General features: G+C 37.2%; 8 protein-coding genes across 20 annotated transcripts; 4 read left to right on the top strand and 4 right to left on the bottom strand.

The window, feature by feature from the left end:
• Positions 1-38,726: 38,726 nt before the first annotated feature.
• Positions 38,727-44,485, top strand: LOC125468232 (glycosyltransferase BC10-like). Of its 2 annotated transcripts, XM_048567833.1 has the most exons (12): positions 38,727-39,005; positions 39,078-39,428; positions 39,847-40,329; positions 41,171-41,269; positions 41,607-41,707; positions 41,801-41,872; positions 42,086-42,176; positions 42,389-42,469; positions 42,883-42,942; positions 43,022-43,144; positions 43,633-43,671; positions 43,760-44,485. In XM_048567833.1, the coding sequence occupies exons 3-12, from the start codon at positions 39,949-39,951 to the stop codon at positions 43,886-43,888; spliced, it is 1,176 nt and encodes a 391-aa protein (XP_048423790.1). In that variant the 5' UTR covers positions 38,727-39,005; positions 39,078-39,428; positions 39,847-39,948; the 3' UTR covers positions 43,889-44,485. The 2 variants fall into 2 exon arrangements, with proteins under 2 accessions (XP_048423790.1, XP_048423789.1); XM_048567832.1 differs by lacking the exon at positions 39,078-39,428.
• A 15,760-nt stretch (positions 44,486-60,245) lies between these two features.
• Positions 60,246-64,481, bottom strand: LOC103938150 (probable splicing factor 3A subunit 1). 3 transcript variants are annotated; one of them, XR_007252098.1, is made up of 5 exons: positions 64,328-64,481; positions 61,526-63,675; positions 61,105-61,400; positions 60,461-60,531; positions 60,246-60,312 (listed from the first exon to the last, which is right to left on the bottom strand). XR_007252098.1 is itself a non-coding variant. In XM_048567767.1 (4 exons), exons 2-3 carry the CDS (start codon positions 63,668-63,670, stop codon positions 61,131-61,133), a joined length of 2,415 nt encoding a protein of 804 aa, XP_048423724.1. In that variant the 5' UTR covers positions 63,671-63,675; positions 64,328-64,481; the 3' UTR covers positions 60,246-60,531; positions 61,105-61,130. The 3 variants fall into 3 exon arrangements, 2 of the variants coding, with proteins under 2 accessions (XP_048423724.1, XP_048423723.1); XM_048567767.1 differs by having other exon boundaries at positions 60,246-60,531; XM_048567766.1 differs by lacking the exons at positions 60,246-60,312; positions 60,461-60,531 and having other exon boundaries at positions 60,867-61,400; positions 64,328-64,480.
• Positions 64,482-71,873: 7,392 nt separating this feature from the next.
• On the top strand, positions 71,874-76,434 carry LOC103938156 (conserved oligomeric Golgi complex subunit 6). Its single transcript, XM_048567835.1, has 9 exons — positions 71,874-72,434; positions 72,606-72,713; positions 72,796-72,863; positions 73,155-73,278; positions 73,352-73,498; positions 73,582-73,845; positions 73,957-74,241; positions 74,770-74,916; positions 75,719-76,434. The coding sequence occupies exons 1-9, from the start codon at positions 72,015-72,017 to the stop codon at positions 76,226-76,228; spliced, it is 2,073 nt and encodes a 690-aa protein (XP_048423792.1). The 5' UTR covers positions 71,874-72,014; the 3' UTR covers positions 76,229-76,434.
• Positions 76,435-76,907: 473 nt separating this feature from the next.
• Positions 76,908-82,264, bottom strand: LOC103938155 (pentatricopeptide repeat-containing protein At5g57250, mitochondrial). 8 transcript variants are annotated; one of them, XM_048567815.1, is made up of 4 exons: positions 78,775-82,264; positions 78,112-78,231; positions 77,949-78,039; positions 76,908-77,442 (listed from the first exon to the last, which is right to left on the bottom strand). In XM_048567815.1, the coding sequence occupies exon 1, from the start codon at positions 82,146-82,148 to the stop codon at positions 78,858-78,860; it is 3,291 nt and encodes a 1,096-aa protein (XP_048423772.1). In that variant the 5' UTR covers positions 82,149-82,264; the 3' UTR covers positions 76,908-77,442; positions 77,949-78,039; positions 78,112-78,231; positions 78,775-78,857. The 8 variants fall into 8 exon arrangements, with proteins under 8 accessions (XP_048423772.1, XP_048423774.1, XP_048423770.1 ...); XM_048567817.1 differs by having other exon boundaries at positions 78,112-78,205; XM_048567813.1 differs by having other exon boundaries at positions 78,112-82,264.
• A 348-nt stretch (positions 82,265-82,612) lies between these two features.
• LOC125469821 (protein COFACTOR ASSEMBLY OF COMPLEX C SUBUNIT B CCB2, chloroplastic) lies at positions 82,613-84,659 on the top strand. Its single transcript, XM_048567761.1, has 6 exons — positions 82,613-82,948; positions 83,026-83,135; positions 83,242-83,313; positions 83,721-83,864; positions 84,082-84,235; positions 84,329-84,659. Exons 1-6 carry the CDS (start codon positions 82,765-82,767, stop codon positions 84,529-84,531), a joined length of 867 nt encoding a protein of 288 aa, XP_048423718.1. The 5' UTR covers positions 82,613-82,764; the 3' UTR covers positions 84,532-84,659.
• A 5,053-nt stretch (positions 84,660-89,712) lies between these two features.
• On the top strand, positions 89,713-90,330 carry LOC125469838. The gene has a single exon (XM_048567790.1). It carries the CDS (start codon positions 89,713-89,715, stop codon positions 90,328-90,330), a length of 618 nt encoding a protein of 205 aa, XP_048423747.1.
• Positions 90,331-91,749: 1,419 nt separating this feature from the next.
• Positions 91,750-96,422, bottom strand: LOC125469817 (oxysterol-binding protein-related protein 4B-like). Its single transcript, XM_048567744.1, has 7 exons — positions 96,336-96,422; positions 94,507-94,665; positions 94,047-94,292; positions 93,786-93,882; positions 93,107-93,392; positions 92,798-92,900; positions 91,750-92,112 (listed from the first exon to the last, which is right to left on the bottom strand). The coding sequence occupies exons 1-7, from the start codon at positions 96,336-96,338 to the stop codon at positions 91,855-91,857; spliced, it is 1,152 nt and encodes a 383-aa protein (XP_048423701.1). The 5' UTR covers positions 96,339-96,422; the 3' UTR covers positions 91,750-91,854.
• A 10,945-nt stretch (positions 96,423-107,367) lies between these two features.
• On the bottom strand, positions 107,368-110,345 carry LOC125469818. 3 transcript variants are annotated; one of them, XM_048567748.1, is made up of 7 exons: positions 109,999-110,340; positions 109,311-109,390; positions 108,933-109,125; positions 108,761-108,839; positions 108,308-108,394; positions 107,845-107,906; positions 107,368-107,621 (listed from the first exon to the last, which is right to left on the bottom strand). In XM_048567748.1, exons 3-7 carry the CDS (start codon positions 109,073-109,075, stop codon positions 107,378-107,380), a joined length of 615 nt encoding a protein of 204 aa, XP_048423705.1. In that variant the 5' UTR covers positions 109,076-109,125; positions 109,311-109,390; positions 109,999-110,340; the 3' UTR covers positions 107,368-107,377. The 3 variants fall into 3 exon arrangements, with proteins under 3 accessions (XP_048423705.1, XP_048423704.1, XP_048423706.1); XM_048567747.1 differs by having other exon boundaries at positions 108,933-109,052; XM_048567749.1 differs by lacking the exon at positions 108,933-109,125 and having other exon boundaries at positions 109,999-110,345.
• Positions 110,346-131,938: the final 21,593 nt, after the last annotated feature.

The raw sequence follows: 131,938 nt of genomic DNA, 5'->3' as shown, positions 1-131,938 counted from the left end.
AAATTGTGTAGATAACAAATTTCTGAATGAATTTATCTTCTACCAATTTACCAATATATAGGGGAGATTACACTTGTTAAACACGTCCTTTGGTTTTGGACATGCCTTCTCGCCATCGGATACAACTGAATTAATATTACAGTAATATGCCAATTCGCATGTCTGATGCAAAGCATCAATTACCAAAGGTTGTGTCTGTTAGTAAACTATGCACTAGTCAGATATGGATCATGTCTTTTAGCAAAGTTTGAAATGTCACATTGCTTTAATCTGATGAAGAGCAACTGTTGGTCAAACACCCAACTTCTTCCATACGAATATTTAATATATTATTAAAATATTCAACAATCCTTTCATATTTTAAGAATATGTAGAAATTGATATTACAACAATTGTCTCTTTATAATTATCACAAACATATCGATATAATCATGCATACAATAAAGGTGTCTTTTGAATTAAACCATTAATTAGTGTAAGTAATTCAAAGTTATAATGAATGCGATGGTGACCTTAGTTTAAACCAACTATTCTTATGTTAAAACTGGAATCACTACACACATGACTATGTCTTATTTCCTTAAAGAAATTTATGAACTAATTAAGCACTATTATGGCCTTGTGCTTCATCCTGGTTTCATAAACATTTACAAGAGAAAACCCAATTATTGGTAGAAGCGGCACCACTTGTTATGTTTATATAGGTGAGGTTCCTTCCCATGTCCTTGCTACTATAGACATAACTACAAATTACCTCATTAAGAGATAAAACTCATCCTCCTAAACGTAGCAGTCTTGCACTAATCATCCTGGAACGAGCTATATATTAATTTTCAATGCTTTCACAACCACTTAACAATAACTTGTTATTACCCATTAAATTTTTAAACTAGTGATGTTCTAGAGGAAGTCGGATTACCATTATTGGTGGCTAATTTTCAGTAAAGGGTTTTAGCCACATTCCACTAGATGTACTAACTACCAAAGTTCTTGAAAGTGCTTTCGTTAACAGATCGGCCAAGTTATTACTTGATTTAACATAAATAATATTAATAACTCCATCAGTTATTAATTGCTTGACATATTCATATCTCAAGCTAATATGTCTGGACTTTCCATTGTATACCTTATAGTATGCTCTAGACAAACTAGCCTCATTATCACAATATAAAGAAACGGATGGCATTGGTTGTGGCCACAACTCTATTTCCAATAACAAATTTCTAATCCATTCTGCTTCTTTACCTGCTGTCGCTAATGCTATAAATTCAGATTTCATAGTTGAATGTGCTATACATGTTTGCTTCTTCAAAGCCCAAGAAATTGATCTTCCGACAATTGTAAAAATCCACCTTGATGTAGACTTATTATCATTAGCACTTGTTACCCAACTTGCATCTGAATATCCTTCAAGTATTGCTGAAAACTCAGAATAAGTTAAACTCAAGTTCATAGTTCTTTTAAGATAACCAAAAATTCTATTTATTGCTTTCCAATGAGCAGTACCTAGATGACTAGTGTATCTAGAAAGTTTGCTTACTGCAAATGCGATATCTAGCCTGGAACAATGCATGGCATACATTAAACTTCCGATTGCACTAGCATACTCAAGCTGTGCAACGGACCTACCAGAATTATTAAGCAAAGTCTCACTAGGGTCATAAGGGGTATTTGCTTCTTTTATTTGTAGATGCCTAAACATAAGAAGCAATTTTTCTATATAATATGACTGACACAAAGTGTAGCCCTTATTATGCTTCTTTACTTTAATTCCCAAGATAATATCTACTTCATTCAAGTCATTCATTTTGAATTTTGAATTTAGATACTCTTTAGTTTCAGATACACCTTTCATGTTGGTACCAAAATTAATAATTCATCGACATATAAACATATAACACCATAATCATTTGTGAATTTAGAGTATATGCATTTATCAGCACTATTATGTCTAAATCCATATGATAAAATGACAATATCAAACTTTTCATGCCATTTCTTTGGTGCTTGCTTCAATCCATATAACTTGACTAATTTACAAACTTTCTTTTCATTCCCAGGGAGAACAAACCCTTCTAGTTGATCCATGTAGACTTCTTCATCTAAATCACCATTTCAAAAAGTCGTTTTCAAATCCATTTTATGCACATGCAAATTATATAAAGATGTCAATACGAACAATATTCTAATTGATGTGAGCCTAGCTACTGGTGCATATGTATCAAAATAGTCTATTCACTTTTTCTGCTTAAAATCTTTGGCAACCAGCCTGGCTTTAAATGTCTGAATAGACCCGTCTGTATTGTATTTTCTTCTAAATACACACTTATAACCAATTGCTTTTGATCCTTGGGGCAAGTCTACTAAAACCCATGTTTCATTAGATATTAATGATTCAAATTCATCATCTATAGCCTCTTTCCAAAAGGTTGCATCTCTTGAAGTCAATGATTTGCTTAGACTTTTAGGATCATCCTCAACATTCAACAATATGGGTATTCTCTTAAGAACCTTTGTTCTATTTCCTTCGACTAAAATTACAATAGATTGAGATGAAATAAAATCAGAGCCTAGAGTGCTTTCTTTTCTTACCCTTTGACTTTTCCTTGGTTTATTAATAGTTTCAGACTGTTTTCTTTTCTCACCTTGAGAATGATTAGTAGCCAGATTAGAGAAAGGTGTTTGATACAATTGCAACAATGTTATCAATTCCAGAATTTTGTACCATATTTGCGCTATTGGTCTTATTGCATATTCCTCACTTGCTTTTATGTGTCTACAATCACGAATGTAATGGCCTTTCTTTCCACAATGGTAGCAGACACCATTTGCATTCTTTTGATTGTTGTTGGAATTGGTCTTCTTAAACTTCCCTTTGTCAATTTTGACTTTGAAGTTCTTTTTGTATTTGTTTCCTTCGACAATGTGAACTTTGGAGGAATCTTGATTTGCAAAATTCTTATCACGATTTCAAGTTTCCTCTACAATTTGAATACCCTTTTGCAAATCCTCCAAACTAATATCTTGCACCATGTGTAGAAGTTTCTTTCTATAGTTATTCCATGTTTGGGGTAATTTTGCCACAATAGCCTCAACTATATATCATAGGATCCGAAATAATTATTTTAAGTTCATGAAGCTTTGAGACCAAGACCAATAATTCATGAACTTGGTCTAGGATGGGTTTGTTATCAAACATACTGAATTCATAATATTTTAACATTAAAATTTTATCGTTACCTCTTTTCTCCATTGTGTACTTGTACTCAAGTGCTTCCCAAATTTCCTTTGGAAATTGAATGTGTGCGTACAGGTCCCATAAGCGATCAGATAATGTCCCCAAGATGTGTCCTCGACATACCAATTCATCTTCTTCATGTTTCTTTCGATCAACAACTATTTTGTTTGTGTCTTTGTCACTTGGTTCACGAATAGACTCTAATTTCGAGTCCAATACATATATGATATTTAGAACAGTAAGCATGAAACAAATCTTGTCCTTCCATCGAGTGAAGTTTGATCCATCAAATTTTTCTAGCTTGCACACATCTTGATTGATAATCTTCAAAGTCATGTTATCAGACTTGTTCTCCATGATGAAAATCACACTTTAAGATTGTTAGAGTTAATGTAGAAATATAGAGAATAATCTGAATGATGACTTTGAGGTATGACTTGAATTGTTTCCTTAAAGTGTTATTTGCCTCCACTCGAATGAGTTTGCTAAAAGGTTCTTAGCAAATCATTTCCACGATACAACAAAGTATGGAATATTCGATTAGCAAAACTGAATTGTATTCCCTTAGAAATAACTAGAAAGAAATTGTATGAATATGATGGAGAGAGAAGAGAGAGCAAAGAAATTGTGTAGACAACAAATTTCTGAATGAATTTCTCTTCTACCAATTTACCAATATATAGGGGAGATTGCACCTGTTAGATGATGAGTCAATATTATATTATATATTTTACCCTATTCTTAGTATTAGTTTATTGATTATTTTGGTAGAATTTTGATATTTTGTTTTATATTTTCAACATAGGACATTCAACTTCCTCTGGAGCAAAACATAACCAAATGGACGAATTTTGGAGTGATTCAAATTGGAGGACGTTCGTGTGTCTCTGTATCAAAATTTGGGATTTGTCTACCAAACGGTTATTTTCTGGCAATCAAATAAAGAAGCAGAGCGCGCAGCTTTCCCAGATTGACGTTTTTGTTTTTGTAAGTCAAGAATGTGACATCCCACATCGCCTAGGGGAGTGATCCTCAAATGTATATTCTCATCCCTATCTAGCACGAGGCCTTTTGGGAGCTCACTGGCTTCGGGTTCCGTAGGAACTCCGAAGTTAAGCGAGAAGGGGGTTAGAGCAATCTCATGATGGGTGACCCACTGGGAAGTTGCTCGTGAGTTCCTAAAAACAAATCCGTGAGGGAATGGTAAGCCCAAAACGGACAATATCGTGCTACGGTGGTGGAATGGGCCCGGGAAGTGATCCGCCCCGGGCCGGGATGTGACAATTTGGTATCAGAGCCTAACCTTGGTTGCGTGTGTGCCAACAAGGACGTCGGGCCCCTAAGGGGGGTGGATTGTGATATCCCACATCGCCTAGGGAAGTGATTCTCAAATGTATATTCTCATCCCTACCTAGCACGAGGCCTTTTGGGAGCTCACTGGCTTCGGGTTCCGTAGGAACTCCGAAGTTAAGCGAGAAGGGGGCTAGAGCAATCCCATGATGGGTGACCCACTGGGAAGTTGCTCGTGAGTTCCCAAAAACAAAACCATGAGGGAATGGTAAGCCCAAAGAGGATAATATCGTGCTACGGTGGTGGAGAGACCCACTGGGAAGTTGCCCGTGAGTTCCCAAAAACAAAACCATGAGGGAATGGTAAGCCCTAAGCAGACAATATCGTGCTACGATGGTGGAGCGGGCCCGGGAAGTGATCCGCCCAGGGCCGGGATGTGACAATTTGGTATCAGAGCCTAACCCTGGTCGTGGTGTGCCGACGAGGACGTCGGGCCCCTAAGGGGGGTGGATTGTGACATCCCACATCGCCCAGGGGAGTGATCCTTAAATGTATATTCTCATCCTTACCTAGCACGAGGCCTTTTGGGAGCTCACTGGCTTCGGGTTCCGTAGGAACTCCGAAGTTAAGCGAGAAGGGGGCTAAAGCAATCCCATGATGGGTGAACCACTGGGAAGTTGCTCGTGAGTTCCCAAAAACAAAACCATGAGGGAATGGTAAGCCCAAAGCGGACAATATCGTGCTACGGTGGTGGAGCAGGCCCGGGAAGTGATCTGCCCCGGGCTGGGATGTGACAAAGAAGGCATATTTTGAGGAAGATTCCTTCTGAGAATTTGTAGGGGAAGACTTCAGCTTTCAAAAGAGACCATTTGGGACTAAATCGGAGTTGATTTGGTTGGTTAAAAGTCTGATTTTCTGAGAAATCCGAATTTTAGTTCAAATAGAAAACCTTTTTTTATTTTCTGTTTTATTATTTAATTATGTTTCCTAGTTTTACTCCAAAACTTTTTAGGGTTTTATTTTATATTAGTATAAATAAGATATTTAGCCATTAAGGAGAAGAGGGGAGAAAACGCACGCACACTTTAGAGAGCTTTTGGATTCAAGTTTATTTTCATGGTGTTTTTTATCCTTGTTTTTAATAATATTTCGTTGTATGATTGCTAGTAACTAAATTCCGTTTGCTAGGGCAAGGCCACGAGCCTAAAATATGTAGTTTTTTTTTCAATTTGGTTATGATATTATGCTTGCAGGTTTGAATTATTAATCACTGGTTTAAAATATCTACTTATCTTAATGCTTAGCTACCATTAGAATCTTTAGAAAAGTAATTTGATGCAATTTTGGTCGAAGGTCAGTCCCTGAAATTGACGAAAGTTTCTTGTGGTTAATATGTGCAAGTTCACTTAGGATGAATATCACGTCTTAAGGGTTGTATGGTTTTTCAAAAGGTTTCACAAAGCTTAATGAGTCATGCATGTTTAGATTTGATCTGAATACCACAGACAGGTTGCATGTTTGATATACGCTCTATGTTGGGGGTCCAAGTAGGCATATATTAGGAAAACCTAATCTTCAAAATATGCATGTGTAATTCATAAGTAATTGGAATAACTACATAGGATTGTTAAGGTGACGGTTAGACCTGGCATTCGTGTCGTGTTTCTCGTGTTCGTGTCGTTTTCGTGTCATACCCGATAGCTTAACGGGTCGTGTCGTGTAGTACCCGTTAAAGTAAACGGGTAATATGACCCGACCTGAAATCAACCCGTTAATATTTTCAGGTAATATGACCCGACCCGTTACCCGTTAAGAAAAATATATTTTAAATCAATAAAAATGAAAATGAAAAACATAATTTGACCCCAAAAAATGTAAAACATAATACTAAATCAGTATATGCATACTAAATTTCGGAGTTGACCCCTTAATGAAAGTTGTAAAGCTTTTTATTACGAGTGATTACATTTTTCACACTTCTACAATAATTATTATTAATTTTATTAATTTTTCACTAAAATAAATAACATTGTTCATGAGATTTGGAGGGTTTTAAAAATCTAAACGACCATGTAACCTTGCCAATGGAACTCAAAGCTTACATGTTATTCCTTTTACAAAATCCTCAATTTTCATAGATCATCATGACATAAGATTTTGTGGTATATATCCACTTCTGTAAATATTTTAAATTGACGATCAAATTAGTTCATTGTATTCATATAGGATCAAGGAGTGTAGCTGTAAAAAATCATCAAAATCAGAGTTAAAATAACCGTTAAATCGTGATTTTTCGTTTATAACCGTCGAAACATTTTGTCTCGTTACTTGATCTCTGAATGTTTGTTTTTTGCAATTTCTGGCGTATGCGATCTTGAAGCATATATAAACACGTTTGATGGTTGGATCATTGAAATTAGTTTCATATGATGCGTATCCCATCAAAATGATACATTAACTAACACTTAGAGTTTATTTATATTTTCATTAAGTATAACATAAGATTTTGTGGTATCCACTAATGTAAATATTTTAAATTGAAGATCGAATTCATTCATTATATTCATATAGGGTCAAGGAGTGTAGCTATAAAAAATCTTCAAAATCGGAGTTAAAATAACCGTTAAATCGTGATTTTTCATTTATAACCGTCGAAAAGTTTTGTCTCATTACTTGATCTCTGAATGTTTTTTTTTTACAATTTTTGGCGTATGCGATCTCGAAGCATATATAAATAAGTTTGACGGTTGGATCGTTGAAATTAGTTTTGTAGGATGCGTATCCCATCAAAACGATAAATTCACTAACATTTAAGAGTTTATTTATACTTTTATCAAGTATAACATAAGATTTTGTGGTATCCACTAGTGTAAATATTTCAAATTGAAGATCGAATTCATTCTTTGTATTCATATAGGGTCAAGAAGTGTAGCTGTAAAAAATCATCAAAATCGAAGTTAAAATAACCGTTAAATCGTGATTTTTCGTTTATAACCGTTGAAAAGTTTTGTCTCGTTACTTGATCTCTAAATGTTTGTTTTTTGCAATTTTTGGCGTATGCGATCTCGAAGCATATATAAACAAGTTTGATGGTTAGATCGTTGAAATTAGTTTCGTAGGATGCGTATCCCATCAAAATGATAGATTCACTAACACTTAAGAGTTTATTTGTACTTTCATTAAGTATAACATAAGATTTTGTGGTGTCCACTAGTATAAATATTTTAAATTGAAGATCAAATTCATTCATTGTATTCATACAAGGTCAAGGAGTGTAACTGTAAAAAATCATCAAAATCGGAGTTAAAATAACCGTTAAATCGTGATTTTTCGTTTATAACCGTCAAAATTTTTTGTCTCGTTACTTGATCTTTGAATGTTTGTTTTTTGCAATTTTTGGTGTATGCGATATCGAAGCATATATAAACAAGTTTGACGGTTGGATCGTTGAAATTAGTTTTGTAAGATGCGTATCCCATCAAAATGATAAAGTCACTAACACTTGAGAGTTTATTTATACTTTTATCAAGTATAACATAAGATTTTGTGGTATCCACCAATGTAAATATTTTAAATTGAAGATCGAATTCATTCATTATATTCATATAGGGTCAAAGAGTATAGCTGTAAAAAAAAATCATCAAAATCAAAGTTAAAACAACCGTTAAATCGTGATTTTTCGTTTATAACCGTTGAAAAGTTTTGTCTCGTTTCTTGATCTCTGAATATTTTTGTTTTGCAAATTTTGGCGTATGCGATCTCGAAGCATATATAAACAAGTTTGACGATTGGATCATTGAAATTTGTTTCATAGGATGCGTATCCCATCAAAACGATACATTAACTAACACTTAGAGTTTCTTTGGGTTAAATATTAGGCGGGAAATGGATGGATATAGGCTGCAAAATTTCCCAAACATTAGGCGGGAAATGGATGAAACTCTTGAAATATTAGGCAGGAAATTAATTATTATAATTTTTTTATGTGTTTGGTATTTTTATATTACTTGATATTTTTATTTTTAATGTGTTTTATGATTTTTAATCTCAATCTTTGCCTATAATATACTATAAAAATAAATAAATAAATAAAACTTAAAAATTTAAAGTTTATATAGAATAATAATTAATAAACAATATATACATATTCATTATATCTATTGCATTTTATAGTAAGTTTTTTTTAGTAGTTTAAAAAATTAAAATCATCAAAATAGCATTTTTCTTATCGTGTCGAAACAGGTTACCCGCGTGTCACTCTCGTGTAAACCTGTTAAGGACCCGTTATTAACGAGTTATTATCGTGTGACCAGATAATGACCCGATTAGTTATCGTGTTGACCCAAAACCTGTTATTTTCGTGTCGTTTACTTGTCGTGTTAACGGGCCGTGTAAGAAATTGCCAAGTCTAGTGACGGTGACGGTGGAACCCTAAGATTTTACAATTTAATTTTCAAAAATTATTTTCTTTTAGTTTATTTTATTTTATCACTTTATTTAATTATTTTCTATTAAATTCGTTTTTATTATTTGAAATCAAAAATCAACTTTTTCTCAAACTTTGTTTTAAGTAATTAATTAAGATTTGATTTGATACAAATTATTTATTCAATCCTTGTAGAGAACGACATTGCTAGAGTTATCTATACTACAATTACCTTGTACTATTACAAGTATTTTAATATTTTTATCCCTACTTTTGCGGATGGTAAAAATACCTATAATTAGACATGTCCTTTGATTTTGGATATGCCTTCTCGCCATAGGATACAACTGAATTAATATTACAGCAATATGCCAATTCGCATGTCTGATGCAAAGCATCAATTACCAAAGGTGTCTGTTAGTAAATTATGCACTAGTCAGACATGGATCATGTCTTTTAGTAAAGTTTGAAAAGTCACATTGCTTTAATCTGATGAAGAGCAACTGTTGGTCAAATACCCAACTTCTTCCATACGAATATTTAATATATTATTAAAATATTCAACAATGGTTACAGTTTATAAGGAAAGATCTTCAATTATTGGATCTTTTCAGATATGAAAATTTTATGTATTCTGTCATTTTCATGTAAGTGGAGATCTATTTCCATATAATAAACAGAAGCCATTTCACATATATTATTTTTATTAGTTGATGTAATTACTCTTTTAACCCTCACAAATTTGATTGCTCCCCAGTTTACTCATAGAGTCCGATTGGTTTGTGACAAAATCGGCTTGAGAATGAAAACTTATTGCATTTTTCATGTTTGGTAAGGCCAAATTTGGAATTTAATTTTTTTGGCCACGAGAAAATAGAGGGGAAATGTAATCCCTCCATCCACCTTAGTAAATCATCAATTCCTCAACGAAAACTAATAAAGAGTTCGTTTAGAAAGTGTTTTTAAAATGACTTTTAGATAAAGTGTTTTAGGTACCAAAAGCATTTCAAGTGTTTTTCCAAAATTCAATTGTATTTTTACTACGAATTGATTCCAAAAATATTTTTACCAAAAACGAGTTTCAACCAATTTAAAATCACCTCCACACGTGTCCATAAATCATTAATTACCTTTTTAGGTATTGGCAGCCAACTTTGAGTCAAGTTCACCTATTCATATTTTGTTATCTAAGATCTGTAAATGCTCTGATGTCAGTTTCGTATATCTGTTTTCCATTATGTACATTTATTTAATAGTTTACCACACTTTTTGCTGAATCTACTTATACTCGTACTTTAATTTACTCGTACTTTTTACACATCACTTTCACACTTATAGCTTCGTCGCCCTTCAAATGTTGACCAACACGCCTTAATTTTGGTGTCTACGTGGTCATCTAAGCCGGGGTGTCAATAACTACAATATCCTCATGGATTTCACAGTGGGACTTTCTAGTTACAAGGGAAAAACTATTACCCTAGTGGTGATCGATAAGTTGTCTAAATATGGTCATTTTATAGCACTTTCTCATCCTTACACTGCTGTAACTATTGCTCAAGCCTTCATTGGCAATGTCTTTAAGTTACATAGGATGCCAAATTCCGTTGTGAGTGATAGTATCCAATATTTCTCAGTGCTTTTTGGAGAGAACTGTTTAAACTACAAGGTTCCAAGTTATGCATATGCTCTAGATATTATTCCTAGAGTGATGGTAAAACTGAAGTCATGAATAAATGTTTGGAAACTTACCTAAGGTACTGCGTCTCTTGGCATTCAGGCGTCATACTTTTGCATTTGCTGGGAAGGGAAAATTAGCTTCTCACTTCATTAAATGCGTGTTTGGCTAGCTTGTCACGTGAACTTAAGGCCTTAGGGTTTAGTTCCTTCCCAGCTAGATTGGTTGGTTTGCTAGGAAAAGAAGGAAACTAGGTTTTCTCTCTCTCTCAAGCTTACTCATGTGACTTCAAAGATTATGGGCTAGGATCTTTGGGCCCCCAAGCAGCCCAATGTCTTTCATAATCTTGACTACGTGTAGGCCCGATAAACTTGTAACCATCCACACCACAATTCACTTGACAAGTCCCAAGCATGTGACTTAGGCTTATTTTAGTGTAAATAGTAGTTAGTGTGATAAGGCATGGCGTGATAAATATGTATGGATTTTCATGGGTTATGGTGTGATGATACAAATGTTTGGTTTAATTACCCTAGCGTGGCATGATTGTGGATAATATCTTTTCTCGATTTCGCACATTTGCATGTGTTTTGGTCTTGGCTTGACGCGCTTATAGAACAATTGGACTTTAAGACTTGACCATGCCTGCATGTGACATTTTTAGGCCTCAACAATAGGAACCCTAACCCATATGTTTCTACAGATCAAGCAATAAGCTTGATGTAAATAAAATACCAACAAAATAAAAGGGGGAAAAGGATGCAAATGATTAACCTCTAACTTAATTTAAACCCTAACTTAATCACCTTTGTACCAATGTTTTGAAACAAAGTGGCAAAGTCCATTAAAGTTGCCAAAACTAAGGTGGTAGAATTTTGTATGTGGATTGGCCAAAATAATGGAAAGATTCAAAAGCCCAATAAAATTGGGCTGAAAAAATTCGGCTAAAAAGCAACATAAAGTAGAGAAGCCTAACAAGATTGGGTTGAAAAAAATGGGCCTTTACTGATAACGACCCTAAAAACCCTTTTTTTTAATAGGGGACAACTGGTGGTAAGTCACAGTTATTCACCCCTTTTAAAGGTTGGGAAGACTCATATAGGTATTTCGGTCTCTTCCTGGCCACAAGTTTGGCTTCCACACCAACAACAGGTTTCGAACGCGAGACCTCTAGCTTTTAATTTGAATGAAGCCTCACAATCTGCCCTTTACCACTGAGCCACCAGCTCATGGTTAAAAACCAAAATTATTCAATTCACTGAATTTTGATCAACTAAAATAATCGATTCGGTTTTGGTTTTTCTCCCTTCCCGAACCGTTCAGCTCGTTTTCGGTAAGCCCATTTGATTCAGTTATCGAATTGAAATCACCCCCAAATGTGGCATATGATAGTTAGACTTTATTTTTAGTGATTATAAAAGAAATCCAACCGCCAACCGCTACATCATGTGCCATATGGTCACAAAATATATTCTAAAAAATGACATCTCTAGCATCACCCATTTATTAATGTAGGCACATAAGCGTGCATATCCAAAATTGAAGACTTGACTAAGATTGGTTATGGATGAAAACCATAAAACGATATTCTTAACCAGATTAAAACAAGACTTATCATGACAGTCAGAGCCGGCCCCAAGGGTAGCCAGAGTAAGTGCCCGCCTAGGGGCCCCAATTTGTAGGCGGAGCTAGGCAGGTCTGGACAGAGATGGGCGAGAGCTATACAAGCTTCTATGTAAACGCCGAAATCTGGAAATTTTTTGTTGCAAGGTCGACCTCGTGCGAGGAAGAAGACAATCCTATTCCTAACATTATTTTAATTGCACGATTTTACTTAAAATGATCCCACCATCTTTTTTTTTTTTTTTTTTAATATAGTTGCCCACCATCTTATTTTTACTTTTTTGCTTCTCTCTTAAATATCACCATTATGTTTATTTTATGAAGTTTTATTACTCTATTTTAAGATCACACCACATATATATTTATTATGTTCCTAAAAGTGTCACAACCCGTTCCAAATTTTACGTTTTTATTTTATTTTAAAAGCATGAATTTACGAAAATGCCCTAGAGGCAAAGATTTTGACTTAAGTTGACCATCGTCTAGAGAGACGTATGACTTATTCCTTTAACTTATTCTCGTAGTACTCGTTGGTGTGAACGCATAGACGAAAGCCGTTTGCAAGTCCGAATTATAACGGTATAGTTATGGACGTCTGAAAATGGTTATTTAAAGTTTAGTTATAAATTATTTGAATTCCCACCTTGTGGGAAAGTGGCCAATCAAATTTTAAGCACAAATAGAAAGGACCAATCGAGTATAAGGTCAAGGAACCAATTAGAATTAGAGGGAGAGGGTGAGACCCAATTAGAAAAGAAAGAAAAAAAAAAAAGGGAAAGCTTCCCGTGCACCCGTGCCCAACCCTGTGTGACCACCCATTTTCCAAGGCCGATTCCGGCCAACTCCGATGGAGTTTTTCGACGCCACCACCACCATCTTGAAGCTCTGATTGCCCTCTACAAAACTCACCCAAGAACCACCTTGATTAATCATGGTATATGGCGGTTGGAGGTCACGAAAGTCGACGAAAATCAACAGTGCTTCGGCCACTCTTTTCAATTTTCCGGCAAATTGGCAAAGTGATGGCTGATACCACCACTTGGGCTTTGTAGCCCATCATCCCAGGAGCAAAACCCAACTAACCTTGACCCCGTTGGACCACTGTAGAAGACGAATCGACACCGGGAAGTTTTAGGCACCCGCCGGCTTTGTGGGCAAAATTGACCATCTTCCATCCACTTTTGGACTTCGTGGCAGGTATGAAAGTTGCTCCACTCACTGAGATCTTCATTTTTTGTGAATTTTGAGAATTTTTGGAAATAGTTGGATTTTCCGGCGAGTCGGGGTGGCCGACCGCTACCCACGGCGGCACGTACGGCAGCGCATGGCCAGTGGGCCGCCAATGCTATTTTTAGGCTATGTCGAATATCTTGAATTCAGTTTTGATATTTGAATGACGTAGGATGATTGTTGGAACCTAATTCGCTACGATACGTTACTTGATAAAAAAGTGAATCGACAATCCGACCGTTGGATCGTCACCAAAATTGGATACATTATAATACGTAATATTTAAAGATCATTGGAATTTATGGATCAGGAATCCAACGTACGGATCTTCCCGAATTGGATTTGTAAGTTAGTAAAATAAATGTTCACGGCCACTTGTTTTGGGCAATTGGCCGAGATCCAACCGTTGGATCGTAATGAAATTTTAATATGTTATTTTAGAAGCATATTGTGGATCTTTGGGAGTTGTGGATTGGAAATCTGATATGCGGATCTTCTGGGTCTAGTTATATAGGGTGTAGACCCTACCGTTGATCTTTAATCAACGGTTGACTTGTGGTCAATGGGTCTTGAACTATTTTAGAATGTCCTTGAATTTGTGTTTTACGTGAATTACATATTCTATTGATAAGAGTTCTAAGATGTGATTCGATAATTGGTCACAGGCGCCAATCATTTGGGACACCTCAATGTGTGCGCTAGGAATCATAGCGTGGACTCCCAGTGAGTGGATCTTTTCCTTTTATCGTACATATTATTGATAGTTTCATCGACACTTTTAAATTGATTAGGTATATTATCTTCATATAATTATTGTGAATGCTTGAAGTACTAATATGAACTACGAATGGCTTGATTCCTGTTTAGGGTACGTAGGCAATCTAACGAGACGTTAGATGCAGCCATAATATATTTGAGACAAAAGCCTTATTTGGGAAATTGAGTAATGCGAAGGAAATTGGTAAAGGCAAGTTTTAGTTTTGTGAATTAGTTAGTTAAATTAGTGTTAATTGGGCTTGTCACGGATAATTATCCCCAAAAATAAGTAGTTCGAGAGTAAGGCGTTATTGATTGTACATTTTACACCGTATTGTATATAATTTAAAATTCTACGACATGGTTGAGTATTTGATTGCATCATGGTATATCCATATGTATATTACTTGCACATAATTATTGTTAATGCTTTGACGTGCAAAGGTGAACGCAGGACACCTAGGTAAGTTCAGGTGAGTTTACGGTATTTATTGAATCGATGGAGTTATAGCATGACTACATTTATGTGTTAAGCAACTCCGATATTGTCTTACTGTTTGCCCATGAGTTGTACATGTTATATTGAGATGCATTGAGAGCTCATAAACCTGCACCCCGGTGTTAGTGCTCCCGCCCGTGGTCAGGGCATAGTCCTTCACGTGATGTTCACCTCCCGCACCTTACGCTTACCTTGGACTCGAGGTAAGTGCACATGTCTGTCGTACATACCATTATAGGTGGTTCCGACTCGTAAGTGACCCGCGATAATTTGCACAGTCTTCACGTGATCGTAGCACTTGAGCGTACTTATTTACACCCAGTCCTGTCGTACAGATCACTATAGGTGGTTCCGACTCGTGTGCAGGGATGATTAATGAGATATGGATAAGTCGTACAGGTCACTAGAGGTGACTCCCGACTTATATGCTAGCATTGATTAATGAGATATGAATACAGTCGTACGGGTCACGTTAGGTTATTCCGACTGATGTATCATTTTATATCGATTAAGTTCATTTGGCCTACTTGTTAATGCATTGTAGAGTCTATGGACATTGCATACCCGTGGTTTTGGCCATTTTTGAGCATGGGTGGATATATATATATATATATATATATATATATATATATATATATATATCTGTGTGTGTGTGTGTGTGTGTGCAGTACTGTCCTATAGAAAACGATAAGGGAATTACAATGAGGGGTTAATACTGTTAGAAAGGTAATAGTTTTGCGAAGCTTGGTTTTACTGCTTACTCACACTTTCTGTTTTGTACCCCTTCAGGTTTTAACTGATAAGTTCGTATCGACGAGGATATATGGCTAATTTTAGTATTGGTGGCTACTTTTAAAGGTATGATTCTTACCCACACTACTGTACTTTACTTATGCTCTGACATCACGTGTGAAATGGGTTCGCTCCCACTCGTAGCGCACAGTGGTATTTAGACACTTTTAGGTTCAAATTTATTCACTTTTTTTACACTATCACACTTTATGGCTTCGTCACCTTCCAGGTGTCGGCCAACACAACTCGATACAGTTATGATGAACTTTGAAAGGATAAATTAATGCAATGAAAGGGAGTCCCAAAATAACTGGATCAGAAATATTTTTAATTAAAACGAATGGAGTTTTAAAACAAACTTCCTGTTGACAAACATGAGCTTTGGGAATTTCATATTTTAACTTCATTGGGGATTGGTTTGCCGCACTGAGTACTTCGGTAGATTTATGATAATATCTAGTAGGTATTAACCCTTCTTGAATACAATTTAAATCTGCACCTGAATCAATCAAAGCAATGGTTTCTAAATGAAAATCGTCAATTATTATCTTGATTTTAGAATACCATTTTCTAATTCTAATTTTATCTAAAAGACTTAAAACAAGTTCTTTTGAAGAAGAAGATTTAGCTGAGTGAGCGTCGGAATCGGAATTTGAGGAAGAACCATCTTGTTCTTGGACGAGCTCTTGCGTACGTACTCTACTAAGTTCTGAACGAATTTCGGTATTTTCGGATTTTAAAAACTTAATTTCTGATTTAATTTGATTAATTTCTTTTTGTAAATCCTTGATGGTTAAATCCTTTTTTGGTTTATTAAACCGTTCCAAAGTGGTGCTGAGAGAAATCTTTTGAGAAGAAATTTGACTAGTGCCAGGTTCATGAGGAGAAATCAAATTTTTGAGTTTTTTTCAAATAAAAAGATTTTAAATCAGGGTCATCGACTTTACTAATTAATTCCATTAAAAACTCTTCTTGTTCTTCTTGCTTGTTAAGCACTGAAATTTTATTACAACAAGTGTCCGTGCACCCAAACTTAATGTTTGGTGAGGAGACGTCACTAGAATTGCTAGAGTCGGAGACGGAAAAATCGGGATTTTTATCAGATTGACTAGAGTCGGTATTTCTAATTTCTAAAGCCTGAAGAAGTTGAACCTTTTCTTCTTCAGAGATTTTTAGTTGGTTAATAACTTTTTTAACTCTACATTCATTTGCATAATGACCAAATTTGCCACATTTGTAGCATTTTCCCTTTTTATTTTGAAAATCCCTTTTAGGCTTTCAAAAAGGTTTTTTGTTTGAAGATGGTTTTTCATAAAATTTATTTGTTTGAAAAGGTTTGTTGAAAGATCTTTTGTTTTTATAAAATCTGGATTGATATTTAGAAAATTTGCTAGTTTGTTGGGCTTTTTTCTTTTTACTCGAAGGAGCAATCGGAGGTAAACCATATTGTTCACAAAATGTTCCAAGTTCGTATTTAGCAATAGATTTATCTTTATTAACTTGTTTTGAAATCTTCATGTCAATACACATTTTCAATCCTTCCTTTTGTATAACATTAACTATGTTACCATAAGTAAGGGTATGATAAGGTATGACAAGGTATGACACCTTCTTCGTTTACTAAAACATTTCGAATTTTGTGAGCAAAAAGATTTGGTAAACCATTGATAAATTTTTCTTTCCAAAAAGGTTGATTACTATCTTCCCGAAGCATAACTCTGGATATGAAAACATCTTTATACCATCTGAAATCACTTAAGGTTGGACACCTTAAATTACTCAGTTGGTCGTGAATACGTGTAGTAACGTTGCTGGGTGTTCCTATAAAGTGTTTTATAATCGTATAAAGTAAAGTATTTACTCCGTCAGGTATTCCTTGTCCTATCGTTTCGTCAAAAATGGGAAATCTTTCCTCATCTTTTTTGACCGCAAAGCGTATTTCATCTCTGGACTGAGAAGTTAAGTGCTTCTCCCACCAAGAATGAAGCATTTTAGTGAAACCAGTGACGAGAAGATCAACGATTTGTGTTTGTGTAAAATTGTGATTTGAAATGTCGCTATTAGCAACCTTGGACATGTGTTGAAGTTTGTTCAAAAGTTCTTGTTCTGACAAGCCGTCTATATTCCATTCATAGAGTTTGTCAGCTGAAACCGAAAATTGATTTTGGATATTTCGTTCTTCAAATTATAGGTCAAGAGGAGTTGGCCTGGGATACCAGTTTTTAGTAAGAGAAGTAGGGTTGACCGAATGAGTACGAATACGTTTTAAATCAAAAGTTGGTTGAAGATCAATGTTTTGAAAAACATTTTCAATATTTTGAATAGCAGAACTAGTTTCCGTGTCCTGAGAAGTATCTGGATCAGATGTATTTTCTTCTTTGACAGAAACATCATTGTTTTGCAAAACATTAACAACTTTCTCTTTTTTGAGCTCAGTGAGCATATGATCAATTTTTTGTAAAGTAGTCATGGATTTTAAAGCAGTGGAACTTGAAGAAGTATCAGTAAAATTTACTAAAGGTTTTTCTTTTTGAGAAGATTTTGGTTGAGACAATTTGTCGATTTTGGTTTCAATTTTGTCTAATTGTTTTCCAATAGTATGAAGACTTTGGTTCGTAAAATTGTTTTGTTCAATGATAGGTTTAAAACCAGAATCTTCTTTTGGAATTTTGAAAGGAGTTGCGGGAATGCTGGTATTACCAGTGGAAATTAAAATAGTTTCTTTGGGAGGATGACTGGAGGAAATCAAAGTTTTGTCTTCCTTAACCCAATTTTCTTTGGTAACAACCGTAACTTTATTTTTTGTTTAATAATGTTTTTCAATAAAATCAAAGAAAGATATTTCAAATTGGTATTGTTCTACAAAAGCTTTCCATTCAGCATAAATGGCTAGCTTTTCTTGATCACAATACTTTTTTCTAAAAATATTTCTTCTGGGGATGTTTTCCTCAGAAGCGATGTCAGCTTTAAGCTTCCTCCATCGGATTTTATGTGGTTTGTTTAAAACAAGTAATTGGTGATTCACCGATGTTGTTTCAAAATCAGAAGCAGTTGGAGAAGTGGGTTCTTCTTGGTTTGGAGGATGATAAACAGGATGTGCAACTTGTGAAGAAGTGTCAACAGACTTTAATTTGAGCAAATCATTGATTAAATCTTGTTGTGCAGCTTCTTGCTCTTTTAACTTTTTGTTTACTAATGATTTGATCAAATCTTGATCTCGACCCAGTCTATCGGTTGACGTTGATCCAGAAAAAGACTGTCTGCTAGGAGTAAAAGATTTATGTGAATGTACTGATTCACAAGATTTTCTTGCTGGTCTATCAAAATTGATTTTTACAGTGCCGTCAAAATATTGTTTAATGTTGTCAAGATTAACAAGACTGTTTTGGATGGAAACCGGCTTACTTTCATTAATTAAACACCAATCTGAAGAGAGACTGATGTCTGACCACCTAACGATTCTTGGTACTCTTATGTTTGCGCTTTCTTGGGTTGTTTGGATCAAAAGAGTGTGGTCGCGAGAACTTTTATTCAAAGCTTGAAAATTCATGTTTGTGCTAGTGACTTTGTAATAAATTCTAAAAATAAGTGCCAAAGGCTGTGTTCCTTCCAGGACTTGGTACCCGGAGGTTTTGATATTAAGAGTAAGAGCTTTTAAAACATGTGGATCTGAAAGACTTATTGTGAGATCGGGAAAACAATCAAAATGGATAGGTCCGTTGTAAAGACTAGATTCGATCATTCCTAGTATACTATCATTGAAATCAGTAAATCGAGCGTCGCGTAAACATAAAAGGATAGAAGTGTTAAGACCTTTTCGCGTTAATGGTTTAACTGCGATTTGAACTAAACCAATATGAAGATAGTTATGACCATTTTTGCGATGTGCTTTGATTTGTTCTGGAGAAAATAATTGACAAGTCTCATGTTCTTTGCTAAGAGCATAAGCCTTCTCAACTGTTTTGACGTGATGTTTGGATTTAAAAGAGGTCAAAGACCATTTTTTCTTGTAAATATTTTGGGTTGAAACTTTTGGAATGTTCCAGTCAGAAAAATCAATACTTTCGTCTGTTTGAAAATCCAGTTTTTGTTCTTCATTGACAATGTCAGGTATAGTTCCTAAGTTGGATCTAGAGCTAGTGTTGGCCATTGAATTAGATCTAAATAATATACTAATGATATGCACAAAACAAGTATACTATATGCAAAACTTAAAAGATTCACCTTCCTTGTATGTCTAGACTCTTCCCCCGCTCATGCCTCTTCTGGTTCTTAATGTTTAGACCACTTCTTACTGTTTGGCTGGAAGAAAGAAGAACTGAGGACCGACGATTAAGAAATGCAGATAAGATACAAGTATGTGGATAACAATGAACAGGTTAGATAGATGCTAATGCAATTACCAACCACTTTAAATTCTATATATATATATATATATATATATATATACATACATACATACATACATACATATATTAATTTTTAATGATATTTGATGTAGAAATAGACTTTTTATGTATTTAGTAAAAAAAAAATTTACACATGTCAATGTACAAAGAGTTAGGAGTCAGAAAACTCTAAGACCCCACTTCGAGAGCTCACCTAGGACCTCCAAATTCTCAAGGCCGGCCCTGGTGACAATTGACATATAGCCCCAATGATGGCTTGTGATTTTAGGCGAAAAACTTAAAAAAGGTAAAGAAGAATGAATAGTAGATAAATAAATGACGGTTCTCGTGGTGATAAGATAATTTATGTGGTAAAAAAAAAGGGTAAATTACACTTTCATACCTCAGGTTTGGGGTCTATTTCAATTCCTTACAACATCTTTAAAACATTTCACTTTCATACCTTAAGTACTATTTTATTTCAAAATAATACCTCCGTTACATTTTCCATCCATTGATCTTTTAAATACTAACGTGGCTGCCAAATATATGCCATGCGGCTGCCAAATGTCTACCACGTGACAAATAAAATATTTTTTAATTTTTTTTAAAAACCTTAATTTTCTAAAAAAAAAGAAAAAAAAAAATGAAACTAGTGCCTTCCCCGCGCCCCCCCCCCCCCCAGCAACCCTAACCCAGAACCCAAAAACCTGCAAGAAGAAGAAGAAGATGGAGAAAAAAAAAAAAAAAAGCCCCAGTTCATCCCACCCAAGCCACCCCTTTCTCCCATCCCCCATCACCCCTCCTAAAAATCCCCCATCACCCACAAAAATTCCACACGAGATTAGGTGGATCTACCACAAAACCAGTTCAAAAATCATCTCAAACTCAAAGTATTTTCAAAACCCACCCATACTGAAAATCACGAAATCCTAACCTGAGGGGGGCAGGGAAGGGGGGAAGGTCGCGCATCGAGGGGCGGGAGGTGGGTCGTGTGACGCCCGGGGGGGGAACGAACTGGGTTTGGGGTTTTTTTTTCCTTCTTCTTCTTCTTCTTGCTGCTGCTGCCACTGTTTTTTTTATTTTTTTTTATTTTTTTATTTCTTCTTCTTCCTCCCTCTTCTTCTTCTTCTTGTTGCTGCAGCAGGTTTTTTGGGTTAGGGATAGGGATGTGGGTCGCTGGGGGGGGGGGGCGGGGAAGGGGAGGGATAGCGGGTTTCATTTTTTTTTTCATCTTTTGAGAAAATTTAGGTTTTAAAAAAAAAATTATTTTATTTGCCACGTGGCAAACATTTGGCTGCCATGTGGCATATATGTGGCAGTCACGTCAGCATTTAACAGATCAATAGATAGAAAATGTAACGGATATATTATTTTGAAATAAAATAGTACTTAGGTATGAAAGTAAAATGTTTTGAAGATGTTGTAAAGAATTGAAATAGACCCCAAACTTGAGGTATGAAAGTATAATTTACCCTAAAAAAAACTAGGATTTATACAATTGTGATGGAATCCATTAGCAAATTTAGTTCAAAAATAATCTTTCCGTTAACTATATGTTAAGTAAGGGGTAAAACTGTACTTTAAATTGCCTTCTTCTTCGTCCTCCCTCTGTTTTTATTGTTGATTTCATATTAATGTCTTCGTCAAGAAACCAATTGAATTTCCGATAATCCTTATCATGCGTACCAGTGAGAATACAATTGAATTGTTCATCAATGACAAGAAATCGGTTTGTATGGTGGGTACGAATCGTCCCTCGCCATATCACAATTCATCCAAGACTTCACCAAATCATCACTCCCCTGCTTCCCCTCCTCCACTCGACCTACACCTACACGTCGGCTTTGTTTCATTGCTCTATTTTTTCAACAGGGAAGCAGTTAAATTCTTCTCCACACCCTTCTCTGCAACACTCTTGTCCTCCAAACCCGATTTCGGTACCAAATCGGAGCTTCCATTCCTGGCCGCCACCGGCGTTTTTGGGCGGTGATTCCGGTCTGATAGGCCGTAAAAACTGTCGCCTTATCAGAATTGTGGTGCTGTCAGTCTAATTTTCATAAGGGTTGTCGGTTCGGGTGAAGTAGTACCATTCGTGGGTATAATTAGGGTTTTGGCTGAACGTTTGAGGTCTGATTCGGGTTCAAAATTGTAGGTTGTGTTTGGTTTGTCAAAACATGCGGTTGTTTATTCATTGGCAGAGAGAAGAGGAGGAAGAAGGCGCTCAATTCAAAGGAAATTTTTACCCTTGTATTTCACGGATAGTTAATGAAAAAATTGTTTTTAGATTAAATTTGTTAATTGAATCTACCGTGAGGACTGAAATTCTAGTTTTTTTTACCACAGGACTATTTTCTAAATTACTTTGTTACCATGAGATCATTTATCCGATTAGGTCTAAATAAATTAAACGAATTTTTAATGAAGTTGAACCTACAACTTTTAAACACCCTTCTGACTTACGTGAGACATATAAGTCGCTACGTAATGCCTAAAGTAATTAGCTTAGGCTAATATAAGGTCGTATGGCTCCCAAAAAATATATAAGCATATGGCCAACAGCTCACCTTTCACGTGAACCAACGTGGCTTATAAGCATATGGATCCAGTCAAGAGCCTGTTTATCCCTACAAATTTGGCATTTGACACCTTGTAACTGGTAATACTCAATTGCTTCATTTCAATTCGTTATGCAACCCAACGACCTTGACTTTTCCCATTTCAAATTTTAAATTCATACTAACTGAGTGGTCTTAGGTCTAATTCTTGTCAAAAGCGATTTTGAACCACATTATTGCTAGCATATTGTGAGACGAGCCCACTTCCCCACTCCTTAATGTAGATAATATCGTTTGTTCAAAAAAAAAAAAAAAAAAAAAAAAAAAAAAACCTAGCCTTTCATCTAATAATAATAAGGGCTCGCACTTGGGATTGAAAACCAAACCGAAATAGGGATCAATTGAACATGCACCAAACAGTTTTTTTGCAGTTTTGAAACTATCTCGATTTGAAACTAGAAAGCTAAAATAACTATTTGGTTCCGATTCATGTTGTGCTCCTTTCAAGTGCAAATATAAGGATAGTATAATGGCACAAGTAAGGGTGTCAAACCACAGGGACTGATTAGACCTCTACAAATTACTAGCTTTATGTGAACCCTAACTAAACAATGAAAATGCAAACTGAATTTAGATTTTTCAATTGAAAACTACAATAACTTAAAAATGCAAGAAAGAAAAAGATAAATGATAGGTTGATTCAGAAATAATGGGAATGGAATTAGGGATACCGATTTCACCATTACAAGCCAATTCCATGAAAATATAGTCAAAATGCATTCATCTATCCAATCTGCAACTAGGGTTCGTTTTACTCATTTATGATCATCCATTTGATGTGTGGGTGTGATCAAGTACTCCTAATCTACAACCTAATTGTGATGTTCAACTTAGATTACCAACTAAGAATCCATTAAGAACAATAAAACTTCAAAGAACCAAAGAAATCACATGGCAAGATGTATGCATAGCAGTTTCTTCGTTCATGCACATGTCCACCAAGATTAAGCATGATGTATACTACAACCCTGATCAAATAATTCATAAGTAGCCCTAATGGTAATCAAACATTAAGATTAATGAACAAATTATACTATAAAATCAGTGAATGAAACAAGAACACAGATTACATAGAATGGGTTTGCAAGGCTACATCGAAATCCCCAGCTATGAATTTAATTACACAACATGATTATAGAATATATTAATATCAAGAACAACGTGAGTGAAATTAAAGTTCATAGAAGAAACCCCCTTGAAGCAATTATGATGTTGAACTTCTCCAAGAGCAGCGCGGCTGCGTGGTTTCTTTGGTGTATGCGGATGGTGAATGGAGAAAGGATTTTGTTTCTGGAAGAAAGGCCAAAGAAAGAGAAGAGAGAGAGCTCTGGGAGAACCCAAGGGGGGGCTTGTGTAAAAGTGATCTGAAACCCTAGTATTTATATACTAAATGGGGCTGCAAGATATTCCAAAGTGATCCCAGCAACTTAGTCTTTATTTTACACGTTTTTGCCTTATTTGGCACTTCCAAATTAGGCTGGATATCCCAATTGCTTTCCCAAATGGTTCCTGGTCTTTTAACAAGCCAGATTCGTCTTGAATTCTTTATTTGGGCTTCAAAACAGGCCACTAAACTTCTTTCTACGTTTGAATAAGGGTCAACCCCAAAAATGGCATGCTTTCATTTCTTTTGCCTTCAAATTGATCCTAAAGTACATGTAACTGCACACTAACACAAAATAAGGTAAAATGCAACCAGTTTAACTCAAAAACATCACAAAGAGACTAGAAATGGATGGTATAAATGCATAAAATATATGAGTTATCAATTCATAGTATATAAAAAAAACTTAATTTAATTAGAAAATTAGGTATTGGGTTGCAATAGTTATTTGGTGGAGTCCATTCTAGGTTTGGATACTTGAATTTTATTATTGTGGTTATTTGTTGCTCAGATTTGTTTTTCTCCTTTGATTTGGAAACAAACCCAAAAGAGATTTCCTTGAATTTTAGTAGGGTGGTTATCACTTTTGGTTTTACTTACCGTAAACTGTTCTTCCCTCTCATTTAGAAGCCAAAACAAACTGAAGAAGAAAAAAAAAACCATAAAAAAAAAAATTAAAAAAAAAAGTTGAGAACCCTAAATTGAATAGGCTTGTAAGGTAAGCCCAATTATTTTACGGGCCTATAAGTTAGGCCCAAATTTAAATTAAAACGGAACTGAACCAAAATAGAATGGTTCAGTTCCACTTCAGTTCTCATTGTCGACCCGAAAAAACTGGAAATTTCAGTTTCAGTTTTACCCCACACACGAGCTACACCAAACCATGTCCATTCCTAAATAATATTTTTGCTCAGTCTGACGATGTATTAATTTTGACCACTATTCTAAAAATCCCCGCCTAGCATCGTCTAGGCCGCCATGCCTAGGCGCTAGGCAACTGGCTACCGCCTCGATTAATGCCTAGGCATTTGAAAATTAAGAAAGGGCACCTAAACTTACTGAGGCGCCCGCATAGGCACCGACCTAGCCCGCCCAGACCCGTTTAGGCACCCGCCTAGGTTGCAACTCACTTATATAGAAAATAGATAACTTTCATTTTGCATTTTATTTTTTTCCAATCAATTGTAAGATACTTGTTGCTAATGCCAAAGTCAGGAATGGTTGGGGGGAGGGGCTTATAGAGTGCAAAGTTAAAAAAAATGGCAACAACCAAAGCCTTTTATATAGTAATGTCTTCTATAATTTACCAATACAAACAAATTACAATTGTTATGGACAAGATTTCATATCATGAAAACGTCGTATAATAGGCTTATTATCAATAAAAGCAAATACATTTCTCTCAATGTAAACAATCATGTTAGCAATCAACCATTGATCCATTTGCAACTGTGTAAAAAAAATCTTAGATACTTAAGCCTAGAGTAGAGTATACTAATATGACTAATAACTGATCAGACCAACAATTCAGTTAATCAATATGAATAATCAATAATGATAGAATAATTTCATTCATTAATAATCAATAATCAAGAATTCAATTGTTATCCTAAACAATAATTTCATTCATCAATAATCATAGAATTCATTTCATAATCAATAGCCAATTACCATATTAGGGTATTACTCTATAATTATATATCAATTAAACAAAATTTGTATTAAATAATCATTAAGGGTTTGAAATAATAAAAATTTACCTAAAATTGGGAAGGATGAGGGATTTGCGTGTTTGGTAAAGTGGGGGGATGGGAATTGCGGAAGGACGGGGTAATAACTGGTCCCCCACAATACTTAATTTTTTTTTTTTTAAATGGAAAAGCAAAATGACATCGTTTACTTCAATAATAATAATTATTTTTTTTTATGAAAACAAACCCTGCGCGGAAGAGGAGCTACGCAGCAGAACCACTATTTCAAATTTCCAGCCGAACCAAAGGAGCTTAGAGCAGTTCCACCCCAGCTCTTTAGGCTGGCACCTAGGCCAAAAAATGGAGGCATCCCTTTTTTTTGCTCCACCCCATCCTAATAGGTTGGCACACAGCCCAAGCTAGGCCACATGCCGACCCAGAATCAATAGAGTAAAGGGACGATCCATCTGACGTCATGCTTACGCTAGCGTGATGTCAGATGGCATTTACCGAAGGTGGACAACGTTTGTCAAAACAGTCCCACATCCATAAAGTGAAAAAGAAAAACAGTTTGCAAAATGTCAAGATGGGTGTAGGAAGGCTGTGGAACGTTGTTTTGGTATCCTCCAAGCTCATTTGGCAATTGTTTGGTTAGCTGCTAGAATGTTTGATGTCGAGGCACTTCGATCCATCATGATGACGTGTATCATTCTCCATAACATGATTGTGGAATATGAGTATGATTATGATGCTGTCGACGAATACGAGCCGGACACAATGAACAACTCAAGAACACATATCTATTGTGCATATGACACCATCGAAGATCTCGTACAACACGAGCCATTGGAACGGGATGAACGTTACAATGAATTGATCGCTGAGCAGTACACTTCATTGCAAGAGCCATACTGGCACTGTACCTGTCAAAGTGACTTGATTGAGCACCAATAGGGATTGCAACAAGGTCAAGATAATTAAAAGGAGCTTGTAGTGAAACAATAAAGTTCTTAGTTTATTTAGTGTGTTTTTTTAAGTTTATTTGATGAGTTTATGTAATTTTATTATGATAATGACGTGGCGTTACGAGATTGGTTAAAAATCCTATCCGAAATTAAAACTATTTTTTAATTTATTATATTATAAACAATTGAATAATATTTTAAATGGGCTGGGTGCCAGCGCATTGTGTAGGGGTGGAGATCGTTTGTGCCAGCGCATTTTTTAGGGGTGGAAATGCATTTGGCCTATTACTGTTCATTGGGGTCTATCACTGTTCACTGAGTGGATTAAATGGGTTGGGTGCTGGTGCATTTTTTAGGGGTGGACTTGCTCTTAGGACTGGCTCCTGGCCTTGTTTTCCCGCGAGTGAAGGGGCGGCCGCCCCCTTATCCTTATCTAGCTTCACCATTGCTTGTTGCATACTTAAATGAACACAAATTATATCCTTATTTCACATGTTTTCATTATATTTCAATACTTCATAATATATATGCATTCTATTTTGTAGTTTATGATGAAATTATATATACTTTAATTGTAAGCAAACACTTATTTACACAAAATATTATAGATTTACTTAAATTCACCTAGTCCGCCTAGGCGCCCACCTAGCCGCTTAGGCGCTAGGCCCCAGCCTGCTGCCCAACTAGCACCTAACGTCTTTTAGAACCTTCATTTCGACTGACATAAATAATGACAACAACCATAACTATATGAGTAATACTAGAAAGACAAAATTTGTAGACAAAATTTGCAAACTAAATTATGTGTTACCAATAGAAATAAGCACGTTTATCAACGTTTAAGTAATAATCTAATTATCAACTTTCATTTCATTTGTAAAATTTTATCTATAAATTTAATCTTTTGAACATTATTCTATGTATGTATGTATGTATGTATGTATAAACTCTTAAACGCTAACAAATTAGTAAATTAATGCAATATTAAACACACGTTCGACCCACTTTACAACATTTTTCTTGATGTGTCTGTTCGTATATTTTGATGATCTGACCGTTCATACTTAATTGCTCCTAACTCTGTCAAACTGCCTACCCACTTGTCCTCTGATCTTGTTCACCTTGTATTAATATTAATAGTCCTTTATATTTGAGTGATCCGATAAGGGAAAAAATAAGACGCACATGTAAACAAACATAGCAGCACACTTGTGCCACATCTCTTACCATCATCCAAGGCTAACTTCACCTACAATTTTTTGTTAATGAAATACTGATTTAGTTTTTGTAGTATCATCTTAATTACATTGGCTCTTTAAATTATTTTTTGGTACAATAAGTTCTTAAATTTATTAAAAATTACTAATTTCATCCCTACTATTATATTTAAAACTATTTTATTCAATTTTTTGTCAACTTAAGTCACTTGAAACACTTTAGAGTGTTATACTGTCATTTTCTCGCCTATAAGCTGTTAACATTTCATATAAGTTGCGAATCTAACGTGTAATTTTTCCTCCCAAGTTAACTTCATGCACTATTTCTTTATGAAAAAAAATTGTAATACCCTATGTATTTTTAGATGTATGATTTGGTTATTCATTTTTGTATTATTATGTGGAACTCGTTGGAAAACAAATTAGATGGTGGGTAATTTCGTCTTTTGTGGGACCTTCGAGTTCAAGACACTTGGTGATAAATATTTTATTTTATTTAAATAATACTTATTGTAATGAACGCGTGGTCACAAACGGATATGAATTCGGAGTTAAACGAGTAAGTTACGAATTTTTAAAGTTAGACGGCAAAATGGTAATTTTGGGAGGGAGAAGGCTTCTCTTCTTTTTTTTCTTTCCCCGGCAGGCAGATGCAGCAGGGAGGCTGCTTTGTTCTTCTTCCCCTTAATTCTTCTTCGCTCAAAAAATGATAACTTTCTCATACGGCAACGAAATCACGCACGGTTGAAGATTATGTATTCATAGCTAAGCCCTCATCAATTCGATACCAAAACCATATGCTGGAACCAAGCGTGCTCATATATTGAAGCCTAGAAGTTTCGAAGGTTTTCGTGGGTTTTTCGCCGATTCTGGCCAACCTCGCCAGAGATGGGCCTCAACCCAAAAGAGAAAAATAGTCCTCTCATCATGCACTTCTAGGATATGTAAGTGGATCTTCGAATTCCAAGTTTCATTTTCGAAAAAGTTTGAGATTGAAGTGTTTAACTCGCAATTTTGGTGTTCTTGTTGAGGATTCGTGGTGATGAAGTTGATTTAAGAGCATAGTAGTGAAGTGGCAGATTGATGAACAATTTTGGAGGAATTTGGAAGTGAGAACCCAAGAAACCCTATCATATTTTCTTTTTGGTTCTAATAGATGAGTTAATTTATGTTAAGTTCTTGGGTAAGTTGGATGAATTTGTGTGGATTTTTAAACTTGTAACTAAAGTGGCAAAGAATTGGTTTAAGTTGATGAGTAGGCTTGCCGTGAGCCTCACCTTGGATTTTGGGTGATCTTTGTCTAATTTTATTCATGTTGGACTTGATGGAGGAATTATAAGAAAGTTGTGGAATTTGGTTATCTATATATATAAAGGGAGAATGCCAGTTTGGTGAAGCATTCAGAAATGCCAAGAAAGCCCTCATGTCATACCTAAAGCAACCAGATAATTGCCCATGGAAATAGGGTCAAATTCGTAAATATGATACAATTCATAAATTATTTACAAGTTGAAAAACAAAATATCAAAAACAAAATTATCTACTACAAACACTACATGCACCCATCACAAGAATGACAATTATGAACAATTAGATGAAAACACACACTTTAAATTCATTGTCATCCCTTAAATTAATCAGCCTATAATTACATCATCACATTCTATCTTTCCACTGTACAGAAAACAAGAAGTAAATAAATAAATAAAAGAAAAATAATACTCCAGATGGGCACGAAGCCATGAACTCCCGACAGCAGGTGCAGCAGTTGCAAACTGCAGAGATGGAACTTTCCACGGCAGTTACAGCAATTGCAAACTGCAGAGATGGAACTGCCATATACCGCACGTTTAAAGTGAGCAACGGTCACTCCACCCCCCCTGGCCCCCAGCAACGCATACAAAAAAGGTAAACGAATTCACTTTCTTCTCCTACACAGACCAATCTCCTTCGCGTGTTTTTTCGAAGTTTCTTCCGAATTTCCGTTAGATTGCTCCTATCGTCCAGAATCATCTCAAACTGGTACGGATTCCTCTTTCTCCAAACTAATTTTCAGTTTACAGATGGAGATTAGAGAGTTGTAGACAACCAAATATAAGGGGGACAAAGAGAGTGTCCTTTCTCTTCATGATTATAATTACTCAAATTGTGAGTTTCAATTTTAATTATCTGAATGTGCTATACGTGTGCTATGGTAATTTAAAAAATTATTTTGTTTTCATTCTCAGGATATTTACAAGAATACCCACAAAAAATGAAGAAGGAACTACCTATTGATAAGATCCCAAACAGACATGTCTCTATTTTTACACCTCGTTGGGATATGTTTGTTGGAGTAAAAACTACTGATCTAAGCCAACTGATTCCCAAAGAGTGGAAAAAGAAGAAGCATGATTCTTTATTAAATTTGTTACAATAAATCTAACATTATATATACTTTTAATATATAGGTGGTGCATGAAAAAGACTGTAGAAGAATTAAGACCTTTAACAACTCCTCACATCATACGTATTTGGAATAAAGTCCAACAAAGTAGGTACAACACCATTTCTTACCTATTTATTTTTAATGGCATTCTCTATTCTACAAATTAATTAACACATATTATAAAATTTAAAAAATTCTACAAATTAATTATCTCAAATTATAAAATTTAAAAAAAAACAATTTATGGGTGCAGGAAAAAGATTAATAGTGACCAAACAACTTTCCTAAATACGGTAACTCTTCTCTTATTTTCATGCGAAAGTATACTATAAATTCAAATTGCATTCAATTTTCAAATAGAAATAAAATTGCGTTTTTATCAGTTGCCAAGCATCACACTTGTCTCAAAGTACAAGGGTTGAAGCACAAGATTAAGGTTAACATTTCTTACTATTTAATTTTGTAAACATGATTACAATTTGCTACCTCAAACTTGACAAATTATTTATCTTTCAAGATTCTAAAAGTAACTGGAGTAAAAGTATTGCTAAGGGATAATTGTCAAAGTTAAAGGTATTTAGGTTAAATTGCTTACAACCTTTATATTTGGGATTGTGCATTATTCCCATCCTAATCAGTTAGACTTCTTATTTTACCATCATTACTTGCAGATTAACCATGAAAATCTAAAACATCAAGTGCAAGCAAATGGGTGGCAAGCATGGCAGAAAGACGAGAACGTGCATATGGAAGTATTTTGGCGGAAGCGGAGAGAAAATGAAAACCAAAATGTTAATGTAATATGAAGTTATTGTGGTTTTGGCATTCTTTAATTCCCTCCATTTACAACCAAAATGTTAATGTAATATGAAGTTATTGTGGTTTTGGCATTCTTTAATTCCCTCCATTTACCTTACCTAACAGTTTACTTCAATTGTTTGGAGTTAATTTCAATTATATTGCACATTTGAGGTTTTTTCTTACGGAATTGTTATTAGCACTCCAAAACTCTCATTCTACACTCCAAACTTTCTATTTTTGGAGTGCCAATAATACTTCCCTTTTTCTTATTACAACAATGTATGCTTAATTTCAAAATGGTTTCTTCAATTTTTTGGCAATTGGCATTTGTACGTCACTTTAGGGTCAATCAAGTGCACAATGATTGCTTAATTTCAATTGTTTTTTTTTAGTGTGATTTCTTTTAGCTTCCGTTTCTCTTGGTTGTTTTTACTGCACATTTGGGTTTTTCAATTGCAGGATCATCCATAAATTTGTACAGGAAACAATTATGGAGAGATGGTTCAAATAAACAATGAGATTGATAGCTTTATATTGTAAAATACTACGTACTCCTTATCACATGGATTAAGGTGTAAGTTTATGTTGTACTATGTTAGTAAATGTCACATATATTCTCATTATTTGATGCATTTCAAGATCCATGGTCTCGAAGGGTTAGGAACATGTTTGCGAAGGTAATGTCAGAGAAGACAGGTAAAGGCACCGTTGTGTGTGAGAGATTATCCACATCTAAGGGGGCACTTATCAATAACAGGTAAAAGCCTCTCTCTGCATGCACAATTCATAAAACAATTTCTTACAAAACAATAATGTTAAATAGCAAGAAACATAACTAAAGCAAACCCCATCTTTAAGGGGCGTGTAGCACCCGTGATTAAAAAAAGCCTCTCACATGCGCGTGAGTGCGTGCAGAGAGGCTAGTGTATATATAATTCTTTGTTGAGTATTAAGTAAGCGTGTGACTGTTGATAGCAAAAGGAATGCAAAGAAAGAGCAGACGGAATGCCACATCGCGAGAGGCCGTTCCCAGCCGTCTTTCTTGAGGAGCGAGAAAAGTGACTAATAGCCAAACAGCTCCCACTATGAATCAGAGAAAAGTCTAGACTTTCTTCTTTCGACCCTTCTCTTTAGAGATTAGAGAATCACTGTCAGAGCATTGACATCGAAAAAAGGCCAATGAACATAGGCTTAGCGTCTTCCACTGAATTTCCGAGTCAGGGCTTAGGTAAGGAAGCCTAGCTAGCACCTAGAACCATGTCTGTAAAGGGTGCTGTCCTAAAGGGAGGTCCCCGGAGATAGGATAAAGACTTGAGTGTGAAAAGCCTGAACTACTATCTTACCTTATATCATGAAAGAGATGAAGGAAAAAGCGTATAGCTCCTTGACTTAGAGAACAGAACTTAAGGATTGATCCATTTGGAAATGAAAAGAAATTGGCTCTTCGGCCGGCCTTATTTCTCTTTCCTTTCTCCGCGTAGACAAGGTGATTCTCTTTTTCTGCCTTCGCCATCACTTTTTTCGGGGTTAATCTGACCTTCTTTCCAATGCATTTCTTAAAACTAATTTGGAGTCAATTCTTCCAAGGAAGTGTTGCAATATCGCATGATTGTTAATTTTGGAAATTTGACAAGCAAATGGATTGAAACGGACGTAAGTAGGGTTTGTTCAGTTTCTCTTACAGACGGTGAACTACGAATGGTTTGATCCCGTTTGAGGCTACGTAGGCAATCTACCAAGAAAATTAGATGCATCCATAAAATGATCGAATTTGATTTATGGTAGTTAATAGAATATTGATTAACCATGATTTTATTTTGGGCCTATCACCGTGATTAGCTTACAAATAATTTTTTTTGGGGCGTTATCAATCTACTCTCCAATATGTATTACATGCAAGTAACGTGACTTAAATTGATGGAAAATTGAATAAAGTATCTTCAAATATAATATTAGGGATGTAATTGGCAGATTTTTATATTTCATGGATAGATTTTTCTGAAAAAATAGTTTAGGGACATAATTATCACTTAGGTGGTAACTTAGGGACTAAATTGACATCACTTAGGTGGTAATTCAAGAACTAAATTGACAGTTCAACTTTATTTTTTAAAACAATGATAATATTTACACTAAGGGGTGGGAGAGTGGGCGAAGGCTTATAATGTGCTTGCCACAATAATTTGTTCAACTTCGCATTTAGCGAGAATTGAACTTAAGATCACTCACTTAAAAATGAAGATAAATACTATTAGGCCTTAATATTAAATGACAACTTCACATACATTTTAAATTCAGAGAATGACTATTTTTTATTAAAAATATTAATATATTTCTAGAAATAGAATTAGCACCATGGAATTGACATTTGGGTTTAGATGAGCGGATGTGACAACCAAAAAAGAAGAAACTAAATGAGCGTTTGGGTAATTTTCGGACGGCATCCTACCAAGTCGTCCTCTATTTCCTTCTGATATTTCTTCTTAGTTAATTACTTTGCGGGTTTCTTGATAACCTGCACGCACACCCCAAATGACAAGTTGACCACTCCTTGACCGGTGCTTCCGCATTGCCCGCAAAAGGGTGTTTTTGTAAATTGAGTGGCACCCAATAAAGCTGGTGCAATTGCAACGCGCTCGTCCCGTGTATGTCCTTTAGAACTTACATGCCTCTCGTATTTTGACTGACAATACCTCCTTAAATCATTTTCTTATAATTTTTTTTTTTTGACAAACGATGTTATTTACACTAAAAAATAAAAATTAGGATTTTCTCTCCTCCTCTCACACTCTATTATTTTGTCTTTCTCTTGCTATAAAAAATTAATATAAGATGTTAACGTGACTTAACCATGACCGTTCAAATAGGAGGAGAGGGAAGGGGAGGGAAAAAAAGGGGAGAGAATCCTACTCCAAAAAATAAGGGGTGAACTTAGCCTCACAATAGGTTAGCAATAATGTGATCCAAATTCACCTTTAACAAGAATCAAACCTAAGACTTCTCACTTACAAGTAAAGAGGAATACCACTAGACCATGGTACTAAGTGACTTCTTTTATTTAGTACAAAATATATTCTACACTAATCTATATTAAAGAGAGAGAGGATTAACCATCCCTCTAAAGATGCGCTGGGTTAAAAAAAATGAACTAACCATTTGGGCAATTTACCACTTGCCATTTTCTAGTGAATTTGACTGACGTGAACGTTAAGGGTAGAAGCACTCCAAATAGATAGCACTTTTTTTTTAGTATCTTAGGCGTCATATAGTATTTTTTATTTGAACAAAATTTTTGTTTATGTGACCGGGAATACAAGTCACTTGATGCAACATTTTTTTTATGATATATTTGTTAACGTAGGGTCCTATTAGTAAACGTAGAAACCTATGAAGGGACATAAAGGTTGTCAAACCAGGCACTCGTGGTAGTGTTTTCTCAACCATCTAAAGCTAAGTGGACTACTTTCTCATTCCCCGATTTTGAAATACCTCCAGGACCAACACGTGACATCAGAACATACCTATCTAACTTTTAGGCCCCGCTTCCGAGTCAATAACGTAGTAACTTTTCTTTTGTCGCATCACTGCATCTAACTTTTGTGTTAAACTACCTACGTACCAAAGACGGGATCAAGTCCTTCGTAGTTCACAGTTCTATTAAGCTCTGAAATTGCTCAAGGCATTATCTAGCAAGAAACATAGATTTCAGGATCACACAATGGAACTCAACGAGGATGTCTCACTAGATTCCAGACTACATAACTAAACCAAATGACAACCAAGATTGTGATTTCGTTAATCACGTCTATTATAATGTTTTCCAACCAAATTCCATAGTCACAACAAATAATCGATTCAATAATTCAAAGATGCAAAATATTAACACTTAATTATGTTAATCCACCAACAAGAGCAAGTATCATTTCATGAAATTTAATAAAGCAAATCTACAAATCCTACCTGAATTCCAAACAATAACATTGTAACCCTAAGTTAACAAACACAATCATGAGCAATTTCTATCACATGAATCCAAGGTTTGGAACAAACTTAACTGAAGCGAATAGGGAAAGAGATTCCTAACCACTCAACAAAATCTTATGAAGATAGAATTCCAAACCACTCAACAGAACTGAACATGAGCTAATATTCTGGACCGCTTAATGGAATCCAACTAGGAAATAGTCGCCCATCGCGGATTTGCCAAGCACAACCACTTCTTACAACCTTAAGTAGGCAATGATCATCCATGGTGGATATACCACGCGTATCACCCCTAGAATATGTATGGTCCCTCATCGTGGATTAGCCAAGCACAACCATAGGCATATCTAATAGTGTACGCAATGACGACCTGTCGCATAAATATCAATGATGATTACTCCTAGAATACAAATGGTCCCCATCGCATATTAACTAAACAGGACCATATTCTATAGTACTTGCTCTAGTGTACTTATTCTCGTGTTGGGATTATGCCATATTAGTCAGAAAGGTTGTGCTATTGTCGGAGTTACTGGCCTTACCGGAATGCCTTTAGACTAAGTTAGTTAAATGCTACAGGATATGAAAGGAAGAAGGGATGTGCAATCAACACATATCCATTTCGCAAAACTATAAATAAAAAAAAATAGTCAAATTGGGCTCTTTGTTTCATGGTAAAATGATTTAAGCTTTTCGAAGTAATAAAATATTAGAACAAAATAAGTAAAGGTATCAAAAACCCTCCATTCTTGTGTTTTATGGGAAAATTCAGGCCTTTGCGACAAACTCTTCTCCACATCATATGAAGTTAGGGCTCGTGATTCTTCAATCTATCATGAAGTAATTGTAATCGTCATCCTTGTTTTTGTTGTCACTCACGAATAGAATTTTTACTACCAAATCAATTCCGATTTGGTCCCAGAAGTTCTCTTTATAAAGCTTAAGATGTTCTCAACATATCCTTAGAAGGAACTTTCCTTGAAATATACTATCTTGACCTTCAAAATACCCAAAACGTTCAGAAACATTAATTTGAAAAAGCTACATGTTGTGCCTTCTTTTCTTCGCCATGGTCAAATGGCTTGAATTAAATTATGGAACTTTGACACAATTATTTTGAAAGATTCACAAATCCACTCCAATTGGGGGCTACGACCCTTCCACATACCAGTGAGTGGGCTTTTGGTTTTCCTTATATACCTATATACTTGAGATTTTTCCCAGAAAATCGATTTAAATGAAATTATGTTTGAAATGCCATGCCTATTGATTTATGCTTAGACTATGAATTGGTATGATATGTGCATATTGTGATTTGACGCGGTGGACGCTCAGGTAAGTACCAAGTGAGTTATAGATTGTTTATGTGAATTGATGATTATGTGAGGTGTGTTGAGAGCTCATAAACTTGCACCCCGGTGTTAGTGCTCCTGCCTGTGGTTAAGGCACAGTCCTTTACGTGATGTTCACCTCCCGCACCATATGCTCACCTTGGATCCAAGTTAGGTGCATAGTCCTGTCGTACATACCACTTTAGGTGGTTCCGACTCGTGTGCAGGTATAGTTGTTGAGATGTACACGTTAGGTGACTCCAGCTAGATGGATGAGCTCTAGATTCAGCCGTACAGGTCACGTTAGGTGACTCCGTCTGACATATCATTTGCATTAATTTATATCACCTGGCTTACATATATTTTTATGCTGAGATATTCGACATGACATATTTGTGAATTTTGGCTATTTTGAGTATGGTTGTGGTATAGATATATATATTCTATTTTCTGGGAAATTATACAGGTTTTACGGTAAGGGGTTAGAACTTTTGAGAAATGAAATGATTTTGAAAAGCTTTGTTTTTGCTCACTCACACTTTCTGTTTTGCGCCCCTCCAGGTTCTAGTTAAGAGTGCTTTTTGGTGGCTTGCAAGGAATCCACGGCAGCTCTGACAAATTATCACCATTGTAGGATTACCTTTGGTGTTGTATAATTAGTATTCGTCATGTTAGACTGCAGTTCGGCTACTTATGCTTTGGTTGTGAATTCACACTCATTTCGTCTTGCACTTGTTCTTATTAGTGCTCTAGTTTGTTTGGTTTTTATTTATTTGCATTTCTTATATTAATATTGCTTCCGCACTGTGCACATGGCTACGTCACCCTCACGTGACGGCCAACACGCCTTGATTTCGGTCGGGGTGTGTCATCCAATATTATATAAATAGGCTTTTAGGGCATAGCTCCAACATAATGAAAGAACACGTAAGGGAATCTCATGTGTTTATGAGGAGTTGAACTATGTCTCATATTGCCAATTGATTTTATTGTAAGACCTCAGCTTCTTTTAAGGTGCACCACTAGCATATCCATTGAGTGATTAAACACTATATTTCTCACCCTAATTCACTAGATTCAATATAAATAGCGAGTCACAATGGCACATGTGTTTTATTTTCAAAGGCTTAATTGTATCAATGACCCTTGAACTTTATTCCTAATTTAATTTTAGTCATGAACTATCATATTAGTTTCTTTAGACTTCAAACTTAGCAATGTGTTGTACCATTGGTCATTTTCACTAATGCCGTCTATTTTTCCGTCAAATTTAGGGGTTTAAAAATGAGAAATGAAAAAGAAAAAAAGATCTAAAAATTAAATTTTTTGTGTGTGTAAGAAAATTGATACATAGGAATTTTTTTCATAGTTCAATATATGATTGATTTGTAAGTTGTTTGAGTCCAGCCACTATGTGATCTCTTACCTACTTTGAAATCGCATTGCCTAATTTTTACAAGTTAGCTAAAGTCCAACCATTTTCATTTGGTATTTTATAGTTTAAATTTCATTTTGTTTTAAGTTGTAGATAATAATTTATAAATTTTCATTTGTATTTTTATCTATTGCTTTTTGAAGTTTTAAGTTGAAACTTCTAATATACCCTAAATTTAATATATATATATATATATATATATATATACGGCGTTAGTGAAAAAGACTAATGACGCAACACATTGTTAGGGTCGAGGACTAAAAACACTAATATAAGAGTTGCGGGACTAGTCACTTAGTACTACAGTCTAGTGGTATTTCTCTTTACTTATAAGTGAGAGGTCTTAGGTTTGATTTTCACTAAAGGCGAATTTGAACCGCATTATTGCTAGCATATTGTAAGGCTAAACCCAACATTCCTCTTAGTGTAAACAATATCGTTTGTTCAAAAAAAAAAAAAAAAAAAGGAAGAGAGTTAAGGGACTAAAATTAAACTAGAGATAAAATTCTGTGACCATTGCTACAGTTAAAGCTTATTTTTAAAATACAAAGCCAATAGAGAGTATCAACTCTAATGTCTTCTATTTAGAAATGAAAGAATAGTACCACTAAATTGTAACCACAATAACAATGTTGCTAGAATTTTAAAAGTAAGAAAAAAAACATGTAGTGCTATTTTTATATCTATTTTTACTTTTCATACATTCTCGTAATTTTTGAACGTTGAAATATAAGTAAAAAGTAAAAATAAACGTGAATAACACTTTTCTTACAATGGGGCATTTGGTGGGGTTGGTACGAAGAATCACGCGCCACGAGTGCGAATACGAGAATAAGCAGTCCAAAGCAAAATGATACAAAACAAGAAAAACAAATAAAAAACAGAGAAATAAATCGCCGGCTTTGTTGGTGTTTGGAAGAAAGGCAAACGACTGTTTGGACTCAACTACTTTCAGAAGGAGGAGAGGGAGAATTTTCGGAACAAAGGAATCATCTTTCAAGGAATCACAACAATCCCATCTTCCCATTCAAAAAAAATCCCATTTCCCATCTTTCTGGTTTTTCAATTTCTTCCAATACTTCCATCTCTTCTCTCCCTCTTCTGTGCGAGGAGAGAGTGTCTCTGGAGGCCGGCCTTCCTGTTGCGTGCCCTAGATCTTGAGAGAGTCAACGAAGAATCACCGTTCCCGATCTTCAATTCTCGGTTTTAAGCTCCTTTCAGATCATAGCATCAGGTATCTCCTTCTTCTTCTTCTCCGAGTGTCAGAAACTGAGATTTTGAATTTTCGTTTGGGTTGCGGTTGCAGTTGCAGTGGCTGTTTTGATTTTGCGTACTTTCTGGGCAGCCACACGGGAAATAAGAAAATGGGGAAGAATTTTCGGAGTTTTGGGCTGCTGGGTTTGACTGTTAGGGGGCAATAGAGATTGCGTCTTGTAGTTGGGGTTTTACTTTTCTTGGGATAGATTGGAATCTGTGGGTTGGTTTGACTTTTATTTACTTGGATTTTCGTACGTGCATACTTATCCAGATGTTTGGTATTAGTTGTTGGACTGCTTCTTAGATTTGAATTCTGAACATAGGGTTTTGTTGCTTTGGTTTGATCTTTTATTTGCTCATATTTACACTGTTACCGCTCCGATTGGTTGCCTGAGGCGAGGTGAGGAGACTGAAGGGAAACGAAAAACCAAAACAATGAATTATAGTTTACTTGCTTTTCTTGGCAAACAATTATAAGCACTAAACATAACTACTCGATGATCATGAATTCGATCTGATTTCTGATATTGCTTAATCTTTGAATTGTATCGTTGCATTTCTTTGTGATCTAGGCACATTCATTCTAGTTACTTATATGTGCGTATGTCTACATGATGTATCTTTTGCTGTTTAGTATTAGGTTTACTACTGATCTAGTGACATTATTATAAGAAATGGTATAACCGATTTGTCAACATGCTTGTTTACCTGCTTAGGATATTCTTTTTTGTGTTGCAGAATAAATTACCATGAACTTAGTCCGCTTATCATTGCATATAGGACCTCTAATTTACCAATTAATCCTCTTAAACTTTCAGATTGCAGAAATTTCTACACCGATCAGACAGCGCAATGGTGGATAGGGACTATGGGCAGGAATAAGATCATTAGGTGATGAAGTTGTGATGCATTTATTTTAGATGAAGACGAGTCATTGGCGATTAGGCATGGGTGACATGCAGATCTTGCCTGGGGCACGCCATCGCCCACCTTTGAAGAGGCCAGTGTGGATTATTGTCTTGGTTTCTTTGGTCAGCATCTTTGTGATTTGTGCTTTTCTCTATCCACCTCAAAGCAGCGCTGCTTGTTACATATTTTCTTCCAGAGGTTGTAAGGCTATTTCAGATTGGCTTCCACCTGCTCCTGCAAGGGAATTTACTGACGATGAGATTGCATCCCGTGTTGTGATTAGAGAGATTTTAAGCGCACCTCCTATTCAATCCAAGAATCCAAAAATTGCATTCATGTTCCTTACACCAAGTGCATTGCCTTTTGAGAAGCTGTGGGATAAGTTTCTCCATGTAAGGTTTCATCTGCTATTGATTTATTGGCCCAAGAAAGAAATCTTCTGTATTGTTTTTTCCTTTTATTTCTTTTTGGTTTCTTTAATACTTTTTTTCCTAATATGCCTGTTCTGTTTAGTTGGCTTAAACATATTCAGATAGTATATGATCTTTGTCACATAGTGCTTAGAAAGTATAAGAGTAGAAAGTGATCAACTTATATTGTTGTCCCTATAATCTTTCACAAGGATAGTTGTTGGACTATTCACATACAAGCAAGAGTCTCCATGCCTGAATTATTTTGTGGTTACCGATTAACAGTTAAAGACGGTTGGACCAAGAAGCTTAATTCCATCAAGCTATCTAATATTCAAGTTTGACAATGCAGCATAATGGTTGATAAATGCTTGAATTGTCGGTTGTATTAGGTGGGAAATAACAAGTTTGATGGGAGAATCATTCTGTATGAATGAGGCAAAGTTTATGGAAATGTTCTATACCAAAATGACACACATGCTTCTTATTTGTAAATTTTTTATGTCTTTGTGGCTGATGAGATGAGTTGGAGTCTTCTTTCACTGTTACTTTTGGTGCTTTAAGTTCGTCCTTATTTAATCCGGATAAATTCCATGTGGTGGCCCCTTGGTGCTCTTTTCAAGTGATTGTTTTCATATTTCTGACTGATTTATAATTTGTTGGTATACAACAGACGTGTGTATGTTAAATTAGGTATTTTTCATAAAAATATGTGATAATAAATGTTCAACCTGTTCAATCAATATTTGAGTGTTGATAGAGCCTGTTCAAGTAGTTATCGATTCACATGCTTAGCTTAAGCATTTCCGTTTTTTGTTGGCAGGGTCATGAAGGGAAGTTCTCTATCTATGTGCATGCTTCTAAGGAAAGGGCAATTCATTTGAGCCGTTATTTTTTTAATCGAGAGATTCGCAGTGACCCGGTAAACCTGCTTAGATTACGTTACTTTACAAAATCTATGTTTCATTTTTAATCCATATAACTCTCAGGGAAGCTTAGGATAATATTTAATATTAACTTAAATAGCAGAGACTTACTGATTATTTCTTCATTTAATCTTGGTCATTTTAAGATTGCAGACATATTGAATCCATGACTATTTGTCATGCAAGGGTTATAATTGTGTAGATGAGGTTCCAGTGATAGGTAGAAGAGTATAAAGATTATACATCTATCAGTAGTGATTGTGATTTATTATTGTCATGTTTAACTAGTGATTTAGGACATTAATGAGATCGATCATTGATTCATGTTTCCAGGTGATTTGGGGAAAAATTTCTATGGTAGATGCAGAGAGAAGATTATTGGCAAATGCTCTTCAAGATCCTGATAACCAGCATTTTGTCTTACTTTCTGAAAGGTGATCAAATTCTCAGTACCTTTAGTAATCCTTTTTGTCAAGTTCTGATTATTTCTGCTGTTATTAATCTCATTAATTCTTTCTGTTGTGCAGTTGTGTACCATTGTACACATTTGACCATATCTATGACTATCTGATGAATACAAATATAAGCTATGTTGACTGGTAAGTAAAATCTTATTTTATGAGCTACTGTTTTAGTTTAAATGTGTTGGCAGCTCACCGTACGATTGGATTTGAATTTGATGAATAAGTACAGTTATGAATGTTGCCTGAGTAGGTTTTAATTTTTTTTATCCTCTGAAATTATTTGGAGCCAACTTGTTCCTAATTGATAAATTCATTTTTCTTAACTGTATACTTGTGTATTCTTTTCAGCTTTGAGGATCCTGGTCCACATGGAAATGGGAGGTATTCTGAACACATGTTACCTGAAATTGAGAAGAAAGACTTTAGAAAGGGTGCACAGGTATTTTTTTATTATTATGTTGAGGTTGTAGATGTAGTTTTATAATTTGTGGAAATTTGATTTGTTGTCCATCTCTTGATGGCCATTTTTATTAGTTTTATATAACTAGCCTGCAATATCAACAAATGTAAACAGTAGGGATATATGACCACCTAAAAATACTTTTCATTCCAAGGTAACACTGAAAGTCTAATATTCTGAATTATATGCAGTGGTTCTCTGTGAAGCGTCGGCATGCTGTGATAGTAATGGCTGATAATCTATACTACTCGAAATTCCGGGACTACTGTAAGGCAAGTTTTCCTTCTCAGCATTTGTATATCTACCTTGTTTAAGTTCTTAAATGTTCTTATATTAGATATTTTCGCCTGTAATTTGTTTATCATATATCTATAGGCTGTAGCATATCTGCATGTATGATACTTTCATCCTTGCTTTCTCTTATTATTGGTATAATAGATTTTGGGTCGCTCTTTATTTGGTCGTTTTCAGATGATCTAAGCTAACAATGCTGAATTTTTTAATTACTTTTTGTCAAAACATATGCTTGATTTCAATATATGGCTTGCTTTCCCCTTCTCATGCTTGGCCCACTGTACAGCTGAGATGCAAGTATCTAATAGGTTTTTTCTGTAATCTTTAAAACCATGATACTGTATGTTAACTGGTCTCAATTTGTTGATGTGGATTGTCTTGGTAATAACAGCCAGGTTTTGACGGGCGCAATTGCATTGCTGATGAACATTACTTGCCAACCTTTTTCAATGTGAGAACTCTTGAAAATTTTCTCCAGTGTTCCCTTCTGTTCTCTGCCTGAATGAAGTTTCCTTTGTACATATTTTCAGATAATTGATCCTGGTGGCATTGCAAACTGGTCCGTGACTCATGTTGATTGGTCTGAAAGAAAGTGGCATCCGAAGTTATACAAGTCTCAGGATATTACACATGAGCTTCTGAAGAATATTACGGTAGAATTCTTCTAAAAGCTTTTGCATATGTGTGTTTTTTATTTATGGATAACAGCTCCATCATGCATGCTTATCTAGTTTGGATATGTGTTGCATAGCTATGTCCACACTGAATGCCGATTCCATGGCAGTTCATCCCTGGCTATTTGTGTCACCTGTTGAGCCTCTCATGTTATGTTGTGTCGCACTCCAGCCGTTAGCTGTTCAAAACCATACAAACACCCCACTTATCTTACAAAAAAAAAACAAAAAGAAAAATGACAAAAGGAATAGTCTAGGGATTGTTTTTTTAAGATTTTAGTATTAACACTTTGACCTTTTAACGAAGATGGCTGGAAATGGTTTGGTGGATATATAAATCAAAGTGTCGTTATAATTGCTTTCTTTGTGCCATCAGTTCCAACATAGATAGTGTTTGAAAGAACAACAATTCGAATGTAAATAGTTCAAATTTTCTGATGGCGACTTTGGTTGTCTTGTGGCTGCAGTCGATTGATGTGAGCGTGCATGTAACCAGTGATGCGAAGGTATGCATCTAAAAGATTCGTGATACATGCTTATGGAATTGGACTGCTTGGCAATAATTTTATTTACATTTTCTATTTTGTTTTTCAGAAAGTAGTACAGAAATGGCCTTGCTTATGGAACGGTATAAAACGACCTTGTTACTTATTTGCAAGGAAGTTTCATCCAGAGACTCTCAATGACTTGTTACGCCTTTTTGCCAACTATACAACAGTTTGAGCCGGATATTTTTTTACTCCATATTCTTTGGTTGGATCGCCTTCGACCCTTTCACTCCATCCTGTATCCAGTATATCTGACGAAGTTGTAAATTGCCAAATTATCGAGGCTTGATTGTTCCCCACCTCCCGACCACGATTCTCGAGTGCAAGGGCAACTGGCAGAGCAGTTAGGGTGACCCGAGTCAGGCAGGAGGCTAACAGGCTAGTGTTGCTTCCCTGGGGATGATACGAGGATATGTTGTTATCTCTACGAACCCTTCATTTTGCGCTATCGGTGTTTAGTGTTCTAGAACAAATTTTTTTGGGCATCTCTTTCACTGCATCTTGTGGTTAGTCTTTGTAAAAGATGAAGTTTGAACTCTCAAGTGGCAAAAATATACAACACGCAATTGCGCCGTGAAATTCACGCTTCAAAAGATATTTCCGGCATGCTCCTGCAGGTGTGGCAAAATTCAGGGAGAAGAAAACTAGAAACGGTGATTGAATTGCATATCATTATCTAGTACATTATCATGTCATGAGAAAAGAAGAGAGCCCATTTCATGTGTTCAAAATTGCTCTTTTTTTCATCTTTGAAACCAGACTTCAATGTTCATTCTTCTACTTGCAAATAATTTATTTTCTCCCTAGAAATTTTATAAGAGAAACTGTTCTATTTTGAGTCTTTGATTGAAGATTATTGATATAAAAAATCATTCGAATTGGAGATTGTTTGGTTATTCAAATATATAGAATAAATCAACGGTATAGCTATATAAAGTAACACATTAATGTTGAACTGTATATTTATTTGATAAATACTTTTCCTCTCGCAAAACCTTTTATATGGTGAACCTGAATTTGCTCACCACCCTTACTAAGTGGTGATGATTACCACCATATTGAGAACGACGTCACATGACTATAACCATAATAATCAATTTAATTTTTTTTATATAAAATGTATTAAATTACAATCTCTTCCAAATGAATTTGGGTTCCAACTAGATACTCACATCCGATTCGTTCATTGTACATCGTGCGGTCAGCTTTTGTTAAGGAATTACAAAGAGAACCCGAAGAAGATCCTCATCCCTTCCAAATATGCTTTCATCAAATCTTAGGATTCTTCACCATCATATTTGTTTTTTAATGGAAAAAAATAAAATAAAATAAAATAAAATCTGACGTAGAGGATCCTCGACGTATGGTATGCTGTTACCAAACTTGTCAACGAGTAACATAAAAACTATTAAATGAAGAAAATTACTAAAATAAAAACACAAGAGTGGCTATAATCGCGTGCCAAATTTAGCAATGTTGATATGTTGGATTATATGTAAAGATTGAGCAAGACATAATCTTTTTACCTAAACCCTTATAATTATTCGTGCAATTGAGAATCTGCTCTAGTAAATGTCAAATATGCTCGATGAAAACAAATTTGCCACGAAATAGTTATCTCATTTTTTATTGCCTGTATTAGGATTTTGGATTAATCTTTCCGGTGTCCGTATCAAAACCACCTTTGAATTTCTTGTTAATTTTGGAGCTAGCCAAGTCTGACTAGTCTCCCTTGCTTGTTTATTAAAGATCTGATGTTTCGAAGTTTCGAACAATATTGTAGATCCTTGGTTGGAATTCTGAATGTTATATCTAGAAAGCTGGACGCAAGGTAGAATGCGCCATTTTCTTTTATTTCCCTGGAAGGACTTTAGATGCCTTAGGTGATATTTTGCAAAGTTTATTTCACTCAAACCTTTATTTCTATTACAGTGAAACACTTAGAACTTTTCATCATTGGCTTCCATTTCATGAAATATAATTTAATCCAACAATCTTTACAAATAAACGAACTCGGAGTTAAGTAATAAAATCAAACACGAATAAGCTTGCAGGCCCGACCCTTGATAACATGGAAACGGAACATGTTATGCCTAACTTAGTGTTTATAAAGATTTCCACTACAATCCAGTTAGCACTATGGTCTGGTACTTGTTAGTGAGAGGTCTTAGGTTTGATTCTCGTCAAAGGCAAATTTGAACAACATTATTGCCAGCCCATTGTGAGACTAAGCCCACTCATCTTCTTTGGTGTAGATAACATCGTTTGTTCAAAAAAAAAAAAAAAAAAAAAAAAAAAAAAAAAGATGTCCACTGTGATAATAAGAGTACCACCCTCTGGTCTTAAGACCTATGAAAAATCTTTCACTCCGAGACTTGCCTTGATGCATTGATCCGATTAAGCATGATAAATTGACTAAATTAGTCTGGAATGACCTCCATATCATAATGTCAGCTCTATAGGGACTTAAAGTCCATACTACCAATAAAAAAAAATAAAAATAAAAAACAAAAATAATAAGAGCTAGTAATTAAGTCTCTCCTAAAAATCCACTAAACTGCATTCTCATGTCAATTTGATCTCTAAAACCGTTGTATCTCATGGTCTCATCTTCTTATGGTGTTGCATATGCTTTGGCACAATTAATTAGTCTCTTTCTCTATTGGAATTACTCTAGACACACGAAATTGCCATTTTCTTCTCCTTTTAAAGATCAAAACAATATTGTTGATGCACAAAATCAACGAGGACTTTGGTATAACAGAAAGTGTTAAGTTTCTGACCTTCGCTAGATTACTCCAGTCACCAATGTGGATAAGTATGTAAAGAGATAGAGACGGAGAAGCAAACACAAGATGTACGTGGTTCACCCAGATTGGCTACATCCACGAAGTAGAGGAGCTCTCATTAATTGTGAAGGGTTTACACAAATACATAGGTTCAAGCTCTCCTTTAGTGAGTTATAGTGAATAGTTTAATTCCAATGACATTAGGCATTATTATGGGAGAATGATCCCCTTTTATAGAAGAGAGTTTCTAGCTTTGTTCTGACATTGACACGTGTCATGTTGTGATTGGTCTCTTATATCGACACGTGTTGCACTGTGATTGGCCTCTGATATTGACACGTGTCGCATTGTGATTGGCCTCCTAGTTGGAGGGAAAGTCTTGTGGGTCCTTAACGGTATACTGTTGACCGGTGCTCAGTAGTTTCGGGATTGGTCAAGTATGGTATAAACAGTGATCCCCTAAGTTCCCGAGTGAGGGAAGCTCCTCGGTTGGGGACTTGCAAGATCCAAGCCATTGAGTAATCGCGAAACTTCTAAGTACCGAAGCGTGATATCATTTTCATTTGCCTCTGCCCCATAGGTAGACGTGGCCTCTTCTCTGGAAGTACTTTTCCACCATCCAGGGTTGGTATGAGATATTTCTATTGTTGATATGAGATATTTCTGTTGATGACAAAGTAGTGGATGTGGTATAGCAAGGCTTTGTTCTTCGGTGACGGTGCTAGCGAAAGGCTATTGAAGCTTCTCGATCTCTTCAATTAAAGCAACGATGCTGAGCTTGAATTTGACTTAGACTCCTCCGTCTGGATTGTGTGGTTCTATAGGAAGGGTGTCGTGCTGTAGTGATTTGTTCCATCTCATCGTTGAAACTTCTGCTTCAATCTTTAGTATAGCAGAAGTGGTGTGCAACCTTTGCATTTAAATGGTCCTTCAGAGCACTACTTCTCAGCGACTCATCCATGCTTGGCAGCTTCAATGTAAAGAGCCAATATCATACCAACTGTTCTGAGGAATTTACCGAAGGAATTCGTGGCCTTAACAACAGTTGAGGATGAGTACTCGGGAGCAAGCTAGGCAAGCAACCATGCAAAGGTTCTAGGCAATCAGTTCCAAATCAGAAGTTTGATTTCAAGTTCCGACTGATTGCTTCCTTTCTCCTTGTCTTGCACGTAAAAGCAAGGGCAAAGGAAAAGACAGGGAAAAAGCATGATATGGGATACTCTTGCTTTTGACCCTGATGATATGAGATACTTTTGTTCTAGTGTGACTTGTTTGTATAAGTATTATAGGGGGGAAGAGAGCTGAGTATTTCGAGAGACTTCGTTGGGAATGCCCTTTCGGATGTGAGGAAGAGTTAAGCTTTTTTTTTTTTGGCAGGTTTGCTTGGCTGTGTTGGATGGAGGTCAAAATATATAGGAATTGTCCCAACAGTGATTAGTAATGCTATTCCTTTACCCTTCTCGGTCAGAGCAATGTAGTGGCCGCTGTAAGATTCACATGTTTTAACTTTGTCAGAGCACTTTGAAAAAGTGGTCCGTGGTATCCAGAAAGCTGATGTTGCATGTGAAGATTGTAGAAAAATTTTATCCAAGGAAATCTGGCTCTCGAAGTTTGGAGAGCGGTGCCGCTTCGATTTTCGAAACAAACAATCTTGCTGGGGATCTGGTTCTCGAGATTCAGAGAGCGGTGCCTCTTTGATTTTTGAGCAAGCAATCTCGTTGGGGATCTAGTTCCCGAGATTCGGAGAGCGGTGCCTCTTCAATTTCTGAGTAAGCAATCTTGTTGGGAGTGCTTTCTCGGATGTGAGGAAAAGTTGGGCATTTTTGCAAGTCTGCTTTGCCACGGAGCATGGAGGTTGACACACATAGGTATTTTCCAGTTATCAAGCCATGGTGTTGTTCCTTTACCTTTGTGGGTAATAGTAGGATAGCTGGACCTTCAAAATTTACGTGTCTTAACTTTGTCAGAGTTCTTTGGCAAAGTTATCCTTGGTATCCGAGGAATTGATGTCGCGTGTGAAGATTGCTAATAAATTTTAACTCAGGAAAATCCGCTTCTCGAAATTCGGAGAGTGGTGCCTCTTCAATTTTTGAACAAGCAACCCTGTTGAAGATCTGGCTCTTTCTTTTATAGGGGCACCAATTAAGTTCAAGGAGTACGTTCAGAAAGCTACTGCTTGTAGAAATTTCCCCCTATTGTTGTACTTCTGAGATTTATTGGACCTATTTTTCCTTCCTCATTTCTGAAAATGTTTGGCCCATCTGATCGTCGTTTTGACTTGAATGTTGGTGAAGAGGTAGCCATGTCTTCTCAAGACAACATTTGGTGTCCATCCTTTTTATCCCATACTAGTCATATTACTGTTGGGGACTCTGTGATGAAGAATGACATGACTGCTGCAGTAGTGGCTAGGAATCTTCTCACTCCCAAAGATAACAGACTACTTTCCAGACGGTCCGATGAGTTAGCTGTTAAGGATTCTCTAGCTTTCAGTGTTCAGTGTGCAGGTTCTGTGTCTAACGCCTATTTGCTCGAACCCGCCAAGTTGATCATTGGCGGCTGAAGTGATAAGTCTCAAACAGGAGATCAAAGGGCTCAAGCACGAGAATAAACAGTTGCACAGGCTCACACATAGATATGCTACAAGTATGAAGAGAAAGTTTGACCAGTTGTAGGAATCCAAGGGTCAGATTTTAATTATCAGAGGTTTGTGAATTTGTTCAAAAGGCATTTATTGCCTTCATCCTCTAGGGTTGTACCACGTACTGAAGCTCCAAATGATCAACCTCTGGTGCCTCCTCTTTCTGGGGTTTTGCCCAGTACTGAGGCTCCAAATGATCACCCTCCGGTGACTCCTATTTCTGGGGCTTTGCCGAGTGCTGAGACTTCTCATGAGCAACCTTTGTGAAGGCCCCCTCCTGTTTGTTTGTTTTGATTCATGTGTATGCACGTATTTGTAATTTATCGAAGATATCAATAAATAAGCATTACTTCGTTCAACGTGTTATGTTAAACACACTAAGGCATCCTTCACCAAGTTCTTTGAATTTTTTCTTTTGTTTGGAGTTTGCATGTTGAAACTTCGTGGGTGGATCCTGTAGGTTGAAATAATGCTCCCTTAATTTCCCGAGTAAGGAAAGCTTCTCGATTGGGGACTTGAAAGATCCAAGACACCAAATAGTCGTGAAACTTCCGAGTATTGAGGTGTAGTAGCATATGGTAGGAGTCCCCTAAGTCTCTGGTCAAGGGAGTTGACGAAGGAGATGTCTTGCTAGTAGCCAATTTTCCAAAGTAACAAAACTTCACCATTTTCCTTTCTAAGTGGTAGCCCAAAACTCCTCCTTCATATATATTTGGTATGAAAGTTGTTAGGCCCAAAGAAGAGGAGGCCTAGGCCCTTTTTACTTTTTATTTTTTATTTTTTTTTAATTTTAGATTTTTTGATTTTTTTTTATTTTTTGATTTTTGATTTTATTTTATTTTGAATTTTCGAATTTTTGAAAATATTTTTTTAATAGGTGAAGCTTTTGATGTTAAAACTTTGTAGGTGAAGCTTTTGTAGGTGAAGTTTTTGTGTTGAAGCTTTGTAGGTGAAGCTTTTGTGTTGAAACTTTGTAGGTGAAGCTTTAGTGCTGAAGCTTTTGTGTTGAAGTTTATAGGTGAAGTTTTGTTGGCACCATAAATTGATTTTGCTTCACACTATCTTGATCAAGAGTGTGTGAAGCTTTTGAGAATTGTAGTTGATCTCCATTGATGAAGCTTTGTTTGATGTTGAAGCTTTGTTGGGCACCTTAAATTGGTTTTGCTTCACACTATCTTGATCAAGAGTGTGTGAAGCTTTTGAGATTGGTAGTTGTCTTCCATTGATGAAGCTTTATTGTGACCATAAATTGATTTTTTTTCACACTATCTTAATCAAGAGTGTGTGAAGCTTTTGAAAATTGTAGATGAACTTTATTTGTTGAAGTTGATGAATTTCCCAATTTCCTTTTTCTTTTTTCTTTTTTTTTCTTTTTTTTTTTTATGGGAAAACTGGAAATTTGAAAATGTGGGAGAGACAACATATACAAATTTTGCTTCCACACTCTTGAGCAAGAGATTGTGATGTAGCCAGTAGTTGAAGGTTTGGAGAAACCATATAAATTGATTTTGCTTCGCACAGTCTTGATCAAGAGTGTGCAAAGCTTTCTACGAGTTGTAGTGTTTGCATGGTTATAGAGGAGAAATGTTTGAAGCAGATGCAAGAGGGCTAAAGAGCTTGATATTTGTATACCATGCACTGAAGCCTTTGTTGGCTTGTAATAAGACTTTGTTGTGACTATAACCCTTGTTAGCCATAAGTGCTCCCCTAGTTGGGTTAAGTTAAGCTTGTTTATCCCCTTTTTGAGTTGTAAGGCTTGAGGGTTTTTGATTATTTGTGAATGCTAAAAGTTCACAGGTACAAGCTGTACCACTCCTCACCTAGTTGATGGGGGAAATGGTGAGTTGATGAGGCAAAAATGTTTATTAATAGTACGAGTTGTACTTTTCATCGCCTGGTTGGTGATGCGAAGGTGAGTTCCTTCATCACCTAGTTGGTGATAAGAGTGGCAAGTTGCTGAATGATATTTAGAGTATAGGTTGTACCTTTCATTACCTGGTTAGTGGCACGAAGGTGAGTTCCTTCACCACCTAGTTGGTGAGAAGAGTGGCAAGGTGCCGAGGCACATTGTAGCAAGTGTCGAATGACATAAAGTATGTTGAACCCTTTCAAAGCTCAGTTGGCTTATGTATGAATGTGTTAAAATGTATGATGTTTATGTTGATTGACATGAGTGATGCTTATGAATGTTTTGCTATGCATGAAGGAATCCATGCTTTCGATATGTGAACCATGTTGGTTGTAACACATAGTATCACTTACTTTGTGTCAAAGTATGCATGTTGAAGCTCTAAGTTAGAGTATAGAGGTAGGTCAGCATAGACCAAGTGTTCCAGTGCTAGAAATGTTAAAGAGTTAAGACCGAGTTGTCTAAATCACCTCTTTATTGAATTCATGCCAAATGGTCTTCGTTACATAAGATGTCAAATGACTGTAGCTTAACACTTGTACAATCTGAGTTTACTTGTAATAGTACTTTAAGTGATCAGCGTTCCATGGATGGCCAAGGGTTTTGCCATCGGAGCTTCTGAGTTTGTAGGAGCCAGGGCGACTGATGCCAACAACTTCAAATGTCTATCCTAGTTTGGACTGAGTGTGCCTTCACTCGGAACTCTGTCACAGAGTAATCTTTATTTCAATACCCAGTCCCCTATTTTGAAAGAGCGAGGTTTGACCCTTGAGTCGTAGTAGTTGGAGATGCGTTTCTTGTAAGCGACATTCCTTAAGTGAGCCTGATTTATGTGTTCCTCGACTAGATCCAAGTTGAGGGTGAGTTGTTTGTCATTTTCACTTTGCATGTAGTTCTGGACTCGGAACATTGCTTCCTCAAGCTCAACTAGGACAACTGCCTCTGTACCAAAGGCAAGTGAGAATGGAGTTTCTCCTGTTAAAGTCAGATATGAAAGTGGTATGACCAAAGAACTTGGGGTATGAATTCTAGCTAATAGCCTTTAGCCTTGTCCAAGCTGGTTTTCAAAGTGTGCTTGATTATTTTGTTGATGGCCTCAACTTGTCCGTTAGACTGGGGATGAGCTGGGGAGACAAAACATAAGTTGATGTTGAACTTAGAACAGAACACCCTGAACTTCTTGTTGTTAAATTGTCGCCCATTGTCCGTGACTATCGCATTGGGAATGCCAAATCTGCAAAGGATGTTCTTCCATACGAAGTCTTCTATTTTTGCCTCAGTAATGGTTGCCAAGGGTTCTACTTCGGCCTACTTTGTGAAGTAGTCAACTGCAACGATTGCATAACAAACTTTGCCCTTCCCTACATGCATTGGATCGATTAAATCAAGTCCCCACTGGGCCAATGGCCAAGGGCTGATCATAGGAGTGAGGGGCTCGGGAGGGGAGTGAGGAATAGTTGCATAGCGTTGACACTTATCACATGAGCGAGATATTCTGATGGCATCTTGGTGGAGTGTTGCCAATAATATCCCTGGTGAAAAGCCTTGTGTGCTAGGGATCGAAATCCAGCATGATCTCCACAGACTCCTTCATATATTTCTCGAAGGACAATTTTTGCCTCCGCAAGTGTAAAGCATCTTAGGTATGGTAGGTTAAAACCTCGCTTGTAGAGTTGGTCATTAATGATCAGTAATGGGTAGACTTGTATCGAGTTTGCTTAGCTTGGACTTTATCATTTGGGAGGGTGCCATGGGCAAGGAATTTATAAATCGGGGTGATCCAACTATCCCCTTGTTGTAAGTTGCATGCTTCCGCGACTATGGTGCTTGGTGCTGCCAACAATTCGACATGAATTTTTCTCCCAATCTCGTCTTCCACTGCTGAGGTGAGGCGAGCCAATGCGTCTGCATGACTATTTGCCACTAGAGGGACTTGGGTGATCTGGTAGTGGAAGTGCTTGAGCAAAAAATGCATTTGCGCAAGATACGCTACCATGGAGTTATCCTTAGCATCAAAGTTGTTCGTGACCTGGTTAACCACCAACTGGGAGTCATTGAAGATGTCAATTTGTTTAACTCCAAGCCTTCTAAAAGGGCTTCGTACTCGGCCTCATTGTTTGATGCCTTAAATTTGAAACGAATAGCATACTCCATTGCCACCTTGTCGGGGGTAGTCAGGACTAGTCCTGCTCCACAACCCTGTTGGTTGGATGAGCCATCAATATATAGAGTCCATACTGGGGATGTTGGTTCTACCTTTTGAACTTCCGGGAGGAATGGAGCCACTGCTTTAGGTGTGGAAGCAATGTCAACAGGATAAGTGAATTCGGCAATGAAATATGCAACTGCTTCGCCTTTCAGCTAGTTTTGGCTGGTAGGAGATGTCAAACTCACCCAGTGATATCGCTTATTTGATCATTCGCCCCGAAATGTCAGGACTTTGAAGTATTTGTCGAATGGGGTGATTAGTAAGTACGATGATGGAGTGTGCTTGGAAGTAGGGGCGAAGTTTCTGAGCAGACATGACTAATGCTAAAGCCAGTTTCTCAATGTTAGAGTACCATGTCTCCGCATCTTGTAGAGCCTTACTAGCATAGTAGACAGGTCGTTCGATACTATCATCATTTCGAATAAGGACAGAACTGATTGCTAAAGCCGAGACAAACAGATAGACAATTAGGGTGTCACCAACTTCAAGTTTGGAGAGCAAAAGGGCTTTACTCATGTACTCCTTGAGGTTCTTAAATGTTTCGGCACATTCATCAGTCCACGTAATGTACTTCTTACTTCCCTTAAGTGATTTGAAAAAAAAAAGTGCATTTGTCTATAGCCTTAGAGATGAACCCGGTCAAGGCTACCACCTTGCCAGTAAGGCTCTGGATGTTTTTTGAAGTTACTGGTTATTTCATATCCATGATTTCTTTGATCTTCTCGGGTTAACTTCAATGCCTCGTTAGCTAATCATGAAGCCCAAGAATTTTCCAAAGCCCACGCCGAAGGCGCATTTGTTGGGGTTCAACCTCATTCGATACTTCTTCAGGATGAAGAAGGTTTCAGATAGGTTGGTGATGTGTTGGTCAGCATGTTTGCTTTTGACTAACATATCAACAACATAAACTTCCATGTTCTTCCCAATCTATTCAACGAACATTGAATTGACTAATCTCTGATAAGTCGCCCTTGCATTCTTTAGGCCGAACGGCATGACTTTATAGCAATATAGTCATCTGTCAGTAGTGAAAGCCGTGTGTTCTTGGTCCGAATGGTTCATGAGGATTTGGTTGTACCCTGAGTAAGCATCCATGAAGCTCAAGAGTTCACACCCTACTGTAGAGCCTATAAGTCTATCAATGAGAGGAATGAGAGACCTGTCCGTCGGGCATCCTTTGTGTAAGTCGATGTAATCGACACACATTCTCCACAAGATCTTTTGAAGCAAGAGATTTTCCTTGGTTAGATTTTTCTTAACAAGGACCACATTTACCCACGTTGGATAATTGACTTCACGGACGAAGCCTATGCTTTTGAGTTTTTCAACTTCTGCCTTCATTGCCTCGTATCGTTCAGCGTCATAAGATCTTCACTTCTATCTCACCGGCTTGGTCTTGGGATCAATACTCAAGCGATGACAAATGATATCGGGAAAGATGCCTAGCATGTCTTCGTATGACTAAGCGAAGACTTCAATGTTCTCTTGCAAAAAAGAGATCAATGCCAACCGAAATGGTGGTGACAAAGTGGTGCCAATCTTCACTATGCCATCCAGAAAATCTTTTGAGATAGAGACCTTCTCTAACTCTTCAGTAGGTTGTGCTTGCTGGGTGAAAGAGTCATCTCGAGGATCATCGGGTTGACTGTTACCACCGTGAAGATCCAAGTTGGCTTTGTTCAAGCTGGTCTTTATAACTTGGTCATGTATAAAAAGTGTTTCTTTGGGCACAGGCAAGTGTTATTATTTGATTGAAGTGTTGTAACATGATCGTGCACTAAGTTGATCTCCTTTGATGTAACTGTTGCCATAGGGGGTTGGAAATTTCATCAACAACATATATGTGGATACCATGGCCTTGAGATCATTGATGCCCGTGCGCCCAAAGATGACATTGTATGTCGTTAGGCAATCAACCTCCATGAAGTTAATGGTGATGGTGGTTGTGTAAGGGCATGTACCTATGGTGAAGGGTAAATGTACGTTCCCTAAAGGTTGCACGACATCACCAGAAAAGCTTATCAGAGGAGAAACTAAGTGATCGAGCAAGTGTTCAGCTACATTAAGTGCCCTAAAAGCTTCAGCAAACATAATATTGACCGAAGCCCCCGTGTCTACCAGGATTCGTCGTACATCAAAGTTGGCTATGTGAGCCTCCACGATCAGTGGGTCGTTGTGAGGGTAGGTGATATATCACATTCATTTGGCGTTGGTTACGGTTATCCTTTGGAGGGTGAAAGAGGAATTGATCAATTTTTCCTTCACGTGCTAAAACTTCAATATGATCATGGAGGGTGATACACTTCTCGCCATCATAGCCGTTATACTTGTGGTAGTAGCAAAACACACCCGTGTTCTTCATGGACTTGTAATCTGGCTGCCTCGGCTTTGGCTTTGGTATCAAGTGAGCTATACTGGGGTAAATGGCCGCACATGTGACGTTCAAAGGTGTGTACGTCTCATACCTCTGGGTAGGGCCTGTCTTGACATGTGTTTGGCCCACTGCGTTGACTGACTGGGGGAGGGCATTATCGTGGCGATACCTTGGTTATCGCGATAGTGCCCCTTACTCTTCTTACTAAAATGGGACTAGTGAGGATGGAAATTTTTCCTCTTACCCTGAGGTCGATATGTATGTTGTCTTGGCGAAGCATTAAGTAAGGCAGGAAGAGGTGCCGTTGCCGTTTGGAAGGTTGAGGTCTTCTCATTTAGCTGGATCTAGCTCTCCCTCCCCACTTGCTAATAAGGGGTGGTTGTATGAGGTTTCCCTTGATATGTCCTTACCTCGGCGGAGGCGTGGTTGTAAGCATGTGTCATCACCTCAGAGTACGTCTTCCAAGTGTTGGCATTGATCATGTACTTGAAGAAACAGTCACGTAGGCTTGCCATAAAGGCCTTGAGGGCGGTCTTATCATCTGCCTCAGCGCAGGGAGAATATTCATGGCTGAAGCGGCCGACATACTTTTGCGGTGACTCATTTGGCTTCTGGCGAATAGTGTACAAGTCATCTGCAAAGTGCAAGCGATCGGTCTGGAAGATGTGTTAAGAGACAAACAGTTTCCTCAATTCCTCAAATGAGTCTACTGTCTCAGGTAGAAGACGACAATACCAGTTTAGAGCTCCACCAGAAAGGGTGAAGGGGAAGATGAGACATCGCTCTTCATCAGTATGCATTCGGTATGCCATAGTGGACTCAAAAAGATTAAGGTGTTCGATCGGATCCTTCATTCCAGTGTAAAGTTGTAAGCCGAGTTTCTGTTTTGTCTTCACTTGAAGGGGGTGTTGAGGATCCTCCTTATAAGAGGGCCAGGCCTAGATTGGTTCCACTCAGGTATCTCGGCCTGAAGTTCAGCCTTCAACTTGTTTACTTCCTCAAGGGGCTGAAGGACAAGGGGGTCATGAGTAGAGTCATGTACTATTGGAGTTTTCTTCTGTAAGTCTCCATTGCCTCTTAGAAGTAGGAAAGTTTGATCAAGAACGTGTGATTTTTCCTTGGACTCACCGTATTGACTTCTAGAGTAAGTCTATCAGAATACTTCCGAGTCCCCTGTACCTTCATGTTCCTCTGGGACCTGTCGCTCCTTTCCTAGATTAACAGCTAGCCTGGGTCGTGGGAGAAGACCGAGTCTTTCAAAAACCCTTGGGTTGGGTCATTGATCTTTAAGCTTATGTGGATGGGATTCTCTCGACGTTGTCTTAGGAAGTCTCGACAGTCGCGATAAACGACTTTCGATCCTTCTGCTCCCTCTGCAAGGAGATGTTTTACTTCATTTCTCTCCCTTTGGGTCGAAGCAACTGGGTTGAGAGAAGCCTCACGTTGATCAACACCTTGATGATTAGCTCGCTCCTCATTAGGAACAATCATGTCGAAGATCGGTGACCCTCCATGTTGGGGGGCACCCAGTTAATGGTTGACTTCCACGGGGGCGATGAGCTCGTGCGTTTGAGTATGCCTAGCCTCATGGAGCATCTCGAAGAACTTCACATACTGCTCCTGAAGGACCTCATTCTTCATTGTTATCCTGTTGTTCTAAGCCTCCAGGTCTTTGACTTTAGCTTGAAAAGCGAATTTCTTTCGTTCCTTCTTTCGCTGCCTTACACTGCGAAGGAGGTGTCATTCTGTGTGTTGTGGCTTCCTTCGCTCCCCATGTTGGAGAGGGATGCCTGGTCAAAAGAGATTTGTACGAATGGTGGAAACTAGCTTGACAAAGCTGAAGAGAGCAGGAGTAAGTGTGCTTCCCATAGACGGCGCCAAATGTTGATGCACAAAATCAGTGAGGACTTTAGTACAACAGAAAGTGTTAAGTTTGTGACCTTCGCTAGATTACTCCGGTCACCAGTGTGGATAAGTATGTAAAGAGATAGAGACAGAGAAGCAAACACAGAATGTACGTGGTTTACCCAGATTGGCTACGTCCACGGAGTAGAGGAGCTCTTGTTAATTGTGAAAGGTTTACACAAATACATAGGTTCAAGTTCTCCTTTAGTGAGTTCTAGTGAATAGTTTAGTACCAATAACATTAGGCATTATTGTGGGAGAATGATCCCCTTTTATAGAAGAGAGTTTCTAGCTTTATTCTGACATTGACACGTGTCGTGCTATGATTGGTCTATGATATCGACACGTGTTGCGCTGTGATTGACTTCTGATATTGATACGTGTCGCGTTGTGATTGGCCTCCTAGTTGAAGGGAAAGTCTTATGGGTCCTTGACGGTATACTGTTGACTGGTGCTCAGTAGTTTCGGGATTGGTCAAGTATGGTACAAACAAATATAATTGATTGCATTTAACCCATTCGCACGTAGAAAATCCAAAAAAAATATATGAAAATATGATGACATTAGGGCTGAATTAGGGCTATGGTGAGGGGGAGTTTTGCATGGCAATGCAAGTTTCTACTGAGGGCAATGGCAAACTTACAGAGGGACTTGAGAGGTCCTAGGACCCCTCAGCGACCCTAACACGAGGTCTATGCTGCTGTGCAGGTTTCAGGTTGCAACGGAGAAGAAGACAACGTGGAAAAAGAAAGAAAATAGGGGTTTTTAACAATTGGTCCAAAACGGCAGTGTTTTGGCCAATTGTTTTAAGTTTGAAAATAATAAATAATAAAAAAAAAGAGAAAACAAACGATGTCGTTTGTCCATGACTAATGACTCCATATTGTTTTAATTTTAAAGCCCAGCCCTTGAGCGGCTGAGCCCCACATCTTTCCCCAAAGTTCTTTTTACCCGCTGCTTTTCCTCAATTCCCCATTATTTGGTTCCCTTTTTCCCTCCATTTCAAAACCCTAATTTCTAATCCCACCTGTGACCCAATCCCATATTATAATTACATAAGTCCAATATCATACCTCCACTAGTTTCAATTCTCCACTCCACCACTATTTGGTTCAAAATTCAAGTACGTTTTTTAGAATTCTAATCTAATCCCAATTAAATTATATAAGATATTGATGGACAACTTGTAATAAGAGATCCATGGTTGAGTGATATCTTATTTGTTTATATTAAGAAAGATGTTTTTTCATGTATTAGTAATGAAGCTATCATAGAACATTTTCAGACTATGAAACATCGTCGTGGACGCTTGAATTATGATTTTATAGCTTGAAATGTTTTGTGTATGATTTTTGAATGAAAGGCATCATATTTAACTTTTCAATGTTATTTTTGTCCATAAATTTTTTGACCTTTATTATTGGGACCCCCCGAGTTAAAAATCCTGGATTCGCCACTGCCTGAGGGTAATGGCTTTGAAATGATCTTACTGATTCTTGATGACTAATTGGAAGGTGGAGGAGCTGTGTTTTTTATTTTAAAAGGAAAATTAATATTAAAATTTGTATCATTTTGCATATTTACTTATATGTAATCTATTTTAATATTTTTAGCATGTATTTAATTAGTGAATCTATGCCTCTCCCAAATCGGGATTCGTTGAGTTTTCACGCTTCCAAGTCTCTCCCGCTCCCGAATCCCTCTCCTCTGCATAAGGCAACCAACCACTTGCTATTTTTTTTAAGATCGATTCCAAACTCTCTTTTGATTGTTATCGTCCTCTTTTATTATACAAAAATGATACTCTTACCGTATTTTGCATTTTACATGGAGCTTTTGTGGACCACATGACAATGAGACCTACTTGTGTTGGTGAATTCTCTCTAATAGGTGAACAACTTACACGGTACGAGTGCATCACCACGTGATGCACGTGTCATATTAGCCATTTTTGATAAGTGTAACAAATGATCGATTCCAACTGCATTCACTGATACACATGTGATACAAAAATTAAACATGAGAATGTTGATCCTATTTGGTTAAACTTAAACTCACGCACGACCACGACGCTGAACATATTTCGGGTGGACAAGACTTGGATTTGGACCCTGCAGACTTTGTTGTGCAATTCACACAGACACAGGGGGCCTCATGCACGACCATGACGCTAAGGGCTGGTTTGGTATTGCTGTGCTTTGAAAAAAAACTACTTCTGCTGTGCTGTGAGAATAAGCAGCTGTGAAATAAAACAGCAGAGTGTTTGATAAACTTTTTTGTAAAAGTGCTTTTGAAAAAAAAAAAAAAAAAAACAGTATTAGAGTGTTTGGTAAACTTTTATGTAAAACAGATGTGAAAAAAAGCCGGTTTTTCAAAGCTGGGTTTTACAGCTTCTTGTTTTTTGCTTTTTTTCACCCAAAACTGTGAAAAAAAGTTGAAGCTAAGTGTTTACCAAACACAAAAACAGCTCCCAGCTTTTTTTTATAGCAGTTTTTTTCATAATCACCTCAGTACCAAACCAGGTCTAAGCATTCTGTACGGTCAAGATTTTCCTTAATTGTCAAGTACATCTCGATATAGAATATAACAGTAACCAAAAACAGCATATGATATATAAGAGTTCATGGACGTCTCGACAGACGACATTTTAAATGACCAAGGAAAAAGGGCTCAAAGTGAGGTTTGAAATGCAAAAGCGCCTCTTCTTGACCAAATCTAAAACTAATGTCAAGCATAACCCAGGGGAGCTATTTAACCACTGCTCTAATAATCCTATAGAAAATACAACATTTTAAATCCTGCTCATTCCTTTAGACATGGTTACCGCAATCAAACCCCATGGTTCCATTCCATGCTGCAAAAAGAAATGGCGTGCACAAGGAATTCTACATGAAAATGGAAAGACGAAAACACATCTTACCTTGCTGAGGATGCTTATAGAATGGCTGCACAGACCCACTTATGGCCACAAGTACCTCTAAAGCCTCTATCCTGTAGTTCACGGATAACATCAGTGCAAAATAACACAAGCTTCTGTGCTCTTTGCTAAATGCACAATGTGGCTTAACTCAACAAATTGAAACTAAATACTAGAAAAGAAGACCCCAAATATCAACCTTCGCTAACAGCAAAATCTTTCAGCATAATAATTGATTGTGAGGAATGAAATTAACTCAAAATAATCAAAGGTTTTCTAACACCAAGAACGCTTCTAAGGACATCAAAATCATAATAAGACCATTGGCGGCACATACATCCTAGGAAAAGAACTGCTTTGCAAAACGTAGTAGTAGATATATATAATCAGATAACTTGCTATGGCTAAGTAAAAGAAACTCATCTACTTCCCATTGTCCTTGAAAGACACTCCCCGAGGCACCAAATCTGTAGTAGATGCGACACTAGCAATCAGTTTAATGACAACAATAATATGTCTAGCAAAATCATTGTGTCAATACAAAACAAACATATGATCTCCCATGTAAAATCAAAGAAAGTAGAATAAAACAACCCCACATGATAAATTGCGCATTCTCATGGTAACTAGAAAATTCCAGCAAAAACCTTAATCGCTCGGGCAGATAATATTTTCATCTCTTTCTTCCACCACGCTCCCTCAATGAAAGAGTAAGTGTTTCAGCTGCTCCAACATTGTAATATGCAAGTGACATGTTGTCCTTGAGAAAACCAGGTTTTCCACTCAACTTCTGTTTGTTTGCTGGAAGCTGGATCTCCCCAGAAATTTTCTCTTTCAAACTACCAACAGTTTCTGATAAAGACTGCACCGAGATCTCCAAAAGTTGTCCCTTTAGATTACCTTCATCAACATTGGGCACAGATACTGTGATGCGAACAGGTCCCTGTAACCAAAAATAAAATATAAACGGAATGGTTTCTGTCAGGCTACCAACAGTCCATTATACAATAGCACAACACTAACTAAAGAATTTACAGTAGAAAGACAAGGACAGGAAGAAATCCAGACCGGATGCTGTGCCAGAAACTGATCTTCTGGAATAAGCATTGAATCATCAAGCTTCTGCCGCTTTGGCTCAGGTTCTTCTGGAAGCGGTGGAGGAGCTTCTTCGGGTGGTGGTGGAGGCATTCCCTGAGGCAAAGGTGGGGGTGGCATCATTTGCATTGTAGGTGGAGGAACAGGAAGAGGCATATAAGGTCGGGGAACTTGCATTGGTGTAAACTGAGAACCAGGTGGAGGTGGTACAGAAATAGCAGGTGCATTCATAGACATGGATGGATGCATAGGAGGTGGTCGATTGAGCATAAGGGGCTGCTGTCCAGAACTCATGGGCATTGGGGGTCCAGGTGGTCGAATTGATTGATATTGGACAACCGGGGGCCTTGGTGGAGGTGCAGGGAGACCGCCGCTAGTTGGAGCAGAATACTGGACTGTGTTTGGAGGACGAGGTAGATTCAAGGCAAGACCAGGTGGTGGAGGAAGAGGACGAATTGAAGGCACACCAGGCTTTGGAGGAGGAGCTGCAGGACCAGGAAGGTTCCTAGCATCATTGTTAAGACCATCATTTTGATCCTCTCCATTGATATTCTGCGACATTGCTTGATTTGCTGTGCGGCCAATACTTCCAGTGTGACCATCCCAGATGACTTGCTTTGGTTGCTCATCTTTCTTTTTCTCAATCTCAGCCTTGACAGCATTAGACACTTCTTCCTCTGTGGTACCAAAAATATCAGGACGGGTTCGTGCAAGGCCCACAATGTTTCTTGAGATTTCATCATCTTGAGCAAGAGTAGTCTCCCGAATCTTAGCAAACATCCTTTCCTTTTGCTCTTTGTATTTTGGATCAATGAGAGAAATCCTCATGTGTTCAGACATCTCATTGATAGGGATGAGCTCTCCAGTGATTGGGGAAATGACATACTTTGTTGGGTCTCTTTCTGCAGGGATCCTGTCCTCAGGTCTCTTCCAGTTCTTCACAATTCTCATTGGTGGTTCTGGATCCTCTGTCACCATATTCTCGTTCCTCTTTTCATCATCATTCTCTTCAAGTCTGGCTGTCCTCAAGCCCTCTTCAACAAGTTGCATCTCTTCTTCATCCATTTCCATTTCCACCTCCTTACCAGGCTCAACAATGTCCTCTTCCATATCGGCGACCTTGCTTCTCCTTATAACCTCCTCAAGGGTCATCGGAGGAGGTAAATCCTCATCCTCATCATCTGCAAAGTCTATTGTTTCAACCACAACAAAATCATGCCAATCAATCATAGCCATTTGTATTCTTTCCTGCTCAATCTCATCTTCAGCCTTCTGTCTTGCCTGCTCTTGTGAACGCTCCCACTCCAGTCGATGTACACACCTTTCGAGCACAGTTGTCATGTCTGCAACACTTTTCTTAAGCTTATCTTGCAAATTCTCCGGAGGCATCAACACCTTAGAATATGCATCAGCCAGAGAAGTGAAAAATGTGAACATGCTATGCATAGGCTTCAGAAAATGGAACTGGTGGTTATTCATTTCCCTGCTTGTCAATCCTTGCAAAAATGTTTTCCCATTTCGAGCTGCAAACTGCGCTGTGAGCTTAATAATATCCAACTCTTCCCCGGTAATACCTTCAGGAAGACGAACAGTATACTCCTCAGCTTGTGGTGGTTCGAGCACTTTGCGAACAGGTCTAAACTGGGCAGAGGGATCAGGCTTTGGGGTTCCTGCTTCACCATCTGCAGCTGGAGCTGGTGGGGCAGACTCAGGTGAAGCAGACTCTGCAGGCTGTGTAGATGGTTGCTGTCCAGAAGACTGATTCTGGGCACGGAATTCAGACAATCGATGTTGATAATATGCATGGTAGGGATCTGTCGAAATCAAGAAACTGAACTTTGCATTTCCGGTATTATTAGCCATAATCCTTTTCTCAAACTCTGGTCCATTCTTTGCCACAAATTGGGCAGTTTTGTCAACAATGTTTCTAATGTCTGGAGGAGGATGTATGATACCAATAGCCCTGGTATGCGTTGCAACTGAAGTAGAGTTGGCTTTGCTCAGCTCCTCGTTCAATTGGTTCTCATCCTGACTAAGTTCAGTCACTTGGGATTCCGGAAGAGGCCCAAGGTCTCCATCAGAAGGAGGAGCCGGTAAGGGCAAAATGGACCCTATCATTTTCCCTACAGAAAAAACAGAACACTTTAGTATGAAATCGGCTAATTAACAGGCATAAAAACAGCCTTGTCCAAACCACAACCTGCACATTACAATTCCAAAAACACTCATATTAAATGTCGAAGCATTTATATATACGCATAAGACCAATTTTGCAAGAACCGAGCTGTCATACTACTAAATACAGAAAACTAATTCACTCTGATAGCCAAATTTCGAAGATGGATCTGAAAAAGATGGGAACACAAACAGTCATACTGAAAGTAAGACATCCAAATTACTAAAAAAATCCGATAAACCCATCTGCATATATACAGTATTAACCATAGACACTAATCCTATATCAAATACAAAGAAATCTTCTATTTTTCGAAGTAAAAGGAAACCCAATTCGGAATAATAACTTCTGAATCTCAAAAATTTAGTGTTAATTGAATGAGAACCTCAAACCCAGATAGGAATCAAGCACCAGAAAATAAAAATAAAAACGATTGCACCATTAAGCAAAACAAACGTAAAATTTTGTAGCAAAGCCTAGTTGAGAGATTCGTCCGCCCTGCCCTGCCCTGTACCTCCGATGTGGGCGACAAACGGGATCTTAGAACTTTTGGGAGGACAAAAGTATTAGGGTTTAAGGCAGAGAGAGAGAGAGAGTACCTTAGAGTTCTAACCAGATGATTCCACCTCTTCTAGGGTTTCGAAGCCCTACTCTGTGTGAGAGAGAGGATGAATGAGCGGGTTTATGCTTACGAAATATGCACTGCAATAACCGTGTTTATTTATTCATGGGAGATTTTATTTGGACCGACTTATCTTATTTTAACATCCAATTAAAAAAATTTCTCCACTAAACTTTCAAATTTGTCTTTAAATAAATAATAAAAAGAAAATAAATATTCTTTTTTTTTTATCTCTACACGCAATAACTGAAAGCCTAACACACCGATGTACTCTTTCATTATTTCTAACGAAACTCATCCATGTGAGCTCAAAATATTCCCTCGAGGTCATCAACAACCATGGATGGTGGTGTTTCTCAAATTTTTCAATGGGAATTATATTGGAATTTTTAGGGGTAAATTATCAAAACCATACCTTTAACTATCAAAACAATCTACCACTTACATGTGTTACTTATTTTATTTGGACATGTAGGTTATTTTTCTATTTGGAAAGAACTTTGTTCTTTTTGATATATATTATTATATGGAATGAAAATGTAAGTTTTTTGTTTATTAAATTGATTTTGGAAAGTAATATTTTTAGTTTGTTGGAATTGTGCATAGGAAAAATAGAAGTTGGGATGATGGACAAAATAGAAGTGGGGAATGGTGGTTTTTGAACCGTTTGTTGCAGACAAAAAAACTTGAAAATTTTGTTGTGACCTATATTTATCTGAGGGGTGCATTATGGAGAGAAAGAGAGTGGAGAATGGACTTGAGGAATTGTGTGTTAATTCCTCAGTCCTTAGGCCTTTATTTATAGTAATAAGGAGAAGAGAAACTTGCTCTCCAAGTAATACAAAGTCTATTAGGAACGATCTTTTAGATCTCAAAGGATTCCTAGTCTATCTCTACTTAGGATTTACACAATCACAATATGTATTAGAACTTATGTCACATCACTCCCCCCTGAGTGTGCAAATACTCCAGTAGATGGTGCATCATATCTTCAGGCAAATGTAGAAGCAGTTGATTAAGTCGTCTCGTCTAATCGGTACAAGTAGCGAATGCGAGTCTCAAAACAAACGGAAGAATGCATGGGTGGTAAAACTCACAAAACATCGCTATCGAATAACCCAATGTGGGACAAAAGCCCATAGTCAAAGGAGAAAAGTGAGAAGTTGCATTAAGTCAAAACTATACGTCTTCGTTACGCAAGTAGAACGTACATAAGGGTATGATCAACCCAGGATGTGTGACTCGTCAAAACCCAGTCAGGTAGCAAAAACCCAGTGGGAAAAATGCCCCTTATCGTAGGAAAAAGAGTACATTAAGGTCAAGTGGTTATACTTCTGGATACTCCCCCTGAGTTTGACAAAACTTCCAAATGAAACTACAAGCATCACAAGTGAGAAAGTTACGCATACCAATTCCTCGAATAAGCTTTTGGAAGGTAGATTTCGGCAGTGACGTCGTGTATAGGTTGGCAAGGTTGTCTGGGATCAAACTGCTTAACTTCAATCTTCTGATGCTTATGTTGATGTAGACATAATATGCTTGGTGTTCACTTGTTAGATGTATCATGATTTGGTCGATACATACAGCATTGTCTTCATGGATCGTTGTTGGGACTCAACGATGGATGAAAATCGTAGAGATTTTGAATATGCTCAACAAGAGTTCTTAACTATATCTCTCACGTGATGAGATACAGTGAGTCTTGGAATGATTCAAAGGTTTCACAACAAATGTCTATCTGGTTGACCTCCAAGATATTGCGATGTTCCTTAATCGTAAAGACAACCATTTGAGAGCGTACCTTGTACGGTCAGATAGTTAGTTTGATTCAGCGAATCCCACAAGGTAGGCATCATTCCGAAAATCAAGGGAGGTGTAATCTATTTTGAGATGCATAGGGATAGATACGCCAAAATCCGTAGTAATGGAAAAATGTCTTTAACACCAATTTAGTGGTAGCGTGTAAGCGCAATGCTGCTTTATGCCAAAAGATTATCAACGCATAAGATGTCTAATCTAGTGCATTGAGCTCAGTACAACAAACGCCAATTGTACTTAGTTATGGTTACCTCACGTTCCAATATGGAACCTTATGCTCTATATCCTCCATAAAGTTCTCATTCACATCTAGTGTACAGATGATTAGGGTATACTCAGACATAACACCTTCTGGGTCTAGTTCGAGTGTGGACCAGAATACCATCAGAACTAGCTCGAAACTTCAGGTCGAGGTAATGTCTAGTTTTCCCAAGATCATTCATCTTAAAGTCCGACTTTAGGTTCGAGTCAGTATTCTCAACTCTAGCAATTTTGGATTTTGTACACGCATGGGCATATATTCCTAACTGATCAAATATTCACTTAGACGGGTATACCACTTCCACCTGGATAGTTCTGCATCCATAAAGTGAAGGCCTCATCAAAAACGAGAGGGTGTTCTTGTGGTCAAGAACTATTTGAATCAGTACATATAAGTTCTTTGGAAACTCCATGTAGTTTTCGTATCAAGATCCCAAAGATACTACAACCACGTTTGTAATGCTGCAATTAATCACATGGTGTATGAAAGAAGCCTTGTGCCACAAGGCGTCATTCGTACTATTTCATTCATCTCATTCGTCATAGATTGATTTTTCTAGTTAACCAATCAATTCTACATCGAACTAATCAACGGAACATAGTTCGTTGTTTTTCATTTATGTTAGTAGTTACCATATAAATGAAACATCATCTATGATAATCTCATTCCAATTCCATATCTCATCCAAACTAGTATACTGGACCAAGAACTTCAGGTCTCGGGAGTAATCCAAATTTAATCTCATGAGATGGAAATGATTGAGACATCGATCAAGGGACGGATTCGTTCATGCCATGTTCCTCCAATTTTGGGGAAATGAATCCTCGAACTGAGTGATCTACCACGCTTCTGGTGTAGGACAAATTGATTGGCTAGCCACTAGTGTACAAGGGCCAGCCACAGTAATGGCATTCTTAATTTCGAAATGAAGATCCGTGTACATTTGGTACACATCTTTGTAGGCACATTTGCAGCTGGTATATGTGATCTCGTCACTTTTTACTAGATCAGAGGAAGTGTCTAGTTATACTCTGACTATCTAGATTGGGATTGAGATGAGACATAGTAGAGATGTCCATGATAATTCGCGTCGTTCTGTAGGAATGTTGATGTTCTTATCTCTCCCTAACAGCAGGAAAACTGTCTCATAAAAGTGACAATTCGCAAAACGAGTCGTAAAGAGATCGTTTGTCAAAAGGTTCTAAGTAACGAATATTAGAAGGAGAATCATAACCGACATAGCACAACCAAAGACGCACAGATGTGATATGTCGGGTTCGTATATGGTAACCAACTGACACACGCTTTATAAGGTTGGGTTGTGACCGACCTCAGGCGGACCAACATGGTTGCTTGCCATATTGCATGGCCCTAAGCAGGGATCGGAGAACTTGGTATGTATGACCAATTATCGTGCAATCATTTGAAGGCGTTTATTGAATGCTTTTGCTGGGTCGTTTTGGGTATAAACATGGGGTACTTGATGTTCAACTTCAAAAAGCCAACCGACATGCAATATCCATTGAAAGTTTTCGATCTAAATTTTCCAACTTATCCAATCAAATAGGTTTGATCAGATGATTAGGGTGGTGAAGCCTGAGCTTGTTAATCTAAGCCACTAGTGTGGAGAATGCAGCTTGTGGACAATAGCCACATGTGTGACCAACGTGTAAAAGCATCAACCAGTACTATAAAGTATCTAAATAGTCTGCAGGGTGGTTCAATCAGTCCATAAATGTCCCCTTGAATCCTTTGTAGAAAAGTTGGAGGATGCTAAGGCATGTTACGCTTCCAGGTATGATGTCTTTACTTCTGGTAAGAGGATGCCTAAAACAGTGGATCACAAATCATCCTAGATATCCCAAACGTACATCCACAGCGAAAATTCCTTTGAATTTCTGGCGGGCCACACAGTGGCCCTAAATGAGTGTAATCCACTCGTCAAGTGTTTCATCATGTCTAGAATACGCTACTGGCTATATTCGCAGGAAGTGCAATATGGTAATATGAGAAGGAATTTTACTCCATTTTCTACATCGGTTTCAATATGGTAATAATGCTCTCGAATATCCTTAAAGCTCAAAAGGCGTTCTTTCGGAACGAGTGAGTATAAGGTTTCCCTTTATGGTAAAATTAGTACCATTGGACAGTATAGGACAGTGCCATGCCCCACAATTAGGTTGGATAAGCTTGAAAGGTTGTCAAGGGATGGTTAGGTATGAAGTTAGCATAGAACCAGACTGTTAAATTTCCCACAAAACATACCTAAGCATGAGTTAATTGTATTAGTCACATGGTAATTTTTGTTAATTAACTTTTATTCGAGAACAATAGTGACATCCAAACACCAATCTTAAATCCGAGAATAAAATAAATTGTTCACAAAGTAAACAAATATATAAGAGGGTTCGGCAAATACAGCCTTCCATGTCAAATTTCGCTCGCCAAATGTGTTAGGTGGAGCAAAATTAGTTCACAGATTGACTACAGGAATGGTACTCCTCAACAACATTGGTAAAAACATGGAAAAATGCATAACCAATGATCTATTATGTCAAAACAGAGTTAGATTCTGCAAGGTTGAGGTTCGGGAATACTATTTTGTATTCTTGAAGTTTTTAGGTTTTAGGTGCCAAGGATTACGCTTCGGGCATGATACCACCTCTTAGTAGGCCCAGATTCTACCATAGGTTGTAAAACAAACTCGAAATTATTGTATGAGAGAGATAGAGAGACAAACCCAGACTTGGGTTCAGTAGGATCCAATTGAAACTAGAGGGGTCAATTCGGTAGCCTTTGCTGAAGCAGAGCAATAACGTCTGGTACACCTCTGCTGAAGCAGAGCATGCAAGTCGATGCATCCCTGCCGAACCAAGGCACCACCATTCGATAGACTTCATCCGAAACTGGGTCTATACCGTTTGGTATCTCCCAGTCGAATTGTTGGGGTACCTTTCTCTCACAGATGTGGTAGTAATCAGATCCGAGAATTTGGTAAACTTTCGCTCTGTATATTGCTATTTTAGGAGCAATTTAGATATAGAAGGACGAGAAAAATTTTCTTCCAGTCAAAAATTCAATCGGATATAAACTTCAAAATTGTACCTATTCATGGACGTAAAGAATTCAATCATGTTTTACTTATGGCAATAATTTATCTTTGCATGATTTGAAACAGTCCATGGCGAGTCAAAAAGCCATAGAGTCTTCAACAGTGAGGTACTTCCATTTGATATGCTTCAGGCATAAGTCTTCAAATAAAGATCAGGGCGGAGGCTTATTCAGCTCTTCCACACCATAACTGGCTACAATGATTTCACAACTAATCATAATCAAGCAGGGTGTCACGTCTTGAATCCACATAAAGTAGTTTCTTGTTCGAAACTTCGAAATCAGTGAAATCGAACTTGTTAAGGTTCAACAAAACACTGAATGGTGGAAACAAGAATGTTATTGGTGTTTTAGGAAATAAAATTTTCATAAACAACAAAGTTAGAACATGCAGGTTCTAAGACATGGTTTGATTTAAACGAATTTAAGCATGGAGAACTTCGCTCTCAACATGAGTGTTGCGCGTTAACAAATTTCAGGTCTCTATGGCACTTTTCGAAACTTCGGGTTTGGGAGTATGAACTTCAAGTTTATAATACATGCAAACAAACGCAATATATACAAGACAAAAATATATAGCAATTGAAAAATGCATGTAAGCAAGAATATATAGTGATTTGATTAATTATTGGTCTTTGGGCCAATGGAAAGAATTGGGCGAAAAATATAAAGCTAATAGTGCCTAAAAAACAAATTTAGGTGATTAAATTTGGTGGCCCAAAATGGACCAAAGTCCACGGAAGCATAAAAAATATGTGCCTTGAGACCCATGCCAAAGCCAATGAGGAAGGCAGTAGGCTTTCCTAGCATTGCTGGGTTGCAGCAAACAGGCTCAAGGCATGGGGAAAACAGAAGGCCCAAAAACAGGGGTGGAGATCCTGTGTGATACAACGTAGGATAAACCGGAGGGCCTACCTAGGGGTGCAATCCAGTGCGGTGCGTCACATAGGAGCACCACACACGTGGGCCGAGCAAAGCAGTTGCACTGGGCAGCTGCAAGCGAGCCTAGGAAGAAAAAAAACTTGTTTGCTACAGGCCGAGTTACCAAGGCCCAATTAGGGCACGGGTGGACCAAGGAAACATCATAACCGTTGTTGGGTGTGCTCGCTGGAGAAGAAAGTCGGCCCCGCCACTTCAGGCGACCATGTTTTTGGTTGGGAAAACTTAGGGCGAGTTCAATGCATGGTGGTTTATCCAAGAACCAGTCATAACGATGGAGAAAGGTCATCGACATCGGGGATGTGTGGAACCCAAGGGATTCGATTCAGGAATCTTTGATTTCAATGAATTTCAACGGAAATTCAAAGAACATCATTGCAGTCGATGTGAAAACCCAAACTAACACGACTACAGGTCGTGATGTTCAAAAAGAACGGCAAAGCCATAGTCTCAGCTTCTGGCGAGGGTAGGTTTTCTGGGTTGGGGATGACATGCACCAAAACGGCGTCGTGTTCTCGGGTTCTCAGCACAGCAGAGCTATGCTCTGGTGCATTGCAGTTCTGTGTCTCTTTATGGTAGTGCGACTCAAAACCTGCAGCTCGTTGGGTTGGGTTCTCGAAACCCTAGTTAATTTTTTTTTTCAATTATATGCATGTATAATTCAATTCATGCATATTCAATATAATTCAATAAGATTATGATTCTAATGCATACACAATTTATGTAGAATCTAAAATTCGAAAAACGTAAAGTTTGGTCATGCATTATGGTTAGGGCTGCAAAAATATCAAGATAAAAATCGTTGTTCTGGAAAAACCTGATTGCATGATGACATTGATGAACTGGTTTGATGCAAAAAATTATTTCTTTAATTTCAGCTTTCCATCTCCAAAGCTTGTATCACGTTCAACATAAGAAAAATAAATTGAATCAATAAAAGTAAATGAATTCAAGAAAATCAAAATTTAATCAATTAAAATAATTGAATAGTAATATTCCTCTAATTGAAGGCGAATAAATTCTCTTTAGCATTGCGTGAAGAGTGTACTGATAACGTGTTGTGACCTATATTTAGGTGTGGCATGGAGAGAAAGAGAGTGAAGAATGGACTTGGAGAATCGTGTATTAATTTACTAGTGCTTGTACCTTTATTTATAGTAATAAAAAGGAAAAAAACTTACGCTCTAAGTAATACAAAGTTTCTCTTCTAGATATCAAATGATTCCTAATATGCCTTTATTTAATCATTCTCAATATTTGATCGTCGAATTAAATAAATTAGAGAAGATCAATAGAAAAAAATTAACGAGTTAAAATGTGTGAACACTCTTGCCCCAAAAAACTGTCGGTAACACTGTTTTTTGGTGTAAATTAAAGAGAGATTGATTAAATGTGCGATAATATTACTGGAGTTGGCCTTCCCCAACTTCCAGGCTTCCGGCTCCCAAATCTGGATCCACCATCTCCCGCCATCCCATTGCCTGCGACACACACAGCATTCTGCCACCACTCCGCCACCTGAGTGCCCCTAAAAATGGGAACGACGACGCTGGCGCCGGGACTGTCCCGGAAGCTGAAGAAGGTCTTGGAGTGTCGCACCGACTCCCCCGATGTGCTGGCCTCACTCAACACCCTCTCTTCTTTCTATTCCGAAAATACCCCTCAGTCGCGGCGGAACCTCCGATCCACCATCGAGAAGCGAGGCCTCGCCACCAACCTCGAGTTCCTCGAGGCCTCCCTGGCAGCCCAAGAGGCCTTGGATCGCGTGGAGGACGAGGTCAGTGCCTTGGCCACTAGCTGCGACAAGATCGCCGTCGCTCTCAGCAGCTGCACCGCCACTACTGGTGACATTATCGCCACCACCGAAAGGCTCAAGCAGGAGCTCAACGTTACCACCCAGAGGCAGCAGATCGTCTCTTGCTTCCTCCGCGATTACCAGCTCTCTAATCAAGAGGTATCCATCAAACCATTTGCGTTTATAAGTTCTGAGATTTGATTCAATTGATTGATTTGGGTTTTTGTTGCATGATTTGCATCAATTGATTTAGTTGTTGATTTGGGTTTTGGTGTTGATTTGTGTTGAGATTTGAATCAGTTGGTTGATTTGTTGATTTGGGTTTGTTAGATAAGTGCATTGAGGGATGAAGAACTGAATGAAAACTTCTTCAAGGCGCTTAATCATGTTCAAGAAATTCATGCCAACTGTAAATTGCTCTTGAGGACTCATCACCAGGTACTCTCTACTCTTATTGAAAAAATTTCGGGAGCCAGGAGACATGAAAGGTGATACTTACTCAATTACAATTCACTTGCAGCGTGCCGGTCTGGAGCTCATGGATATGATGGCTGTCTACCAAGAGGGAGCGTACGAGCGCCTGTGCAGGTTTTTATTTTCTTATCATCTTCCTTAATATGCATATGTACGAGGTCAATTTCTCTTCTCGAATGGTCTAACATGTTATCTTGGAAGACTGTCAATCTAGACCACTAATTAGGTGAATTCTTGTTTACATACGTGGCCAAGATTACAGTATGGCAATGTAGCATTCTTTGATACGGCAAGAGAACTGAGAACATTACCTATATGTATAATTGTTTCAAAATTTTGAGACTACCATTCTGCTGGGATAGATGAGATATGAGATATGAGTCTTTAATTATTCCTGTGTTTTAGGTGGGTTCAGGCGGAATGTAGAAGACTTGGTGACTCTGATAATCCTCAAGTTGATGATCTTTTGAAAACAGCAGTTCGTTGCCTCAAGGAAAGGCCTGTGCTTTTTAAGTATTGTGCAGAAGAGGTGATTCTCTGTGCTAACCATTTCTCCCTTTTATCTATTACCTTGCTTATTCACTTGTCAGTGAATCTTCTAGGTAGCAAACATGAGGCATAATGCATTGTTTAGACGGTTTATCAGTGCTCTTACACGTGGAGGACCTGGTGGAATGCCTCGACCGATTGAAGTTCATGCTCATGATCCCTTACGATATGTTGGGGACATGCTAGGCTGGTTACATCAGGTGTGAAAACAAAGATCTTGGTTGTGTTGCACTTCCATTTGTGAATTATATTCATCATCTGTCTTTTCTTGCTCCTGTTGCAGGCCTTAGCATCTGAGCGGGAACTTGTCTTTGCGTTACTGGATCCAGATGCTACGGGAGATACTAGTCCAACCAGAAACCAGTTCTCCAAGAGCCCTGAGAGTGATTCTCGAAAGACAGAATCTGATTTGATGTTTGTTATGGATAGAATTTTTGAGGGAGTTTGCCGGCCATTTAAAGTAAGGGTTGAACAAGTTTTGCAGTCCCAGTCCAGTCTCATAATTTCATACAAACTAAGTAATACCCTGGAGTTCTACAGTCACACTGTAAGTGATGCCTTTTCCTATTCATCAATGGAATAAGTTGTTCCACATGTTATCTGGCTTTCTTTTCTTTTTTCCCTAATATATGGCTGTCTATCTACTTGCTACTTGCAGGTATCAGAATTTATTGGGAGAGAAACAGCTTTATCTGATACACTGTGGACACTAAAAGATGCTGCTCAGAAAACTTTCTTTGATATTCTGAAAACCCGAGGGGAAAAGCTTTTGAGGTACCCTCCCCTTGTTTCTGTTGATCTCTCCCCTCCACCAGCAGTAAGGGAAGGAGTCTCACTGTTGCTTGAAATAGTTGAGACTCATAACAGCATGATGCTTCCAACTTTAGGCAAAGATCCTTCTTTTGGTCCAGTCATATCTGCTTTACTCGACCCAATTGTTAAGGTGCGTTGTGCTGGACATTTCGTTATGTGAATGGCATGATTGATAAGCTTGCTTCTGGTTTCATGTTGGTCAAAGCAACATTGACATTAGTCTTTTGGTCCAGTCATATCTGCTTCAAAACTGTCACATTCCCATTAATTAGAACAAACTTACTGAGAACTTCCTTTGAGTGCTTTGCACCTATTGTTGTGAGTTTGTGTAATCCCTCAATCAGATGCTCTCTATATTGGTAGAACCACTCCTGTAAACGATTTAAGTTGGCACACCTGGCCTTGGAAGCCAAAACTTGTTGCAGACTCGCAGTGTGGAGTCATATCTTGAAACATCATACCGAGAAAATTGTTTCGTTGTACCTCTTTTATTAATCATGTTACAAATTTAAAGGGATTCAAAACCATGCTGATGCACTCCAAGTGAAAATTAGTCTCTTTAACTTTTCAGTCAGAAATTGAGATCTGAGATTGATGTTTAATTTATTAAATATGTTGAATTAAGTTTTAATAAAGTTCCTTGCTTCTACCATTGCAGATATGTGAGCAAGCTGCAGAGGCACACAAGTCCAAGGGAGTTGGCCACTCCTCAAGAAGAAGTAAGATGAGTTCTGACTTAGGTCAATTTGGTAAATCACCAGTTGACGCACTATTGTCCAACAGCAATTCTGCCTCGTCGTCTCAGGTTTCTTTTCTCATTAATTTCCTAGCCTCTAATTTCAGATTAATCTCCAGCCAGTCTTAGGATATCGTGGCTTACTGTTAGATTTTGTTGTAATTCTCGTCAGCTCTAGTTTGTATCTGTTCCTGGTGCTAAGTTATGATGAATCCCATATCAATCTATACCCAAAAAGAGTGCTTTTAAAATGGCTGAAAGCACTTATGGTGAAAATGTTTTTGGAACCAATTCTTAATAAAAATGCAAGTGAATACTGGAAAAGCACTTAAAACCCATAAACATTTTTGCTAAAAGCACTTTCAGTCATTTTAAAATTACTTCCAAACTAGCCAAAAGTACAATGATGGGGTCTTATTCTTAGAAATTTCTGTACCTACCCCTTTTCATGCTTGTTTCAAAGATTTTTGTGACGCACTCCAATAGTCTGATCAAGTGCTTTATTCTGTATTTATGCTTCAAGACTGCTGCTTTTTTTTTTTTTTTTTTTTTTTGTGTCGAAGCTTTAAGGCTAAAACTAGATTTCTGAGATTATCATGCTCTGCTACAAAGCCGAAAATTCTGGTACCAAAGATATTATTATACTTTCCTCTGGATTTTAGAATCTTAGATATAATAAAAGGACCTTGGTACTAGAACCCTATCTGCAAATATTAGATTATCAAAAACCAGCCATGACACGGGAAATTGGTGTATTTTTTGAAAATAAAAGGTCCCTGTATTTAATGATATATAAATTGGATCGTGAGTCACTTGTGCATAATCTTCCTCACTGCTTTCGTCCTAATACCTGTTTAATGGATTGGTGCAGTCTAGTGAAACATCCTCTAAGATTTTCCTCATCAATTGTTTGTGTGCCATCCAACAACCATTGCTTGGGCATGAGGTCGCAGTGGAATACGTGAAGAACCTCGGGACGATGATAGATAAGCACATGCAAGCCCTTGTAGAAAATGAAGTCGATACGATCCTTAAAAGATGCGGATTGTCGCAGAAGATGACTTATTTCCGTGACTCACTCAGCAGGGAGACTGGCACTACACCGTTGGTAGAGATAGAGGACACTTCTCCAGCATCTCTTTCCGAGTGTTTGAAGGCTTTCTTTGGGCTTGTCTTGGGAAGTGAAAGTTCCCTGCCTGAATTTGAGCAGATGCAGGTTCCGAAGTTGCGTTCTGAAGCTTGTATCCAAGTGGCTAAATCATTGGCCGAAGCATATGACCTTACGTACGAGGCAATTATGGATCCTAAAAATGGCTACTCAGATCCTAAGTCACTGGCGAGGCATCCTCCAGACCAGATAAGGACCATTTTAGGAATATGAAGCACTGATTTTTCTTCTCCCCCTTACATTTGTGTTACTCTCAGATTTTCTCATTCTCTATTGAACAGATTGTTGAAAACTCGTATCTCCGTCGAACAAGTTTTGTTGGATATGCGATTGTGAAATGTTAATATTATTTAGCAGAAGAAGAATTATATGCAAGTAAATTAATCACTGTAATGGAATAAACAAGTTGTTCAGTTGAATTTCTCTGACGCCGAATGACTGATGCGTGGAATCGTGAACAATTGTGCTCATTTGGACTAATTGATGTGTGGATGACAAACTCCAGCGGCAATGGAGAAAACCCTGCGTGCAATGTCATTGTTAAAACGGGGGAACAAATTTTCCGTTTTCTGCTAACGCATTGATACGAATGTAAAGTTTTCTTATACAACTTCGTTAAGGCTCGGAATTTTGGGTTTAGCTTTCCAACGGTCTTGAGTTTTACTGAAACCACAGAAGCCGCAGCAGAGCGAAGCGGCAAGGGTTCCTTGTGTTTTATCCCTTTCTCGTGTGTGCGTTCAATGTGTGGTTAGTCAGTCGGGGCGACGGGCTAGGACCCAGCGCTAGACGGCCAAGTAGACCAGACGGATTTAAGTAAATTTATTAGATATTGTATAAATAACTGCATATTTATACTTAGAAAAAAATACATAATTGTATTGTGATACATAAATTGCAAAATAAAATAACTTATAAATTATAACGAATTAGGATACAGACTGAGTATTAAAACATAATGAGCGTTCATTCAAGTATTTAACAAGTCTCTTGCATTTTCTTGAAAAAATAAAACGCAAAATGAAACTTATCAATTTTTTGTACAAGTGGGAGTCACGACCTAGGCAGGTCTAAACGGGCTAGACGGGCGCTTGGACAAGTTAGGCAGACATCTAATTCGGTCTAGGCGCGCCTTTTTAATTTTTAAACGCCTAAAAATTAATCGGGATGGTCGCCAACCGCCTAGGCGATAATTTTTAGAACAGTGCTTACACCATTCACCAAAGCTTGCTAAATTTGTTCCTCACTTCTGCATTTACAGCAACGAATTGGCAGATCTACTGATCAACATCCGCATCCCGGGAACTTGAGCGACAACTGGCATGATTCTGCAAACACCTTTTTTCATAGAGAAGCAGGTTGGTTTCACCAGACATCATTTGTTGAGATTAAATCCAACTAGTGTCACTCGGTTGCACCAAGTCCCTTGGCTGAGATTAAAGAGGGATATTGTTAGCTCAACGTATAGCTACCAAAACTCCTTGAGAAAACATGATCATCCACCAGTAACGTGAATTTAAGAGTATTTAGCAAAGAAATAAACGAAAGAACAGGATTTAGTTGACGATATATGCCATAATAAGCATTAAAATACAAACTGATATGTGCAACAAGCATTATCAGTTTGCACTTATTACAGAGGAACCTGCAAGAGGTTCAAAGAAAAATTTTCAGATGCCGATAAATCGCATATGGTTCTTTACAAATACCGGCAAAACAACAATGACAAAGAAAGCATGATAATCATTCCAGGTTAGTTATTACGAAAGGAGTATGGAAAATGTAAATAAAATTTGAAACTTAGTTTGAAGGCCGAGCAGAATAGGTAGCCCATAATTCAGGGAAGTAAAAGAACACCACACATTCCGGTCAAAAGTTCATAAAAAAACGGATGAGAGTTTAACCTAATACTCACGCATCTGAACTAGTAAATTACCTGAAACACAAACATCCGTCAAGTTTTTCCCAATGTATCATTCAACGGCAAGGGCAGCATCGGGTTGAATGCCATATTGTGCAGCATGTTTCTGTAACTAACCAATAAATTCAAACACACAAAAGAAAAACAAACAAAGAATTGAAACAATGTAGAGGGCTACCTTTTCATCTTAATGACGCCACACAAAGTTTAACCGGTGCAAAACCATTATGTATTACTATCGCTTTCAATTTTCATGCTTCAAGTTCCACCAGCTGAAACCGTTTAGCTTGTCAGTATTCTGTTGCAAGCTAAAACTTATACTTTAGGGCATAATCATCCAATGAAGTATTCTTTATATACTGTCTATGTTATGTATATACACATCCATATATGTAAGAATGTGCGTACGTATAAATACACGTTCACATATATGCGAGCGCAAACACACACAGAGATTGCATAAGCCCAAAAAAGAAGAAATATTAACAGCAAATCAAAACAGTATCAAAACCAATATATTAAAGCATAGTCTGTAGTTAATTTATAACTTTTAATCAATATGTTTGCTTGTCTGCGAGACTGATAAAAAAACCAACGGAAGTCCAAAAGTTTTCAGATACCATCGTGAAAAAGTGAATGTATAAGATCATTCATATTATCAATTGGATATATTCAAAGAAAGATTGCTCAGAAACAATACATATATGCCTTTCCAAAACTAAAAAATTAAATAGCATAACACAATGAAATGAATAAACAGAGCCCATATACATAAAACACATAATCAACAATTATTTAACTTGAAAGAGTAGGCAAACTTTCAAAGAACGAAAAAATATACCTGCAACTGCATGCATGGCACCTGTTCCCTCAATGAAGGGGAAGAAGGTTCCAACATCACTTTAGCCGGATTTTTCTATTATACTAACTGGCCCTGCCAAAATTAGAAACCATCTCCTTTGCTAATTGACTAGCCTTTTGTATCTCCCCACATGAACAGAGCGTCGCAACTTGCTTATAGCAATCGTCAAAATCTTTAAACTGAGACCATCTCCCTCCACCGCCATAATTTTCCGCCACCTTCTCTACTTTCTTCATATCAGAAAGCTGAATATCCAAATCTGCACCGGTGGAGGTTACAGAATTTGAAACAACTATACCAGAAGGCTCCCTGTCATAAGGCTTGTCTAATTTAAGAAATTGTTGGTGAGTATTAGGTGAACCTCTAACAGGGAAAAACATGCACCCAATTTCATTAAGGACAGTAAGTGATTCTTCAATACGGCCTTGCTCACATAAAGACGCAAGAAAACCTTCTAATGAATCTGTTTCGACCTCAACATCAACTCTATTTATTAGCTCCAAAACAGACTGGGAGTTGAGCATTTCTCTCAAGATGGTTCTGGCTTCTTCCATCCTTCCCTTAGCGCATAGACCTCTTAGTAAATATAAGAAACCCAAAAAATCAGGTAATGTACCTTTTTCCTTGAGGTCAACAAAGAATTCAAGAGCTCCTTCTATATCACCCTTTAGACAAAAGCCATTGATTATAATACTAACAGTGAATTCATCAGGCCTGAGGGATTTTAAGTCCAATTCATAAAGAAGCTTCAAGGCATCATCCATATCTCCAATTTTGCAATAACCATCAATAATCGAGTTGTAAACATGTGTATTTGGCTTAAAGCCCTTGAGAACCATCCTCTCAAATAACTCCTTGGCATCCAGAAGAAACCCCTCTCTACGTAAGGCATCAATCAATGTAGCATATGTGATTTCCGTGGGTACCAAATTAATTCTCTCTAATGAATCAAATAGCCGAAATGCTTCAACAAGGTGGCCTTGGCGGCATAATGCATTTATAACTGAATTATAAGTGATGATATCAAGTGCCACTCCTTTATTTTTAGCAATACTACACAGATCTAATGCCTCACTGATATGTCCTCCTTTACAAAGACTATCAACCATAAGCGAATAATCAAATGCATCCAGGATAGGTAGACCATCTCCGGCCACCATGACAAGTTTATATGCATCCAAAACCCTACCAGTCTTTATAAGTGTCTTATAAAGACTAACAGGCAAAGTGACAGCTGCAGGCTTATCCTTCATTTTGTCTAGAAACCAGAAAGCATCATCAACATTCTTCAGACTTATGTAGTAAGCTAGAATCTTGCTTACCGTGGGTTCTTCTATGCCATATTCTTTCACAAAGATGGTCAAGAAAGATTGAGTTAGCCACTCTTTCCCATCATGGATAAGACCTTCTAAAATTGAACAGTAAGTTTTGCTTGTGGCAACTGACCCTTTCCTCCTCATCGCCAAGTACACCTCGCATGCAGACTCAGGAAAACCTCTCCTGCACAAGAAGCTGATGGCATCATTGCAAACAATATCATACACTTCTGTCTTCAAACTATCAATCCGTCGAACCAAATTTATAACTCCAACTGCACTATTGTCTTCAAAAATTGCCTTCAACAGAATATTATAGATACCTACATCGAAACCTAAACCTTTCCCACTGAGTTCAATAAATACCTCTGTGGCCATATCTACCATTCCCTGCTTACAGAGCGAACTGATAATACAATTATAACATGCAACGGAGGAACCTAGTGTCCTTCTGAACTCATCAAATACCTCAAGTGCCTCATCCATTCTACCAACTTTACAGTACCCATCAATCATTGTACAATATGTACTGGAATCTGCAACCAAACCCTTCTCTGGCATTCCCTTGTATAGTATATAAGCATCGTCAAATGCCCCCACCATGAACAGTGCTTTGATAAGTACGTTACACATAACAACATCCATGTAGACTCCGGCTTCCTCCAATCTCCTCTTCGTTTCAAGAATCCCCGTGATATTTTCTTCCTCAATATATCCATGTAGCAGCGTACTATATGTAATTGTATCTCCAAGTATACCCTTTGAGATCTCATCAGCCTCGCATGTCCTCCCAAATTTGCATAATCCATTAATTACAGTATTGTATGTGACAATGCTTGGATTAATCCCCCTCTCCTCCATTTTATGTAGCAAATCAAAAACATCATCGAGATCTCCTCTCATGCAAGACCCGTGAATTAAAGTTGCATACATGAATTCATCAACTACAATTCCCAAATCTTCAACCATCTTGAAAATAGCAAATGCCTCCTCCATTTTCCCTTTCTTGCAAAACCCCAACAGGATGGCAGTATACGTGATCAAATTGGGTTCTAATCCATCTTTCCTCATCTTTATTACAATACCAAGCGCTTTTTCCACATCTCCTAGCTTGGAAAACCCATCTATCATAATACTATGGCTAATTATATCAGGTCTTATGCCTTTGTCCACCATCTTTCTATTCTTCTGAAATACCTCCATTAAGACCCCTTCCGAAATATAACCACAAATCCAACTACTGAAGAAAACAACATCAAATGCCCAACCTCTCTTCTCAACCCTACAAACCAAATCACAAACCTCATTAACTCTACCCAATTTACAAAGAGCACCTGCAAGTGCTGTATAAGTCACAACATTAGGCTCTAAAGCTCCCGAATCCACAGCATTCTTGAAAAACTTGACTGCGATTTCCGGCTTCCCAATCTTACAAAACCCGGAAATTACTGAACTAGAAACAAAATTATCAAAAGGGTACTTAACTTTCTCATCAGTCATCAACTCCAGCACCTCAATTGCCTTGCTCATATCCCCCTGATTGCTAAACGAACGAATTAACGAGCAAAAAGTGAAAGAAGAAGGAAAAATACCGTAGCTCCCCAAGCAATCCCGCAACACCAACAAAGCCTTCTCGGGGTCTTTCCGGTTGACACATAGGCCTTGAATCAGAGAGTCCCACATCCGATTCCGCCGCAAACTCGAAGCTTGGACCATCCGGGTCCTCATAAAATGCTCTGCTTCTTCATATTTCTGCAAATTTAGGAGAGCGCAGGTGAGAATTGCGTGCGTTTGGGCGCTGCCTTTGATTTGGTTGGACTCCATTTGGGAGAAGAAGTGGACGAGGGTGTCGAACCGGCGGGTTCGAGAGAGGAAGAGAAGGAATTGGACGATGGATTTGAGAGTGGGAGAGAAGCCGCTTTTGAGCAGAGTTTGAAGAGGTGGTGGTTCTGGGAGGTTGGTTCGGCAAGGAGATGAAGAAGAAGAGAAGGATCGGACTAGTTTGGTGTGGAAGATTGAGGAGAAGAAGATTATCATTATTTGGGAATTTCTTGAATTTGTTTGCTGCTGCTGCTGCTTCCCCTCGAAGCGTTGAGCGGGGGAGTTGAGTTCGAAAGCTAACCAAACATGCGAAAAATTGTTCCATGGTGCTGTGCGGTGACGCTAATGAGCCTATGAGCATTGGATTGCCTCGTTAGTCGTTAGGGTGGGCATAATCCGTGAAACCGAATTAAACCGTGACAAAATAAATTGTAAAAAATATGTTGATTAAAAAAAGTTAATATAGGTTTAAGAAACGAATTGAATCGTTTTGACCGGTTTTGGTTTTGGTTTTTAGGTTGGAAGAACCGTTCAGAACCGTTTATATAAATAATCAATTAAAATTAACAGTTGTATGATTAAAAAGATGTTATTTATATATGAATTTATATGTACTTGTTGTGTCTTCATATCGCGTGTCGCAGTATTCGTGTCCACCAGTGCAACTTAGGGTTCCACAACCAAGGAGTACCCAAATTTTCAAAATTGGGCCTAATCTCAACTTGGACCAGTGGACTGTCTCTTCAAAGTCAGCATTTCATCCCTCCACTCATTCCCACTTTTTCTCAGCTCCCAAGCCACCCGTACAAATAGAAAAAGTTCCTCAGAAAATATGACTAACACCAGCTCCATTCTTTCCCCAAATCCGTTAATTCGGTTGAAAATCCAAATCCCACCCAAATTTCGCGCCAGAAAGTTCCCCACAAATTTCTTACCAGTCTCCGCTCGTCTCGACGATTCCAAAAGCACCTCCACGGACCCCCAACTCAACCTCTCCGTGCTCCGCTTCACACTCGGTAACTCTCTCGCTCTCTTTCTCTCTCTTTCTCTGGACTGAGATTTCGATTGTGATGGATTGATGGGTTTTGGGTAGGAATACCTGGGCTGGACGAATCCTACTTACCAAGATGGATTGGATATGGGTTCGGTTCGCTTTTGATTTTGAACCATTTTGTTGGTTCCACTGCAACCCCAGCACAGCTTGTAAGAGAATGAAACGGTTTTTCTTGTGTTGGAAATGTTTCAGTTTGTGTTGGATTTTATTTTAATTTTTGTGGGTTTGTGTGTTTTTTGTTGGGTTTTCGGATAGAGGACGGAGGCTTTGGGTCTGTCTTTGGCTGCATTCTCTGTCGCACTTCCCTATCTTGGAAAATTTCTCAAGGTATACATTTCAAGGCACTTATATATTCCATTTAATTAGATTACAATTAACATTGGTGCTAAATTCATGACCCGATTGATGGTGAAATTCGATGGATAAGCGCTTCTACGGTGCAAAAGATATGAACTGCTAAGAACCCTTAGTTCCATTTTGCTTTTGAAGATGATACAGCATTTGTGTTTTCCACCGGCATAACCGGATAAGAGAATAGCATTTCTTTATGTGAGTTAGAATAGTTACAACCTATACCATTCAACACTGAGAGTTCAATCGTAACCCAGTTCCCATAGAGAAACAGGCGATGACTGTGTTTTTCTAATAAAAATTTACGAATATGCGAGTAGCTTGTTGTGTGCACTGCCTACTCAGCCTTTTCGTAAGCCTGATTATGTGGAGTTATATTGCAGGGTGCTACTCCGATGGATCAGACGACCATCCCACAAGGGTGTGAGCAAATATTTGTTATATCACAAAATGTCTCAGATACTCAGAAGGAGGACTTGGCTTGGGCTACATACATATTGTTGCGCAATACAAACACCATAGCAGTGGTACACAACAGGTTTTTATTACATTTGAAACTTCACAGTAAAAAAATTTACCTGGCAGATAGATGGAGAGACAAAATCAATATTATTTTGGATGACTATGTAAAACATTCTGTTGTGTTGCTAGAGAGTGATAAGTAACTGAACAAATAAATTATGTGCTTATGTTTGCAAATGTTTTGTATAAGCTCTTCAGATGTAGTTGTTCCTAATATTTCAGATGGTATCCGTACAAAATGAATTGTGCGTACGCGGCTATTGGAACATACCAGATGAGGTTTCAAAAGCCAACGTACTTGGATGGCTTGAGAAACAGATTGAAAGTATTGGCATTTCTGATTTGAAGGAGACCCTGTACCTATCTCAGATTGAAGGTAGCTATAACTTGTGCATTATTTAATCAGCGCTGTTTCTGAAAATGACTGTCTTTTCTTGGAATAGTATTGAAACCTTGATTCATGTTTCAGATTCTGGACTTTGGGAGATGCTACCGCAGGGAACTCGTTCTCTCCTTGTACAACCGATTCTCCAAGTTGAGCATTCAATTGACAATGTGATCCAGAGAGTTGAGGGATTTGTCTTGTTGGCTTCCACCATGAGGTATGCATATAGTGATAAGGACAGAGCCTGGATTGGTGCTCTTACAAACAAGTTCAGAGGTAAGCAATAAAGATAGAGCCTTGATAGGAGCATTCCCGTAAAGAAAAAAAAACCCCGGAACATATGTGCAGCCTTGTATAGCATGTGAATTACACTGCAGCAATTATTATTTTAAATGCAGCTTTTTGGTTCCGTTGATCTCTTTTGTGATTCATATAAGATTAGCATGAGAAGAAGTTTTGCTTTTAGTTCCTTTAGTTCTTTTAGCACCAGAATAGGAGGAAATACAGAAAAATGAACACAGTATTATTAAAAGCAATATTAAATTTTAGGATTAAGTACCTAAAACTCCCCAACCTTTTAGTCTCATTCCAGATTGGTTTCAACCTCTTTAAACATTCTAAACAAGTACCTAACCTAGTAAAAATGTCACATCTGTTAAGCCCCAATTAATTTTTCAAACCTAGATTATGTTCAAAATCCACCAATTGGGTTTATCATAGTCAACATTAATTTTAGTTGCCTCAAAATTTGAATTTCAAACATAGATTATGTAATATGGAACCCAATGAACAAACGAGTATTGAATTAAATCGAAAATAGACACAAATTGAAATTATATTAGGAGGGCAATCTCTTAACAAAGAAGAGGGTTAAGAGTTCAGATAACGTTTCATTGAGCTTGTTTGTGCTCGTGATTTCCTCATACGCTGATTCTTGGCTTGTAAAGCTTCCAGTTCTTCTTTGTGGGTGATGAAGTTGGTGGTGGCTGCATCATGACAGTCCATACCATTTCAGCAACCTCCATGACCTTCTTTTCGATGTTGGCGGCTAGAGTTGTAGGGTGGAGTTAGTGGTTTTGTGTTGGGTTTAAAGGTGATGGCATGGTGGGGTGGGGCTGGTGGTGACCGTTTGTTGATGGATGATATGCTTCCATGACCTTCTAGTGAATGATTGGGAAAGGGCAGAGAATTATAGCATATGAATTATGTGAATTTCACACAGAATTAGTAGACAAGAACACATTACTTGCCCACCACTCATCATCAGGGCCGGAGTTATAGGAGGAATTATGAAGGAAAGGTGGTTTTGTATGTGTTTTAGTTAAATTACACTTTTGTATACACAATTGCTAAGAATTTAAGTGATTGAGTTTTGTCCAGAAAACGGGGAACGAAGGCCGAAATGATTATCTCACCCCGCTTCCCTTATGGCCCGGCTTTGGTGGCCTTGAATTGTCACCACCATTGTTCGTTTGTTACTGTAACGCTACTATCGGTGTTCTGGTTGCCGCCACTCATGTTTTCAGATTGAGTTATCAAAATACTGAAACCTATCCGTCATTTCGAAATTTCTTAGTACTAGCATTTACTTCAAACTGTCTGTCTTGCTAAACGAAATATGATATCCAAATTGGTTGGTTACCCCAAATCTTACTTCTTTCTCGAGAACAAATTCACCCGCATCGGTGGCTATCAACCGTTAGTAAAAATGAATCTCACAATTCAACGTCAATGGTTGACAGCCACCGACACGCACAGAAAGACAATATACTTCATGAAGTGGAAGAGTCAAGAGTAGTTTTGGAGCAATGAGTTAGTTTCAACAACATGCTGCCCCATATCTAAAAGGTCAAGAGAATTTCTATGTTTGCTTAACAACTAAAGCAGTAAAGCAAGAATTAATAATGCTCCCACTCATATGACACTCAAATCATTTTCAATCACAAACCTTAAATGGATTTCTTTTGACTATTTCACACAATTAATTACTTTTAGTTTAACTGCAAACCAAACTTCGCATGTGTAACTTTATGGTCTCAAGCCTAGATGAAGGAGGAGGGAAGCGCGTCAAGTAATCAACAGTCGGCACTCCATTCTCACGTCGAATCCCTTATGATAATTAACTCTAAACAAAATTATCCGACCCCACTTAATGGGATAAGACTTTATTGTCGTTGTACTTAAACTAAATCCAAAATGAAATTTTCAGTAAATTTCTTTATCCATTTTTTTATTATCATTTTATAAATATCAAAAATTCTAATATGCTTTGATGTATAACAGATACCGAAATAATGGATGATTGAATGAACGGTCAAAAGATTCGATGGATCCCGAGTTTCATTTGATGTTTGAACCTTGTCTTGGTTGATGATGCAAGTCAACAACACGAGGCCTCTCATATCATGATAAAGACTGTTTATTTTTAAATTATGTAAAATGTAACCTTATGATGCTAATTAACATTTATTTTATTTTCTAAACATGTTTTACTTGGTTGACCTCACCTCCTCGTATTTTATTTTCCAGTCATATCATATTTTCAAGTTGGATTAGAATTTTTCGATTTCGTCATTAAAATTTCGAATCGGAATTCAAATATTTTAAAAACAATTCGACGGAAATTGGAATGTATGCACTTGAGATTCTAAACATTTACAATTTTGATCGGAAATTTTTTTAAAGTGTTCCAAGCTTATTTGATAAAAAAAAAACCTTTGAAATATTGTAATTTTCTAATAGTTATTTACTAAAATTATGTACTTTGTAATTAACTTTTATATTTTTATAATATTGATAACGATAAACATAGTACTACGCTACATATTTTCATTAAATTTGTATAGAAGCATATACAAAATATAGAACAATAAATAACATATATAAAAAGTTTGAGATATAAAAAAATGTGTAAAATATATGAATCTCAAACTCTGTTTCGAAAATTTTGAGATTATTCCGATTCCGAAAATTCTGAATTTAAGACCATGTTATGATCGAATAAAATTGAAAACATTGTTTCCAATTTGATCAAATAAAATTGAAAACCTTGTTTCTGATTCGACCGTCCTGAAAATGAGTTGAATGAAAAGTTGTGGAGTCAGGTTGGTCAAAATTCAAACAAAATACAACGTTTAAATAGTTGATAAACAGTGATTATTTGCGAGTAGTAGTAATATGTGGGATGTTCACTAATGGCGGCAATTCCTGTTTAAGAAAGAAATGGTGGACAATGAGTTTATTTGTTATTATTGTTAGGGTCGTGCAATAAAACTAATACTTTGTTTATGATTTTGGTTAACAAATAAATTATACTATGATGTTCTACATTAAATATAAACAATAATATGCAAGGCGTCATCAAATACGTTATTAATTTTATTAGGCGTCATCAAATACGTTATACCATTCTGTTTTTTTAAGCAAAGATGACTTGGTTTCTCAACTACAAAAGAAAATATTTTTGTACACCTGTTTTTATGTCAAATTCTATTTTGTCTTCACGGACATGTACGGAAATAAAAGCTCAAATTTGAGAGTACAATTCTACCAACTTTTGAAGTAAATGATATTTTGTTTGATAAATTTAAAGGTTGTTTGATATTCTTTTTAAGTTTAGAAAACTGAAAGCTTGTTCGATATTTGTTTTTTGGTATGAAATTAAAGCTAAAATTCGAAAACTCACAAAAGTAGTTTTCAGGTCTGTTTGATAACCATTTAGTTTTTTTTTCCTTCATTTTTAAAAAAATATTGAATACTAAAAACTGAAAGTCAAGGGACCGTTTGATAGTTTTTCTGTTTTCAGTTTTTGTTTCATTTTTTTTAAATCCAAAAACCCATTTGGAAAATACTTTCATTTAAAAAAAAAACTAAAAATTAGAAACTGAAAAATAAAAAATCAAAACTACTTTCTTGAATTTTTAAATTTAAATTTAAATTTTTTAATTTTTAATTTTCACGAAGAAAGTGGGATCCTAATAATTTTCTTTTGTTCAATTTTCTTGAAATTTGATCCATATATTACAAACAAAGAATCTTTTTAAAAATTATAATAACTTTAATCGTTAGATCAAATTTAAAAAGTTCAAATTCATGATTCCTTTCCAATTTTCTGAACTCTTGACTTTCTAATCACGGCAAAAGCTAGGTGGCAGAAGCAAGACACTCATCTCCATTAGAATTTTGTATACAATTTTTTGTCTCACTCATGGGGCCTAGCTTCCATAGTCAATAGGCTGCCAGTGCCCAAGCCCCACGCCCACGAAAGATAATGCCAACACGTAACGTGACTCATCGGATAAAACCAATTTTGTTTGATATTGCTGTATTTTGAAAAAAAAATTATTTTTGCTGTAATGTGAAAATAAATTCATTTTTATTACTTTATATTTTTAACTTTTTTTCATTTAATATTATGAAAATAAGTTATTTTTAAGTATTTACCAAATATTTTTTTAAATTCAATTTTTTTTATACTCACTTTTTATAAAAATACATAAGTACCAATACAAAATCTATCGGTTCAACCCATTTTTATCCAAGGACCAAACCAAAAACTTTTTCCAAAGACCAAGCCGAAAGTGCTTTCCATTCAGTTGACTGCTTTGACTTCTAGTCAATCACTTGTACCCAAATATACTCTTGAGTCTTGACTCGCAAATGTTAAAATTTGCAAATTTATGAAGCAAAATCAAGGCTTAAACGAGTTTGAACCCGATAAGTAGTGGATCGAAGAAGAAAGAGGTAATTATGAAATTACAGTTTATTTTGTTTTTCTAAGCATGGTTCGGTTTTGAAGGGTCAAAATTAAAACCTCTTTGAGTTAAGTTTTTCCGTTTTTAGATTTAACAACTAGAAACCTTATAAAAGTTTTTCAGCATCTCCTTAGCCACCATTCTAAAAATCAAATTGAGAACATGCCGTATGGAAATGAGTCTAGTAAAAAGAACATGTTAACTTATAGGTTTTGTATGGCGTTTCAAATAAAAAAAAAAAAAATCTCATTGTTTATCATTTTAAATTTATTTGGGTATAAAATAGCTATAATATGATATACTTAAAATCCAAAGCCAAAGCCATTAAATCAATTCAAGAATACAATCATATAGTTTAAGTTCTAAAACTATCAACACGTCAATAAATAAGATGAAAGATAAAGTAAACTAATAAAGACAATTGACTAAGCATGATATTTTCTCAGCAGGTCTAGTCTTTGTAACAAGCCTAACCACACAAAGTCTTCCCTTGTTTAAATTCTCATTCGTCATATCTACATATATAAATACAAATACATACATATATATATACAGACACACACACATCATATATATACATGTATATATCTCCCTTAAGATGTGCCCTTCCATTCTTCTCTGCATACAAAACACACCTCAAAAAAAAAGGTGTGCCCTTCCATTCTTCTCTGCATCCAAAACACACCTCAAAAAAAAGAAAAAGAAAAAAAAAGGATGGGTGGTTGCTTTTCTTGCAGACCAAAAGTTGAACTCCAGAATGTGAAGGTGGTGCATCTGAATGGGTATGTGGAGGATTTTGAGCACCCAATCTCGGTAGGGCAAGTGACAGGGAAGCCCACAAAGCACTTTGTATGCACTCCATCTCAGCTCCTCTCAACTGGGTCGAAGCCATTGAAGCATGACACCCTCCTCCAACCAGGGCAGGTCTACTTCCTCCTCCCCTACTCTGCATTGCGGAGTGATGTTTCTCCTCTCGACTTGGCTTCCATAGCCAGAAAGCTCACTTCTGCAGCAGCAAAGAGCAGCAGGAAGCAGTCTTCGTCTGCCCCGCAGTCTCCTGCGGCCTATTCTTCAAGCATGAGCGGCCAGTTTTGCCCAAGCCCTATGTGGAGCTCTTCGTCGTCGCCGGGGAGGAGTCCGGGGAGGAGTCCAGGGAGGAGTCCGGGAAGGTTTGTGGAGCAGGAGAATTTGAGTATGATGGTGGATTATGGCTCTCAGAGATCGTCGCGTCGTTCGTGGAAGCCGCTGTTGGATACGATAACGGAGAGATCGTTGAACAAGATGACTGAGTCTGATTTGCAGGAGAGGCAAGTGGAGGTGGTTGTGAATTAGGTTTTGGTTTTGCAATTTTATCAGTTACACTAGTATATATGTTTTAGTAATTAAAAAAAAAAAAAGAAAAAATATTGGTGGCCATGGATGTAATGAGAAATTTCTTGTGGAACGATGAAGTGAAAAACCTTGTTGATTTTAGGAGTCGTTTGATAACCGTTACGTTTTTGAGTTTTTAATTGTTTTTAAAACCGAAAATTGAAAATTCAAATATGTACACGGCATTTGAAAGCAGGAATTTCTGGTTGTTGTAGTAATTATTATTTTTTTTTTTGTTGGTTTTCTTCTTGCTCAAGAGTAAAAAAGGATATGTTGAAAACACTATTTGAAATATTCATACTTCTTCTGATGCTAATCTAGCATCTGAGCCTTTTCCTTTGCAAGTTTTCTTTGGTTTTTTTTCTTCTTATATTTATAGTAGTGCATAATATGGGTTTATTTGCTTAAGCTTCAAAGTATGTTAAATGCAAGCTCGTTTGATCTTATAAATGCCAAAAACAGCCTAAAGACACTCCAAGTAACAAAATTGTGTACTTAGACAATTGACAATTGACTAAGATTTTGATCTTTTGAGTACTCATCTTATAATTCTAGTAGCATATTATCTATATTTATTTGTTTAAATTCCAAAGCTACTTGGTGCTTTTGACTGAATTCAATTAGATAACTCACTATTTTTCAAAGTATGGTGAAGAAAGAAATAAAAATTTTGTTCTATTCGAAAGTAGAAGATGAATTATTCGTTATGAAAAACTCCTATAAAATAATAGGTTTAGAAGGGAGAAATAATTTGATCTTTGTCAATTATTGAGGTGTACTTTAAAGCTAGCTTTTCCATAGACCAAGTCTCTAATCAAAAGATCCCATCCTTTCATTTTTGATCATGTGGTCAGGAATAAATTTAAGTGTTGAAAAATTCTCACGCAAAACAAAGCAAGATGAAAATGAAAGACTGGGATCTTCTGGTCAGCTGACTCCTCAGGCTGGGATCCGGTGGTGGTCCCAGTCCATCCGGTGGACGGACATGATTTTTCTTGTCATGTTTCTGAATCAAAACAGAACATGCAGGAGACATCCAATGAACGTATCCATTAGCCCCACTGCCATTTAATTCATATGGTAAGTTTGTAACCATTAGCGACTTGAGTGTGACCCTTCTAAAGGACTACCATTTTATCAATTTACACAAATTATAACACCTATTCAAATGTATTTGGAAATGCTTTTAAAATAATTAAAAACATTTTCTTGTACAAATGTTTTTGAAATCAATCTTTAATTAGTAAAAATGCAAGTGTATTTTGAAAAAACAATTGAAGTGCATGCAAGAAGCAAATAACTGGTTATTCTTCAAAAATGCACTTCAAGTGCTTTTAGAACCCAATAACACGTTTACCAAAAACGTTTTCAATCACTTGATAAACACTTCGAAACGAGAAATCTTAGATGGAACAACATCATGATCTCCCAATTCACACAAATTAGAAGATGCCAAGTTTCAAGTTTTATGATGATGGAAAATAGTTACAAGGGTACAGAAATAGGAGCTGGTGGCACCCATTGCTGGATGGGTGCGCAGTCCCACCCACCACCTTCTTTGCTATGAGTGACTCTAAAATGGTTGGGAACCCAAGTTTCACCTTTTGCTTCCCTCTCTCTCAGCAGCTCCCTCTGTTTTTCTTCCACTGCTTTCTTTGCCTCTCTTGCTTTGTTCCAGTCCTTCCCAAGAATTGCTTGGCTCAGCACTCCCCAGATCACAGCTGATTCACTCGGCCAAACCCCCTGATTGTTCCAAATTTAATAAGTAATCCAAAATTTCAATAAATCATTGTTGATAACTCACTAATGGATATATTACACTATTACTCAATTGTCTGACGTGGGAGAATTTTTCAATCCTCACACTTCATCTCGGGCGTGACCACATTTGAAGGCAAACATATGGACAACATATATCAGGTGATGTGGAACACGTGTGGCTGTTGGGTTTTCACATTTGGGCGAACCTGCAATGATAACATTGAGGAAGTTGGGGATTTATCTCGAAACTAAGTGGCGATAGAGGAAGTAGCTCAACTCTTTATGGCCTTGTTTGATAATGAGGATTGGCTTGATCGGGATTATTAACAATATTGGAGGCATTTTGGAGGAAGAAATTGATGATCTCTAAAGTCCAACCCCCTTAGGGGAGTATCTTCATATCCAAGTCAATGTCTAACAAACGAAACCTATAAGTCTATGCTTTCCGTAATATTCCGATGTAGGACAACTCTCCACAACCTCATATGTGGTAAGCCAAAGACTTCGAAGATAAAAAGATTCAAAGAAACAAAAACAAATTTCTCACATAAAAAGGCAAAGACTTTGAACGGATGAAGAGCAATCATTCTGCATATTTTGTAGGGCACATTGACTTAATGCAATCCAAGCTAAAGAGTTGAGAAATAGAGAGGCAGAAATTAGTTACCTTCAAATCGGTAACAATCGGAGCTTTCAGTCCCGAAATGGCTTCTTTTGCATTGTATATAACGGTTTCTTTCCCGCTACTAACGTCCTTCATTTTGACAATTCTGCATTGAAATCAAATATCCAGAATTACAGCTAGACAGATACAGATTGTTACGTAAACTTTCAAGGTGTAACTTCAAAGTAGTCTGTGTTGGTTAATTTTATTTATTCATTGATTTTTGTATATATATGCAATCAAACCACTGTTTTCGATCTGTATGCAGATTACATAGCGGCACTTGGAAAGAAGAAGGAAGCCTTGAATTACCTATCCCACTGACCATGTATCTCATAAAGAAGCTCGAATGTTGTTGAGTCAAAGATCCTTCCCTTAATTGTTCTAGGATTTCCCCTAATCCATGAATTGCTTCCATAATATAACTCAGCTTCAAGGCCCGTCTCATGACACCGGATTCTGTTTTCACCAACCCAATCAACCCAAGGTAATGGGAGGAACTTTATCAAGAGTCTTGGTGAGTTCATTTCATAAGTTTCTCCATGATTCAAGAGCTTCAACTGACGTTTTCCATGCACCTCCGTTTCCACTGAAGTACCTGCATCATGGTTCTCGATAAGGATTAATATGACATTTAAACACAACAGAATATTTGAAAAAATGCTTAAAAGTCAATTAACATAAACAGCAGCAAAGTTCAGACGAGACTGAAATCTTCGTTATTATTGTATGAGTCCACAGTTCTTGACAAGATGAATACTATTAAACGGTTTTTGATAAAATGTGCATTCAACTCAAGAGAAGCTCATTTTCAAGGAGTATAAGAAGGGAAAAGGAAGATATAAGATCAGCAGCAGCAACTTAACTGTATTATATGTTACAAATAGTCGGTAATATGTATATTCTCACATGACACTTGAAACTTGAAACCCGATTAGGATTGCTTCTTTTAGATTAATGATCAGTATGATTTTTACGAAGAAGAGAGTACCATAGAATTTGGGAGTAGGATGTTGACACCAGATCATTTCAAGGTTTTCTTTTTCATCAGTTGCACGAAGAGCGGTAACTGGTGGATGATGTGATACCTGCAAGCATGCAACCAAAAAAAAGCAATAACGTTAGAGTCAATACATGCATATAGATCCGCAAACTCGCCACTCGCAAGGTAGTTAGTGACATTTAGTTCAACCTGGGGCATCATGGCAGCATCAATTGGAGCAAAGCTCGGCAGAATAATAAATACAAGTACCTGCTCAAGTAGAACATTGAGGTTCCCCCTTGTAACATGATGGGTTTCTCCAAGAATGGGGTTGTAAGGAACAATTCCGAAGATCATAGGACGCAAGGTAGAAATGCTCCATGATACAACAGCTGTGAACCTGTCATGAGGGGTCTCCGCTCTGTTGCACCTTCCTAACAAATCATTACCAACGCAGTACACTGATTCACCAAAACACTGGAGGTGTGACTTGGGAATGTTAAACAGCGGTGACAGCTGAAATTGCAAGGGAGGTAAAAAAAATATCAGTTACCAATAAAGGTCCTTCTTTTGTCCAAATTTACTGTAATTAGTTAAGAAAAAGAGAATTGGTGTACGTCAATCCAAATGTTGGTATTTTTAGCTGGTTTTTTAAGTTTATTTCTAACGTCCACGTTAAAGAAACACAAGTGGAAAGTATGACGTTTTCCACAAAAAGAAGAGGACTTGCCTGGAAGCGTGTGAGATCAGATCCTGGCCGTACGTTTTTAAACAGACTCAGAACACGTTTAAGTAGATTAGGAGCTCTGTAATCAACATCGGAGTCCCCTTCTAATGACAATGGCTTTGTCAAGAAAATAACTCTGGAATTCTCCTCCTCCTCCTTGACCTGCACACCCATCACACCAAATCAAGAAGCCGATTTCAAAGTTGAAAACGCGCAATTCCAACATTTTAAGGAAACTATTTTTGGATGCATACAATTGATTCCAAGCCAAACTACAAGCGGCTATTTGGAAAAGCACATAGTGGAGTACGCTATCTGGCCCATAAATTGACACATTTACATTGTCTCCAGTCACTAATTACTAACCATTTGAAAAATTAACTAAAAGATCTGGAAAGATTCGCCCACAAACAAGAAGAGTTTAATTCACGGTTCAGCGACCAATACAAATATGTTATTTTGGTTACTAAATCGGAGATTTAACGTCACGTATAATCAGTGGCGGAGCCTGTGTAGGGTCATTAGTTGTCCTTGACCCCAACAATTGTGAAAACACCATGTATATTTTTTTGTGTATTGTATTTGACCCTTATAAACAGCTAAGGCAAACTAAATTACAACCTCCTCCTCCTACTTCTTGTGTGCGACTCTATTGTGCGATCATGTGCTCGATGAAATACTTTGGTTTTTCTCTCTTCTTGTGTGCGATCATGTGCTCAATGAAATATTTTAGTTGAAAAGCCTAGGAAATCTTCAACATTACTCTACACTATCATGCATCAGCCGTAGACAAGCCTCTACGAATAATAGTAGTTGTCGACATATGTTAATATAAACTTTCGACATATGTTGACAGGTGCTTCGTAGGTGCTCGACAAATGGCCAATGAAGTTTTTTTTTTTTTTATTGATATTATGACTCATTATTTGAAAATTATGACGATGCCATTGCGCATAATTCAAAAGGAAAACTAAAAAGAAAAAAGGTTTTACAATGTCCCTACGCATACAACTACTACCTTAAAGTTTCTTAGCAAATAAGTTTTTTCATCTTCTTTTTAAAGAAAAGAAAAGAACGTTATTTTGTACTACAATTTTACCGGAACTTTTATAGAAAGCCGGCTGTACTTAAAAAAGCACGAAAAAAAAAATGCCCGAAATAGAAAACAAGAAATGAATTGAAACTTTCAATTGATGACAAAACAAATACGAAAGATGAAAACTGAATTATCGCTGAATCAAATAAAAAAAATATCACAAAACCGTAGTACTAGACGGTCATTTACAAGCCACACAAGCTATCTTAACGTAAAAGAAGTGGCATCATAAAACACTAAAAAAATACGAAGGAAAAAGATGCCACGAGATTCACAATTCAAAGCCATTTTCATTTCCTTGGCACACAAAACAATATATACATATATGTGTGTGTTATACTTAATAAACATATAAGGTAAAAGGCTCTGAGTCTGAGAGTCCAATAGAAAACGAGAGGGTATATTGATATAATATTATATGTGAACAGAACCTGCTGCTGGCATGCTGCAATTGCAAGCCAGCAAGTATTAAAATCAAAACAGCTTTTGTCGTTCTTAAAACCGCCGTTTCAACGGCCGGTAAACAGCTCATATTTTGACAAGTAGAGAACAATACAAACCCAGCAAAACCATTGCCGGGTTTGAGTTGATCTTTGATTTTTCCGAGTTGGGTACACAGAACAGATGAAATAATCCAAAACCAATCAAGCAATCATTCAAAAACACATAAAACCATTGAGAGAGAGAGAGAGAGAGAGAGAGAGAGAGAGAGAGAGAGAGAGAGAGGTTCACATACCATTTGAAACTTTGAAGAGATGGGGAACTGAGGCAGAGAGAGAGAGAGAGAGAGAGAGAGGTGTGTGTGCTTTTTGTTTCAATGAAATGTAATAGAGAAAGAGAGAAGTGGCGGAAACTAAGAATCGAAGAGCGGTTGTTTGGCTGGTTTTGTTTTTATGCTGGGAAAAAGGCGTTTTTATGCTGTAGGCGCCTTCCTTTCTACAACGCAAGGGAATTGGTGGTGTTGGGACCAATGGGGTAATAAATTTTAGAGGTATTTATTGATTTATTCCTTAACTTTCATGCAGTTGTCAAATTTCTCTTTGAATTTTAATTTTAGCCAATTACCCATTTGAACATTTTTAATTAGCGAATGTCTTCCTTAAACTTTAATTTTAGTCTATTACCCCCTGACATTAAATTTTAAAAACTATCATTTAATTTTTCATCCATCCAATTTTTCATCATTTTTACCCTCATACAGTTGTCATGTATTGCTTCTGTGATCAAGATGGATGAAAAATTGGATGAAAAGTTTTAAAACGCTAAGGAGGAAATTGACTATTTATAAATCAAGGAGTAATCAGCCCAAATTAAAGTTCAACAGAGAAATTGACTAATTAAAAAAGTTCAAGGGAGTAATCGGCTACAATTAAAGTTCATAGTAGAAATTGGCAGCTTCATACAAGTTTAGTGGGCAAATCGACAAATATGCCTAAATTTTATGTCCAACTCCATTTCATATCTATGAGTTTTAGTGTTATTTTTTAAATGGTAACGAGCACAAAGGGTGTAAACTGATAAAATTTCAAATTTTATTGTGCAATTTGAGGAAATTAGAACCTCATTGCTCATCCCGAAAATTACTTCAAGCCTGACGAGTGTCAAATTTTAATTAACTTTTTTAAGAGACGAATTACATTAAAAAATATTATCAATTTTCTATATAGCATTTCTTAATGCATTGTAATATATATTGCTTTTCTTACAAAGGTAACAAGAATTTATTAAAAAAAAATCAAGAACCACATAGGACATACATGATGAACGTAACTAAAAAGTCACCCATGGCAAAAGAAACACCACACAAATTAACAATTACAAACTCATCATGATACAGTACAATTCACCAACTACCATAGAGACACATATTTAACAAACAAGAAATATTACAACTTTGCAAGTCTTAGAACCACTGTAACATCATCATGAGGAAAAGACCATATCAGCCTCTAATGATCTTGCAATCGTCAACAAAGAAGCATTGATATGACTCACCTTCAACAAACATCGACCTTCGTCCTCATAGTCTGTCATGTGCACAAAATAAAAGAATACAAAACCAACCTTAACTCTCATCAATTGCCGTTGTTCAAAGATTTGGATTTGATCCTTAATCCATAGCTGCCACAAAGGTCCTTTGCGATAGAGTGAGAGAATGATCACAACCACAAGGACTCTTCTAGCCACAACCAAAAAGTGATCACAACCAGAAAAGAAACACTACCTCCAGGCCAATGGCCAAATTTGGCGGTTGAGGGATTTTTTTTCCTTCTATTTTCTATCTATATTGTAATCTGTTTGACTTCATGCAAGCATAACATGAGTCGACTAAGTGACACATCAAAAATATAAATTAACTTGAATGTCAGATTAAGGATGGTGTTATCTACACATTCTTTTTTATTTTCACACATACCTCTCAATTTTCAATCATCAGGTCAAATGAATTAAAGAAAATAAAACGACATAAATTAACAAAAAGTGTGTAAAAGGTAGAAGGTGTGTGTGGATAACACCACCCTTGAATTAATAGAGAGACCAATATTAGAGGAATATAATAAGGTGTCATTTCTACGACATGGACCAAAATGTTACTAACACTAAACTAGAAAGCTGTATAGTGTAATTGACTCATTTTCTATTTACTCTTAGTTTATGTTAAGAGTGTGCTATTTACAAACCCCTTTTACCTCCCATACACCCTTATCAATTTTTTTCTATTGATCTTCTTCAATTTATTTGATTCGACGGACGGAAATTGAGAGGAATGTGTGAAAAGTCAAAAAAAGTGTGCGGATAGCACAATCCTATTTTAATTGGGAAAACTATGCAAAGTATTTGGGAATGAAAAGTTTAGGGGAGGGGATGCTACCCAACTCCAGGGGTTAAGGAGTACCACAAGCCGCTTTGAGGACTTACAAAGGAGGTCTTAGCCTATTTTTTTTATTTTTACAAATCACGTACCAAGAGAGTTTGTTGACAACAAAAGTTAAACTAGGCCTTAATTAAGCGAAAAGAACAATCCTTACGTTAGAGAAGTAAACAAAACAAGATCAAATTGTTTTTCTCAATATCAGGATGTTATGAAATTCACATTATCATTCTTCTTAGAACTTGTGTGGGCCTGCTTCTAGAAGTTATAAGCGTTTTTTATTATGTTTGGCCAAAAAAATTAAAATAAATAAAAGCACTTCATGAAAAGTATTTCTCGAAATATTTCTTAAAAAGATAAGAATTAATATGATTATCTTAGCAAAATGGAAATAAAAGATTCTGTTTTTGTATGAACCAGATAGTACTTTCCATGAAAGTGCTTTCCTGAAATGAGTGTTTTGTTACTATGACAAACGTTCACGTCCCTTCCTTTTTAGAGTCACACATTTTAGATTTTGTACACAAATTAAGGGGCAATTATGATGAAACTGAAATCACAGCTTGGTTATGAGCAATCCATCTCAAGCATAACCAACCCACATGTCTTCCTTCCACACTAATGAGTTTGAGAATTAGCGCCATCCTCTCGGCTGTCCAGTTGATAATCCTACATATAAGCTAGTAACATTTAAGGTAAGGTCTCTCTGAATCCAACTCTCTATTACCATGTGTTGACCGTAAAAAATTTGCGCAGATCGAAGAGCTAATGAGCTAACAACATTCTTCGATTGAACGCAAAGCGTGCCAACTCGTCGACCGACCAAAGATCAACTTTCCAGCATCGAAGGACACTTTGGTTGTTGTTGTTGTGAATTCAAATGTGGCAGATAGAAAGATAGATAAGGGCATATATCTACAATAATATTTATTTGATCAGTACTTTAATACAGAGTCCTGTAATTCATTTTATCTTTGAGATTCGCTTCAAGAATGAATTTAAAAAAATTAGTACATTTTTGTAGAGTTCAAGAGATGTGCATATGTCATATCAATTAATGAATTGATCTCGTTTTATGTTGATTATGTGCATCATTTGCCACATCATGTGATATACAAATATAGTACAAAAATATGGTCTCTCTAGTATTACTCTTTAAATAAATGTATTCCCTTTTCCTTTTGGAGTTTGAAGATGAAATTTTGGTTAAAAAAATTTAAATGAAATTTATATATGAAGAAAAGTGCTTTTGTTGACATGTCTTGAGCATTGAATTAGTTTGGCAATGAAATGAATGACTGGAAAAGAAAGGAGGGCATGAAAGGGAAGAGAATTCAAATTCCTTATGCTTTTCTACTCTCTCCATTAATCTTTAGAAAACAAAATAAAACAAAGAGGTATTTGTTGGTTTGCCCCCTCCGAATTTGTTTAGAGCTGCTAGTTTCATTCCTGAACTTTAATTTTAGCTAATTACCCTTCTGAACTTTTATAATTAGCCAATTCCCCCCTCCCTAAACTTTAAATTTGGCTAATTACCCCTACCCCCTCCCCCCCAAAATTTTATAAATAGCCAATTTTTCCCCTAGCATTAGACTTTTTAAAAATTTTCATTCTTTTTGTGCCCATACATTTGTCATATGTGGTCCACATGATCAAAATGAATAGAAAATTACATGAAAAATTTTTGCTTGGAAAAACCCAGTGGGAAAAAACCATAGCAAAGGAAAAAAAGTACAACTTTACCTGGATTTGATATAGTGTTAAGCATGCTTATGTTGCCTCATTAAAACTTTGATAGGAAAAACCCAGTGGAAAAACCATAGTCGAAGGAAAAAAAGTACAACAGGCATGTATCATGGATGCTCCCCTTGATATGTATCTCCCCCTAATTCTACATTCTTCAAATTTAACTGATTGGGAAGCCAACATAATCCAATACCCTGCTCTATCTTCTGAAACGTGCACTTTGGTGGAGCTTTGGTGAACAGGTCTGCCAAATTTTCATTGGAACAAATTTGTCTGACTTCAACAACTTTAGCCTTCTGAAGCTCATGTGCACTGAAAAACTTTGGAGACGTGTTTAACCAAGCGAGGTTTAGACTACCGGTCCAAAAACACTTCACCTTTCCAAGGAATTTAATTCTGCCTGAATTGCATCTTTCCACTTAGGCCAATCTTATCGTTGTTTGCATTCATCAACAACGGGCTCAATATCATCGCTTAATATGATTTCAATGGCTACTACGAATACGAATATGTCGTTGATGATTATTTCATTTTGATCTAACAATTCGTTAGTACATGCATAATTTATGGAGATTTCTTTGCTTCCATGTACTTCTGTCTCTTCAGGGACATGTGTTTCATCAAGGACATTTTCCTTTTCTGAAAGTACAGAATCATGAATTGTGGATTTGTCATTCATTGTCTTTTCCTGAATGATTTCATTTGTATTCAATTGTGCCCTCATCTTTCTCTTTCAAGGGGCTAAATATTTTGAACCTGAGGGTCTACCACGCTTCAGGCGTGCACTAGATGAATCATTTGCTGCCACTTTATTTTGTCCAATAGGAACATTAATTCTTACAGACGAATTTGCAGCTAGTATATGTGATTTTGTCACTTTCCTAGCATCATTAAATGCATCTAGCATTTGATTAGCAATACTTTGAAGGTGAACGCTCCTTTTCACTTCATTTTCAGATTGAGTGTTTCCTGGATCAAAATGAGATAAGGTGGGTACAATCCATGTTAACTCTTACCGTTCTTCTGGAATGATATTTTCTCCTTCTAACAGCGGGAAGACTATCTCATCAAAGTGACAATCTGCAAAACGAGCGGTAAACATATCACATGTCAAAGGTTCCAAATATCTAATGCTAGATGGTGAATCAAAACCACATAAATTCCAGTATGCGCCAAGGTCTCATTTTAGTGCGTTGTGGCAGTGCAATAGGCACATAAACAACGCAACCAAAAACTAGTAAATGTGAAATGTTTGGTTGATGCTCAAACATGAGTTATATTGAGGAGTATTGGTAATTGGTTATAGGTCTCAATCGAACCAATGATGCATCATGCAAGATGGCATGTCCCTATGCAGAGACTGGTAATTTTGTTTTCATGAACAGAGTGCAAGCTATTAATTGAAGCCGCTTGATAAATGCTTATGCTAGACCATTTTGAGTATGGACATAAGGAACAAAGTGTTCAACATCAATGCCTAGTGTCATGCAGTAATCATCAAAGGTTTGAGACGTAAATTTACCAGGGTTATCAAGTCTAATTGACTTAATGGGGTAATCTAGGAACTGTGTGTGCAACTTAATTATCTGAGCAAGAAGTCTCACAAAAGCTACATTTTGAGTAGACAAAAGGCAAACATGTGACCATCGGGTAGATGCATCAACCAAAACCATAAAATATCGAAATGATCCACACGGTGGTTGAATAGGCCCACAAATATTCCCTTGAATTCTTTGCAAAAGTGATGAGGATTCAACATCCATCTTTAGTTGTGATTGTCTAATTACCAACTTCCCTTGAGAACAAGTCTTGCAAAGGTTTTCATTAGAGATAACAATGTGTCTGCTCAATAATGGATGTCCATTAGAGTTGGTAATGATTCTACGCATCATGGTGGATCCTGGATGACCTAGACGGTCATGCCAAAGCATGTAAGTTTTTGGATCAATGAACTTCTGGTTCATGACAGTATATGCTTCAATTGTCTTTATGTATGTATAATACAATCCACTCGATAAACCATGCAACTTCTCCAATGTACGCTTCTGGGTATCATTGGAGGTAATGCATAAATATTCCACATTTTCTGCACTTTTTTGTTTCAATGTGGTATCCATTTAAACGTAGGTCTTTAAAACTCAACAAATTTCGAGTAGATCAAGTAGCGTACAACGCATTTTGTATAGACAATATTGTTCCATTTGGAAACATGATCTAGGCTTTTCCTAAGCCTTCAATTACGTCTGACTGGCCTGATATTGCTGTTATCTTTACTTTTGTGAGCATCAAGCTTGAGAAATATTTTTGATCTCGAAGTATTGTATGTGTGGTTGCGCTGTTAGCAAAACAAATATCTTCACCATTGCTCTTGTTTTGAGAATAATCATAGTTTTTATCCATGCTCTATGAGTAAGGGAATCACAGTTAAAAACGGTTTATTCATAATAAAAGGAAATTGAAATGCCACTTTTATTGAATTGAAATGTGAGCTTTAAACCACAAGTTCAGATAATAAGAGTACATCAAACAAAAATGATTCAATTGGACCAATACACTTCATTCCCTCTTTGTACAATGAAGTATGAGGCATCTAGGTGGATTGTGTTCAATTGCCCTGATAAATCGAACACTGGATCAAGTATATCCATCGGTTTAGCCTGGTCAAGGAAATTGGTTTCGACAACCTTCTCCTTGAGGGAGCCTTGATTCAGGTCTACCAGGTGTTTTAGGGTATGACAGGTATGCGCCCAGTGCACATTGCCACCGCACATATGGCAAGCTCCTTCAGGGTTTCTAGGAGTCTTGTTCATATGGGCTTTACCTTTGTGGCGATTTACATTTTTGAAGCTCGGATTTGAATTATACCTTAGAACCTGGTTGTAAAACTGGACACCATAATTCTTGCATTTCTTGTTCGTTTATGGCCACATCCTTATTTGTAATTATTGCCACGAGAAGATGTGGTGTTCACTTCGAGGGAAACAACATTCATTTCTGGGAATGGTGCCGATCTAATAAGTCGGGACTGATGACTTTTCATCAGAAGCTCATTGTTTTGTTCAACCACAAGGAGCACCGATATCAACTGGTTGTACTCAGTAAAGCCTCGTTTTCTATACTGCTGCTGCAAGAGCACGTTGGAGGCATGAAATGTGCTGAAAGTCTTTTCCAGCATATCTTCCTCAATAATGGTCTCCCCAAAAAACTTCATTTGAGAGCTAATTCTAAATATTGTAGAGTTGTACTTTGCAACCGACTTGAAATTCTGGATCCTTAGGTGTGTGCACTCATAACTAGCCCTTGGAAGAATCACGGTTTTCTGGTGATTGTATCTATTTCTCAATGCCTTCCAGAGGGCTAATTGATCTTCAACTATTAGGTACTCGTTCTTCTCCTTCATCAAGGTGGCGACAGATAAAGATCATAACATTTGCCCGATCTTGAGAAGATGCATTGTTTTCCTCCTTGATGGTTTCTCCAAGATTCCCTGCCTCCAGATGGATCTTAGTATCCACTACCCATGTAAGGTAGTACTTCCCAATAATATCCAAGACAACAAAATCAAGCTTTGTCAAGTTCATCATTTTCTGTTCTGAAAGAAAAATGAGATGTGTAAGAACATGCAATAATATGTATTCCGGAGGAATTTAGTGTTAGAACTTATGGTTCTTACAAATTTTTAATTTTGATCTTCAGGCCAAAATGATAAGCACTCGAAACTTCAGGCTTGAGATTTACATGATTAATGAGGAGGGCGATTGTATCGCACCACTCTCATTGAAACAATATAGCGAAGTATGGGCGATTATTCCGCACCACTCAAGCAGTAGGAAAATTTAAATATCCAGAGTAGGGTGGGTGATTATACTGCACCACCTAAAATTGCAGTAAAATTAAATATGTAGTTCCATATGGGCGATGATACCACACCATCTTCGATTGCAGTAAAATTAACATAAATAAACACTGGGTTAGTAATAAGGAGCTACACCAAGCAAGAAATTAAAGATATTAGTAATTGTTATATTGAGAACTAGAAGCAAGCATGGTGCTAGGCTGCTAGCAGTTCTTCGTGAGGGTACATCAAGTAAGTGAGGCAGATGAGGAAGAAGAACAAGAAAATCCTTGGAGGAAGCATTTTTCAGTGAAGGGAGATGAGAACTGGTTAAGGTTAGAGAGTCGTGTTGATAATATGTTATAAATAGGCAAAGGTTAGAGAGATAACCCTTGCTATGGACATGAGCGAAGCAAGTGCAAAATATCACATTGTTGAGTTTCGTAACTATAACACAAAAGGATTGCAGGTAAAAGAGGAAGTGAGGGATATTGATATTATTGCTTTCAGTTCTTTTCTTTTGTAGTGTGTATTGTGATCACACACAGAGTGTTATTTACATAGAGCAACATCTGTGACAAACCAAACAAATGAAATGCTTCCCACTTTTGAAAACATTACACAACAACAAATACATTGCTATTTCCAAGTCTTCCTCAGTGTGAGTATTCATTCTCACAATTTTACAACATTTTCAACTTTTTAGTAGGATTTGTTTCTCGTTCTTGTTGCTTTCTCCTTGATTTATTCCTCTTTCCTTCTGCTCTTCTTTGTTCCTCATTTCTCTTTTTCTATATTCACATACTTTCTATTTTCGTTTTAAAAATTGAAGGAAAGAGGAAAGAGCGAGTGAGAATGGGGGAGTGGAGAGAGAGAGGGGTTTATTTTTAATGCAGGTGAGGCTTAAACAAAAAAAGTAAAATTTTATTTTTTGAAATTACATTACTGCTCTTAACTTTTTTTCTATGATAGAAAACTAAATAGTTTTTTTACCCTCTTTTGATTTAAACTAATGGCCAAAAATAAAATAAAAATATCCCGAGAAACAAAAAAAAAAAAAAAAAAAAAAAGTTCAAAAATCACTCCCATTGGACATCTTCATCAAAATTCCCCAACCGTTCAAAATTAAAGGCACCTCGAAACATCTTATGTCTACGTATGTGAGAACATAAATCAAAGAAAAGATGATTGGTCAAATATAGAGGTGTCGTGTTTGAAATCTTTTGTCTGCAGGTGGCAGCTTAATCGGCAATATAATCTGCACTCATTAGGAAATGTTAAGACTTGGTTATCTCCGGACTCTAATTAAAAGTTTTTTTTGTCAAACAATAGATTTATTAGATTAAGTGTTAAATTAGGGACCAACAGGGTTCGAATTCAGGTAATAGTGTAAGGGTAACACTCATCTCCACCATTATGATAGAGGACCACTTGCTTCTCTAATTAAAAGTTAATTTAAAGGCTAATTAATTAATTAATTAATTGAGAAAAGAAAAGATTATCCCAATTTGCTTTTGCTTCTTTAAGACATCTACAGATCCTTTGTGAGATTCAAAGAATCTTTTAATCATTTCTGTTCGTTGTAAATCATGTGATCAATTTTCGTTAAGTACTATTTGTATTCAATTTTAAATATAATATTTAAAATAATTTCTGACTGTAGGATATACAATAAATAAACAGAATTAAAGAATTTTTGAAATTTTCACAAAAAAAATCCGAAAATGATCCTCATTCTTGTTTTACCGGCCGTCGTAGTTTCTGCGTGGATAACTATAATCCGGAATCGCTTCCGCAGCCGAAAAGGCCAGCAACTGCTAAGCAATTGTTCACATTAAAATATGAACCACATGCAACTAATTGACATAAAACAATGTTAATTTGAGTTTAGTAAATTCTTAGTATTTTCCTTCTTGTTTTTGCTAGATTTGTGCGGATCTAATGTTCGATTTGTTTCATATATATTATTAGAAAAGTAACCGTCTATCATTGGGCGTATGAGGTGAGATATTTTCGTAGATATGAAGTCTCTTGTAATATAATTACACAAGGGGTGAGCCAAATATCCCAAATATCACACTAATTAATATCCCAAAAAAGACTCACAAGAAAGATGAACAAATGGAGTGTAAATTCAATATACTGCCCTTTGGCTATCGGCCTTACTAATTGACAAAATAGCAAATATTTTCTTACTGAAACATTTAATCAAACAGATTACGTGCACTGTGAAAACCGAAAATCAAGAACCTGATAAGAACTTCAATCTTGACCCAAAGAACGTTGAAGAGCTCCCAAGATTTGCAATCTTGAACAAACAAACACCACCGAAAAATTCAGAAAATGATTTGAGCAGACCACCAAGAAGAAAGAACCATATCGAAGACGCCTCTGAATAAAGAATTCACATTGGGCTTAGTGGTAGAAGAACATGCAGAAATTGAAGAACTACCAGAGTTTGGCAACTGGCCGCTTTTAACAAGTTATTTTTACTATGCATGCATGCATGTCTAGGCATGTTTAATGTAGCAGATCACTTTCGCTAATGAAACGGGTTCATGTTACTACTTTATGTATCGTATCTCTTTCATCACATGACTAAACCAACGAGTATGGTTGTAAATTATCTCGAAACAACTAGCTTGAGCTCCGCATTGAGTTTGGCTCGACAAAACTAGGCTCTTGAAAGAAACAAGCCAACTCTATGTTCGGCCCGATAAGAAACAAGCTAACAGTTTGAACATTGATACGATTGACTAGTAAAGCTAGTGAGCAGCTTGTATTTCCAGTTCAACTTTCCTGTTAAACCATATGAGTTAGTGTGTATAGCTATCGTATGATCATTATACCGTTATTACGGTGGGAATACGTCGTCAACAGGGGTCATCCCCAACCCATGCACACAACCACACGAGACAATTTCAGTACAATCACTACCCTTTTACTCTTTGTCCGATTGAATTTTTTCATCAATCGCAAAAGCAAAAACAGCTTCAAGGGCAGCATAACAGAGCTAATAGTGAGTTCAAACCCAGATAGCAAGCATTTGTTTGGGATATAATACCATACAGTTGAGTAGATCTGGAAAAATCATATACGACACGATAACACGAAGACAGTAAAACATTCACAAGTTTTGAGGTCCACAGTTATAGTAGCAAGAAATCTAGAGGCACCCATGGGATGCATCAACCAAGCACTCAAGAACACAACCTTTCCCCTTCCCTTTTCACAATTTCAAGTCGTTTACTGGAACGAAAATGGTGTGCTGCGAGGTTTAAGGGTGATGAAACAAGAATAAGTAGGTGTTTCAGCTAAGGTGGAATTATAAGGTTTGAGATTTATTGTAACATATTTGTTCAAACATCAGCCTTTGTTCAAAAATCTCAAACCATTGCATATAGGCCAAGGTTTTTACATCACAAGGAATCATAATTTGATCAACAAATAAACAAAAACTAATTAACTCAAACTCATTTGTCACCAGATTTTCACTGTGGATTTGACGACTGTATCCCATGACACTTGAAAATCTCTCTAAATCCATAGGCACTAGTATCGTAATTGAACTGGAAGCGTGCAGATATGACAAAAAAGACAACATGTTAGAATAAAAAATGGAGGGGAAAAAAGATGCCGAGTGTCTGTATGCATACGTAAAGAGTAAAAATGGCTTCATGGGTTTCCCTATAATATGGAGTGATGTAATCAGGTTGGAATGTGATATGAAGGCGGAAAATCCAATTCTTAAGAAAATAACATCATAATTTGTAAGCAAGTTTGGAAACTTACTGGTAGACTTTCACAGAGTACTTTGTAATATTTGCATCAGAAACCCTTCCCTCGTTCTGTGCCTGCATCAGAAAAATTTTCAAGTAAGCAAAAGACAAGCAGGGGCATGGTGCCTAAGAGGTCTCAGTCAAAATTACAAAAGAAAACCCTCAGCATATCACAAAGCTGGTCATGGAAAGAGAATCACTACTTTCTCTTATTTTCCAGAAAGGAACAAATACATCATGAAGTTTCCATTTTTATACCGAATTTGTTTGATGGCCTTTAACCCACTACAATGAAAAATTAAATGCCATGATGGAACCATGATCAGATTGCGTGCCACCAGGACTTGTTTGAATGCTACAGAAAATAAAACGGACTCGCTTCAAGTTCAAGGTTCAAAACAAGAGAGAACAATTTAAAACACGTATTGGGGCAAGCAAAAATAGGCATTTTAGAGGAAAAAAAAATGTTGTCTTACTTGTTGTGGACTATGAAATATTTCTATAAATGGATATTCCTTCCTCCGCCGTGTTATACAGAAACCAGGATATTTTGGGCATTCGACCTGAAAATGCCAATGCAAGAACAAAACATAAGAGATTACTGTTTTAAGGGAAGATTAACAAAAACTTATGTGAAAGTTGCCTCAAGAATTATAAAAGCATGCTTTCATCAAAGACATAGCTCTTTCTTCATTTTTTCTGGTGTGGGCAGCTCTCGACTTTAAACCTAACACCTCCCGCTTCGAAAGAATGCCAAAAATATCATTGGGCTATAAGGTCCAAAGGTAAAGGCACAAGCTCTAAATCACACATGGTGCTTATAAATATGTTTTCAAGGCTCATACTAGCGTACAACATGTTTGAGCATTAATAACTGAAGGCAAAAAATTGATATCATTAATAATTAATGGTAGTATTTGTTTACTTACACGCATAAATTTTACATGTGGATAAAACTCAGCCGCAGCTTCCTCCAATACTCCATCAAGATGTTTTGTGAGATTACACCTGTATTATCCGAAGCGAGTATTTAAACCTCCAACTGAAGAGTATAGGTTTAACATAAAAAATAAAAAATGATGGAGACCAACTCTAGATGACCTGGGGGTGAATGCAACAACCACGGGATGGCCTTCATGAAGGAGCTGGACAAACTCGCGTTCTGATGTAAAATGGATGACCCTTGATGGCCCAAGATCCTTTGGATAACCAGTATAATATCTTATATTACAGACCATAAACATAAGGAGTCGGAAGTGGTACAACCGTTTGACTAGACAACCATGATAAGAGGCTGTGTAGGGAAAGCCCAGAATTAAGAAGTGCCTACATCCTAAACTAAACTTTTAAATACTTTATCAAGATCCAAGACCAACAGAAGTAGTTCAAAATACAAAAAACAGTAGTAAAAGGCCTTAGAAAAACAAAAACATGTCATCTCAAGATCGAAAATGACAAGTAAAATTATAATGCTCATACTTGGATGCTGCACGGAGATGGCTGATCATTTTATCAAAAAGTGATGGCTCCCCCATTTAATAAGGAATACACAAAATATCCTGCATGTTAATTTGATAGTACTTATTCAACTAATTGCCACTATAATACGAGAGAATGAAAAAACGCAAAAGATTCATGAACCATCAGCCACAGAATGCATACCGATCAAGTCTGTATTTTTCCACATCAAACCGAACCCAGCTATTCCCACTGTCAGGCATTACATCAAACACATCCAGTACTTCAAAAGAAAGAGAATTTTTCAAAGTACCTGGTATTCAAGCGAGTATTCCACGCGTCATAAGTGAAGGGACACAAAAAAATATATCATTTCCTCCACTTGTATCATGACATGTGGTGTACCGCTTGAATACGCCGCCCTTGGAAAAATCTATAAGAAGGAGAACCTTTTCTACAGACCATGCGAAATGAAGCACACAGAACAACACTGTTACTGCATTAGAGGTGTGTTCTACTAAAACCCACTTCTCAGCAGAACTCAAACGAACAGTTGAGCTCACAAAACGCAACTTGCGCTCTGTTTCTTAACGAAATGATAGAAAGGAACAAACTTGGATTCCATGAACAACTAAACAAAATTCGAGGATTAAAACATAAGAAAATATGTATAATTACGGTACAGAAGACGAGAGAAATCACAAAGTACCTGGGTGGGTCGCGGCCAATTAAATTCTACAGAAAATTAGGGTTTGTGCAACGGCAGCAATCAATCTGAAAATCCCAGTAGAGCTTTTGTAATAAGCGACTTGCCAAAGTCCAAAGCCCTGCCGTTCTCGATCAAAAGCCGCTGCATCCAAAGAGCCGAGAACTAGTTTAAATTCAAATTTGCCCACTTAAATTTTATTTTGTCCTACTTTGGTCTCCCAACTTTGTTTTCGTCCCAAACTGATCCCTCAGTTCCAGGGTTCAAGTTGGATTGAAAATTCCAATTTGAACAAAAAAATTCCACTCTGAGTCCGAACATTTCTGATTCTAAAAAAATTTTAAAAATTTGGATGGCAATTAGAATGTATCGATCCTAAATTTTTCAAACTTAGTGTAATAAATAAATAAATAACTCATGCGTATTCTTATTTTATCATGTTTATTGCTATATTTAAATATGCTTTATTTCTTATTTTGTATATTAAAAATAAAGAGTTGTTGTGACATATGTTTTTATTAATAATATGATTGTGAAAATCATAAGTAGAGAAAAAATAAGAATTCTTTGGATTTAGAAGATCTTTTCTAATAGACTTTGTATTACTTAGAGAACAAGTTTCTCTCTTCCTTATTACTATAAATAAATGCACGAGGACTAATGATTTAACACACAATTCCTCAAGCCTATTCTCCCCTCTCTTTCTCTCTATGCCACTCCCCTCAGTTAAATATAGGTAACAACATATTATCAGCACGCTCTTCACGCTGTGCTAAAGAGAATTTATTCATCTTCAATCAAGGAATTATTACGTTTCAATTTTTTTTTAATTGATTAAATTTTGATTTTATTGAATTCATATACTTTTATTCATTCAAGTTATTTTTCTTATGTTGAATGTGATACAAGCTTTGAAGATGGAAAGCCGAAATTGAAGAAATAATTTTCTGCATCAAACCAGTTCATCGATATCATCACGCAATCATGTTCTTCCAAAACAACAGTTTTTATCTTGATATTTTTGCAGCTCTGATAACATAAACATTCACCATAATGCATGACCCAACTTTATATTTTTCGAATTTTAGATTCTACATAAATTGTGTATACATTATATTTATAATTATTGAATTATGTGAATTTGATATTGTCATGAATTGCATCAAATATATGTTCATTCATTAAATTTTTTTGAATATGCATTGAATTTAAAAAAAGCAACCTGCGTGACTGAGCCGAGCCTCAAGCTGAAGAGCCAGTAGCTCCCTCTCTCCATGAAAACCAAACGACACCGTCCATGGCATCGTCCCTAAATCCCACCCTCACCTGCAGACAAGTCACGGCACCTACGCCAATTTCCACCGGACTCACGACCTGAAGTTTGTTTTTTTTTTTTTGAGGGAAAATTCATCCCCTCCAACGATGATTATCGAAACTCTCGTCGAATTTCATCAAGATTTCTTAGGGTTTCAATTCGAAATCCCCATGGTTTTCAAATCCAATGTTGAGAAATCAAAATTCTCCGTTCATAATAGGGTTCCAGTTCGAACCCTAACTTCCCCAACCAAAAATTCACCAAGAACACGGCCACCCAATGTGGTGGCGCTGGTCTCAACTCCGGCGAGCTCACCCAGCAACACTGCTTTTTGGTCCAAAACGTTAGCCCTTTGGGCTTTGATTTCTTAGCCCTTTGAAAAGATCTATCTGGGCTCACAGATCATAGCCCATAACACATAACTCAGCCTTATTTTTTTCCTGTTTGGGCTAGGCCTAATGCATGACACCAGCCCGAGAACTATGGTGTCCCACGTGCCTGCAAAGCACACGATCGCTGCCCCCGTTGGGCTGATGGATCTTACCTAAGTTTAGGCCTGATTCTTAACTCACGGCCCTTGACATTCCAGCCCATTTTTGGGCTTGGATCACATTCCTTTTCAGGGTTTTTAATAGCCTATTAGGGCTTTGGTCCAATACCTTGGGCTACCAATTATATTGCCTTCTTTTTTTTTTTAGGCCTTATGGATTTTAAATTTTTTCATCCAACTTTTAATTTTGGCCCAAAGTTCAAATAAATTATAATGTCTATACATATTTGCATATTTTCTTGTTGCATATTTTTGTATATATTGCATTTGTTTGCAGGTATTATGAACTTGAAGTTCATAATTCTGAACCCGAAGTTAAAGTGTCATAGAAACCTGAAGTTTCTTAACGCGCAATACTCATGTTGAGACCCGAAGTTCTCCATGCTTAAATCCGTTTAAACCAAACCATGTCTTAGAACCTAAATGTTCTAAACTTTGATGTTTATGAAAATTTTATTTCCTAAAATGCTAATCACATTCTTGTTTCTGCCATTCAACGTATTGTCGAACTGTAACAAGTTTGATTTCATTGATTTGGAAGTTTCGACAAAGAAACTACTTTATGTGGATATAAGACGTGACACCCTGCTTGACTACGACTAGTTGCAAAATCATTATATCCAGTTATGGTATGGAAGAGGTGAATAAGCCTCCGCCCTGATCTTCATTCAAAGACTTATGCTTGAAGCATATCAAATGGAAGTACCTCACTGCTGAGGACTTTATGGCTCTTTGACTCACTTTGGACCGTTCCAAATCATGCAAAGACACATTCTTTCCCACAAAACATGAGTGAAACCTTACATCCATGAATAGGTACAATTCTGAAGTTTATATCCGATTGAATTTTGATTGGAAGAAAATCTTTCTCGTCCTTCTATATCTAAATTGGTCATGAAGTAGTGGTATAGAGAGTGGAAGTTTACCAAATTCTTGGATTTGATTACTACCACACTTGTGAGAGAATGGTACCCCAGTAATTCGGCTGGGAACTAACGAACGGTATAGACCCAGTTTCGACTAGAATCTACCGAATGGTGGTGCCCTACTTTGGCAGGGATACACCGAAATGCATGCTCTGCTTCAACAGAGGTGCATCGATGGGCATGCTCTGCTTTGGCAAAGATGTATTGAACGGTATTGCTCTGCTTAGGCAAAGACTATCGAACAGACCCTCCAGTTTCGGTTGGAGCCTACCGAACCCAAGTCTGGGTCTGTCTTTCTCTTATACAATCTAATTTCAAGTTTGTTTTACAACCAATGGTAGAATCAGGCCTACTAAGAGGTGATATCACGCCCGAAGCATGATCCCTGGCACCTAAAACTTCAAGAATATGGGATAGTATTCCCGAACCTTAACCCTACAGAATCTAACTCCATTATGCACTTTTCCATGCTTTTACCAATGTTGTTGAGGAGTACCATTCCAATAGTCAATCATTGAGACTGATTTTGCTCTATCTAACACATTTGGAAGAGTGAAATTTGACATGGTAGGCTTATTGGCCGAACCCCCTTGTATATTTGGTGTTTGGATATCATTATTATTTTATAATAAAGAGTTAATTAACAAAACTTGCCACATGTGACTACAATTAACTCATGCTTAGGTATGTTTTGTGGGGAAGTTAGCAGTCTGGTTCTTTGCTAACTTTATACCTAATCATCCCCTGACAACCTTTCAGGCTTATCCAACCTGATTGTGGGGCATGGCACTGCCCTATATTGTCCAATGGTACTAATTTTACCATAAAGGGAAGCCTTATACTTACTTGTTCTGGAAGAACGTCTTTTGAGCTTTAAGGATATTCGAGAGTATTACTACCATATTGAAACCAATGTAGAAAATGGAGTAAAATTCCTTAGCATATTACCATATTGCACTTCCAATGAATATAGCCAGAAGCATATTCTAGAGAAGATGGAACACTTAATGAATGGATTACACCCATTTAGGTCCACTATGTGGCCAGCCAGAAGCCCACGATTTGAAAGGAATTTTCACTATAGATGTTTGGGATATCTAGGATGATTCGTGATGCCCTGTTTTGGGCATTCTTTTACCAGAAGTAAAGACATTATACCTGGACGCGTACTATACCTTAGCGCCTTCCATCTTTCTTATAAAGGATTCAAATGGGACATTTGTGGACTGATTCAACCACCCTGCAGACTATTTAGATACTTTATAGTATTGGTTGATGTTTCGACACGTTGGTCACACGTGTGGCTATTGTCCACAAGCAGCATTTTCCACACTGGTGGCTCAGATTAACATCTCAAGGCTCACCATCTTGATTATCTGATCAAATTTATTTGATTTGATAAGTTTGAGAATTTACATCGAAAACTTTCAATGGATATTACATGCCGGTTGGGTTTTAAAGTTTAACATCCAGTCCCATGTTCATACCCAGAACGACCCAACAGAAGTATTCATTAAACGCCTTCAAATGATTGCGCGATCGATTGGTCATACGTACCAAGTTCCCAATCTCTGCTTGGGGCCATGTAATATTGCAAGTAACCATGTTGGTCTGCCTAAGGCCTGTCACGACCCGACCTTATAAAGCGTGTGTCAGTTGGTTACTAGATACGAACCTGACATATCGCATCTGCGCGTCTTTGGTTATGCGGTCTATGTACCATTTTTGTGCAGCCCTAACGTACAAAAGAGAAAAGGGGTCCTCAGGGAAGGATGGAAATCTATGTGGGTTATGATTCTCATTCTAATATTCGTTCCTTAGAACGTGATAGGAGCATATTCATGCGACTTAAATGGCTTGTTCTCGTGCATTTACGTTATGTTTCTTTAGTTATTTTAGTCCTTTAAGCTATTTTCGTGTGTTTGTAGGTCCAAAGGGCTAAAGGAGCAAAAAGATGCATTTTGGAGACTTTTGGAGCACTTTTGGGCTAAGGATGGATAGCTTATGCTTGGCGCCAAAATGTTGGACGAAATTGAAGACCAAAGTGTTGGAACTTTGTTCCCTTTAGTTTTAGGACATTTAAACCTTTCCAATTCCCTTATGCCGTGCATCTCCACCTTTCTCCCAAAACCATACACATGCATTCATTATTCATTCTCTCAAATGCTCCCATTACTTATCATAATCACATATCATATCACTTATCATTCACCACTTATCATATCATTCACCACTTATCATTCATCACTTATCATTCACCACTTATCACTTATCTTATCATTCACCACTTATCACTTATCATATCATTCACCACTTATCATTCATCAAACACATGCATTCACATGTTTTCACAATCTGCCATCATTCCAACCAAAACCGTGCACATGCTATCACCATGCATTCACATGCACTTGTTCCTCCATCATTCCATCCTTTAAAACATTGCACATGCACTTTAATCATTCAACACATGCATTCACTTCATCATTGCAGCCACACATTCACACCATCAAACTATCCCTAAACCTTGTGCTACAACGAAGAGGAAGAGAAGAGTGCCTAAACGTTCATACAATTCAAGTTTGAGTTGTTGGAATGTTTAGGTGTTTCTTTGATTTCAATGTTTAATTTCAATACTCTTTGTTTTGTACGAATGAGGAATGGAAGATAAGAGGGCCTAAACGTTCATACAATTCAAGTTTGAGTTGTTGGAATGTTTAGGTGTTTCTTTGATTCTCTTTGTTTTGTACCATGAGGAACTAAACCCCCTTGGTTAGGGGGTGATTCGAATATATGTTTATGCTTGCATTTTGATTTGAATACTTCTAATTGCGGTTTTATAAGTTGTGGATTCAATTTGTTTAACCGTTTGATTGATAACTTATTTATGTATGTTTATTGAGAGTGCACGCTTAATTTTCATGCATGAATATGACGCTAGAATATAAGTGAGTTTCACCTAATAGTTATGAACTTATATTCACAAGTAGTGGAGGTTGCTTATAAACAATCGCGTTAAATGAATTCTTGGCATAAGTTTCATGCAATCCATAGTAACGAATGTCTCGTCAACACTTATAATTTTCATAGAGCGTAATGATTCTTGCTTGTATCTCTATTATGCAATCATGTAGGGGACTTGTGGGGAATGTTTTGAATTGTTGTATGCGCTAACCCATCCAATTCAATAACGTTAGGAATATTTGAAGGTTAATTAGTGCATCACGGTTAACCCGGGGTGTTGAGTTTCATGGTTTATTGAAATGCAATTGGAAATCATTTTATTATGCAAGTGTAACATATGTGAAGATGAACCCCTTAGCTAGCATTCATTCATTTCAATTCCATTCAATTCTATCACACATTCACATTTACATTTTGCTTTAATTTACAATATGTGCAATTTAATTTAATTTCGTATAAACCTCAATCCCCCTTTACTTTATTGTCCAATTTAGTTAGAAAGTGTCTTAGTTTATGTTTCTAAGTGTTTTGATTCAATTTATTTCCCAATTTCGTCCAAATTCACCAAAGTGCTCAAAACTGCCCAGAAAGTGATTTTGAGGCAGTTTTGAGTGTTTTGGGTGATGTTTGAGTCTTTTGGTTTGTTTTAATGTTTTAAGTGTTTAGTTTTACATTCTTTGAGTTAGTTTAGTGTTTTATATTGTGTTTTTACGTTCTTGAGTCAAGTTATTACATAAATTCGTCCAAATTTGTGTTTGTGCTCAAATCTGCCCAGAAAGTGGTTTTTAGGCAGATTTGAGTGTGTTTGTGTTGTTTTGAGTCTTTTGGTTTGTCTTAGTGTATTAAAGCTTAGTTTTGCATTCTTTGAGTCTAAGTTAGTATTTCATATTGTTATTTTACGTTTTTGAGTCAAATCCAAGTGGTTAACAATCCCTCCTAATCCCCGGTCTAGAACGATCCCTACTTATACATATACTACAATTTGACGAAAAGAGGGTTTAATTTGTGTGCGTATAAATCCCGCATCAGAACGTTTGATAGGCGATCTCTTTACTGCTTGTTTTTGCTGATTGTCACTTTTATGAGACAATCTTCCTGTCGTTAAGGGGAGATAAAAACGTCAACGTTCCTAAAAGAACGACACGAATTATCATGGATGTCCCCACTATGTCTGCAAATGTGCCTTGTCACATCCCGACCCGGGGGGGGGGGACCACTTCCCGGGCCCGCTCCACCATCGTAGCACGATATTGTCCGCTTTGGTCTTACCATTCCCTCACGGTTTTGTTTTTAGGAACTCACGAGCAACTTCCCAGTGGGTCACCCATCATAGGATTGCTCTAGCCCCCTTCTCACTTAACTTCGGAGTTCCGATGGAACCCGAAGCCAGTGAGCTCCCAAAAGGCCTCGTGCTAGGTAGAGATGGGAATATACATTTAAGGATCACTTCCCTGGGCGATGTGGGATGTCACAATCCACCCCCTTTAGGGGCCCGACGTCCTCGTCGGCACACACGCGGCCAGGCTTAAGGTCTGATACCAAATTGTCATATCCCGGCCTGGGGTGTGACAATTTGGTATCAGAGCCCAACCCTGGCCGCGTATGTGCCGACGAGGACGTCGAGCCCCTTAGGGGGGTGGATTGTGACATCCCACATCGCCCAGGGGAATGATCCTTAAATGTATATTCCCATCCCTACCTAGCATGAGGCCTTTTGAGAGCTCACTGGCTTCGGGTTCCGTAGGAACTCCGAAGTTAAGCGAGAAGGGGGCTAGAGCAATCCCATGATGGATGACCCACTGGGAAGTTGCTCGTGAGTTCCTAAAAACAAAACCGTAAGGGAATGGTAAGCCCAAAGCGGACAATATCATGCCACGGTGGTGGAACGGGCCCCGGGGCGTGATCCGCCCCAGGCCGGGATGTGACAATTTGGTATCAAAGCCTAACCCTGGCCGCGTGTGTGCCGACGAGGATGTCGGGCCCCTAAGGGGGGTGGATTGTGACATCCCACATCGTCCAGGGGAGTGATCCTTAAATGTATATTCCCATCCCTACCTTGCACGAGGCCTTTTGGGAGCTCACTGGCTTCTGGTTCCGTAGGAACTCCGAAGTTAAGCGAGAAGGGGGCTAAAGCAATCCCATGATGGGTGACCCACTGGGAAGTTGCTCTTGCCCCCTTCTCGCTTAACTTCGGAGTTCCGATGGAACCCGAAGCCAGTGAGCTCCCAAAAGGCCTCGTGCTAGGTAGAGATGGGGAATATACATTTAAGGATCACTTCCCTGGGCGATGTGGGATGTCACAATCCATCCCCCTTAGTGGCCCGACGTCCTCGTCGGCACATACGCGGCCAAGGTTAGGCTCTGATACCAAATTGTCACATCCCGACCCGGGGGGGGGACCACTTCCCGAGCCCGCTCCATCACCGTAGCACGATATTGTCCGCTTTGGGCTTACCATTCCCTCATGGTTTTGTTTTTGGGAACTCACGAGCAACTTCTGATGCGTGATTTATACGCACACAAATTAAACCTTCTTTTTATCAATTGTAGTAAGTATGTAAGTAGGGATCGTTCTGGACCGGGGATTAGGAGGGATTGTTAATCACTTGGATTTGACTCAAAAACGTAAAAACACAATATAAAACACTATACTAGACTCAAAGAATGCAAAACTAAACTTTAAAACACTAAGACAAACCAAAGACTCAAAATGCTTTAAAAACACAAACTAAATTGATTTCTAACTAAATTGAACAATAAAGTAAAGGGGGATTGAGTTTTGGACGAAATTAAACTAAATGCACAGATTCTAATTAAAACAGATTGTAAAAATGAAATTGATGAAATAGAATGATGAGAAACTAGTTAGAGGGTTCCTTATCCACACATGAATATATGCATATAATTTGATTCCCAGTTATGACTTCAACAAACGATGAATGACAAAGCTCCAAGTTAATTAGGTCCGCTTAAATTAACTTTCAGATTTCCCTAGATTCGTTGGATTGAATGGAATACGCATTACAACCAAATTATTCCTAATCAAAGTCCCTAACCATGGAATACGCATGATAGAGACATTCAACAAAGATCATTAAATTCAACGGAAATCATAAACATCGACTAGACATTCATAACTATGGAATACGCATGTTAATCCAGCCTAGGGTTTACTAAACACAATCGTGACTAGCGATTTTTACTACTTATGAATATAAGTTCATAACGATTAGGTGAAATTACCTTATATCCTAGCATCAAGTTTAGGCATGCAAATTAAGTGTCGACCCTCAACCCACATACATAAACAAGTTCTTAATCAAAACAGAAAAGTAAACCACATCTAAAGTTCATGAATTCATAACTGGAGTAAATCAAATCATAACCAACATATGTCCATGGCTTCAAACTCGCCTCTAACTAAAAAGAAATTAGTTCCACATGTTTAACATAATTGAACAACAAGTTAAATTAAACATGAAAAAAGAAACAAAAGAAGAAAGAACTCCAAAAGTTGCAGACTGTAAAGATGAATTTGATGGAATTGAATGGATGGGAAGGCTAGCTAAGGGGTTCATCTCCACACATGTTACACTTGCATAATAAAATGATTTCCAATTGCCTTTCAATAAACCATGAATTCTCAACACCCCAAGTTAACCGTGATGCACTAATTAACCTTCAAATCTTCCTAACGTTATTGAATTGGATGATTGCATACGACAACCCAAAACATTCCCCACAAGTCCCCTACATGATTGCATAATAGAGATACAAGCAAGAATCATTACGCTCTATGAAAATTATAAGTGTTGACAAGGCATTCGTTACTATGATTGCATGAAACTTATGCCAAGAATTCGTTTAACGCGATTGTTTATAAGCAACCTCCACTACTTGTGAATATAAGTTTGTAACTATTAGGTGAAACTCACTTATATTCTAGCGTCATATTCATGCATGAAAATTAAGCGTGCACTCTCAATAAACATACATAAATAAGTTATCAATCAAACAGTTAAACAAATTGAATCCACAACTTATGAAACACAATTAGAAGTAATCAAATCAAAATGCAAGCATAAACATATATTTCGAATCCCCCCCCCCTAGCCAAGGGGGGTTTAGTTCCTCATACGTACAAAACAAAGAGAATTGAAATTAAACATTGAATTCAAAGGAAAAGAAACACCTAAACATTCCAACAACTCAAACTTGAATTGTATGAACGCTTAGGTCCGCTTCTCTTCCTCTTTGTTGTAGCACAAGGTCTAAGGTGAGTTTTGGGGATTATGGATGATGTAGAATGATAGGTTTTTTTGTGGAATGGTGAAGGAAGTGATGGTGTTTGGATTAGTAGGGAATGGTGCCTCAAGGCACGGCACCAAGGGCAGTTTTTGGTGAATTTCTGAATATGGAAGAATGAATGAATGTTGTGTGAAGTGTGTATGGTTTTTATAGGGAGAGAATGGATGGGAGAGCATGTGAATGACAGCTAGGTTAAGTGAATGCATGTGCAAAACAGCTAGGAAAGGTTGTGGAAAGCTGGAAATGCAAGGAGAAAAGGTGCAGAAAATGGAAGGGGATGCACGGCAAGGATGGGCTGTTTTGTGTTGGTGGATGATTAAAAGTGCATGTGGGTGAATGTGTGGCTGCATGGGTGAATGATTAAAGTGCATGTGAGTGGAAATGCATGTGGAATGGCTGCAATGATGAAGTGGACAACCTGGAAATGGGATGAATGGTTATGCACGGCAAGAATGGTTGTTTTGTGATTATGTGTGCTTGTGAATTAAAGCTAGGGTGAATGATGATAAATGCATGTGGAATGTGGCTGGAATGAAGGTGTTTTGCACGGTAAAGGGGAGTGCATGTGGCTGATTTGATTTTGGAAGAATGATATTGAAATGGGAAAGCATGTGGCTGCCAACTAGGGTGAATGATTGAAGTGGGAATGCATGTGCAATTGCAAGGGGGAAAGCTGGAAATGGGATATGAAATGCACGGCAATGAGATGTTTGTGTTAGGTGATGGGTGCATGTGTTGAATTGGTGGTGCAATGATGAAAGAATAAGTGCATGTGGCTGAATTGAATGAATGCAAAGTGAATGAATAATGAAATGGGAAAGCATGTGCAAGGTTGTTGTTGTGATAAGTGATAAGTGTATGGTTATGATAAGTGATAAGTGTATGGTTATATAGGGAGATGAATGAATGTGTTTAAATGGTTTAAAACAGGAAACAAGGTCCTTCCTTGCATGGCAAGGAAGGGAAACACCAAGGGACACACGGCAAGGGTAACAATGTTGGAAGGGACATTGTTTTGTGACCTAGAATAGGTAGGATTCCTTGATATCGCTCAAACAAAAGGTCTTTAGGTCTTCAATTTCGTCCATTCCTTTTGCTCCAAGCATATGCTATCCATTCTAAGCCCAATTTTGCTCCAAAATGCTCCAAAATGCACCTTTTTGCTTCCTTAGCCATATGAACCTAGAAACACACGAAAATGGCATAAAGGACTAAAATAACTAAAGAAACACAATGTAAATGCATGAGAACAAGCCAATTAAGTCGCATAAATATGCTCCTATCAACTTCCCAGTGGGTCACCCATCATGGGATTGCTCTAGCCCCCTTCTCGCTTAACTTCGAAGTTCCGATGGAACCTGATGCGAGATTTACTTGACACTCAAATTAAACCCTCGTTTGACAATTGTAGTAGAATGGATAAGTGAGGGATCGTTCTAGACTGGGGATTAGGAGGGCTTGCTAAAACCTTCTAAATTGACTTAAAAACATAAAAACTAAATTAAAATACTCTTAACAAGACTACTATGACTCAGAATGGCTTTGAAAAACTCAAATTGTCTAAAACAATCAAATTGACTCAAATAGAAGCTAGAACTTGATTTAGACGAATTTGCAAGTGTTTATGACTCCAAAAGCTTAAAGATACAAAAATAAAACAAATACGAATGATTAAGACTCAACGAAATATGGGGGAAATGTGTTTGGACGATATTAAATTAAAAAGATAGAATATAATTAAAGGCAAAATGTAAATATGAATGTGATGAAAATATGGATGATGGAATAGCCAAGGGGTTCTTCTCCACACATGTTACACTTGCATACAAAATTGATTCTCAGTTGGTCTTTCGATAAGTTGTGAAACTCAATGCTCCAAGTTAATTAGATCCGCTTAGATTAACTTTCAGATTTCCCTAAATTCGTTGGATTGAATGGAATACGCATTACAACCAAATTATTCTTAATCAAAGTCCCTAACTATGGAATACGCATGATAGAGACATTCAACAAAGATCATTAAGTTCAACGGAAATCATAAACATCGACGAGGCATTCGTTACTATGGAATACGCATGAAACTTATGCCAAGAATTCGTTTAACGCGATTGTTTATAAGCAACCTCCACTACTTGTGAATATAAGTTCATAACGATTAGGTGAAATTCACTTATATTCTAGCGTCATATTTATGCATGAAAATTAAGCTTGCAATCTCAATGAACATACATAAATAAGTTATCAATCAAACAGTTAAACGAATTTAATCCACAACTTATGAAATTCCAACCAAACGTAATCAATTCAAATTGCAAATATAAACATAGTTTCGAATCACCCCCTAGCTAAAGGGGGTTTAGTTCCTCATAACTTTGAAATCAAAGAAACACCTAAACATTCCAACAACTCAAACTTGAATTGTATGAACGTTTAGGCACTCTTATTTTCCATTCTCATACGTACAAAACAAAGAGAATTAAATTTAAACTTTGAAATCAAAGAAACACCTAAACATTCCAACAACTCAAACTTGAATTGTATGAACGTTTAAGCACTCTTTTCTTCCTCGTTGTTGTAGCACAAGGTCTAAGGTGAGCTTTGGGGATTATGTGAAGTGTTTTGGAGGGATGGGAAGTGGTTGGATAGTGGCTGCAATGGAGGAGAAAAACTGCACAGAAATGGAAGGGATTTGCGGCACAAGGGTTGTGTTTGTGTTGTGTGAAGTGTTGTGAATGGAAATATGAGATATGAATTGAATGGGGAGTGAATGAATGAATGCTAGGGTATTTATAGGGGTAGTGGAGGGAACATATGGCTGTTTGTTTAAGCATTTGTGTGGAGGAATGATGGAAAAACAGCTAGGACACATGTGAAAACTGGAATTGCACAAGGGGAGCAAAGGGAACCCACGGCATTTAGAGTTTGTTTGATGATGATGCATGTGATAGGTGGGAACAAAGGGGGAAACATGGCACAAGGGGGCTTGAATGAATGATTGAATGTGCATGTGGATTTAAAGAATGAGTGGTGGTGTAATGATGAAGTGAATGCATGTGGAATAAAAAGGAGGAAAGCTGAAATTGTGAAGGGAAGGCACGGCAATGTGTTTTGTAAAAGGGAAGATGGTGAGTGAATGCATGTGAAGATGCTAATAAATAATGCATGTTGGGTTAGGAAATAAAATCATAATTTAAAGGGGAATGATTAAAGGGTTTTGAAAGGTTTTGCATGGCTTTGAAGTGAATGTGGATTGGGCTAGAGTTTAAGTACATGAAATGGACCCAAATTGCTCCCCCTTGCATGGCAAGGAATGGTGTTTGTGTTAAGCCCAAGGCAAGGTGAATGTGATTGGGTTAGGGCCATTGTTTTGTGTCTTCAAGTGCATACAAGGCCTTCAAATTCGTCCATCCTCTTGGCTTCATGGATAAGCTATCCAATCCATGCCCAAAAATGCTCCAAATGGCCTCAAAATGCACTTTCTTGCTCCCTAGGCCCTTAGAACCTGAAAACACACAAAAGAAGCATAAAGGACTAAAATAACGAGAGAAACATAACGTAAATGCACGAGAACGAGCCATTTAAGTCGCATGAATATGCTCCTATCAGAACCCGAAGCCAGTGAGCTCCCAAAAGGCCTCGTGCTAGGTAGAGATGGGAATATACATTTAAGGATCACTTCCCTGGGTGATGTGGGATGTCATATGCCTACAAAGATGTGTACCAAATGTACGATGGACCTTCGTCCCAAAAGTAGGAACGCCACTACTGTGGCCGACCCTCGTATATTGGCGGCTAGCTAATCAATCTATCATATGCCAGAAGTGTGGCAGATCACTCGGTTCGAGGATTCACCTCCCCAAAAGTGGAGGAACGTGGCATGAATGTATCCGCCCCTTGATCGCTGTCTCAATCCTTTTCATGTCATGAGATTAAATCTGGATACTTCCGAGACCTGAAGTTCTTGGTTCAGTATACTAGTTTGGATGAGATATGGAATTGGAATGAAATTATCATAGATGATGTTTCATTTATATAGTAATTACTGACATAAATGAAAAGCGACGATAACGAACCGTGTTCCGTTGATTAGTATCAACATAAAACTGATTAGTCAACTAGAAAAGTCAATTGATGATGAATGAGATGAATGAAATAGTGCGATATGGTACCTTATGGAGCAAGGTTTCTCTCATACGCCATGTGATTGATTGCAGCATTACAAATGTGGTTGTAGTATCTCTAGGATCCTAATACGAACCCTACATGGAGTTTCCAAATGACTTACATGTACTGATTCAAATAGTTCTAGTTCACAAGAACACCCTCTCAGTTCTGATGAGGACTTCACTTTACGAATGCAGAACTATCCGGGCGGATATGGTATACCCGTCTAAGTGAATATTTGATCAGTTAGATATATATGCCCCTGCGTGTACAAAATCTGAAATTGTTGAAGTTGAGAAAACTAACTCAAACCTAAAGTCGACATTACCTCGACCTGAAGTTTTGAGCTAGTTCTAATGGTATTCTGGTCCACCACTCGAACTAGACCCAAAAGGTGTTTCATCTAAGTATACCCTGATCGTCTGTATGCTAGATGCAAATGAGACCTTTATGGAGAGTATGGAGCATAAGGTTCCATAGTGGAACGTGAGGCAACTATATATAAGTACTATTGGCGTTTGTTATACTTAGCTCAATGCATTAGAATCGGACATCTTATGTGCTAATAATCTTTTGGCATAAAGCAGCACTGCGCCTACACACCACCACCAAATTGGTGTTAAAGACGTTTTTCCATTACTATGGATTTGGGCTTATCTTTCCCTATGCATCTCAGAATAGATCACACCCCCTTGATCTTCGAAATGATGCCTACCTTGTGGGATTCGTTGAATTAAACCATCTGTCTAATCGCACAAGGTACGTTCATGCATGGTTATGTCTTTACCGTTAAGGAACACCGCAATATCTTGGAAGTCAACCATATAGACTTTTGTTATGAAACCATATAGACCTTTGTCAAACTCAGGGGGAGTATCTAGAAGTATACTCACTTAACCTTAATGTACTCTTTTTCCTACGATTAGGAGCATTTTCGCACTGGGATTTTGCTACCTAACTAGGTTTTGATGAGGCATCTATCCTGGGTTGGTCATACCTTTGTGTACGTCCTACTTACGTCCCGAAGATGTATAGTTTCGACTTAATGCAACTTCTCACTTTTCTCCTTAGTCTATGAGCTTTTCTCCCACCTTGGGTTTTGCCGTAACAAGGTTTTGTGAGTTTTACTACCCATGCATTCTTCTGTTTGTTTTGAGACTTGCAATTGTTACTTATGCTGACTAGACGAGATGACTTCATCAACTGCTTCTACATTTGCCTGAAGATCTGATGCACCATCTACTTGAGTATTTGCACACTCAAGGGGGAGTGTTGTGACATATGTTCTTATCAATATTGTGATTGTGCAAATCCTAAGTAGATATTAAAATAGGAATCCTTTGGGATCTAGAAAATCTTTCCTAACAGACTTTGTATTACTTGGAGAGCAAGTTTCTCTCCTCCTTATTACTATAAATAAAGGCATAAGGACTGGGGAACTAAAACACAATTCCTCAAGCCTATTCTCCACTCTCTTTCTCTCTATGCCGAACCCCTCAGTTAAATATAGGCCACAACAAGAGTATAAGTATACGCACAATTTTATCTTTTCTAATATGACTTTATGTCATACACACATGCAACAACATCCAAATATCCAAAAATTAAGAAAGAAAAAAAATATTGAATGATACACAAAAGTTTTAAAATTTTCAAAGTCTTGCAGCTATAAGAGATCCGAATAATGTTTTGAGAATTACGAGATGAAATTGATTTCAAAATTTCCAATAAATTCCGATAACCCAAAATTAAAACTAATATTTGATTCCAAAACTTTTTTGGATTGGCATTGGAATACTTGTTTCCTATTCGATCCGACCAAAAATCACCCATACTCAACTCTAGGACTTTCCATTTCCAATCCAAAAGGTTTCAAAAATAAATATCAATCTCAATTTAGAAATTTCGGAGTTCTAGTTATTTTACCCATTTTTAGAAATTTTGGAATTTTTTCTATAAATCCAAAGTTTTGCATTCCTCCCCCCCCCCCCCCCCCCCCCCTCCTTCATGTTCTCAATATTGTCAAACAACTTCAAGTCTTCAAGTATGGATTTGCATATTTTTTTAAGGTAAGAAATGTTTCATTAATAATATAAAATCACGAACATAATCCAAAAAAGAATTACTTTTTTATGATAAACGCAACAGAAAGACAATGTAAAATTTAGCCATATAACCACATCCAACCAAACAAAAAGATAACGTTAGCGAGGACAAAAACTTGCATCACTTCTTATGATCTTGCAACAGATGAGATGATGCTTATTCGATAAAGAAGTCATGTTATGAGGCATCACAAAGATGTACTCGTATTCCTTAGCTAGGTGGACAAACAACAAAACCACAAACAAAACAAAACAATAACACGACACAAAACACTTTCCTCACAAGTATGAGTCATTAGCTATGAAAGATATAACCAACAGGTTAGATAAGCTCACAATACCTAAACGGTACAAGCTAGACCCAACACCGTCAAACATACAAGGTAAACATTGTACCATCAATTGATGACCTTGAACAACAAACAACAAAAAAACATGGCTGTGTATCCTTTAAAACCATTGCAACTACACCACTCTTTGATCACTTGCAATCGTTGACAAAAATTCCTCCTATGAGTCCCTTCCAATATACGTCGAGCTTCCTCCTCATAGTTCTTGCCAAGAGCACAAACCAAAACCACCTTAGATTTGAACAAATTGTTGCTTTAAGATTCAATATTGAGTAGTAAGTCATAACTGCTGCAAAAGGCTCTCCTCCTCAAAAGGAGAGTGGCCACAACCATGAAAACTCTCATCGACAAAGCGACCACTACTATAAACATTAAGAATGATTGTCGTCGAAGGGGATGGATTTTTTTTTTCTCCCTAACGGCTAGTTTTATTTTTTGTTGAATGGTTTTGCATATTTGATTACAGATAAAGTTAGAAGACCATATTTTAGAAATCACATTAAGGTACCACATGATGCAAAAAAAGAAACATATGATCATCTAATGTGATAAACTCATTAATTGACATGACATGTATAAATCACATCATGTAGCACACTAATGCAGTCAAGGTTCTAAAGGGCGCTAAGCACTAAGCGGGCGGCAGGTAAGCATAACGTATAAATTAGGGAAATACCCCAAAATGAGACAATTTCTTAATCTTGGGATAGAAATAGGATAAACCGGCCACGCACAAGCCATGTACACCATGCACAAAATTGAAATTACTCAAATACCCACATATAAATACTAAAAATCATCAGCCCATTGCATCACTATTCTCATTTGGAAGAGAGGGATGTTTAGAGAGCTTTGTGAGCTCTGGGTTATGGGTTGAGCTTCTATGAGCTCCGATTTCGAAGAGAGGGAAGTTCAAAGAGAGGCGAGAAGAGTGAGTTGGGTTTTGGATTGACCTCATAACTTTGATTTCGAACAAAGTGATGCGAGAGAGGCGAGATGAGTGAGTTGGGTTTTGTACCTTATTTTCTGTTTTGGCTGGAAAGTTCCATTTTTTCTGACAACTAAAGCTTCGACAGGCATAATAAGGTAGGGTGTTTAGTTCCAAGTTCCTCCATCAATGGTTTATGGAATAAATGGGTTGTTTAAATTAGGGTTTGTGTTTCATGTTGGGTAGAGGTGGGTTCAAAAAATCGAAAATCGCACCGAACCGAAGCCAAAAAAAATTGAACCGAATCTAGCCAATTTGGTTTTGGTTTTTGAGGTCCAGAAACCGAACCGAACCGAACTGAAAAAAAAACCATATATAAATAATAAAAAACATGTTGGCGTCAGGGTTTGAACCCCTGACATCCAAGTTTGGTAATTGCTTCAAGCCAACTTGACTGTAAGCTTTGTGTTGTTATAATTGTACCGGTAATTTATTTATAGGTTTCCAATATTTAAAGCTTTATAGAATTTCTTAAGTTACAAACCCTAGCTGTCACTCACACTCCCATTTTAGTTTTTCACCTTTTCTCAAACTCTCTCTCTCCCCTCCGCTGCTTCCTCCCTGAGTGCCTTTGCTTCCTCAATCTCTCTCTCTCTCTCCCCTTCTTCTCTTCCTCCAAATCATTCTTTCCAGTCTTCTCCTGTCCTCCTCGCAGATTCCTTCTTCCAAACCATGATTTTCCCTCCCCCCCCCCTTTTTTTTGAATTGGGAGATTCTAATCCTAGTTTTCCAATCTCTCATAGGTAATTTTCGAATAAAAACGAATATGATTTATATTGTGATTTTCTGAATTAAAATGGGTTTTTCTTTTAATTATTTTGTTGGGGTTTTGCATATTATAATCTTCCAATTTGGCAGCAGATACATAAGTGTTGCCATGGCTGATAAGAGGTTTGGGACTAAAAATAAACCCTCAAGGTAAAAATCTCTCATGGCTGCTATTTAGTTATATTAGGTTTATTTTCATGGAAAAATCAAAGATTTAACACATGCATGTGTTTTCTTTGTGAGAGCTCTCGAATCCACAATAAGAAAGACGCACCGACACCCAATAATGTCATATCTATGGCCGATCGTCCCAATCGTATTCATTTGATGTAGAAGTTTTTGCATCTTCATTGCTCAATCATTGCAAATTTCTTCTAGATTAAAAAAAATCATGGAAAAAAACTGAAAATAAACCGAAACCAAACCCAAAAAAAACCAAAACCGAAAAAAATTGAACCGAACCAAACTGAACCGAAATTGTGGTTCGGTATCGGTTTTGGTAAAAAACCGAACCGTTTTGAACTGAACCCAGCCCTAATGTTGGGGCGTATGGGTTGTGGAATGAATTTCAAGTTTTGACGTGCTACAAAACTAGGATGGAACAATTTCTAGTTTAATTGTCCAATTGCATAAATTTGTGAAATTTTTTCCGTAATGTGTATGTTTACATCTTAATATGAGAAATGTGAATGTTTATTTTGTGCCCCGAAATTTAGTGAGTATGACCACAACCTAGTTGGCCTTGGCAAAAAAACAAAATTAAGAAAAAGCTTAGAGGACGTTAAGGGTCATGTGTGTCCATGAAATAACAACAATGAGTATCATGTTTTCCACATGCACGGTAAAGTGGTGGTTGATATATGTAACAAAACTTTTCAAATTGTCACTGTAACCTTATATACATAACAATTATGTTTTAATTGTATCAACCATACCAAAATGCATGTACGGTACATAATATGTGCATGTGGTGTGCATATAGTGTATATGGTGTGTATTTACGTCTTTGATACTCTTCGCATTAATGTAGCTTACTATTTTTTCCTTTGATTTAGAGGCGGGCCCTGAAAATATGAAAAAAGCAAACAAGTTCATTAAACAATTTTATTTGATTCAGTTTTGTGCCCATTCAAACTGCAATTTCTAAATCCTTAAAATATTTAACCCAATAAAATTTGATATCAAATTCAAATTAATGACTCTTCGATTCTTCATATAAAGTTTAGGGTCATTTATCTGATTGCGTCATTTTTCTGATTTCGAAGAAAGAGTTGTGAGCTATGGTTTTTGGGTTGAGCTCAGATCTATGAGCATAACATGTGCATGTCGTGTACATATAGTGTATGAGTGAGCTTAATACGAAGAGAGCAAACAAGTACGCGAAACAATTTCGTCCATATCTTTCTCTCTTCCTTCTTTCCACTCTGATTTCTCTATTTTCCCTCAAATTTATCTCTTCTCCAAAAGGCAACTGACCTTTAATATGTTTTTTTTCATTTTATTGTAGTAAAAGCCAAACCTTATTTTAGTGCTTGTAAATTTGGATTGAGAGAAGAAGCAGAGGGAGGGAGAAGACAGAAGAAATGAAAACCCACATATAAATCAAAGAAATGATAAACAATAAAAAATCAAAATCGGGTCTCCAAGAAACACCAAACCAATCACTTCAACTCCAAAAATCCATCAATCAAAAAGCAAAATTAAGCAAACTAGTTCACAAAACCTACAAATGAAAAGGTAAAAATCGAAGAAGATGGGTGAGTTAGAGAGTGAGCTCTTGTGCATATTTGAAATGTAGAGAGAGAGAGCTTGGATGAAGAAGATGGGTGGGTTAGGGTTCTTCGAACTGGAATTGGGCGAGAGAAATTTTCTCTTTCTCTCTCCTCTTTGTTTCTCTCTCTATAAAATGAGAAATAAGAGTTGAAAGTTTTAGATAACCCATTTATATGGGAGGACAATTTGGTCATTTCAAGGTGTAAGAAAAATCCTATTTCTATCAGATTATTGTGCATGACATGTGCATGCTGTGTATATTCGAAATGTCCTATTTCTGTCCCAATATTAAGAAATAGTCCTATTTTTGGGTAGTTCCCTATAAATTATAAAGTCCTAAAACATATTGAAAACATGGGGACGAAACATATAATTAGTGTTCATCCAAGTATAAACTCTTAAACACTAATTATAAAGTTTCTTACAATTTATTGAAAAATAAAATACAAAATGAAAGTTATCTAATTTTTGTCTGAGTAAGAATAGCGATTTACGCGGGTGCCTGGGTGGGATCCTAGGCAGGTTTAGACGACCTTTCTTATTTTTTAAACGCTCATGGACTAATCATGAAGGTGATTAGCCGCCTAGCGCTTAGGCGGAGCCCGGACAACCCTAGGCGAGGACTTTTAGAACACTAACTATAGTTCAAAAATGTGGTCTCCCTAACATTTTTCTTAATTATATAATATGACTAACAACAAATAATACTTATCCAAAAGTAATAATTAAGTATATAATTAAATGTATATAAGTGCATATTTGAGTAAATCTACAAAACAATCAAGTTGAAGTCATTGATAAGGCCGAGAATATTGTTTGGCTACTGAAGGATGAGCAGGAACTCCTACTCAAAAACTCTTCATGTTTGAATCACAGAGTTTTACATTTTTTATCATAACCATTGGTATTATGAATCCCTCTGTAAAGGTCACCTATGCAAAAAAAATGAATTAAAACTAAGGTCGTTTAGTCAATATATTGTAGCAAATACATAGACAATTCGTACTGCTTTTACCAATTTCGTTCCTCTGTTTTTATACAATTCGATGACTAAATGACTTTAGTTTTAATTGATTTTTTACAAAGTTAATCTATATAAAATGATTTATAATATGAATGGTTCTAATCATAAACACGAAATTTTATGAACCGATAATGAACAATTTTGAAATAAGCCGGACGAGTCACTATGAAAGTATACCGGCCGCTTCAGCCACGAGTACTCTCGCTGCGCTGAGGCAGATGACAAGATTGCCCTTAAAGCCTTCACGGCAGGCCTACGCAACTGTTTCTTCAAGTACATGATTAATGCTAACACTTGGAAGACTTACTCTGAGGTGATGGCATAGGCTTACAACCATGCCTCCGCTGAGGCAAGGACATATCAAGGGAAACTCCCTACAACCATCCCTTATCAGCAAATGAGGAATGGAAGCCAGATCCAACCGAATGAGAAGACCTCAACCTTCCAAACGGTAGTGACGCTTCCCCCTGCCCTACCTATTACCTCGCCAAGTCAACAAGCGTATCATTCTCAGGGCAAGAGGAAAGACTTCCATCCTCACCAGTCTTATTTTAATAAAAAGAGTAAGGGGCACTATCGCGATAACCAAGGGTATCGCCACGATAATGCTCGCCCCCAGGCAGTCAACGCAGTGGGCCAAGCACGTGTCAAAAAGGGTCTTACCCCGAGGTATGAGACATACACACCTTTGAACGCCACATGCACCAC

The sequence above is a fragment of a genome, unplaced genomic scaffold (genome assembly GCF_019419815.1).
Source record: "Pyrus x bretschneideri cultivar Hongxiangsu unplaced genomic scaffold, Pyrus_bretschneideri_v1 Contig46, whole genome shotgun sequence".
Taxonomy (NCBI): domain Eukaryota; kingdom Viridiplantae; phylum Streptophyta; class Magnoliopsida; order Rosales; family Rosaceae; genus Pyrus; species Pyrus x bretschneideri.
The sequence above is the reverse complement of the archived record's forward strand: the minus strand, read 5'-3'. Positions and strand labels throughout refer to the sequence as shown.

Excerpts from the sequence above, each read along its gene's own strand:
- LOC125468232 (XM_048567832.1), top strand. The coding sequence starts at position 39,949 with ATGAAGACGAGTCATTGGCGATTAGGCATGGGTGACATGCAGATCTTG. Across the intron at positions 40,330-41,170 it reads TGTGGGATAAGTTTCTCCAT|GGTCATGAAGGGAAGTTCTC; the intron begins GTAAGGTTTCAT and ends TTTTGTTGGCAG. Across the intron at positions 41,708-41,800 it reads TTTGTCTTACTTTCTGAAAG|TTGTGTACCATTGTACACAT; the intron begins GTGATCAAATTC and ends TCTGTTGTGCAG.
- LOC103938150 (XM_048567767.1), bottom strand. The coding sequence starts at position 63,670 with ATGATAGGGTCCATTTTGCCCTTACCGGCTCCTCCTTCTGATGGAGAC. Across the intron at positions 61,401-61,525 it reads AGTTTCTGGCACAGCATCCG|GGACCTGTTCGCATCACAGT; the intron begins GTCTGGATTTCT and ends TTTTGGTTACAG.
- LOC103938156 (XM_048567835.1), top strand. The coding sequence starts at position 72,015 with ATGGGAACGACGACGCTGGCGCCGGGACTGTCCCGGAAGCTGAAGAAG. Across the intron at positions 73,499-73,581 it reads TGCTAGGCTGGTTACATCAG|GCCTTAGCATCTGAGCGGGA; the intron begins GTGTGAAAACAA and ends CTCCTGTTGCAG. Across the intron at positions 74,917-75,718 it reads ATTCTGCCTCGTCGTCTCAG|TCTAGTGAAACATCCTCTAA; the intron begins GTTTCTTTTCTC and ends GGATTGGTGCAG.
- LOC103938155 (XM_048567810.1), bottom strand. The coding sequence starts at position 82,148 with ATGATAATCTTCTTCTCCTCAATCTTCCACACCAAACTAGTCCGATCC.
- LOC125469821 (XM_048567761.1), top strand. The coding sequence starts at position 82,765 with ATGACTAACACCAGCTCCATTCTTTCCCCAAATCCGTTAATTCGGTTG. Across the intron at positions 83,314-83,720 it reads ATCTTGGAAAATTTCTCAAG|GGTGCTACTCCGATGGATCA; the intron begins GTATACATTTCA and ends GTTATATTGCAG. Across the intron at positions 83,865-84,081 it reads ATACAAACACCATAGCAGTG|ATGGTATCCGTACAAAATGA; the intron begins GTACACAACAGG and ends CTAATATTTCAG.
- LOC125469838 (XM_048567790.1), top strand. The coding sequence starts at position 89,713 with ATGGGTGGTTGCTTTTCTTGCAGACCAAAAGTTGAACTCCAGAATGTG.
- LOC125469817 (XM_048567744.1), bottom strand. Across the intron at positions 94,293-94,506 it reads CTGATCTCACACGCTTCCAG|CTGTCACCGCTGTTTAACAT; the intron begins GCAAGTCCTCTT and ends TTGCAATTTCAG. Across the intron at positions 93,393-93,785 it reads TCCTACTCCCAAATTCTATG|GTACTTCAGTGGAAACGGAG; the intron begins GTACTCTCTTCT and ends ACCATGATGCAG.
- LOC125469818 (XM_048567747.1), bottom strand. The coding sequence starts at position 109,366 with ATGGGGGAGCCATCACTTTTTGATAAAATGATCAGCCATCTCCGTGCA. Across the intron at positions 109,053-109,310 it reads CATCTCCGTGCAGCATCCAA|ATATTATACTGGTTATCCAA; the intron begins GTATGAGCATTA and ends CTGTAATATAAG. Across the intron at positions 108,395-108,760 it reads CACATGTAAAATTTATGCGT|GTCGAATGCCCAAAATATCC; the intron begins GTAAGTAAACAA and ends TGGCATTTTCAG.